This window comes from Lampris incognitus, chromosome 2 (genome assembly GCF_029633865.1).
Source record: "Lampris incognitus isolate fLamInc1 chromosome 2, fLamInc1.hap2, whole genome shotgun sequence".
Lineage (NCBI taxonomy): Eukaryota > Metazoa > Chordata > Actinopteri > Lampriformes > Lampridae > Lampris > Lampris incognitus.
In genome coordinates, this window is record NC_079212.1 from 141,351,501 (window position 1) to 141,457,121 (window position 105,621).

General features: G+C 48.1%; 4 protein-coding genes across 4 annotated transcripts in view; all 4 read left to right on the plus strand.

Moving 5' to 3' along the window:
• Positions 1-8,908, plus strand: part of LOC130107667 (1,25-dihydroxyvitamin D(3) 24-hydroxylase, mitochondrial) — a 9,526-nt gene extending 618 nt beyond the window's left edge. Inside the window, exons 2-12 of the mRNA XM_056274378.1 lie at positions 131-321; positions 471-564; positions 685-778; positions 939-1,030; positions 1,892-2,003; positions 3,072-3,217; positions 4,276-4,442; positions 5,977-6,055; positions 6,271-6,468; positions 7,057-7,168; positions 8,363-8,908. Of these exons, the coding sequence (XP_056130353.1) occupies positions 131-321; positions 471-564; positions 685-778; positions 939-1,030; positions 1,892-2,003; positions 3,072-3,217; positions 4,276-4,442; positions 5,977-6,055; positions 6,271-6,468; positions 7,057-7,167 (1,284 nt within the window). The 3' untranslated portion in view covers position 7,168; positions 8,363-8,908. The remainder of the gene's footprint in view (positions 1-130; positions 322-470; positions 565-684; positions 779-938; positions 1,031-1,891; positions 2,004-3,071; positions 3,218-4,275; positions 4,443-5,976; positions 6,056-6,270; positions 6,469-7,056; positions 7,169-8,362) is intronic.
• A 10,059-nt stretch (positions 8,909-18,967) lies between these two features.
• LOC130107310 (nuclear factor of activated T-cells, cytoplasmic 2-like) lies at positions 18,968-43,780 on the plus strand. Its single transcript, XM_056273840.1, has 10 exons — positions 18,968-19,391; positions 21,182-22,166; positions 22,839-23,010; positions 25,269-25,468; positions 27,013-27,185; positions 29,369-29,509; positions 30,537-30,592; positions 38,593-38,725; positions 40,196-40,939; positions 43,232-43,780. Exons 1-10 carry the CDS (start codon positions 19,274-19,276, stop codon positions 43,282-43,284), a joined length of 2,775 nt encoding a protein of 924 aa, XP_056129815.1. The 5' UTR covers positions 18,968-19,273; the 3' UTR covers positions 43,285-43,780.
• Positions 43,781-44,913: 1,133 nt separating this feature from the next.
• Positions 44,914-49,026, plus strand: manbal (mannosidase beta like). The gene is made up of 3 exons (XM_056274810.1): positions 44,914-45,038; positions 45,333-45,506; positions 48,595-49,026. Exons 2-3 carry the CDS (start codon positions 45,357-45,359, stop codon positions 48,703-48,705), a joined length of 261 nt encoding a protein of 86 aa, XP_056130785.1. The 5' UTR covers positions 44,914-45,038; positions 45,333-45,356; the 3' UTR covers positions 48,706-49,026.
• Positions 49,027-62,898: 13,872 nt separating this feature from the next.
• On the plus strand, positions 62,899-90,526 carry LOC130108462 (proto-oncogene tyrosine-protein kinase Src-like). Its single transcript, XM_056275395.1, has 11 exons — positions 62,899-63,172; positions 66,717-66,816; positions 71,973-72,071; positions 72,752-72,855; positions 78,236-78,385; positions 79,650-79,805; positions 84,281-84,460; positions 84,779-84,855; positions 87,209-87,362; positions 88,213-88,344; positions 90,103-90,526. The coding sequence occupies exons 1-11, from the start codon at positions 62,899-62,901 to the stop codon at positions 90,309-90,311; spliced, it is 1,635 nt and encodes a 544-aa protein (XP_056131370.1). The 3' UTR covers positions 90,312-90,526.
• The last annotated feature ends 15,095 nt before the right edge of the window (positions 90,527-105,621 follow it).

Below are 105,621 nucleotides of genomic sequence, written 5' to 3' on the forward strand. Positions count from 1 at the left end.
CACGCAGATTGGTGAGACCGGGTTGATCCACGGGCACGGTTGCGCACATAACCAAACGTGTTTCTGTCCCCCCCCCCCAAAAAAAACGACGAAGGTGGTTATGTTGTGTGTGTTGTGTGTGTCCTCCCAGGTTGATTACCACAAGAAATTCGGCAAGATCTTCCGCATGAAGCTCGGTTCTTTTGAGTCGGTCCACATCGGCTCCCCTTGCCTGCTGGAGGCGCTTTACAGGAAGGAGGGGAACTACCCGCAGAGGCTGGAGATCAAACCCTGGAAAGCATACCGCGACCTGCGGGACGAGGCGTACGGTCTCCTCATCCTGTACGCTCCTTTTTTACGCACGCATTGCTACCGTTCATATTATCGTTGCATTGTGGGGGTGGGGGGTGTGGGGGGTGCGAGGTTTTACTCTGAACGTCCGCTGATGGGGAAGCGCCAACATCCTCACCGACCGCACCGTGTCTTCACAGGGAGGGCAAAGACTGGCAGAGGGTGAGGAGCGCCTTCCAGCAGAAGCTGATGAAGCCCACGGAGGTGGTGAAACTCGACGGCAAAATAAACGAGGTAACGTCCGATTGTCTGTGTACGGGGATAACGCACGAGGCTCTTAATTGTTTTAACGATTAGAGTAATTATTTTGTTAACAGGCTGATGGGTATTGTTTTTTTTTCCCAAAAAAAACAGGTGCTGACAGATTTCGTCTCCAGAGTTGGAAAGATAAACCTGGACGGCAGAATTGAGGACCTGTACTTCGAGCTGAATAAATGGTCGTTCGAGAGTAAGCTAATTAAGCTCTTTTGTTATTCCTGTCGTCTTGGCTCGAGACAACGAAAAACAGCTTATTTTTTCCTCTCTCTCAGAAATCGGCCTTTAAATGTCTTTATGCTGACTTGTTTGTTGTTGTTGTTGTTGTTGTTGTTGTTGTGTTTGTGTTTTAGCCATCTGCTTGGTGCTGTATGACAAGCGGTTCGGGCTGCTGCAGGACAACGTCAACGAGGAGGCGATGAGCTTCATCACGGCTGTCAAGACGGTGAGTAGAGGGCCCCGCGCGACGGCGAGCCGCGCGCGCCGACGAGCCGCGAGCCGCGAGCCGTCCCTAGGTAGACCTGCCTCTGTATAGTGCTGCGTATGGATCGGCCTCCCGATAAGGGGGGTGGCGGCACCATCAGTCGCCTCCCCCCAGGGTGAAAGACGGCTCGGCCGGCTGACTTTCTCCGGAGGCCCCGTATGGAGACGGCGCGTCAGCACGCGGCTCCGCGGGTTCAGCGGGTTCAGCGGCGCGTCTCTTACCTCGGAACAGATGAGCTCCGCTGGGACCAACCGATAAAACCCCCCCGGTCCCCCCGCCGGGCCGATAAACGGTAGAAAGCCGCAACCAGAGCAAGCACGGCAGCGGGGAAACGGTGGATTATACATACTATGTGTTTAGCGTGATTGGGATAATTAGATTTAATGCCTGACTCCTCTCTCTCTCTCTCCCTCTCTCTCCCGCTCTGCCCCCCCTCTCTCCCCCCCGTCGCTTTCTCGCCTGCATGCTACTTGTCCCTCTTTCTTTGGCTCCACTTTGGTTCCCCCCTTCCAACAACCATCCCTGTACCTCTCTTTCTTTTTCTCCCCTTAACCCCCTCTCTGCCCCCCCTCCCTCGCTTTCTCTCTACTTCCCGCCTGCATGCTAATTGTCCCCCTTTCTTCTCCCCCCCCCTTTTTGTCCCCCCTCCGACAACCATCCGTGTACCTCTCTTTCTTTTCTTCCCTTACCCCCCTCTCTGTGCCCCCTCTCTCGCTTTCTCTCTATTTCTCGCCTGCATGCTACTTGTCCCTCTGTCCCCCCCCCCTCCAACAACCATCCATGTACCTCTCTTACCCCTCCCCTTACCCTTCCTCCCTATAGATGATGAGCACATTTGGGATGATGATGGTCACACCGGTGGAGCTTCATAAGAGACTGAACACCAAGACGTGGCAAGACCACACCGCAGCCTGGGACCGTATCTTCAGCACAGGTATAAAACACACACACACACACACACACACACACACACACACACACACACACACACACACACACACACAAGTAAGGCCCTCTTGTAAGCCTTAATAACTACCTGTAAAATAACACACAGACATACACACGCGCGCGCGCACACACACGCACTCACGCATAACTTAATTTTCACTGTCGCGAGGGTCGGTGGGGGGGTGTGGGGGTACTACACTATTGTGTGTGTGACCCACAAACTTTTTTGAGCTAATTTCTAGTCAGGTGAATGCGCGCGCGTGCGCGCGCGTGAGAGCGCGAGAGCGAGAGATAGAATGAGAGAGGGGGGGGAGAGAGAGGGGGGGGAAGAGAGCGAGCAGGGCACATGTTGACCTGGGTGCGTTGGCATTGGTCTCTCTGGGTAAATGAGATCCAGAGCTGTAGTATAAACTGTGTGACCTGGGGGGGGGGGGGGAGTTTCCAAATATTTGTCGTGGCAGGAGGAGGGACTGAATCATCAAGAGGAGGGCATGACTGATGAGCGAGTACTCGGAGTTTGTTGGGCTGTTTACATGGCTTTAATAACCCCCTATACCCTCCAACCCTCTCTCACTCGCCCCCCCCTCGCTCTCTCTCTCTCGCTCTCTCTCTCTCTCTCTCTCTCCCTCTCTCTCTCTCACTCGTCCCCCCCCCCACATACACAAACACACTCACACAGAAGGGCACACATAAACATACACACTTTTACCCCATCTAAACACAGGGTGTACATGTTGTTCTAGTGGACAGATTCACGAGATAAGACAAATCCCAAAATACAGAAAGAGGAACTGGTCATTCCACCTTAAAACAAACTGGGTTGAGAGCTTTGACAGGACCAACACGGTGTGTGAGTGTGTGTGTGTGTGTGTGAGAAAATCTACTTATATTTGATTTTATATTGAAAAAAAAAGGGGTTTTTCGCGTGAGAAACGCAAACTTTGCGTGAGAACCCTCCCATGAATTCGTCGGATCTTCCCTCAGTAAGTGTACTTACATGAAATGCATCAACAATATACAACCATGTATCCTACATCCCTGTCTCCACCCACAGCCAAAGTTTACATCGACAAAAAGTTGAAGAGAAACGCCACCGGAGCTCCGGACGACCTGATCGGGGACATCTACCGCCAGAGTCGCCTGTCGCAGAAGGAGCTGTACGCCGCCATCACAGAACTCCAGATAGGAGGGGTGGAGACGGTACGTGTTGATTTTTAATCCCCTGCAAATCTAATTTGCAATACCAATTTAATCTCTAATCCAGTTCTTCACTCCGTGACGCGTCATTACACACAGCGGCGTCGTAGTGGCGGGGGGGGGCTACCAGGGCCCCAAGGGGAGGGGGGGGACGCGAACCCGGGTCTCCTGCACCACGGGCGACTACGTTAACCAGTCGACCAAAGGGTCCGACACCTTATAACAAAGTCCAAAACCGAGGACCTTGAACTGCCGCAAACCCCGCCCCTCCGCGCACGCGCTCCCGATGGCCTCGCCGTCGCACTTCTGACCCCGATGTAGCCAATTCAAGGGGGGGCAGCCGGGAACCGCCGCAGCTGGGACGCGAACCCGAGCGACTGCGCTAAGCAGTCCACTCCAGGGTCCGACCCGTTAGCCAAGGGCTAGCGAGTCTGGGTACCCGTGGCCGTTACAGTATGATTTTAGAAAGATGCCAGATACCACATATTATCATTGTCATTACCACTGTTGTTGTTGCTGTTGTTATCATTAAGGATGACGTAACAAAAGAATTGTTGCATTCCTCTGGAGGTGAAGAAAGCATCATTCCCATAATCACCAGAATAAACCAAGTGAATCTCTCAAACACGGCCTAACGATACATAGAAGTAAATCAAGTACCGAGAAAAGACGTTCGAGCGAAATACTTCTTTTTACTGTTCCACGGAACCTTCAAGCGCGTCACCTTTCGCCTAGATCCCTTCCAAGAAAGGATAAAAAACAAAACTCTTTTAACTCGCGGAAGGAGAAAAAAAAAAAAAAACAGGTGCCGCGGCGCTCGCGCCTCAGCGGTACAGAATGAGTGCGGACGTAACGGAGGAGCCTTTGAGGAACCTCCGGAACATTCCTGAGCTCCTTTTAGGACCTCACGGTGGAATGCACTTCTAGTAGCTGCCTCGTTAAACGTTGCCTCCCTCCTTTCCCCCTCCCTCTGCCCCCTGTTCTCTCTCTCTGCCCCCTCTCTCTCTCTCTCTCTCTCTGCCCTCTCCTCCACCTCTCGCGCTGTGTTTACATTTCTCCAGACTGCGAACAGCATGCTGTGGGCTATTTTCAACCTGTCGCGTAACCCTGGCGCCCAGAGGAGGCTGCTGGAGGAGATTAGGAGGGAGGTCCCTGACGACCGGGCCCCGTGCGGGGAGCACATCAGGAGTATGCCCTACCTCAAGGCCTGCCTCAAGGAGTCTATGAGGTACGCTTGGTCTACCTTGGGAGGAAAAACAGCCCTGGGAATCTCTCTCGGCAGGTGGCTGCAGTTACACGGGGGGTGTTATTAAGAGGCAGTAAAAACAGCGCTGTCATGCGTAGGTCAGTACAGTATCTCACGCACGTAAGAGTGCCAAACAGACCTCCAGTGAAGCTGAAGCCCCGCCCAGTGGCAGATGTGAGAGGAAAAAGTCGTAAAACCTTTGCAATTTCCCCCCCTTCGCCTTCGCACAAGGTTCAGCTTTGGGGAAGCCTTACCTGTATGACAGAGTTTCTTCTATCGCCACGAATAGCTAATAGTGAGGCAAATCCTCACGCTCTCTTCTGTAAACGTGTTGATACGCAGTGGTTAGCTAAAGCTAGCTTAATCAATACTGAATCAATTAGAAATATCGTGGTACCCATCACTCAGTTGGACTTCTGGCCATAGGAAAACAGGGATGCATATTGGCGAGGATCTCGCGACACGATACGTATCACGATGCAGGGGTTACGGTTCAATATATCGCGAGTTGCAGTTTCATAGGCCTGTGTTCTTTGTGCTTATGCTACTTCCTGTCTCAATTCAAGTTGGTGCATTGGAGTGGAAGAGTCCAATGGCTGAGGCTAGATTACAACACCGGTACCTAGCGGTCGTAGGGTTACACACAACACAAAATGTTTGAACCTTTACATGTAAACAATTAAAGATCGATATAGCGGTTTTGAGAATCGATACAGTATTACAATAATATCGCGATACTCAAGTGTATGGATATTTTCTTACACCCCTATAGGAAAATAAGATAATGATGATAATAAAATCAGACCGGAGCTCTTCTATAAAGAAGATCAAAAATGTTGAAGGCAGGGTGCGACTTATGGAGGGGGGGTCTGGGGGGCTAAGCACCCTTGAAAGACCTTTTTGCTCCCCTAAACGAACATAAATTTATCACAAGCAGAGGCTATGCGTCATATATTTGTCATTTGACTTAGCATTTGACTTAGCATACCCCCCCCTAGAAGACCTGATGTAATTCACATACTAGTTAAAAGTTCCCATGCAGCTTTGCATGAGAAATGACCCAGGATGGACGCAGGAAAAAAAGTCGAAGGCCACAAATTACGTAAATGTGTGTGTGTGCGCATGTTATTAAGTTCCCCAAAGTACCACAGTGATTATGAAACAAAACTCCCACACATGACTGACCCGAACAACAAGCTTCATGAGATATACCGGCATGACCAGCAGTGGCCCCAGCTTAAAACCCGAGCGGTCTAGTCACGTTCGAATCATTTCTCATTGGGCCCATTTACCCCCCTCACCTTTTCCCATGCAGTCACAAGCGGCTCTTACATGTTCCATAAGGCTTACGTCGTGACTCACCCAGGGGAATGTTTATAACCTCTGACAGGAGATTACATCTCGCCTCGAGCCAACTTTTTCATAACCTAACAGTATGAGTAGCTGATCCTAATTGGCTTGGACATGTGTGTCTTTACACGCCGTATTTTCAAGTGCTTTCTCCAAATTCTTGCAGGCTATCGCCGTCTGTTCCGTTCACAAGTCGGACCCTGGACAAAGACACTGTGTTGGGAGATTATGCCATTCCCAAAGGGGTAAGTGGCTTAGCCTCACTTTCTCCGTAGGGCTGACATGAGCAGATTACCTTCACACATCACTTTATATTTGAGTGATCTCTGATTGAGGCGTGTTTGGAAAACCCGTGTTCTGTATGAGGATGTGGAAAAGAGCAACTACATCCATAGCTGTCCATGGTATCGTGTGGATGAACATTAATTTGATTAGTTCTTTTGTTCCTCCCTGTGAACAGACAGTGCTAATGATCAACAGCCATGCTCTGGGCTCCAACGAAGAGTACTTTGACGATGGGAAGCAGTTCAAGCCGGAGCGCTGGCTACGGGAGAACAGCACCATCAACCCCTTTGCCTATGTTCCCTTCGGCATCGGAAAGAGGATGTGCATTGGCCGGAGGCTGGCGGAGCTGCAGCTGCAGTTGGCGTTGTGCTGGGTAGGCCTGGACCTGACTGTTTAATGGCTGTTTAATGATGTGCTTCATAGTTTAGATGGCTTAACGCAAATTCCGACATGTCGTTGGGTGATAGGTTGCCCATGTAACCTAAAAGTTCAGGGTTACTTGGTCGGGCGTCCCTACAGACACAATTGACCATGTGGGAAGCCGGATGTGGGTATGTGCTCTAGTCACTGCACTAGCGCCTCCTTGGTCGTTTTGGGGCGCCTGTTCGGGGGTGGAACTGGGGGGGAATAGCGCGATCTTCCCACCCGCTACGTCCCCCTGGTGAAACCCCTCACTGTCAGGTGAAAAGAAGCGGCTGGCGACTCCACATGTATCGGAGGAGGCATGTGGTAGTCTGCAGCCCTCCCCGGATCGGCAGAGGGGGTGGAGCAGTGACCGGGAAGGCCCAGAATAGAGGGTTAATTGGCCAGATCCAATTGGGGAGAAAAAGGGGGAAATTTTTCAAACAAACAAATAAATAAATTCACAAACTAAAGGCTGTGAATTTGCCAAATGTTTACTTTTGGCGAGCTCCCCCAAGTTGTTTATCTAAACTACAGTTTTTGTCTTTTTGTCTTACAGTTGGTAAGAGATTATGAGATTGTAGCGACGGATAATGAACCGCTTGACGTCATCCATTCCGGACTTTTGGTCCCCAACAGGGAACTACCGGTAGCTTTCATCAGGAGATGAGGTAATGTGAGAGAGCGAGAGAGAGAGAGAGAGAGAGAGAGAGAGAGAGAGAGAGAGAGAGAGAGAGAGAGATTCTGACAAACTGCATGTATTGAGGCTAAATCAGTGTCCTGCCCTTTTCTCGAGAGACATTTGATCCTTTAATTTACTACTCTCGTAGTAGGCTCCAGAATCACACCGACTAGATCTGCACGACCCTTTTATAACAACAAGTCCTCCAACCCATGCGACCACATAGGTCGTTTGTCCTCTAATACGACCCACAGGAGCCTTTCCTAAATTAGCGCCCCTAGCGGCGGCAGGAGATATGCCACAGATAGCTTTCGCCTCTGTGCATTGTGGGTTTTTAAAACAATGTGAGAACAACAGAATATGTAGTCAGTGCGATTTTGTGTTGTTTCGCCGTCTAGTATCGCAAGTAAGATTGCTATTGATAGCATGTTTACCTATGAATAACGTTATAAGAGCTAACTTAACGTTAGCCACAAGTTAGAAAGTCAGCTAGCGTGGACGTTATAGCCGCTATGTGACATTAAACTTTGCTTTTATTAATATTCGTTCTCACTGTAGCTTATGGAAGGAGATGCTTATTGTTACAGGGAAAGTAACGTGTTATAATTACGTAGGACCGCGAGGAAGTGGCTTAAAACGTAAATATGACCCAGTTTACACTTGGTTTTAAATTTATTTTTTTTTGCGATCGGATCACAAGTGGACAGCGCTAAATACAAGTGTAAATGACCACCAAAACGTTTTGTGAACCGGTCACTCAAACCACTTGCCGGGGTGGTCTGGGACACATTTGACCACATATCTTCTATAGTGTTAACGCTAATGCGTCCTTTCGGAGTAACGAAACCTGATCACAAGTGGTCAGCAGGACGCATGTGGAGACGCATGACAGACACAGGTGTAAACGGCGATGTGTCTCGCTTGTGATCCGATCGCCCAAAACGCATTTTAAAACCAAGTGTAAACACGGTCAGGTCGTAATAAACTGCTTGCACAAACGACCTATGGGGGTCGTTTTTTGGTGGAGGAGTCTCTGTTTTTATGGTGTGATGTGAAGATGTGAATTCTTCTGAAACACTTGTGACTCAGTACTAGCTCTTACATGACAAGATATAGACGCTGTACTATGTATAATGTAGTATTCACACTCATGAATACTTCTTGTGCTCTCTCTCCCGACCAGGTTCCATATTCAGCTCTGTTGGACCGAACAACAGGAAGACGATACCTCCGATGCCATATGGCCACCGCTGTCCAGTGACTCCCATACTGCTGCTCTGTAAATAGAAAAGAAGAAGAAGATAGAATGTGCATGTAATCGAGCCAGAAATACCTCAAAAACTACCAACAAATTTTTATTTAAACTACTGCATATGAAAGTTAGTTGTTGACCAAAATGTCAGACGAATTGATTATATTGTACCAAGGCAGCTTCCCTCGCATCTTAACGGAACGGTTTCACCTCAGATACTTTAGTTAAGTACTATACTATGCTATATTTTGTTCCCTTGTTCCGTACGTTATATATATATATATATATATATATATATATATATATATATATATATATATATGTCACAGTTTATATATATATAGGTCACAGTTTAAGTTTATTTTTCATTGTGTATATAATGTGCAATGACGAATATTGTAATAATGTTTATTTTTTTTGCCTAGAGAGAATGTTTTATTCACATAAAAAATAATTAAAAGAAAGTCTTACAACTTGACAGTGTCGTGCTACATTTAGACGCGGGTGCATCACTCGCTGAGGTGGTCTCTGGGCAATTTAGAGTATTTCAGAGCTTCGTGGACACGTGTGATTCCCTTGGGCATATTCTCATTTAGCATTATTTATTCATGTATTGTCTTTACGCATGCTCAGTAATCCAGGCAACACGGCTTGGTGGGGCGTCCCCACAGACACAATTAGCCGTGTCTGCGGGTGGGAAGCCGGATGTGGCTGCACTAGCGCCCACTCTGGTCGTTTTGGGGCGCCTGTTCGCGGGGCAGAACTGGGGGGAATAACCTGATCCTCCCACGCGCTACGTCCCCCTGGCGAAACTCCTCACTGTCAGGTGAAAAGAAGCGGCTGGCGACTCCACGTGTATCGGAGGAGGCATGTGGTAGTCTGCAGCCCTCCCCGGATCGGCAGAGGGGATGGGGCAGCGACCGGGGGGGGGGCGGGATGGAAAGTGGGGTATTTGGCCGCATACAATAGGGGAGAAGAAAAGGCGGGGGATAGGCATGACCATTAAATGCAGTTTCAATGGCCATGTGTACTATTCACAGAGGATTTGGGAATAGCTGCACTCACAGCATTGTAAAATGGTGGCAGATGTACTCTTAGGTCCATCATTTATTAACTTGTCATTTCCAAGAATATTACTGAACTCAATCAAACATGGTCAGCCTGTGCATTATTATATCTCGATGCCAAGTGCTGTGAGAGATAAAGTGACCTGATTTCCAGTAACGCTAGTTTGCTCTGAGTCGTATGACATGTGCGCAGTATCTATATGGAAAGACGATGGTAAGGACTCTACTCTTTCACGGGCTCTCAACCGTTGTAGTTCAGCTGGGAGTACCTCTGTCACCCGCCTTAAGATGGCGCACCAGAAATGTAAAAAATAAAATTGAACTTTGGTCACCTTGGTAATTGTTGATTTGGTTACATTAGTAGCCACCTGTTGCTGCCAATGAGCGATATTAACAATCAGATTGAGCCTGTTAACGGTGCCAGAGAGCTCTGTGTGTACTACATCATGTCATGAAGCACGCAGAAATACTTTTTACCAGAAACACGATGATCTGAATGACCAGTAGAGCGATTTAGGGTGCAGAAGAGGGTAGCTGTGTAGAAAGGCCCCAGTTAGCCTTTCTGCATATATAAAGCAAGAGTGTATGTTTGTATGTTCGCTTAAAACTACAGAATTACTCATTGTAGAACAAAAAGAACGGTATGTTTCGAATCAGCACTTTCCAAGGACTGCACAGTTCGAAAAACATTGTAGCGAATTCAGGGGCCGGCCCGGCCGGCCCGTCACAGTCGGGACGCGAACTCGGATCTCCCGCAGCGCGGGCGACAACGTTAACCAGTCGAGTAAAGGGTCCGACTCGTTGGCCTATAGCTAAGCGAGTCTATTTATCCATGCACGTTACACTACCCCCCTCTATCTGGAAGCGCGTCCCCGTGCTTCAGCATATCAACTCCCCATACCCTCACGCCTCTGGGCGCACGCGCTTCCGATGGCCTCACCGTCTCACCATCCCACTTCTGACACCAATGTAGCGAATGGGGGGGGGGGGGCAGCCCGGCCGGACCGTCACAGCCGAGCCCGTGGCTACCGCACCACGGGCGACAATGTTAACCAGTTTTTTATTTTCACGGACCCCTTGCAATTACACCACGGACCACTAGGGGTCCGCGGACCCCCGGTTGAGAAACACTGGACTGAAGGATCCGACCCGTTAGCGAAGGGCTAACGTGTCTACTTATTCATGTACGTTACACTACCCCCCCCCCCCCCGGGATAGGGCGTCCCGGCCGGACCGTCACAGCCGAGGATCCCACTTCTGACACCAATATGGCGTTAGGGGGGCAGCCCAGGGACCGTCGCCACAGGCGGGACGCGAACCCATATCTTCTGCATCTCGAGCGACAACGTTAACCAGTCGACTAAAGGGTCCAACCCGTTAGCCAACGGCTATCGAACGTATTCATCCGTGTGATCGTTACAATATTTCAAAAACCAAGTAAAAAAAATGGATTTATTTGCGAAAGAGGCCTTCCAACGATGCTTTGTGGAGACTTCCGGCAAATCCTTCCAGTGGTCAAGGGAGGCACTGCACCTAACGCTGTCAACGCTAGCCTGAAGGCACGCAACGTGGTTTACCCTGAGGCGCTGGAGCACTGAGCGATTACTACACACATTGACAAAGAAGCTTGATGAATGGATTGAAAATTAAGACATTTGATAGTTTTCGTTAATAAAGTTGGTTTATTTGACATTCGTTCATCGCATGAATCACATTGTAACCGGTTATTTTCTTGCCCGGTGCGGGATTCGATACGGGTGTATTGCACCACAAGGCGACGTCACTAACCGCTCGGCTAAAGGGTCAGACCCGTTACCTAGGGACTAACGTGTCTTATTAGCAGTTTACAATATCATAAACGGTCCTCTATTTCATCATCGATTATATCGTAAAGATCAGATCGTGTTGGTTGTTTTGGGGAGAACATTTTCCTCTGCTAGTGTAGCCGTATGAGCCCACGTCTCCACGTGTCAGGGATGGTAATGTTTTAAAATGAGACACGAAGGGTTAAAAAAAAAAAACTTGATCCATCGTGAGATCAAGATGCTTTGCAAAAAGTTTTGCTCTGCCATGTTGTGAACAGTGTAAATACAACAGGCTGGAACTGAATGGTCAAAATAAGATACGACACGTGCGTTTTCGGTGAACTTTGCAAACTGTTAAAGTGTTGCCACAAGTACTTCCTTGTCATGACAAACATTTCCGTTTGCATAATCCTTTGCAATTATCTTGCACCCATAACCGCTAATCAGGGCGGCTAAGCGTGCTGAGCGCCATGCAGGGGCGGATCTACAGGGTGGCAACAGGGGTGGCAGCTGCCACCTCTGGGACACAGTCTTGCCACCCCATTTGTAAATCAGATAATATGTTTTTAAAGTATATTTTATGTACATGCATGGTGAAGGTCAATGAGACCCGCACCCAACTCATCTCAAACAGAAGTCGCCGATTTAGAATCCCCCCTCCCCCTCACAGGCGCGGATCTACGGGGTGGCAAAGGGGTGGCAGCTGCCACCTCTGGGACACAGTCTTGCCACCCCTTTGCCACCCCAGGAAAAAAATCTCTAGATCCACTACTGGCGCCACGCTAATACCACAATCTCAGAACCATTCCCCAGTGTTATATTTTACTTGGGCTGCGTATTGACGGTGACGTTGTCCGCCGCTCAGAAAGTGAGTTAAGGAGCTTGGCTCTAATCTGGAGCAGCCACTCCACATTATGGACCTGTGTGCTGAATTGACGTAGCCTGTGCACTTACGAAACACCCCCGGATGACGAAATAAAGCAGCGCCTCGCGGCATTCCGCAGACAGGACAGGGAATAAATCACAGCGTTCAAATCTGTCATTCCTGTGTGCCTGCGCAAAACTGATTACCCTGTTTTCCAGAAAGCAGACAGGGTTTATCCAGTTCAGTCCCCGGCGGGGTCCGCCTCAGCCGTGCACGGGTCGTTTCAACTGGAGGAGGGGGGGAACTGGAGAAAAACGGATGTTTTTGCAGTTCACATCTGCAAGCATCTCCAAACTAGAAAGACTGTTCTGCAACCCTGTCTTCGCGAGACAGATGCTTGCTTGTATTCATTTTTTTTATCCTTATGTTTGTTTCCACCAGTCAGCCTAGAAACCGACAGATCAGCAGCTACACGAATAAAAGTTACAAAAACAAACAATTTAATAGTAAATTCAGCTCAAGAAAATACCGACGTAGGTCTGCCTAGGGTATCCTTTGGGGCGTACGCATAGCAGGTGGTAGGCCTAGCTGGGCCTCGGGTCCAACCAATCAGAAAGCTTCATTTCCCCCCCCCCCACACGTGGGGTCCGAAGTTGGTTCATCCTTTGAATGCCTGTCAATCAGGAATCAGGAATCAGGAGCATTTATTTGTCATTTCATGTCATGCACTTGCACACATGAAATGAAATATCATTTCCCCCAGCCCACAGCAGTGCAACACAAAGACAGAAAGACATATCCAAACTACAATAACACATATCCAAACTACACAAAAAAAACTACAAAAACTGCAAAACTACAAAAACATACTATATCCAACATATCCACACAAAAAAAAAATCACTGTCCAAGAGAGCGAACGCCGGCCAGGATGACTGTCAGAACCGCCGGTCTACATGGGCTAGCAGTTAGCTTAGCCTGCCCCGCTTCCGGGTCCTGTCAGACCGCCCTCGGTGCTTCCTCTTCAGGCGCAGCTCCAGGCAGGGCCGTGGTCGCTGGGCCCACCAGACGCGGCAGACCAGGCTCCCCCAGCCCATCTAACGCCAGCTCTCCCAGCCAGACACCCTCCACCCCCCCCACCCCCCACTCCACACCCAAAACACAGGTTTGAATACTGCTTCAGTTGTATTTGACAATGTGACCGATGAAAATAAAACAATTCTTGTTTCTGGCTCCTAGGTTACCACGAGGGTCGATTTTTCTCTGCGTAGCGGTGCATTTTGCAGAGTCCTGCAGCCCATGATGCTCCTCTTTCACACCGAGTACACCACATACATCCAAGAGGAGCGGAAAGCCTATGCTACTGCTCGCTAAGTGCTTTTGATTTGGCTCAAGTTACGGGGGGGGGGGGGGGAAGCAGTTTGCTTAATGTTGTCACAAAAAGACGTGGAGTGAAGTAGGATGAAGAGGATTCAGTTCGGCCATCGTTCTCGGCCCAGGAATACCAGGCCGAGGATGACGTCGATGCAATGTGGTGCTGTTTTGTCTGGTTGGCTTTTTACTTTTGCTTAGGGTGATATACAAGTTAAGATATGTTGGTGGTAAAATGCATCTTTCACTGCACACTGCAAAAAATATGTAATATTCAAACATTTGGCATTAAACTGTTGCTAACTGTATTGTACTGGCATGCAAAAGAGCAGTAACACAAATAAACCAGTGTACAACATCAAGGTTAGACTTAACTTTGCAAGAGTTTATTTCACATTAAAGCTCATTTTAATCATTTTTGATGCGCTACATTTTGCAGGGTCACATGTGCTAACACTCTACGGCGTACTGAAGGCCCTGCTGCCCACATTTAGAAGATATTTGAGATTCCTGGCTCCACGAGAGGTCACAGATAGATGAGAGGTGAGTCCACATGGGGGAGACAGACCGTTAACCTAGCCTTAGCACCCCACACGGGAGCCTGTCTATGTTCCCTCAGCCCTATTTCATTAATACTTACCTGAACTTAACCCAGCCTGCCTTACGCGGACTTAACCCCAGCCTCTACCTAACCCTAACCTTAACCCAGCACTTACCTTAATTTAACCTTAGCCCAACACTTACTTTAACTTAACCTTAACCTTAACCTCAACCTCTACCTCACCCTAACCTTAACCCAGCACTTACCTTAATTTAACCTTAACCCAACACTTACTTTAACTTAACCTTAACCTTAACCTCAACCTCTACCTAACCCTAACCTTAACCCAGCACTTACCTTAATTTAACCTTAGCCCAACACTTACTTTAACTTAACCTTAACTTTAACCCAACCCTAACCTTGACCTCAACCTCTACCTAACCCTAACCTTAACCCAGCACTTACCTTAATTTAACCTTAACTCAACACTTACCTTAACCTAACCTTAACCCAGCGCTCACCTTAACTTTACATTAACCCAACACTTGCCTTAACCTAACCTTAACCCAACACTTACCTTAATTTAACCTTAATCCAACGCTCACCTTAACTTAACCTTAACCCAACACTTACCTTAACCCAGTGCTCACCTTAACTTAACATTAACCCAAAATTTACCTTAACCTAACCTTAACCCAACACTTACCTTAATTTAACCTTAACCCAACACTTACCTTAATTTAACCTTAATCCAACACTTACCTTAAACAATACCGCACCATCAAAACCCGGACTAACAGGCTGAGGAACAGCTTCTTGCTCAGAGCTGTAGCCTCCATCGTATTGTAGTTGTGGTGTCAGCCTGGCCTAGAATACGTTAAGTCTAGTTGAATGGTGACATGCCTCAAACGAACAAACACACACAGACTTGTGTCAGGCCTGGCGAGCCCACCCGTCCTCCAAACCCGCTGATATCAGTTCACTAGGAGTGTCTTTCATTTTTTCCCCCTTAACTAAAATGCATTGCTGACATTCAGATTTTGCTGTTATTCTACTGTGCATTTTTGGCCTTATGGGAGTAATTCAATTTGAGCAAAGTCTTTGCATTTTGAAGGAGTATTTTCCAAGGAGGAGCTCGGACATCCGGAGGGAGCTCGGAGTAGAGCCGCTGCTCCTTCGCATCGAAAAGAGCCAGCTGAGATGGTTCGGGCATCTGATTAGGAGGCCTCCTGGGCGCCTTCCTTTGGAGGTTTACCGGGCACGGCCAACTGGGAGAAGACCCCGGGGTAGACCCAGAACTCGCTGGGGGGACTACATGTCCAGTCTGGCCTGGGAACGCCTTGGGATCCCCCAGGAGGAGCTGGAGGGCGTTGCTGGGGAGAGGGACGTCTGGAGTGTCCTACTTAGCTTGCTGCCACCGCGACCCGACCCCGGAGAAGGAGCTGATGATGAGAGGAGAGGAGAGGAGAGGAGAGGAGAGGAGAGGAGAGGAGAGGAGAGGAGAGGAGAGGAGAGGAGAGGAGAGGAGAGGAGAGGAGAGGAGAGGAGATGAGATGAGATGAGATTTTCCAAGGAGTTTTTGAGTCTATTTCTGCATTCTGAAGAGCCATATTTCTGCATTTTGAAGGGTTACTTTTGGTTTGGACTTGGGCTCTATGCACAAGTGGAAATGACCTGAAATGAGCTTAACTTTGAACTCCAATATTTTTTTTAACCAATGCCAATATAGTAAACATGCACTTTAATCCTTTGTTTGTGATTGTTAGTGCCCGACCGTTTGTGTGAGTAACGTTTTTATAATTAAGCTGATTTATTTAAAATCGTCATACAGCATTAGCACCAGACCTATATTACACGAAAAAAAATACGTGACCGGGCAAACGGAAGGGCACGGTGACGTCATACGACGGACTGAAGGACAGTAGCAACGGCTGCAAAGCGCATGGGGCCCCCCACCAAGCGAGACGCGTCCAAATGTGAAATAGCACACTCCTGCCATCTAGCGGCCAAAACGGACAGGCTTCGCTGTCCCATCCGGTCATGGGTTCTGTTGAACGTTGTTGCAATTTCCCTTGACATCTTCATCCACGTTTACATTTTAGTCGTCCGGCAGATGCTTTTATCCACAGTGACGTATTAGTGCGTCAGAAATCAGCAGATAAGTTCGAGAGCCAGTTGGCATCAAAGAACATACCACGATGATCACTACCTTGGATGTGATAGTACCAGCAGTACACGTGCTAAATAGTAGCTAATCATATGATAGTGGTACTATATAAGGTAGTACTAATCATATAACAGCACTATGACGTAACAGTGCTAGCAGATTTGTTACATAGTATTGAAAGAATGAATGGATGAATGGATGGATGAATGAATGAATGAATGAATGAATGAATGAATGAATGAATGGATGGATGGATGGATGGATGGATGGATGGATGGATGGATGGATGGATGAATGAATGAATGAATGAATGAATTATTTGGAACATTATGAGCAGGGTATAACATGCAGATAAGCCGTTGCCAATAATCTGAAGCGATCAGCAAATCCACACCTCAGACTCAGTGGACAGATCTCCGTATGCGTCAGATTATTTGTTACATGTTGGAAAAGGAGTAGGAGGAAGTGTACACTTCTTTTTACCACCCCTTCTCACCTACTCTTAAGTTAATTCAGCTACTACAACTTACGGACTCAATTCCCACCATACTGCAGAGTTCACATGCAGTGCAGGCTGTGCTGCACAATGCAAACTCCACTACTGTGAACAATAGGAGGAGGGGGGGACAAAGAAAAACACATCCTAATGTCATGTAGCAAGAATAAACAGATCTCAATGCTATACGTACAACCCACGAATCCACTCGGTGTCATAGATAGAAAAATTTACGAGTGTTCATTTAACTCTGAGAGTGTACAAATGGATCCTCTCGGATCCATTTGTACACTCTCAGAGTTAAATGAACACTCGGGGGTTTTACTGTGCATGCTCAACTGTTGTACAGTTTCACCCCATGGACTGAAACGCCCATGCTCTTCAAAGTTGCACCAACATAGCAAGTCTTGAAGTTTGATTTCCCTCCCAAATTATATTCCCCTTCTCTATCTGAGAATATTTACTCAGTAGTGGATTGTTCCTAGCTGTGAACATTATTTGTGCTGTGTTAAATTCTACTAAATCCCTGAACTTCAAGGCACTTGACTTCAAAACTGGCTTGTTGGTGTGTCCACAATATCCTGCATTATTAACTACCCTTACGGCTCTTTTTTTGGTAGTGTACATAATGGCGGTAGGTTGGTTTTGTAGGTGTGTATGACCCCATACCTCCTCACAGCAGATCAGATATGGTAGAATAAACGAGCGATACAGAGTGTGCAGTGATTTATGATCCAGAATGTGACTTGCTCTTCTCACGACTGCAATGCTCCTTGCCGGCTTTGCTCGCACACATGTTATGTGAGGTTTCCGGCAGATTTTGTGGCCTAGTATCACACCTAGGGATTTATTTTCGTATACTCGTTCTAGTTGGACATTGTCAATCACTACTTTTACTTTGGTGTTTATTTTATCATTCCCAAACGACATAAAGATTGTTTTAATCAGATTTAAGGATAATTTGTTTATGTCAAACCGCCGTTTTACATTTTACATTTCTCCTCTGGTCGCCTCCAAAAGCTGCTGTGAATTCTCACCTGAACAAAACATATTCGTGTCGTCAACAAATAAAACAAATTTCAATATTTTTGATGTCCTGCACATATCATTTAAGCACACAATGAACCGTTTTGGGCCTAAAACTGACCCTTGGGGTACACCACAAGTAATATCGATGCATGACGATTTATGTTTGCCTATCTGCAACGATTGTTCAAGATGGTTTGAGGAACATGACAAAGAGCTCAAGGTGTTGCCTTGGCCTCCACATTCCCCAGAGCTCAAACCGGTCGAGCGTCTGTGGGATGTGCTGGAATAACAAGTCCGGTCCATGGAGGACCCCGCCTTGCAACTTACAGGACTTAAAGGATCTGCTGCGAACTTCTTCGTGCCAGATACAAGAGAGGACACCTTCAGAGGTCAGAGCTGTATATATATATATATATATATATATGTGTGTGTGTGTGTGTGTGTGTGTATATATATATATATATATATATATATATATATATACATATACACATATACACACACACATACTTATATACATACATATATACATACACACGTGTGTGTGTGTGTGTTTCATTTCTCTGGAGCGCAGGCGTCATTATGTCAGTCAATGGAGGTGTTAGCCACATTTTGTATCCCCTGCAGAATGTGTATCCGTCGTATTCCGGTAAAGCGCACCTCGGCTATCAGACTTTCTATTGCGTAAAGAAATGAAAAGTAACAACAAGTCAGTTGTTTAGTTGATTTATTTACTTTTTTTTTTTGATCATGTAAAACGCTTTAACCAACAAAATAGCGTCCAGACCCAGGGAGTTGGTCCCCGGGCGCCGCCCTGTGGCTGTCCACCGCATCTGGGGCGATGGGGGGAGGGGGGGGGGGGGGATAGTGATACTACAGAAAGCAGACGAGTTCCTTGCGGTTCGTCTGCGTCATCTTAAATTAACGTGGAGTCCATTTCTGTAAACGTGTGAGAGTGAATAAATCCCTTTATTGCCCCGCATGGCGGCAAAGTGAGCCGTAACCATCATCCGGGTTTAGGGTGTCATGCAGATTATCGTTACCATAACGGGCCTATCTGACTTTCGTTTTATTCACTGCACTAAAAGGAGAACGTCCACTCCCAAACAACCCCCCCCCCACCTTTTTTTTTTAATGAAGATTATCGCATAAAGGGGGGGTACACATTCCACAGGGGATACCAGATTTGGCAGGACAAGCGCCAGCCGGGGCTGCGGATACATTTCTGCGCCGTGCACCTTCTGTGCTCGTCTCGTCTGCAGACAGGAAGCTTTTTTTTTTCTTTTTTCTTTTTTTTATCGCCACTTTTCTATACAGCGCAGGATGGGATGGTTTGCTTTAGTCGACGCCTTGTTTCTCCCTCACACAACGCGCTTCTGCAGAAGTTCCAGCGACTAGCGGGGCGACTCCTCGAAGCGAACCAGTTTCTCCACTTCTGGACCACCTGAAAGGAGAGGAGGGGGGGGGAGGAAAGCATCTCTGCACCACAAGAGGAGGGAAAATGACCTCGGAAACTCTGGAGCCCTCCAAAGAGCTTGGTCCAGACATAAGCCAGGAGGAGTTGGATTTCTCAGACCTGTTTTTGTACACCCCACCTGACGATGACTTCCCCAACAAAGGTACGTATGCAACCCCCACCCCACCCCCCCCCCCACCCCCATGGACGTTAGAACACTTTTAACGTGTTAAAGGGGGGGGGTTGTGTTTTTAAGAGGGCTGCTGGTTGTTGGGACTGCATGGCAGACACGGTTCGGTTTCAGCAGGAGGGACAGGGGAAGGTTTTGCATTTACCGTCTCTATTAATACAACGTGGGGGGACACCAGACCACAGCCTGCTTTAGGCAGGAGACCGGCAATCCACCTTCCACAACACTAGCTGTGGTTCACCCCCCCCCCTCCACTAAAAGAAAACAGGACCAAGAAAAAAAAGATAGCATTGCAATATATATATATATATATATATATATATATATATATATATACATATATATATATATATATATATATATATATATAGAGAGAGAGAGAGAGAGAGAGAGAGAGAGAGAGAGAGAGAGAGAGAGAGAGACAGAGACAGAGACAGAGAGACAGAGAGATACACACACACACACACATATATATATATATATATATAGAGAGAGAGAGAGAGAGAGAGAGAGAGAGAGAGAGAGAGAGAGAGATACACATATATGTATATATATATATTTAAAGAGAGAGAGAGATACACATATATGTATATATATATATATATATAGAGAGAGAGAGAGAGAGAGAGAGAGAGAGAGAGAGAGAGAGAGAGAGAGAGAGCGATACACATATATATATATATTTAAAGAGAGAGAGAGAGATACACATATATGTATATATGTATATATATATTTAAAGAGAGAGAGAGATACACATATATGTATATATGTATATATATATTTAAAGAGAGAGAGAGAGAGAGAGAGAGAGAGATACACATATATGTATATATGTATATATGTATATATATATATTTAAAGAGAGAGAGAGAGAGAGATACACATATATGTATATATGTATATATATATTTAAAGAGAGAGCGAGAGAGAGAGAGAGAGAGATACACATATATGTATATATATATTTAAAGAGATATATGTATATATTTATATGTATTTATTAATATTATTTATATTCATATATAGTCATAGATAATATGTATTTATGTATATTTATATTTATATATATTTGTCTCTTTTTGTTTTTTTTGGGGGGGGGGTGGATATACATTGCAATATCAGAGGGTAGAAAGGGGCTGCCTTGCCAGATATGTGCAGCGTTTAACTTTCGCCGCAGCATTTGCGAGACTTCCCGCGCCGCAGTTTGCCTCCTCACATCACGTCCTCTGCAATGTGACTGCTGCACGTGTGTGCGCGCACCGCCGGGGCCTCGGGCGAAGCGGAAATTATTATTATTATCGCAACAACCACAGGCAAATTTACACCATTATGATATAAATCACCATATCCGCTTACAAATGAAGAGAATACCAGGTTTAAGAGGGTTCGTCACATTTGAATCGCTTGGCAATGTGAAGTGTGATAGCAAAACCCCCCTACGAGGGTCAACCCTCGGATATTTTTGACTTCATTTTGTGAGAAATCTCAGGCGGTAATTTCATCATCATCAATTCAGACAAAAGAATCAAATGTCCAGTGAAAGGCAACGTCTGCATTTCGTCCCGAGACGAAGCCGCTGACAGACGATAACGGATGATACCGAATTAACCCCCAGCCCTGTACTGCCGTGTCGAGTCTGAAATGTATAAATACGTCCACTTTTATGTAATTAAAACTACAGACACAGTAACTTGCTGAAGGAGAGGGTTCTGCTGTTTGGTTGTGTGTTTGGTGCTAATCGATGTCTGTGGTTCTCTCCCCAGATGGGCTTCTCCTTCATAAGCACGACCAGCCTCCCTCACTGGTGGTGCATCACCTCAGCGCCGAGCTCGGCCCTGAGGCCTCCAACAAACCACCCGGCACCTACAGCCCTGCTACAGATCATTTGTCTGCTATGGCGGCCGGGTTTGACCTGATGAGCTCCACCTCCAGACCGGGGACCATCCCCACCCCAAGCCCCAGGATAGAGATCACGCCGTCGGGTGACTCGCTCAGCTCACACCCACTGGTATCGAGCCCCGGCTCCGCGGCGCTGAGGTTCTACAGGGATCAGCCGTGCGTCAGCCCGGCCAGCAGTAACTCCTCTACTGGCTGGCCGTCGGAGGGTTACTCCCCCCTGGCTTCGCCTTGCGTCTCCCCCAACGGAGGTGGGAGCAGCCTGGTGTCCGCCGCCGTGGACCTCTGCCCGAGCCTTCAGGGAATCCACACCTCCTCCTCTCCAGGGGCGTCGCCCCGCAACAGCATCACCGACGAGACCTTCCTTTTGCCGCAGCACCAGCGGGCCTCCTCGCCGCTGCCACACCCGCGCTCCCGTTCCACCTCCCCGCAGGGGAAACGCACCTATGACCAGACCAGCAACCCCAGCGTGGGGGGTACCTCTGTCAAACAGCGCTCGCGAAGCCCCAGCCCCATCCCCTCGACCCACAACCAGCAGGGGTCCTGCTACCCCCACCACTACCAGGCCGTGGCTGAGCCCCTCCCGCAGGCCCCCAGCCTGGAGGAGATGCTGAGCAGCCTCAGTTCCAGTCTTCCCAGGCCAATACCCTCCAATGTGGTGAGGGTCGACGAAGAGAGCTGTTTGTACGGGCCGCCCATCCACAGACAGGACTGTGTGCGAGGAGACGCACAGGGCTGGAGGTTCGAGGAGGACGGAGGAGTCCGGGCGGGGTCTGAGATTAAGTCCGAAACCTTCTATATCCTCTCGTCGGTGCTGCCGCCTCCTCACCCGGGTCCCCAAGCTGTGTTTAGGTTGGTTGTTCCTGTTATTGATGTAGAACCCCCGCGACAGGGCAAACCGGGGTTTTGTTTCTGAAAGTAGATCTCCACCGGTTGGGCACGGGCGGCGTTTGAAAATGACTGATGAATCACTCAAAAGACACTCGGTCTACCCCCCAAAAGTATGGATCATGCTAGTTAAAGGGACTCGGTTATCGTTTAAAGCCCCTGACAGACTGCACGAGTCTCGTAAAGACGAGGCGCTGCACATTTAACATGGAAACGTGCAGATTTCTGGTCTTTTCCATCCCGCTGGTGCACACGTGCAGCATTTCTTAGTCGTTGACCAGCTCCCGCTGCACGAGCATGGTGAGACGGAGTTTGAGTTGCAAAAAATCAGACATTTTCTTTGGCCGGTGATTTATATCCTAAAACCTCTGCACGCTACGAGATAAGATGTGCCAGCTGTCCACGGTGAGCTGCCCTACTTTGTGCAGACTTGGTGCAGACTCTCGGCGATCTTGAAAATCAGTCTCGACGGCCAAATCCCCGTCGTCGCCGAGCCCTGCGTGGTGTAGTGTGTTCTCGACTTGAGTAAAGGCACCTCTAATTACTTTTCCTCTCTCAAATCAATTTGCTTTCTCTCTCTCTCCCCTTATCTTCTGTCTCCGTTTGACTCCCGATCACGTCCCCTGCGCTGCGCAGCAATCTCCCCGTGGCCCCGTTTCCCTCTCTGGAGTGGCCCTTACCCTGCCAGTCCGGACAGTACGAGCTAGTGATCCAACAACAACCCAGATCTCACCACCGAGCCCATTACGAGACCGAGGGCAGCCGGGGAGCGGTCAAGACACCCAACGGAGGACATCCAGAGGTTCAGGTACTGTTGTGTGTGTGTGTGCAAACTTATGTTTGCATATTGGGGCTCTCTCTCTCTCTCTCTCTCTCTCTCTCTCTCTCTCTCTCTCTCTCTCTCTCTCTATATATATATATATATATATATATATATATCCATCCATCCATCCATTATCCAAGCTACCTATCCCAACCAATTGGGATCACTGGATGCTGGAGCCTATCCCAGCAGTCACTGGGCAGCAGGCGGGGAGACACCCTGTACAGGCCGCCAGTCCATCACCGCCCCCCACCACCACCCACACACACACACATTCACATCTAGGGACAATTTAGTATGGCCAATTCGCCTGACCTACATGTCTTTGGACTGTGGGAGGAAACCGGAGCACCCGGAGGAAACCCACACAGACACGGGGAGAACATGCAAACTCCACACAGAGGACGACCTGGGAAGACCCCCAAGGTTGGACTAGCCCGGGGTTCGAACCCAGGACCTTCTTGCTCTGAGGCGACTGCGCTAACCACTGCACCACCGTGCCGCAGTGGCTAATGATATATATATATATATATATAATGTAAGAATGTACTAGCTACATCCTCAGTGACTGGGTTTTATACACACACACACACACACACACACACACACACACACACACACACACACACACACACCATACGTGTGTGTTCACTTGTGTCCGGGAGACAGATCACGATACCAACAGAGAGAAAAAAGAGAAAACGATGATGAGATGGTGAGATCACTTTCTCTCTCTCTCTCTCTGGTGCTGGGTTCCAGCATGACAGAGAGACAGGTGGAGTGACAGACAGACAGTCAGACAGACAGAGATCGGCTGATATGAAACAGAGGGTGTGGGAGTTGCTCGGTGAGTGTGGGACGGTATTTCCTGGATGTTGCATCACAATGTGTTTTTGTAAAGGCCACTTTGATGCAAATGATCCCTTCCAACTACTTTCGCTGCCATGATGTGCAAACGTAACCAAACTGGCGTTACTGTGCACAAAGCCAAAACCCTCCACTCATGTTTTGCATCAGTCCGCTTGCCAAATAAATTCGGACGATCACGAGTCCGTCAAAATCAACACAAAACGAAATCTTTACCTGCCTTGCACTGTGAAATATGGCCTACACCGGTCACCTGATATGTCTGCTTTAACAAGCAGCGTATTTGGGTCACTATACTTAGGATGTTGTTCCTGATACAGTTGCTGTTTGTGCTGCTAATACATAAATAGACAATGCAAAGCAGGGTGCTTACCCCCTTCTGCAATAGCCTATGACGTCATTCCTAAAGGGGAACTGTAACTAGGATAGAAAGGGGTGTGGATGTAGAGTACGGTGATGGTGGTGACCATGCATAAAGGATATAAAGGGGTGTGGATGTAGAGGACGGTGATGGTGGTGACCATGTATAAAGGATATAAAAGGGTGGGGTGTAGGGGACGGTGATGGTGGTGACCTTGTATAAAGGATATAAAGGGGTGGGGTGTAGGGGACGGTGATGGTGGTGACCATGTATAAAGGATATAAAGGGGTGTAGGTGTAGAGGATGGTGATGGTGGTGTCCATGTATAAAGGATATAAGGGGTGTGGATGTAGAGGATGGTGATGGTGGTGTCCATATACATAGAGGATATAAAGGGGAGTAGATGTAGAGGACAATGATGGTGGTGTAGATGTAAAGGACGGCGATGGTGGTGTCCATATATAGAGGATATAAAGGGGAGTAGATGTAGAGGACAATGATGGTGGTGTAGATGTAAAGGACGGCGATGGTGGTGTCCATATATAGAGGATATAAAGAGGATTAGTTGTAGAGGACAGTGATGGTGGTATAACTGTAGAGGACAGTGACGGAGGTGTCCACGCGTAAAGGACATAAAGGGGTGTAGATGTAGAGGACAGTGATGGTTGTGTGGGTTAGACTGAAGGTGGCAGCGTTGTAGATGAACGTCTCATCTCACCTTCTCAAAAATCTACCCAGAGTTTGGTTGGCTAACGCTGGCGTGTCGCCTTTCTACTCGCCTCATATTTTAGTGGTATATATCACGCTGGAGGTTTTGGCATCTTTGATACCCCCCATATGACATAAACAATTTTTTGTTGTTGAATTTATCCTGAGGGTGATCAGTTCTACTATCCAATATGTTCCCAGCCAAAAAGAAATACAAAAACAGAAGGTTTACTACCTCTTTAAGACACCGTAGCAATCAAGTGAAGTCCAACAGAATGAACTCAAGTGCTTTTCTCTCTTTCGCCAGCTTCTTGGATATGACGCGGGCCATCTCGGTCTGCAGGTCTTCATTGGGACGGCCGACGAGAGGGTCCTGAGACCCCACGCCTTCTATCAGGTCCACCGCGTCACCGGTAAGACCGTCACCACACCCAGCATGGAGAGGATGGTCAACGGGACTAAAGTCCTGGAGATCCCTCTGGAGCCAAAGAACCATATGAGAGCCATGTAAGTTGAGAGACTGCATAGGAGAAAAAAAATACAAAACCCAAATGAAGGTAAAGTAATGTGCTGATAGTTTCTATATCCAGCTGTTTAATAGGCGAACTACTTATACAGCGGATTGGTGTAGCTAGGATGTTGTCTTAAACTGGAACATGGTTTTGGGTCGAAGTCACTTGGCACAGAGTCACAGTGCTCCACTCAGGTGTATGGTTCTTGTCTGGGTGCTGGAGCCGTAGTTATTGCTTCACATTATGAAACTGGTGTGCTGTCGACCATACCAAAGCTTCCCCTAGCGAGTTATGGGGTTCGGTGCTAAAGTTGACCTCTGACCTAAGATTGTGAGGGAGTTAAAAAAAATAGCTATGACCAGTAGAGATGGTCATGCGTCACATTTCAAAATGAACCATTCACAAAAGTAAACGAGAAGGTGATTGGTAGTCATGGTTAACATCGTTGTGGAGAGGTGAAATGTGTTTTGTTTTTTGCTGAGAGGAGGAAATCGCATTACCATTGACGTTATTGACGTTTCCTCACTTCCGGTGTGGGAAGATGGCGGCACAAATTCACGTTTGCGGCGTCGTCGTCCACGTCTAAGTTTGTCCTCGTTTGATGGCCGGGAGACCATGGTCTTCCGCGTCCTGTGGGCCCAGAGACCACGGCCCTGCCTGAAGCTCTGCCCAGAGAGGTAACACCGAGGGCGGTCTGACAGGACGCGGAAGCACGGCAGGCTAAGCTAACTGCTAGCCCACGCAGACCGGCAGTTCCGGTAACACCGAGGGCGGCCTGGCGGCGGCCTCGCCTGACCTTGACGGTGTTTTTCGTGTCGTCGTGTGGAGGGCGGGGAGGTGTGTCGAAGGTGTCTGGCCTGGAGAGCTGGCGTTGGATCGGCTGAGGAAGCCCGGTCTGCCGCGTCCTGAAGGCCCAGGGACCGCGGCCCTGCCTGAAGCTCTGCCCAGAGAGGTAACACCGAGGGCGGTCTGACAGGACGCGGAAGCACGGCAGGCTAAGCTAACTGCTAGCCCAGGCAGACCGGTAGTTCCGACAGTCATCCTGGGCTGGCGTTCGTTTTCCTGAACAGTGATTTTTATTTTTTTTTAAAGTTTAGATATATGTGTTGGTTTGGGTATATGTGTCCCTGTAGTTTTTGGATGTGTGTTTTTGTCTTTGTGTTGCACTGCCGTGGGCTGGGGAAACGATATTTCGTTTCGTTTCATGTGCGTGTAAACTACTAATAAGACACGTTAGCCCCTAGCTAACGGGTCTGATCCTTCAGCCGAGCGGTCAGTGATGTCGCCCTGTGGCGCAGTACACCTCGTATCGAATCCCGCACCGGGCAAGAAAATAACCGGTTACGTGCGCAAGCGCACGAAATGACAACGTGCTTCTGAGTCTGATTGAATTGCTCTTAGAATTAACTTGACATTTCATCTGAGCAGTAGCCAAACTCTGAGGGAGACGAGACACAATCTGGGTAGGTTTGGGTGCGGGTGCTGGGGTACGTTTACTATCCATGGGCGTTTTCCATCACCGCTCTCGCCCCGTCCCAGGATCGACTGTGCGGGGATCTTAAAGCTCAGGAACGCCGACATCGAGCTGAGGAACGGCGAGACGGACATCGGGAGGAAGAACACGCGTGTGCGCCTGGTGTTTCGTGTCCACATTCCCCAGCCGGGAGGACAGCTCCTGTCTCTGCAGGTCGCCTCCAATCCCATCGAATGCTGTAAGTGTCGTCTTCATCCTGATGAACTCTTGAGACATTGGAGCTCCGAATAGTCAGGATATCCCTAATAACTGCTGGACTGTCCCCCTCCCCCCTTTTTACCCAAAGTTTCAGCTGTACCCCCTATATATTTACTTCCACAATACGAATATTTCTGTATGAGCTATTTCTAACAGTGTTCTCTGGCTGATCAGAGGGCAGTTTTGTTTTCCTTATTTTTCTTGTGGGTGATCTGCTGTTCCCCAGATAGCATCCGGAAGTGGGCCACTTCAGGCAGTGATGCGGCACTGATGGCCTTCTTCTGGCCCTGCCTGCCTGAAGTGGCCCACACGTATACTGGCAAATATGACCCAAATATGCCAAATCAAATGTGGGCCTTTTTTGGCAAAGATGCAGTGCTCTGGGCAACATGTAATCTGGATGTGACCCTGAAGTGGCCCGTGTGGTAAATGGTGAATCTACTACTACTTTCGGCTGCTCCCGTTAGGGGTCGCCACAGCGGCTCATCCGTTTCCATCTCTTCCTGTCTTCTGCGTCTTCCTCTGTCCCACCAGCCACCTGCATGTCTTCCCTCACCACATCCATAAACCTCCTCTTTGGCCTTCCTCTTCTCCTCTTCCCTGGCAGCTCCATATTCAGCACCCTTCTCCCAATATACTCAGCATCTCTCCTCCACACATGTCCAAGCCATCTCAATCTTGCCTCTCTTGCTTTGTCCGTGTGGTAAATGGTGAATATGGCCCAAATATCACAAAACAAATATGGGCCACCTGTGGCAAATAATGTGGCACATGAGGCATTGCTATGGCTTGGTTCTGGCCCAGATCTGGCAAACAGGAGCAGACCGCCCAAGTGCCATCATTCCATGCGGTATGTGGGCCGGATGAAAGTGTCGGTGTGGGACGGGTCCGGGCCACAGCAATTTTGCTATCTGGGCCAGTCCTTCCAGACCAGTTCAACGCCTCACTTTTCAGTCAGGAAATCTCTGTCTCTGGTCCCTAACCACTGTTACCAAAAATTTAGTTTTAGTTTTAGTTCCACGAAACAGCATCTAGAGAACCGCAAACTTTCACGATGTGATGCATTTCCGAATGTAACAGAATAGTCAGGTGGGATTTAGTGAGGAGAGGGAGTTCGGTTTGACTGACAGCCAATCATGACCGGTCAGTTTTTGAAGAACGTGGACATCGATACGCTATTGACTGGTTTAAATGCGGCAGTAGAAAATCACTCGTCCTCTCTCAGTCTCGTGCCCATCCATTCATTAATGGGACATTTTTGTTAGCATACCGCCGCATGTGCGGGATGACATAAGTAAAATATTATTTCTGTTTGTCAGGAACAGAAAAACATCAATCTTATGAACGCAAAAATAAAACAAAATATTTTCTTGTTAACTTATAAAACTGTTAAATAGATGAAAATTGAAAATGTGAAATGAAAATTGACTTTGTTAAAATGTTTTAGTTCATTCCCCGGTTACATAATGCACATATTTAACAACTTGTCCAAAAAAATAATCACAATTTCTACTTTTTTACTTATTGTACATTAAAATCTAATCACCTTAACTTCCTCTAAAACAGCAACGTCTTTGTGAGTGCGTCACTGAGTCCGAGCAACATTTTGAATGCAATGGACAGATTTTCTCCAGTTTCCATTAGGAGGCTAGGGGGTATTTGTGCATCGCCACAATTTTGTCAAGCAGGACGCCTGAAACGCCTCGCCATCTGCTGTAGCACAAAAACCATAAAATTACAAGTACAAATCTGACTTTATTCATTGAAACGATTGTGTTTGAAATGAATGTGTCCAAAAAGCAGCGACAGTATCATGGCTGCTCGCCTCGGTACAGCGGCGACCTCATCCAAGGTCTCGCTGTTAAAAGTGTCCTTGAGCAAGGCGCCAAAACCCGACTGCTCAGCTGCAGTGAGGGTCGTGCACCACCGCCTCTGTGAGGAGTGCTTCTGCAGGGCTTAGCATGAGTTAGCATGTGTAGATGTGGGGATTACAGTGGTTTTACGTCTTCTTCTTTGAGTTATGCCCCCCACAACCACACGTCCACACACACACACACACACGCGCACACACACACTTGTTTTCCGGTTGATTTTTGTTTTACACTGATTTTTTTTTTCTTCTAAAGAAAAGACAAACATACTGTGCATGTTGTTTTCCTCCAGCTCAGCGCTCAGCCCAGGAGCTTCCCGCGGTGGAAAGACAAGACGTGGACCGCTACTCAGTGCTCGGTGGGACCCAAATGGTCCTGACCGGACAAAATTTCACCTCCGACTCCAAAGTGATCTTCTCAGAGAAGACCCAAGGTGACAATCAACCTGTGTTTTCTACATCAGAAATATTCCTCTGTCATTATGGCTCCACCACTGGCCAGATGTTCAAGGAGGTGTCACAGTGTGAATGGCTGTATTATACATGTTGTGTTTGGTGTCATGTCAGTGTGCTTGGCGATATGCATGTGTTGGCGTGTTTAATCATCGGGTTTCCGGCCCAACCTGTCAAATTACGTGCGTGAATATCTTGATTCTGAATCAGCCATGTTGAAAGATTAGTATTGATGTGAAATGATTTGAAATGTGTTCATATCCCGGCAACTGCCAGTCATTTCTGTGGCTTCTGGTAACCCTGCTGCTCGTAGTAATTGTGGGTTCGTGTTATTTTCACGTTGCCGGGGCGACGGCAAATCTCAACATCAGCTTGCAGTGAAGTGCGACATCTCTTTAGGCTCCACCCAGAGCCACGGTAACCGATGTCAAAATATATATATGTATATGTATGACAAAATACGGGGAGATTTTTCAGGTGAAAATGAAGCATTTTGGAGAATGATGACTTCTCAAATTACAGCTTCATGGAAATGTTGCACCTCGTGTAGCTGCCCACGCACAGAAGTAAGATGACATGAGCTGGCTCACAAGAGGGCTGGGAATAGACGTCTCGGTGTAAAACGTCTCTCTCGCTTGTTGTGTGGTTGTGTGCAACAGGATGTGGTTACGCGGAGTGATAAAGACGCTGCTAAAGCAGGGGGTTTATTTTTTTCTTTTTCTTTTACAAAACGCGTGGGTAGTAAACAGCAGGTGAAACCGAGTTAGGAATGGAACTCTACACCGGGCATGGCAGAGAAATCTGTTTTCCACTGTGCCAATAAGTGTTGTGTTTTTTTTTTGTTTTTTTTTTTTAAACAAGCAAATCAAAGCCAAGGTTTACACGAGGTTTTTACCCTATAAATGCCTTCATGAAGTGTTTTTTGCCTGCTATGCAGTATTTAAAAATAATTTGAGAAGTATGACTCAAGACGCCTGAACACTGGTACTGTGCTTGTTCTGCTTTTAGACGGCCAGCAAATCTGGGAGGTGGAGGCCACTATAGATCGAGACAAAACCCAGCCTGTGAGTGACACACACACACACACACACACACACACACGCTCACACATATCTGTATGTTTTTGTCTATTTTCAGCACTTTGTTTGTTTCATTTGGCACCATGAACCAAACTTAAATGTTAAACCACCGGTACTTAACGCAGCAGTCTAAATGTCAGTCAAAGTAATTCCCCCTTTCACAAATGAGTCCAACGGCCTATGTACAAGGGTGCTTTACACGCCTTAAGTGAGTTAAATTAGTCACAGGTGAGTGTTTTCCACCAGCCTGTAGGCTCCTCTTCCTGCCAACACGCCACGCCTGCCCCCATGCAACATGCAGTACATAAAGGACATAAAACCCGGGCCTTATCTCCCCCACCCCCCTTTTTTCCCTCCAATTGTGCCCATCCAATTACCCCGCTCTTCCGATCGTCGCTGCGCCACCCTCTCTGCCGATCCGGGGAGGGTTGTAGATTACCACATGTCTCCTCCAATACACGTGGAGTCGCCAGTCGCTTCTTTTCACCTGACAGTGAGGAGTTTCACCAGGGGGCCGTAGCGCGTGGGAGGATCACGCTATTTCCCCCAGTCCCCACCCCCCTGAACAGGTGCCCCCAGAGGAGTCGCCAGTGCAGTGACCATGACACATACCTATATCCGGCTCTCCACCCACCTTATTTTCATAGTGTTTACCATCATGTATATTGGTTATGGTATTATTTTACTCACCAGATTAATTGTGGAGATTTTGGACACGGGACCATCGATGGACTGGGCTTCACAACAGTGTCTTATTGGAAAAATGTACATGAACTTCAGAGATGTTTCAACAAGTCTAATCCAACCCAATTATCTAAAACGTGTCTTTAGAAGTGAAAGATAAAGTCCATCCTGAAATACGATCAATGGTAGAGGACATTGCTGATCTATTTCCTGGTTCAACCAGGAAGTTGCAGGAAGTTGCAGCCTATACTTCCCATAGGTCCATAAACTAGCCGGCCAGCACAATAGAGAGATCATAGATAATGTATAGTCATGTATACAGTCTGACGGAGACACTAGGGGGGTTTGTTGTTTAATGATAATAATAATACATTTTATTTGTGGGCACCTTTCAAAGCACTCAAGGACACCTTGCAGAACACAGTAAAAATCAAGCCGCACTGTATCAGACAGCATAAAATCAAAACAAAGCAGGGTACACAATAAAAAGTTAATATAACAGATAAGTATAAAATCATCATCTGCACAAAACTCAACCAGGCGTGGATCAGACTGAATATGCCAGTTTGAAAAGATGCATTTTGAGACGGGATGTGAAGGAGAGAGTTCCATAGGCGGGGGGGGGCAGAATGACTGAAGGCTCTAGACCCCATGGTAGTCAAGCGGGCCGATGGTGTAGTAAGTCGGAGAGCAGAAGAGGACCTGAGCGTGCAGGAGGTCATGTGGATATGAAGGCGTTCGGAAGGATATGAAGGAGCAAGGTTATTAAGGGCCTTAAAGGTGAGAAACAGGATCTTGAAGCCAGTACAGCATTTAACAGGGAGCCAGTGGAGTTGCTGAAGAACATGAGTGATATGATCTATGGATGGATTTCTGGTAATGATACGGGCAGCTGAATTCTGGACTAACTGAAATTTATGAAGACACTTGAGGGGAAGACCAAAGAGGATAGAATTACAGTAGTCAGTACGGGATGTAACCAGGATGTGAATGAGTATGGCAGCGCTGTTAGGTGTAAGTGAATATTGCATAGGTGGAAGTATGCAGACCAAGTAACATTGTTGATGTGAGCTTCAAAAGATAATGTTCTGTCCAAGATGACACCCACTCTTAACCTGGGGCGATGGAGGAACTATAGAATTGTCAATAGTCAGAGAAAAACTATCAGGTTTAGCCAAAGTAGATTTAGTGCCTACTAGGAGGACCTCAGTTTTATCCCTATTACTTTTGAGGAAGTGGTATGAAAACCAGGATTTAATTTCTAGTAAGCGGTCAGAAAGGGAAGTGGGTGGAAGAGTGGAAGTAGGCTTGGTGGATAGATAGAGCTGGGTGTCATCCACTTAGCAGTGAAATTGAATGTCAGATTTCCTGAAAATGTGGTCAAGAGGTAATAGGTAAACAATAAATAGGATGGGTCCCAATACAGAGCCCTAGAGAACACCGGTAGTAAGAGGAAAGGACTGTGATCTCAAATGTTTAAGTTGGACAGACAGTGCGGCCAGAGAGATATGATCTAAACCAGTCAAGAGGGTTGCCAGTTATTCCAATGTAAGCTAATCTCTCTAGGAGGATGTTATGTGAGATGGTATCAAAGGCTGCACTCAGCTTAAGAAGGACAAGTATGGTTAAGAGCCCAGAGTCCGCTGCCATCAACAGATCATTAGTGATTTTCACCCAGGCTGTCTCTGTACTGTGCATGGAGTGAAAACCAGACTGGAATTGTTCAAACAGATTGTTGTGAGTCAAGTGAGCATGTACCTGAGACGCGACTGTTCTTTCGAGTGTTTTAGAAAAAAATTGTAAATTTGAGTTTGGGCGAAAATTATTCAAATTGTTGGGGTCTGCACCAGGTTTCTTGAGTACTGGAGTTATTGCAGCTGTGTTGAGAGATGAGGGAACAAGACCAGAAGTAAGGGAGGAATGTATGAGTTATTAAAGAGGATAGAGGAGGTAGACAGGCTTTTACTAAATGAGTAGGAAGGGGGTCTAACTGACAGGTATATGATTTGGATTTGCAAATAAGACACATTTAAGACTCCTGTTCACTCATCCTATAAGACACCGTTGTAAAGCTGAGTCCAGCGGTGGTCCATGTCCAACATCTACAAAACGAAGCTGGTGGGTAAAATTGCATCAAAAACAATATCCAGTGGCAAAAACTAAGAAAATAAGACGTGGGTCACAAAAGGAAACAGAATCATCATTTAACATGAATCCAAACAAAATGCTCAATACAATATCCCTGTATAGAGTAGCACAGTAGTTTAGTCATTAGCCTTGTTGCCCTTCAACGTGGAGGTTTAGTGTTCACTTGTGTCTCCTACTAAAGACATGCATGATGCACGTGTGTTTGCATGTGAAATGGACATAAGTTGCTCAGAGTTTTAAATTGTGTTTGTGCACGCGTGCCCATGCATGTGCGTGTGTGTGTGGGGGTGGGGGGTGGGGGGGGGGCTGTAATGGTTTGGAAACCTATCACCAAGAGTGCATCCCTGCCCACTGTCTGCAGGGAAAGGGGACCCCTGGCAACCCTCAACAGGATAAAGTGTGTATAGAGCGAAGATGAATATTTTAAGAATGTCAAACTTTTTTGGTACTCATTAAAAGACCACAAAAAAAAACATCGCTGTCACACTAATGTACTCCAGTATAAATTCTCTTATCACCAAAACATAAATATCTATGACTGTGATGATGTCAGCGAGTCATGTCTATGTGTATGTAACTATATATCTAGTCAGCATGTACTATGATAGGGTGTGTTTCTGACTGTGATTCTGACCTGACAGACTAAAAGTAGTTCAAAGAAGGTTGAATCAGTTCATCTGGATACAACTTTTATTGACAGATACGTTTCATCGCTCATCTAATGCCCCTTTCCCACTACATGGCACCGGTTCAACTTGACTTGACTCGACTCGCAGAGTGTGGTTTTCCATTACCATAACAGTACCCCCTCAGTGTAGCCAGTCTGCATTGATTTTGGTACCCGCTCCAGAAAAGTGGTACCAGAAAAGTAGTAACAGTTATCAAAATGCTGGTACTTTCCAGTAATGGAAAACGAAAAAGTCGAGTCGAGTTGAGCTTGTACAATCTAGTGCAAAAGGGGTATAAGTGACCTATTCAGTCTAAACTGACTGCAGGTATCCCCACCCTTAATAATAATAATAATAATAATAATAAATTTTATTTGTATAGCACCTTTCATACATAAAATGCAGCTCAAAGTGCTTTAAATTAAAAACAGGGGAAACAATAAAACTCAACAATACAGATAAAATAAGTTGAAAATAATAAAATGCAGACCTAAGCAAAAAAACAAAAACAAACATAAAACAAGGCAAGAAATAAAACCACGGTACAAGATAAAAAAATAAGAATAAAAAGAAATATAAAGTGGAATTCATTAAAAGCAAGAGCATAAAGATGGGTCTTGAGCTGATTCCTAAAACCCTCTATGGACGTTGCTTCTCTTATTTGTTGGGGGAGTCTATTCCAAGCCATCGGTGCGTAAAAACAAAATGCCTTATAAACAATACAGTGCCTAACAACCGATACCAACGATCAGTTTCATATGCAAATATGGGTGTGACCACTAACTAGAGTTACAATGGCCACAGAGGATTTGGGAATCGTTGCAATCACAGCATTATAAGATGGTATCAGATGTACTCCAAGGCCCTCGGCCTCAGTTCAGGGATGGTCGTTCCCTCTTCACATAGACGGCCTCTTTGACTCCCCGTTCCAACCAGCGTTCCTCCCTATCAAGGATGTGCACATCCTCATCCTTGAAATAGTGGCCACTGGCATGTAGATGGTGTAGACTGCGGAGTCCTGGCCTGACGCATTAGCTCTCCTGTGTTGTGGCATCCTCTTGGCCAGCGTCTGTTTAGTTTCCCCGATGTACAAGTCACAGCAATCCTCCTGGCACTTAATAGCATGCACTATATTGCTCTGCTTGTGCCGGGGGACCCGATCCTTAGAGTGGACCAACTTCTGGCGCAGCGTGTTTTGGGGTTTGAAAGCAACTGAGATGCGGTGTTTGGGAAATACCCATCTGAACTGTTCCGACACTCCCACCACATACGGAATCACCACTGGTTTATGCTTAGACAGTTGTTGTCCTTCTCTTCTCTTCGATCGGCTGGTGCACTGTTTGGGCGTCCTCCTGGCTTTGACAAACGCCCAGTTAGGATAACCACACTTAACCAGGGCCTGTTTAATGTGGGATTTCTCCCCTTCCTTGGCCGCTGTGTCGGTGGGGACGTTGTCAACTCGGTGGTACAGACTGCTAGTTTGTGCTCCAGTGGATGGTGAGAGTCAGACCTTAAGTACTGATCGGTATGGGTTGGTTTGCAGTAAATGTCAACAATCAAATGCCCCGCATCACCAATTGCAATTTCACAGTCTAAGAAGGCTAACCTGTCATTTTTCACATCCTCCCTGGTGAACTTGATGTGGTTGTCCACAGAGTTAATGTGGTCGGTGAAATGTGCTACGTCCTGAGATTTAATGGTAACCCAGGTGTCGTCCACAAATCTGAACCAATGGCTAGGTGGTGTCCCTGGATAGGACATCAGAGCCCTCTTTTACACTTCCTCCCTATACAAGTTGGCCCCTATAGGCAAGACTGAGGAACTCATAGCACACCCATGTTTCTGCCTATAGTACTGCCCTCTGTATGTGAAGTACGTGGACTGAAGACACAGTTTCAGGAACAGACCGGCAGCACAGTGGCCCAGTGGTTAGCACTGTCACCTCACAGCAAGCAGGTCCTGGGTTCAAACCCCGGGGTTGTCCAACCTTGGGGGTCATCCTCTGTGTGGAGTTTGCATGTTCTCCCTGTGTCTGCGGTGGGTTTTCTCCGGGTGTTCTGGTTTCCCCCACCATCAAAAAGACATGCATGTTAGGGTTAATACTCCTGTCTGTGCCCCTGACCGAGGCATGGCAAGACTAACTGGAGTTGGTCCGCGGGTGCTGCGTGGCGGCTGCCCACTGCTCCTAGCTACACAGCTAAGATGGGTTAAATGCGGTGAAAGAATTTCTCCAAGGGGCTTAATAAAGTAGTAAAAAAAAAAAAAAAAAAAAAAAGGCACGCTTGGTCAGTGTTAAGGGTGGTCCTATTGTATGGATGGGGTCGTTTTGTAATTTCATACGGACTACCTCCACTGCTTCAACAACAGGAACGCAATTGAAGGGAGACGTGACATCATAAGAGACCATTGTTTCATCCCCCTCCATAATGATGTCCCTCACCTTATCCACAAAATCCATAGTGTTCTGAATGTGATGTTCATTACTGCCCACCATCGGGTTAAGAATATATGCAAGAAATTTAGAGACGCTATAGGTCACTGAGTTAATCATGCTAACAATAGGCCGTAATGGCGCATCCTGTTTATGTATCTTAGGTAACCCATACAGACTAGGTGTAGCGTCCCCTGTGGTATAAAATTCTGTCAATAGCATTGTCTTGTTCTAACGGCTTCAGACAATCTATCACCTTTTTCTTGTAACCACTGCCAGGATCTCATTTCAGGGGCTCATAAGTATTTGTGTCGCTAATTAACGTCATAACTCTCTCATGATAGTCTGTCTGGTTTGATACAAAAGTGCATTGCCTTTGTCTGCTGGAAGGATGATGACGTTATTGTCCTTACTGAGAGTCGTGAGAGCTCTCCTCTTGTCTCTGCTGATGTTAGATGGTGGCGCCTTTGTGTTGCTGAGGCAATTGTTGAGTACACCTGTTGCCATCTTACTATGCTGTAATTGCAAGCATTCCAAAATCCTCTGTGAGTAGTACACATGACCATTGTAACTCTAGTTAATGGTCATGGTAATTTGCATATGAAACTGGTCATTGGTTTGGGTCATTATGCAACTGTATTGTTTATAAGGGTGGGGATATCTGCAGTCAGTTTAGACTGAAGAGGTGACTTGGTTGAGTGATGAATGTTTCTCTCAATAAACGTTGTGTTCAGATGAACTGATTCAACTTTCCATGATTTTCTTACCTGGATTATTGTGCATGCATCAAGACAATAAGCCCCCTCCTATTTATTATGTATTATTTACCTATTACCTCTTGGCCACATTTTCAGGAAATTTGGCATTCAATTTCACTGCTATGCAGATGACACCCAGCTCTATCTGTCCACCAAGTGTACCTCCACTCTTCCGCCCACTTCCCTTTCTGACCGCTTACTAGAAATTAAATCCTGGTTTTCATACCACTTCCTCAAACGTAATAGGGATAAAACTGAGGTCCTCCTAGTAGGCACTAACTCTACTTTGGCTAAACCTGATAGTTTTTCTCTGACTATTGACAATTCTATTGTTCCTCCATCACCTCAGGTTAAGAGTCTGGGTGTCATCCTGGACAGCACATTATCTTTTGAAGCTCACATCAACAATGTTACAGTCTGCATACTTCCACCTACACAGTATTAATCATCTTCACCCGTCACTTAGACCTAACAACACCGCCATACTCACTCACATCCTGGTTACATCCCGTATTGACTACTGTAATTCTGTCCTCTTTGGTCTTCCCCTCAAGTATCTTCATAAACTTCAGTTGGTCCAGAATCCAGCTGCCCGTATCATTACCAGAACCCCTTCCATAGATCATATCACTCCTGTTCTCCCATAGATCACATCACTCCTGTTCTTCCATAGATCACATCACTCCTGTTCTTTAGCAGCTCCATTGGCTCCCTGTTAAATACCGTATTGACTTCAAGATCCTGCTTCTCACCTTTAAGGCCCTTAATAACCTAGCTCCTTCATATCTTTCTGAACTCCTTCACATCCACACGCCCTCCCGCACTCTCAGATCCTCTTTTGCTCTCCAACTCACTACACCATCGGCCCGCTTGACTACCATGGGGTCTAGAGCCTTCAGTCATTCTACCCCCCCCCCCCCCCCGCCTATGAAACTCTCTCCCATGAGACATTTGCAATATTGACACTTTCAACCTTCACATCCCGTCTCAAAATGCATCTTTTCAAACTGGCGTGTTCAGTCTGATCCACGCCTGGTTGAGTTTTGTGCAGATGATGATTTTATACTTATCTGTTGTGTTAACTTTCTATTGTCTTCCCTGCTTTGTTTTGATTTTATGCTGTCCGATACAGCGCTGCTTGTTTTGTTTTTTTTACTGTGTTCTGTAAGGTGTCCTTGAGTGCTCTGAAAGACACCCACAAATAAAATGTATTATTATTATTAAAAGATGTTGTTTGAAACGTCCCCATTGTCCTGCTGTGTACGGCTGTCTCACTGTGTGATCCGTTGTGTGCAGAGCATGCTGTTTGTTGAGGTCCCGCCCTATCGAGACCCGACCATCTACCACCCTGCCAAAGTCAACTTCTATGTGATCAACGGCAAGAAGAAACGCAGTCAGCCTCAACACTTCACCTACACCCCCCTTATAGGTATACAGTCACGCTCTATCATGCTCTCTCTCTCTCTCTCTCTCTCTCTCTCTCTCTCTCTCTCTCTCTCTCTCTCCCCACCCACCCCTCCCATCTATATTCCTTCTCTAGGTCTCGCTCACTCTCTCTCTCTGTCTTTCCCCCTACCCCTCCCATCTATATTCCTTCTCTCTCTCTCTCTCCTCTGTCTCCCCACCCACCCCTCCCATCTATATTCCTTCTCTAGTTCTCTCTCTCTCTGTCTCTCTCGCTCTCCCTTCACCGCTCCCATCTTTTTCCTTCTCTCTCTCTCTCCCCCCACCCCCCATCTATATTCCTTCTCTAGTTCTCTCTCGCTCTCTCTCTGTTTCTCTCTCTCTTTCTCTCCCTCTCTCTCCCCCCACCCCTCCCATCTATAGTCCCTCTGTAGCTCTCTCGCTCTCTCTCATTCACACACACATATGTCTTAAAATGAGAAGTGGTTGTTTTTCGATCTATCAAAGCGATTTGGGTGCAAATTTGGTGTCTTGCACGGTATCCGGTGTCAGAACAATCGTAAAAATGGACTGACGGTTTGTTGAATTTACATAATCAATTCAGAAAATTAAAATCATATGCGTCCTTGTAAACAGTCATTCTGCCCTATGCAGCACTATGTTTGTGTAATTCAATGACAGGATGCATAATGCAGTGATTTTTTTTTAAAATGCTGACATACTGTAGGCAATAATAGCATGAACGAACTCATTATTTTGCTCATTTTTAACTTGTGCAAATACATACAAGATGTACTAACGGATATAAAAGCATTTATAACGTTCTGAAATGAAATTTGATGTTAAAATCTATTCTATGGAACTTCCACCTAGCTTACAGCGGTGATGAGAGAGGGCAAAGGAGTCGTTATAACAGGCAGCTCTGGGTCTTAAATGCATCCTATTACATTAATTAAACGCGTTAAATCCCAACGCCCCAGTGCAGTGTGCTGTAGGAGATGCCGTCCTTCGGATGAGACGTTAAACCAAGGTCCTGACTCATTGTGATCAGTGTGGTTACTGTGGTCCCATGGCACTTATCACAAAGAGTAGGGGGGTTCCCTGGTATCGCGGCAAAATTCCCAACCTGGCTCTCTCCATCCGGCCACCTCATCTCGCCCCATGTAATTGGCTCGACAGTTTCTCCCTCGCCACCTCAAGCTGATGTGTGGCAAGCGTTCTGGTGCGAAATGGCTGCCGTGCACATTGGTGGTGGTTGAAGTGAGTTTCCCCCTTCAATGTGAAGCACTTTGGGTGTCTAGAAAAGTGCTATATAAATGTAATGATTATTATTATTATCAATAATTATCTAAGAAAGTACAAATTTGATATTTACTATCCCAACATCTGCGGCGTGTTAGGCATTTTCGCTCTGTTTTTCTTTGTGCACACTTCCACACTGTTCATTTTGGTAATGACCCACCTGTTGTGGATTATCTCCGCTTTCCAACTGCAGCCGTTAAAGCAGAGCCACTCGATGACCATTTCAACCTGTATGACGGCCTGGAGTCTCAGCCTCATGGCCCGTCACCCAAGTCATTCTACCACCAACCGGACCGGCGCAGCAACCCAAGAGACCTGACTGTTTCTCAACATCCCCACCATCTGACCGCTGCCGAGGCTGGAGCCTACGGGTCGTCCCCCCACTCCCTGGAGGACCACATGGCCTACTACCCCTCCAGAGCCATCGCTCTGCAGAGCAGCCCGGTGTTTTACCACGATGTGAACCAGCTTTATGGCGGGTCGGGGATGACCCATCTCAGCAGCTCTCCAACTCAGAGGCACAACGCCGGGCCACAGCACTGCCACTACCCCCCGTCCCTGCTCGCCCACGTCCCCTTCACCCCCACCTCCACCTCCACCTCCAGCCGCTGCGAGGGCGCCTCAGTCCCGCCGGCTGAACTCCAACGAGCGAGCGACGGCTACCAGGCGATGGCCACCTTTGTCCAGGGCGATGATTTGTTCGAGGCCTGTTTGGCACCGCGACACGGGGTTTACGTGCAGACAGCAGTGCCCCTGGGAAAGACGGCGCCTTTGAGATACATCCAAGGTCAAGCCATGGAAAATCCAGGAACGAGGGCAGACCCGGATGGTCAGCCTGCATCCCAGAAGGGCCAAGTTACAGGTCATCTAGGAGATCTGCTTCCTGAAAAGGTCACTATCAAACAAGAGAACCTCAACCACGCCTATCTGGAAGATGGTAGGTGTATACAATACACACCAGGGCTGAACAGTATTGAAGAAAAAAAATCAATATTCTGATATTTTTGTTGTTTTTGTTTCGATATGCACCACAGTATGAAAGAATGAAGAGTTACCCCATTTCACCAGATATATGCAGCAGTTACCTTTCAAAGCCCCATTTGCAAAGATTTGATCATTCTAGACATGAATAGGATCATTTTAGAGGGGAAATAAGGCAGTTGTCCAAGAAGTCACGAAAACAAGCTAAATTATTTGTTGGATGCGCTAGAATATTCTTCTTCAAGACTAGTCATCAAAACGGCGACCTTGCTAGATTTTATTTACTATAAAGCAAGAAGAGTTTTATGCTAAAATGAATGATGGGCCTAATTTCGTTTACATTGCATCCTTTGTAATGGGACTACACATGCATAATGCAGCCAGCTCTGAAATGATATATATCCTTCAGCTCGTGTGTGTGTATGTATGTGTGTGTGTGTGTGTGTGTGTATATATATATATATATATATTGGCGGCACGGTGGCGCAGTGGTTGGCATGGTCGCCTCACAGCAAGAAGGTCCTGGGTTCGAGCCCCGGGGTAGTCCCCCCTTGGGGGTCGTCCCAGGTCGTCCTCTGTGTGGAGTTTGCACGTTCTCCCCGTGTCTGCGTGGGTTTCCTCCGGGGGCTCCGGTTTCCTCCCGCAGTCCAAAGACATGTAGGTCAGGTGAATCGGCCGTACTAAATTGTCCCTAAGTGTGTGTGTTTGTGTGTTTGCGTCAGTGTGTTTGTGTCAGCCCTGTGATGGCCTGGCGGCCTTTCCAGGGTGTGTCCCCGCCTGCTGCCCAGTGACTGCTGGGATAGGCTCCAGCATCCCCCACGACCCTGAGAGCAGGATAAGTGGTTTGGATAATGGATATATATATATATATATATATAATTCGGCTCATATAGCTGATCTAGATTTATTTATGTCGTTTTAAGTCAATAAGTAACAAGTGTTTTGTTTACAATTTATAGCTAGGACATTCCTGTTGCCTTTAATGGGACATTTTGACATTTTTAGTACCACATTGGCAACACGTTTGTGGCATCTGCTTATTTGTGTTCTGTAAACGTACCTTTCAGTCACTCTGCCAGTCCTCGGTCTGTGTCACTTCCTCCTTTGGCTACTGGTCCCATGAGTTTACCCTGCTTTTCTTATGTAGGTCAGTAGTTTAAACCGTCTCTGACAAAGCTAACAGAATATTGAACGGCCGAGTCGTGACCCGGCGCTAAACTTAGCGAGGTCACAGAGAACACACTATTGATTGTTGATTCAAATGGGGGAGAAAAAAAAAGACTGGTGTGCTCTTACTTAGCAACTCCTATAAATGTAACTCTAAAATTGGCATATGATCGACTGCGGAGGGCTGTAGGAGTGTGTGGCTAATGTGGGTCCTCACACCCCATCCTGTAAATATGCAAACCATACTACGAGAGCACGTCTGCAAACCCAGGGCAGTCTTGTTGATCAGGCCAGACCCCTCGAAACGTCGTCCTACCAGCTGTCTGCCATATAAAAAGGGAAAGAGTGTGCGACACATCGGACGAGAAAGCCCACTGTCACCTTGAGTGTTCTCACAGGTCGTAGCTTTGTATAGGATATTGAGAAGCAACGAGCAAGACCATACATAGACTGAGATGAAGAGCGCTGCACTCCGGCCCAGCTTGCTGTTGTAGAAAGTAGAAGTTGGTAGTTCATTGCAGATGTGGGGCAGAAACAGGAAGTATATAACCAAATACATGCAAAGAGTTGCCTGTGGAAAGGTCTGCGCTGAGGTCCCTGCTAGAGGATTGTGTATCTCTGAATGGTTTTAGTAAGTTTATGCAATTAGCTTGTTCAGCATCAGCAGTAAATACAATATTGTGTTATGTATATAAATACATTATAGCTTTATTGACTTCTTTTTTTTTTAGAATTGGTTTGTTATTATTTGATTTGGTCTGTATTTCTCTCAGATCAAATCTCCCCCTACAAAATTGATCATTGATCTGGATAGAATTTATCTTTAGAAACAAAGAGGAAAAAATTAGGGGAGGGGGGGGTGCATAAACATGACTCAACCCCATGGTAATCTGAGGTATTTTCCAAAGAGAAGAGTGACACCTTGTGGGGAGTTGGTGGTACTGCAGCACCAAAATCCACAATGCGTTATAAAGCTCGAATTATAAACTGCTTTCCAGCAATGTCTGCGTTGCATGTCGTGGGTGTGTAGGGAGTCAAATGAACCAGCACATTTCTCACCCGTCTCATTGATGTTTTCCAGTGAATGACATCATAAGAAGAGATATGAAAGCCCACGGCGGAGAGCGATCTTGAAGACCTGGAGGGTCCCCGTGGTTTAGTAGGACTGGGAGGTTTGACTGGAAACCTGTCCACTGAGGGGGATCTCTGAATCTGAAGGGTTATAACTCGTGAATACAGATCCTCTTGCTCGAGGTGGACTTCAAACTCGCCCCGGAAGGATTTATCCGAGGGCCATAAGTTAAAATAGTGGCAGACATTCGAAGAAGAGAAGAAAATCATCAGCAACAGCAAAACAGTAGATTTCTGTTTATTTTAGATGGTCCCACATATCAGAGATACATTATTTTAAATACTTAAAAGAGATAAATATACTTTAATTACATATATAATTACATATGAGCGATAAATTATATCACTGCCTATCACAATGAAGACAATGCAGCAGGTGTAGTGCTTTTTTCTACTCTACAGCCAAGCTTGTGTTTGTTTTATCTGTACATAGGCTTAGTGTGACTGTTAAAAAACCATGTGAGAAAAGTATTTTATGTCAATAAATATTTTCTTCATATGTTTCCACATTTTGCGATGAGTGTTAAAATGAGGGTGGAAAGTTTACTGGATGGTCCAGTCGGAAAGGCACGAACCGAGGAAGCCTCTTGGATGAGAGGCGAGACGTCTTCACGGATATATACCAAGTCCAGTTGCACTCGATTCAGCTCCTTTGGAGAACCACGACGACCTGGATGAATGAGAACATTCACAGACATGTTTCCACAGCACACGCTTGGACACACTGATCACTTTTTTACTTTATATAGTTTTAGCAGGTTAGTATGATTTAATAGCACAATAGTATAGTATATATAGTATAAGTAAAATATACTAGCATTGTGACTTGATATTAATGTTAGTAGATTGGTGGTATAGCAATTAGTATTTGAACAGCATATGAGATATATGTTTGTGAATTAATAACTTTTTTGCACATGTCTATCTGATTCAAACTGGCTACCACATATGAAATTCCTTTTAGAAAGAGAGGTGATTCTATTTTTCTATTCTGTTCTGTTCTATTTGATTCATTTTACTGGCGTGACAAAAACAATACATTTGTAGTGCCAAAGCATTGTCACTGAAAGTATAAAAGAGGCAAACGGCGGTAAAAAGATATTCTGGTTAAAGTATCAGTGTTAGCAGTAATGTCAAAATAAAGTAGCACTATATTACATTACTCATCACATTAGGGCAGGGGTCCCCAATTACCCCACTCAACCTCCAGCAGCATGTTGTTCGTTAGTTTGTTTCGGTGTCGATACGTTGCAGGTATTATAATTTAAACAGAGGTTTTTCGTCTATTTTTCGATATATTACTAGTCTTACTTTTAGTAAGAAATTATTTATTTATTTATTTTTGGTAGGGAAATTAAAAAAAAATTCTTCCTTCTGGCATTTCTCCAAAAATCGCGGACCCATAAATCAACCCGTCACGGGCCGGACGTGGCCCGCGGGCCGCCTATTGGGAACCCCTGCATTAGGGGAACGCATCCGCCCCCCCCCCCCCCCCCCCATGGCACCGCCCAATCTTTTTTCTTTTCTTCTTCTTTCTTTCTGTTTTTATTCCGTTCTATTTCACGCGCCAATAGGGGGCGACGTGTTCCAAGGCAACCGCGCGGGCCCCGGAAGCGACAAAGCGATAACGTCATTTCCGCTAGATCGTTTCGTTCCGAGGAAGACTCCGGGCCGGGCGTTGTTTTCAGATGTGTGACGGTTGAACTGAAATTTTGAATTCGCGTAACCAGGACGAAGGTGACGTCGTCCCGGCGGCGGTAAGCTTTGTTTTCTCTACGTACTTGCAGTGGTCGGAAGTAAAGGGAAGTGGCGGCGATGTGGGGTCATTATCACGTAGGAAATTGAACGTTTCGCTGTTCCAAGGCTGGAGCAAATGCGTGGTAGCTAATGTACTCCGGAAGGAGGAGGAGGAGGAGAAGAAGAGGAGGAGGAATGTGTCGCTAGAGGCATCCCCCCCCCTCTCTCTCCAAAACACCGGCGAGATAAGCACATGTCTAACATCGCTGAAACGTGTGTGCAGACCCACGTTACCGTGGTTTATTGTGTTCCAGAGCCGGACTCCGCACCCCGTCGCCATGTCTGCAGAACTGGACCTGTCTCCTCCGGAGGTCCCCGAGCCGACCTTCCTGGAGAGCCTGCTGCGCTACGGCCTCTTCCTGGGGGCCATCTTCCAGCTCGTCTGCATCCTGGCTGTCATCATACCCTCCTCCAAGGGACACGAACAGGTGCATCATCATAATCATATAATCGGTTTCTTGTCATCTCGTTCGTGTGCTTCCATACACAGAAGAGACGGAATGTCGTTTCTCCCAGCCCACGGCAGTGCAACACAACAGAGAGAAAACACATATCCAAAAGAAAACGACACCACCAAAAACATACAAAAGCGCAGAGAATAGCAAAAAAATAAAATAAGTCATCAACACAGTCCACCCAGTAAAACAGCAACACGGTCCTCCCGGTAAAACAGCAACACGGTCCTCCCAGTAAAACAGCAACACAGTCCTCCCAGTGAAACAGCAACGCAGTCCACTCAGAGCTGCGTTTGCGTTTACATTTGCTCATTCGGCAGATGTTTTCATCTGTAGCGACTTACAAGAGGGTCAGCAGCTAGACACATCCGAGGGCCACCAACTGGCATCATAGAGGGGTATGTAGTAATCGCATTGCAATTATAGTAGTACTGTAAGAAACAGTAGTACCAGTAAATTTGTTACATAGTAGTCATATCATAGTAGTACTATGCGAAGTTGTACTAGTAGTACATTTGCTACATAGTGGTCATATCATAGCCAAAACTGCGCGTCATTTCGAGTGCATTTAGTGTGGGCGAGCTTTAGATCGTCGAGAGACTGTCAACAGGCGAATCAGAGTAGAAATTAGATTTACTTTGCCACATATCAGTATAGGGGCAGCACGGTGGTGCAGTGGTTAGCACGGTTGCCTCACAGCAAGAAGGTTCTGGGTTCGAGCCTGGGGTAGTCGTTATCCCAGGTCGTCCTCTGTGTGGAGTTTGCATGTTCTCCCCGTGTCTGCGTGGGTTTCCTCCGGGTGCTCCGGTTTCCTCCCACAGTCCAAAGACATGTAGGTCAGGTGAATCAGCTGTACTAAATTGTCCCTAGGTGTGAATGTGTGTGTGTGTTTATATGTGTGTGTGTGTGTGTGTGTGTGTGTGTGTGTATGTATGTGTATGTATGTCGGCCCTGTGATGGCCTGGCGGCCTGTCCAGGGTGTCTCCCCACCAGCCACCCAATGACTGCTGGGATAGGCTCCGGAATCCCCGCAACTCTGATAAGCGATTTGGATAATGGATGGATGGATGCATGGACATGTCATTATAACAGGCATCATCATAAGAACATTGGATATGAGGTGCAGGTCAGAGGAGGCCATGTTGAGTGGCCACATCGACATGATGTTGACGAAAATAAAGGCACAATAGCGACAGCCAATGCCAGTTGTAGTATTTGTAAAAGTAGTCTTGGCTAATCCTCTCAACTTAGTTAACACACTTCAGGTGGGCCTAAGAGAGGATTTGTCTGCTTGACTACTGCTCTTTATATGTTTTTATTTCACAAGTATACTTCCCTCAGTACAATTCATCAAAATATTACTGTAACGGGCGTCCGGGTGGCGTGGCGGTCTATTCCGTTGCCTACCAACACGGGGATCGCCGGTTCGAATCCCCTTGTTGCCTCCAGCTTGGTCGGGCGTCCCTACAGACACAATTGGCCATGTCCGCGGGTAGGAAGCCAGGTGTGGGTATGTGTCCTGTTCACTGCACTAGCGCCTCCTCTGGTCAGTCGGGGCGCCTGTTCAGGGAGGAGAGGGTGAACTGGGGGGAATAGCGTGATCCTCCCACGTGCTACGTCCCCCTGGCGAAACTCCTCACTGTCAGGTGAAAAGAAGCAGCTAGCGACTCCATTTGGATGGGAGGAGGCATGTGGTAGTCTGCAGCCCTCCCCGGATCGGCAGAGGGGGTGGGGCAGCGACTGGGACGGCTCGGAAGAGTGGGGTAACTGGCCAAGTACAACTAGGGAGAAAAATGGGGGGGGGGGATATTACTGTAACTAGTGTGGTTATGTGGTAAGTTCAACACTGTGGATGTTTGTGTTGTGTCTTGTGCTTATTTTTCCACATTGGGATGCAGTGCAACATGCTGCATTCTGGCAAGGACCTGCAGCAGATGTTTTCCGAAATCCAAGCGGGTTATAGACCATCAGTTGACCAGTCAGAAGTTTCCCCTGTTTGTCATAAACACAAACTGATGTTAATAAGTGGCCACTAGATTTAAACCGTCTCGGACGGATCTGTATCATACTGACACAGCGGGACGAATGGGTGGATTTCTATATCCCACGTCATCGTGTCAGGTCTGTGGGTAAAGACAAGGTATTCTACTATAAAGCATGTCCTTGTCATAAAAATATAACTTCATCTCCAGTACATCGTTCAGCTTTGCTAAAGTAAAGAGAATCCAGTCTAAAATAAGAGTACTTCATCCTCTGCAGGCTGACTACTAACGCATAAATGCTGATAATTATCTCGTGTATCTGTTGCAAATACGAACTCCTGAAATGCCCATTTTGGTGCAAAATGGAAAACTCGCACAATCTGACAACACCCACTTTAACTAGGAAAGATCATTCACAGACAACAACAGCTGAGTCTTGTGCCCGGGTCCCGTATTTTCAAGTGTAGTACTCAGATTTAGCTGACAGCTCTCCCTCCACGTGTCCTTCTTGCATCCCTTCGCATGTTTCACCGTAGAGCTCCTCCTCAGGTAGGAAGTTTAGGAACACATGTACCATCACAAATAAAGCCGACGCTGGGTGTAGCTCCGAGATTGCGTATACCTCTCTCTGAATGGTTGGTTTTCATTTAAAAAAAAAAAAAGGAAATCATTTTTTCTTCCATAAGTGTGTCTAGAAGTCTGTAAATGGACCCCTTTTTAAAAAGGTTATGAATAAAGAGAAAGTGCTTACATGATAGTGATATTTGGGTGGGTGAGTGGGCAACATTGAAATATAGATAACTTATTTATTTGTGAGTTACTATGGCAAGGTTTAAAGCCCTAATCCAGAGCTTTGGCAGGGATATTAAGGGAGATTTTTCTTTAGGTGGGGCCTTACTTTTAGAAAATAAATAAACTTTGACTAAGTCGAATCCGGGCCAGGCTTTGGTCCCGAGTCTGCTGACAACATGAACACAAAGCAGGGTGTAGAGGTAGTTGTCAAACGACTGTATTAAGAGCTCACATAATCCGTTTGTGTTTGTACAAGGAATTCAGTGCGTTTTGTTTTCGCTGTACAGGAGGAGACGGAGTCCACCGACGTGAAGGCCGCCGAGCAGATGAAGAAAGCTAAAGGAGCCACCCCTCAGATTCGCCAGAAACTGAAGAAAGAGAGCAAGAAGAAGCGATAGGCCTGCACGGAGTTCATGCTCATCACACGTGTCCGCTGTTGTCATTCCGTTGCCATCGCTGCGGTTATGGAAAGCAGTAACGCTGCAGTCCTGATATCGACTGGAGATGATGTAGATCATTTCAAGATGCACCAGAAGGACCCTGAGGGTTGCAGTCCCTCTCACACTCAAGGAGACACAAGTACGAACTCCCTGTCACCAGTCTTGGCTGCTTTTGTGCATGTACAGTTTCCCCGGACCAGTTTACTCCTGCGGGTGGGTGTGTCAGTATTCACTGTTTCCTCAGTATGAAACTGCAAAATAAATATGTGGGCGTCTCCATGTGTCGACTTTACTTGTAATTCAATTGTGAGGTAAACGTAAGTTAAAGATTAACCTTTATCCAGCGCCGACAGCCAAATGCTCCGTGGCCGCTTTCTAATGAAGGCAAATGTGAAACGGCGAACTCCAAGTCTGTGCGCATGTGACGTGCACATGTCTTTTGGGCTTTTATGGGTTGTCGAACATCTGCGCCCCCCATATATATCAATGAACTGGGGGGGGGTTATTGAAAATATAAACAAAACAGTCATTCCAGTCCAGTAAATGAAAGTACAGTGCATCCGGAAAGTATTCACACCCCTTTACTTGCCCCACATTCTGTTATGTTACAGCCTTGTTCCAAAATGGATTAAATTCCTTTTTTTTCTCATCAATCTACACACAATACCCCATAATGACAAAGCTAAAAAGGTTTTGTAGACATTTTTGCAAATTTATTAAAAATAAAAAACTGAAATATTGCATGTACGTAAGTATTCACACCCTTTACTCAGTACTTGGTTGAGGCACCCTTGGCAGCGATTACAGCCTCAAGTCTTCTTGGGTATGAAGCTACAAGCTTGGCACACCTATATTTGGGGTATTTCTCCCATTCTTCTCTGCAGATCCTCTCCAGCTCTGTAAGGTTAGATGGGGAGCGTCGCTGCACAGCTATTTTCAGGTCTTTCCAGAGATGTTCAATGGGGTTCAAGTCTGGGCTCTGGCTGGGCCACTCAAGGACATTCACATACTTGTCCCGAAGCCACTCCTTCGTTGTCTTGGCTGTGTGCTTAGGGTCGTTGTCGTGTTGAAAGGTAAACCTTCGCCCCAGTCTGAGGTCCTGAGCGCTCTGGAGCAGGTTTACATCAAGGATCTCTCTGTACTTTGCTCCATTCATCTTTCCCTCGATCCTGACCAGTCTCCCAGTTCCTGCCGCTGAAAAACATCCCCACAGCATGATGCTGCCACCACCATGCTTCACTGTAGGGATGGTATTAGCAAGGTGATGAGAGGTGCCTGGTTTCCTCCAGACGTGACGTTTGGCATTCAGGCCAAAGAGTTCAATCTTGGTTTCATCAGACCAGAGAATCTTGTTTCTCATGGTCTGAGAGTCCTTTAGGTGCTTTCTGGCAAACTCCAAGCGGGCTGTCATGTGCCTTTTACTGAGCAGAGGCTTCCGTCTGGCCACTCTACCATAAAGGCCTGATTGGTGGAGTGCTGCAGAGATGGTTGTCCTTCTGGAAGGTTCTCCCATCTTCACAGAGGAACGCTGGAGCTCTGTCAGAGTGACCATCGGGTTCTTGGTCACCTCCCTGACCAAGGCCCTTCTCCCCCGATTGCTCTGTTTGGCTGGGCGGCCAGCTCTAGGAAGAGTCCTGGTGGATCCAAACTTCTTCCATTTACGAATGATGGAGACCACTGTGCTCTTCGGGACCTTCAAAGCTGTAGACATTTTTTTTGTGCCCTTCCCCAGATCTGTGCCTCGATACAATTCTGTCTCGGAGGTCCACAGACAATTCCTTTGACTTCACGGCTTGGTTTCTGCTCTGACATGCACTGTCAACAGTGGGACCTTATATAGACAGGTGTGTGCCTTTCCAAATCATGTCCGATCAATTGAATTTACTAGAGGTGGACTCCAGTCAAGATGTAGCAACATCTCAAGGATGATCGGTGGAAACAGGATGAACCTGAACACCTTTCGCAAAGTCCCGCCCCCCTTAGTTACTGTTGCTATGCCCGTCAAGCATTTCAGAACTATCCAGGAAGTAGCCGGAAAACACCAAAACATGAAGGAAGAAATCAGCGCATTGTGTGGGTAAAAGTAACAGTAATAATACGTTAGCTGTATTAGCTATCAACAATAGCTAGTAGCAAGCTTAGCTTGGAGCAGACAGGTATTGTTGTTGATTTTGGATGGATTAAGCTGGCCATGGGGTCTGCTATACTGCCAAATCTATTGCCCACATTGCGCTTCTTGCGTTCTGGGTTTCGGGAAGGGAAAGAAAATGACTCCCCCTCCAAACTTTTCAGATATCTGGTATCCGATCTGCAGATCCCATAGGCACACCGTGTCAGCATTTTGCCGTGTGTTTGAAAGCTTGACGGACCGTTGCTAAGGTAGGATTGGACAAGCACCGTTCTGGGGCGGTACTTTGCGAGAGGTCAATTTTGAGCGTCATAGCAAAGGGTGTGAATACTTACGTACATGCGATATTTCAGTTTTTTATTTTTAATAAATTTGCAAAAATTTCTACAAAACCCCTTTCACTTCGTCATTATGGGGTATCGTGTGTAGATTGATGAGAACAAAAAGGGGATTTAATCCAGTTTGGAATGAGGCTGTAACATAACAAAATGTGGGGAAAGTGAAGGGGTGTGCATAATTTCCGGATGCACTGCATATACATAAAACAAACATAACAATTCCCAGAAAGAGGACGGCCATAAAAAGTATATAACTAAATAACATAAATAAGGAGGAAATAAAGTAAGTTGCTGACAGACTTCTACAATTAAACATTTCTAAATGCATTTTGTTCACTGACACCTTTCTTGTTTGTCACGAAACTGAGAGACTCAAGAGTAATATTCAGGATCTATCAGAACAGTTTGAATAAAGGTGTTGATTGACGTATTCTGGCTTTGTGGATATGAAGGGTTACCGTGGTACACGTTAGCTTTATACGGGGCGGGGGAGGGGGAGGGGGGGTCTCCTACAGCGTACGTAAGCTTGACTCTTTGACGGCGCGACGTGATTCTCGACGCTGCGTAAAGAGCGTATAGCGCGCGCAGCCTCCCTATCGCAGCCGGGGCCTTTCTCGTGTCGTCAGTGATGCATAATGCCCGTGTCTCCCCCCCCCGCGAGGCGTCGCGCTTTAGCTCCGCCGCTCGCGCGCGCCGCTGATTTTCGCAGCGAACCCTCGGGCGTCGCGGCGTGCCGGTCTCGCGTCTCGGAGCCAGTACGCCGCGCGGCGAAGCAGGTCGGTGGTCGGCGTCAAGTACCTGGTCCGCCGCAACCCGGGGGGTGAGGTGGGGGTGAGGTGGTGGGGGGGGCGGCCAGGGAGGTGGCGGTTGACTGGTTGGCTGGTTTTGGTTCTCCGTCCTGACCCCTCTCTCTCTCTCTCTCTCTCTCTCTCTCTCTCTCTCTCTCTCTCTCGCTCTCTTTCTATCTCTCTCTCTCTCTCGCGCTCTCTCTCGCCCCCCCCCCCTCGCTCTCGCTCGCTCTCTGCGCCTCCTGAAATTCGCTACATGGGATTTGCGCGGCTGGCCCCGAGGTGCGGCGCGCGGCGGCGGCAGCTGGCTCATCTGGCTCGTGTTGTCTCGTGTCTAATGAGGACGGCGGTGAGAATTTAACTCGGATCCTTCTCGACGCGTCCTGCGCTTCTGGAGACACATCTCAAGACGCGGAAAACGGTGAGTGGATCAGGACACACACGCACACGCACACACACACACATCCAGAAAGCCGTGAAGAAGAATAAACCTGTACTCCTTTGTGTACGAGCAGTGTGTGTGTGTGTGTGTCTCATAAAGGGACGTGTAGCTGGCCGGTCTGCGTGAGTCTGCGTGTGTCTGGTTTACACTGATTTGTGTTTCATTGTCTCAGGCCAGTCAGCGCTAGCGCCGCTCCGGCTCTCAAACCCAGAGTCCCCGTCTGTTGTCGATTTACACATAACGTGCTGACTTGTCCTTTTTGATGGGGGTGGGGGTGGGTGGTGTGGGGGGGTGGTTGAAGGGTTTAACTAACCCGGAGAAAGGCTTGGAGGAAGACACGAGCCGAACGGGCCGCCGATGAAGGAAATCCCATTATCCATCGAAATTCAAAATGGAGCTGTTCCAGCACCTGTTTTGATCCGTCAGGCCGCCTATGCGCCTCACAGGCGCTCCTAACGTGGGCTGCCTGTCGCCTATACCGCAAAACACCGTCTCCTTTTAGTCCTCTTCACCACCACCCCCTCCCCACTCACCCCCCCCTCCTCCTCCTCTCCCCCATTCACAAATCCTCGCTTGTTTACATCCGTGGCGCGGATCAAATTGGCCGGCGTGGACCCCCGTTCGGTGTTTATTTGATGGTTAATTCGCTCCGGTGGGGGGGGGGGACGTTATCATCCTGACAGCTGCTGCCCACATAGGCTGTAGCCTATACCGCCCCACCCCTCCCCTCCCTCCCTTCCTTCTTCCCCTCCCTCCCCTCTTTCTTTTTCCTTCCTTCCTTCCTTCTTTCTTTCTTTCAACGCGGGCAGCTTTTCCCGGGAACAACTGCGCGTGTTAATCCCGTGGAAATAGAAATTTAATTTTGGTGGATAATCCCATTTAAACTCGGTCGTGGGCTCTTTTTTTGGTGTGTGTGGATGAGTTTCAGTGAATTTCCGTAGGGGGAAATTGGGGGGTGGGTGGGGGGCTTCAGATCCGGCGTATTGAGAAGAGACAATAAATAAATAATGAAGGGAGGTGTAAAGTGGATGGTCATCTGAGGGATTCGAACCCGCGTGTTTTCATCGCCCTGTAAAAACCCCTCAGCGTGACGCTACAATGTATGTTTCTGACGTGCGTGCGCGTGCGCGCTCGCGCGTTTTTCCAAGACAGTGTCCCGCGTGGGAAAGGTGGTTTGGGAGGCTGGCCTGCCCTCGGATAACTCCATACCTCCATCGTGTCGTCTTCTCTTGAGGAGGGCGGACGGGTTCTCGCCCATTTTCCCTCACAAGCTTGTTGCGGAGAGGTCGCCCCCCCCCCACCACCACCGATGTGTCACCCCATTTCAGAATTCATTCATTCATTCATTCATTCATTCATTCAACGGCACCAAAACAAAGGGAGGCAGGGGAGGCAGTCTGCAGGGTGGCGTCGGTTCACCAGTCGGTGACTCCATTCACTTGCTGCCCTTTTAAAGCCTAACTTATGTTTCATAATCATTTTATGAGGAATCGGGGGGGGGGGGTTTTCTTCTTTATGACCGGTAATGAAACTCCTTTAATGAAGGTTCTGCCCTCGCCACCCCCGTCCACATGGACGGTGAGCCTCTCACATAGTCCACCCCCGTCGCTGCTGGGCCAGTTGCACGGGGGAGCCGGCATTCACAGACGGACGGAAAGGGGGTTAGTGAGTTTTATCGGTTCTCCTCTTTCTTCTCCCTCCCTCGCATCCCCTCCTCCGCACGCAAGTGTGTTGGCCGTGTCTTGAGAGGAGATTAGACGGGACGGACAGACGCGAGCCGTGACTTTCTGGGGTAGTGAAGGGTCACGGAGGAAGATTAGTCCGGGAGGGACGAGAGCCGGGGAGGATGTGGTGCCGGTGATTCACAGCAGCAAACTGGGGCAGGGAGGGAGGCAGGGAGGGAGGCAGGGAGGGAGGCAGGGAGGGAGGCAGGGAGGGAGGCAGGGAGGGAGGCAGGGAGGGAGGCAGGGAGGGAGGCAGGGAGGGAGGCAGGGAGGGAGGCAGGCAGGGCGGGCGGCCGCATGCATGCGGCTGCAGGGCTGCCGCTCCTCTTGGCCTTCTTTAAGAGCGGCCCGTTCTGTATAGCAGGCCTATACGTCGTGGTCCCGGCTATATTTAGCCCGTTTGTGCTTGGACCCTCCCGACATGGATCTATATGGTCTTACCCATGCCTGATCACCACCCATGATCATTCCTCCATCTTCAGATGCAGCGTGTGCCCCCCCTCCCCCTCCCCCAAGGGCAGGAAACAAGAGCTCCGTGTAGTTTTTGCGTGTCCTGCCTGGCCTGGGCCTTGGCATAAACGCGGCCTCGTTGTGTTTTGTCTCGGTGGTGTTTGTCATGGCCAAATGTGCTACGGCATGGCATGGGGTATGGGAGCACACTGCCCAGGGGTTTCTGTTTCCGCTAGCCGGTAGCAGCAGCAGCAGCAGCAGCGTTGGGACTGTTAGAAATGAGCAGGCTGGGTTACGGGGAGGAAGGCCAGTTTACCTCTTGGCACCTCTTCAGATTCAGAGTTGGTGATGGGGGTGGGGGGTGGGGGGGAGTCATTTTGCTCCCTTTCTTTTCCTCCAGCACTGCCTGCAGCTTCAAATCGGGCTAGCTAGCCCCGACGTCGCCGCCTGCAAAGTACTGATTAGGCTAGGCTGACTTGGCGTCAGAAGGTCGCGTAGCGTAGCAGGAATAAGAGTCTGTATGTTCAGATTATGTGCAACAACTCCACGTCGGCAGCGGCGGTGGGAAACCCGAGGGCCTGTTGAAAAGCTGCCGTCTGCACGTGAGATGACAAACCAGCGCCTTTCCCTCTACGCTTCCGCCCCTATTCTCTATTCAGCGCTCGCGTAGCAGCACCTCGGTAGGTTTCACGTTCAAGTCGTCCATCCTTCCCTTCGTGCCGGACACGCAGCCCCGGCTTGTCGTCCACGGTTCGGTGCCGTTAACGGAGGATCGATCCAGAATCCTCGTTCAGTGCGAATGAGATTGCTCGGCGGCTCGGCCGAAGCTAACGTAAGTGGATTTCAAAGCTTCACGTTTGTTGGTTGGTAAATTCCCTGTTAGGGCCGTGGCGGAGAGACTCCCGCCGCAGGGAGGCTGTGACGTCAGAAGTAACGCGGTAGGAAACGACTTCGACATCTGAGTCGTTTATGGTCTTGAGCATTTCAGATGGGAGGGGGGGGGGGAAGACTCAACCGTTTGAATTGGCTATGATAGACTGCTGTGGCATCATGTTGGCTTTGGTTGAACTGTGGAGCATCCCCCTCCCCCCCCCCAACACCGAATGAGGATTGTGGATTTGTCCTCCGTTAATTGCATTGACCTGTACGTAGATGACAAGCTGGATCTGTGGGTCCAGTGTGCAGAGAAGGATGGAGGACTGTGTGCTGCACGAGTGGCGTGGGTATAAAACAGAAACGGACTTGAAAAAAGATTCGGGAGCATTCCTGTAAAATGTGTTTGCAGTAGCAACCCCGTCCCGTTTCAGGGGCCGACAAGTCATACAGGTGTGGGTGTCGAGACTTGCCTGCTTTTGTTAACTTGCATTCCATTCAGGTGCGTGTTGTGTCTCTCTCTCTCTCTCTCTCTCTCTCTCTCTCTCCCCACACAACATTTGGCTCATTGGACAAGCGGATTCAATTGACTATGCCAACGCTGTAGTGCCCAATTGTGTGCCATTAAGAGCCGTGTGTGTGCTGGCGCTCTTTGTAACCAAACAGTACACCAATTGATTTCACTAATTAGCACACTTTCAGAGTGGCTGCATTTGTGTGTGTGTGTGAGAGAGAGAGAGAGAGAGAGAGAGAGAGAGAGAGAGAGAGGGGGAAGCTAATTAGTTACATCAGCTGCTGTAGTATTCAGTCTGTATGAAAACCTGCATAGCAGTGACAGCTGGCACCGCTGATCAAAGATGCGTGTCCCTCACATCACACACACACACACACAGGTTTATGTATTTACATATACATACACAATTTCTGCGTGTACAGTACAAAGTCAGGGACACAGAACAGTGATGTAGGTTACTGTGCAGACTGCAGCACTTTGCAGCCCTGACCCAAAGGATGTGTGGTTTACTGCTAGTGCTTTCATTCCACACAATAAAGGCCTCAAAGGGTCCGGCTGGCGTAGCGGCCTACCAACACGGGGATCGCCGGTTCGAATCCCCGTGTCACCTCCGGCTTGGTCTGGCGTCCCTTCAGACACAACTAGCCGTGTCTGCGGGTGGGAAGCCGGACGTGGGTATGTGTCCTGGTCGCGGCACTAGCGCCTCCTCTGATCGGCTGGGGCGCCCCACGCGTTACGTCCCCCCGGTGAAACCCCTCACCGTCAGGTGAAAAGAAGCGGCTGGTGACTCCACATGTACGGGAGGAGGCGTGTGGTAGTCTGCAGCCCTCCCCGGATCGGCAGAGGGGGGTGGAGCAGCGACCGGGGACGGCTCGGAAGAGCGGGGTAATCGGGCCGGGTACAACTGGGGAGAAAAGGGGCCTCGAAGACTCCCTAGGTGTACAAATAACGGTATCGCCCTCAAATATGGCAGCTGCCAGTTTTTGCCGACGCAGAACAAACGCACACACCTACAGACAAAGAATGACACGGGTTAGCTGTAATGCAAAACTACCGCTGTTCAGAAGTAACGGCGTTGAATGAAGCCTCCGTTCTTCTTGGCTCGCGCGTTGTTGTCTTCTCGCTTCATGGCCGAGCAGCACCGGCCCTGCCTCCACCCAGACTCTGTCAGTATCATCACTCTTTTGTGCCCGTCGCTTATCCCGGCCAAGCCCGACTCTAAACGCAGTGCTGCGCCAGCGCGGTGGCGGTGCTGACGATTCGGTGACGATTAGGTACCAAGGAAGCGGGGACCCCTACTGGTCTGAGACCGTTTAGACCAGCGTGACTGCAGGAATTGAAATAGTGGGGCTTTGTGGTCTAACCCCCCCCCCACCACCACCACCCCCCGTGGTACCCTGATGCCAAGTTTTGTTGCAGTCGTTGGCATACGGAGGAGGAGCGGTGCATTCTGGTTCTCCCACATTCCTCCGCAGCCTCTGGTGAATGGAAAAGCTCGTGGGAATCGCTCCCTCCTCTTTTCCTTTGCGCCGCGAGATACTGTTTCTTTACAGTTTCATCCACCGTTCTTTATCGTTCTCTCTGACTGCGGTTGTTCCACTTTTTTCTTCCCTTCCTTCCCATGTCCTCGTTCCCTGTTTAATCATAAAACGAGAAGAAGTCACGCGATCGCAGTTTTGGGCATCGGGGCACTTCGACACCGTATTTGGAGAAGGTGGGAGATTGAGCGATGGGCGCCGCAGCCCTCCGGTTTCTTGTTTACTTGCATCAACGTGAAGGCTTCGAAGGGTTTTCTGGTGTGTGTGCCCCCCCCCCCCCAGAGAGAAGAAACACAACCACCAGGAACTCATTATGCTTTAATGGTGTTTCAGGACCGGCTAGCCATGTTGGTCAAACATCACTGCCTACTGTTGTTTTGTTTACCCCGTGTACATGATATGTAGACTCTGTGAGAGCTGAATGCTAATAGTCACTCACTTTCCATCAGTAGTATCATCAGCAGCGGTGCGGTGGGTAAGGGAGACCGTCCTTCGACCAGATGAGACCAGATCCAGGCCATTATGCTGAAATTTGCTCTGCTGAAGGGCCGCTGAGCAAGGCATTGCATTTTCCATAGCCTCTTCTGTATTTGAACCTGCTCTGTCACCTCCCGGAGGAAGGAAGAGGGAGAGAAAATCATATCAGAATGTGAATTTTCAAAGGTGTTGTCATTATTAGTTGTTCCTGTCAGTTGAGGTTAGCTGCTTTTCGCAAGCTAAACTTCCATCCGTCCATTAGCCAAACCGCTTAGCCTGCTCTCAGGGTCGCGGGGATACTGGAGCCTATCCCAGCAGTCATTGGGCGGCAAGCGGGGAGACACCCCGGACAGGCCGCCAGAGATCAAGGGCCAACACACACACACACACACACACACACACATTCACACCTAGGGACAATTTAGTACGGCCGATTCACCTGACCTACATGTGTTTGGACTGTTGGAGGAAACCGGAGCACCTGGGGGAAACCCACACAGACACGGGGAGAACATGCAAACTCCCCACAGAGGATGACATGGGATGACCCACCAAGGTTGGAGTACCCCAGGGCTTGAACCCAGGACCTTCTTGCTGTGAGGCGACCACGCTAACCACTGCGCCACCGCGCCGCCCCAAGCTAAACTTGCAAGCTAAACTTGTAATGAGCTAAATGTGCTTGTTTTCTGCTTGGCTCTCTCGAGTCGCCAGTACCGCCAGCATTTACTTTCATATATTCAACCTTCACGTCGCTGGCTTCTATTAAAGTCAGTCAGGTCTGGGCAGAATTTTGAGTTTGATCTGACACACTTGCCCTTTTGCTGTTTCCTGTTTTTGTTCTTTTTTTTTTTAAACTTTTCAATAGACGTTTGTCACTGTGCTTCAAATGGTGAGTAGTAGCCCAGCTCGGAGACGAGCAGTGGGTCCAGGGGTGGCAGGAGACGAGGCTAAAGGCCCCAGACAGAGTCACTAAGGGGCAAAAAGCCTGAGAAAAGCTGCTGCTGTGGGTAAGTGGTTCCAAAGTCCTGTGCATTTCTATGTAGACTTAAACCCACCTTTCTTCAACCCTTTGTGCTTACAGTATAGAAGAGGGCCACTATCGCCTCTGGAGAGTCCATTTTATTTTATCATTCATGCATTTTGGCAATGGTATGCAATTTGTTTTGTCTTTATTGGTATATGAGCCATCCATCAGATCACCTAAGTGTGTAGGGATGCGTACAATACTCACGTGGTCACACGTGTCTCTGACCACCTTCTGAATGTGTTTCCGGTGATCGAATTCTCAGTCCGTCTTGGACGCGTTTGTGTGTGGACCTGTATTTTTAGCTTTTCGGTTGTATTTATTTCGGGTGTGGCAATGAGCAATGCTCGCTCATTACAATGCTTGCTCATTGCTTGCTCATTGCTTGCTCATTGCCACACCCAAATTAAACAGACCCATCATGAATATGATTGGCCGCAGCTGTGTTTGCCCTGCTATGCCTACACCACTTGGTCCCAAAATAAGTCCATTGTTAGTTTTTCGCCTTTAGTTGGTAGTAGAATCACAAAAGTGGATTGCCCTTCTGGGATGAAGTCTGAATCTGAAAAGTGGTACAGGGTTTAGTGGCTCTTTAAATGTTAGTAGCCTACTTTGCAGACAGCGGAGTAACCGTCCACCATGCAGACTATGTTTTGCTTCTGCGTCACTGAAATGGTGCTATTCACTCCTCAGTTGCATAAATCTCGCCACACGATATCCGCTCCAGTGTATCCGCACCGTACTGTGGCAGGAATATTAGTCAGAGTTTCTCATGGAGCCGTCAAAGCCAATTCCTCGTGTTGATCCTGTTAAATGACAGACGGCATGTGGAATTACCATTCGATGGGTTTTACATTCAGAACATGATGGACGGTTAATGCAACCCCTTGATGTGATGCTTGAACTGGCCTATGAGTCACAGACTGCCGTCATGTTTTCTCCACTTGTCCAACCAAATGGACCATTGTCCTCAGGAAACCCGGGGGAATCTGTTCCCCTATGTGAGCAGGCCTTGGCTCGAGGGCACTACCAGGCAGACCAGGCATCCATTACTAGATGCACTGGCCGGCCAGCCTAATCGAGCGATTCATCCTGCTCACCATTGACCCATCTTTTCCAACAGGCCTGCGGGGCCCTGTCTCTCAGTGTGACTCACTGTTGCACCATGGGAGATGTTAACGCCTCCCCGCTAGGGCAGATCGCAGCCTGACAAGGGGTTAAATCAAAGCCGACATGATCACACACGAGGAGCGTTGCAACTGACTGATTCACGCCGACAGTTGGATTTCAGTTCCCCCGCACATGCCCCTATCCACCCACAGACATCTCCACCACCGCGGGACGCTTTTCACTATTCTGTGAGAATTTCTGTACCTGGGTAAATTGTGTTACGGTCGCATGTTACACTCAGAACACCCACTAAGCTGCAGCCGTCCGGGCACTGCAAACAACAACCACCTACATGTTCTTTTTTCAGCTCTTCCCCAGTTCTTTCACCACCGCCTGTTAGTCAGACTCACCGATGCCTGTCTGTCAGACAAGTACAGCTTTTCCAACACACACAAACCTGTGCGCACACACACACACACACACACACTCCCATATTGGAAAAAGGATGTGAGAAACCAAGACATGACGGGGTTTTTGTCTGTGTCAGACCTTCTGTTCTCATGGACGTTGGACAGCTGCATGTACACACACGCACACACACACACACACACACACACACACACACACACACACACACACACTGTGAGGAGACGACTACCTATAAAGCAACAAGGCCGGCCCATGTGTGTGTGTGACTGCTTCTGCGTTTCAGCTGTCTTGAAATAGCAGTCTCACAATGAGTCAATGCCAAAAAAATGGGAGTTTTGGACTTCGCATGGTCAGTGTTTGTGTTACTGCTAACTGCCCGTGTGCACCGGTTGTCTCGGGTATGTTTCTCTTTCAACGTCTTACTGACGTGTGTGCACCAGAATTGTAGCGTTTGCAAGACGGTGATGGTCGTAATTCGGTGAAAAAGTGCGACATGGAAACGTGCAGAATAACTGGCCAAAGGGGTTTTTGTCCTTATCGAGAAGACTCTGTTTCATTACAGCCTCCCTGCTCCTTCGCTACAAGTCGTGTTTTCCTAGTTGATCCTTATTGATTCAGAACAGATTGAACTCAAAAGATCGGATGGCCTTGAATCCAGTAGCCGTGTGTGTGTGTGTGTGTGCTGTTTCAAGGTGTCCTGCTCTCCGTTCATTTGCATTCTAAACAGCTCTGGCCGAACCTGGAAGACCTCCAAGGGTACTCCGTGGATGGGGAGGGGAGAGCCGAAACAAAAGCGAGGCTCACAGCGGCAACGCTGAAGCGAGCCAAGAGAACTGAAACGATCAGCTCGAGTTGCTGTTCCACCCGTGTAGTTGTGTTGTAACTTGATTGTATCGGAGGCGGTGTTTCGGATCGATGGCCGTCAAGTTGTCGCATTTACAGACTCGACCCCCCCCGAGTTCGTTTACCGTCTTTCAGCGGTGTGTCGTATCGGGGTGAAAACTTGGGATGTTGTCATATGGTGACGCAGAGTTTTGCCACCTCAGTGATGATGGGAATCTGTTGAATAACATTTCTCAGCAAATGTGGTCAGAAATATTTGAGGGAGTAATAATTGAAATGAGTAAGGGTGAGGAGCTCGGGACATCCGGAGGGAGCTCGGAGTAGAGCCGCTGCTCCTTCGCGTCGAAAGGAGCCAGTTGAGGTGGTTGGGGCATCTGATTAGGATGCCTCGTGGGCGCCTTCCTTTGGAGGTTCACCAGGCACGTCCAACTGGGAGGAGACCCCGGGGTAGACCCAGAACTCGCTGGAGGGACTACATGTCCAGTCTGGCCTGGGAACACCTTGGGATCCCCCAGGAGGAGCTGGAGGGCGTTGCTGGGGGGAGGGACGTCTGGAGTGTCCTACTTAGCTTGCTGCCACGGTGACCCGACCCCGGAGAAGCGGCTGATGATGAGATGAGATGATTGAAAAGTAACTTTGGTTTGCTTTACTTTACATTCCCCAACAGCTCGATGGGATGAACTTCAGTTGGATTCTTAAAGTCGGATTAGAATTGGTAAACAGGCTCATCTTTCATGTCTGAAAACCTTGAACACGGCACAATAAAACATTCAGCAAGAGTTTTATTATACTTATAAATGAAAAATATTGTGGGTTTTCTCCTGCTTTCATCCATAACCGTCCTCGTCTGTCTTAAGAACTGTGAGGGAGCGGTCGGGTCCACATTTAACATACATGAGCTGACCTGTGAGTGACCAGCACAAGCAAGGGTTGGTGGTAAGAGTGGGCGGGGTTTCACGTATCGCTGGTTTGATCTGATTGGCTGTATGTAAATGAGTGTTTGATGACATCACAGGCACAGAAAAAAGATCTGCTTGGAGAAGCTGAATGGCGGGGAGATCTGTTTAAAAGAGAAAACTAGAAAAACCTGGATTCTACCTAATTTTTTTCCCCCAGCAGAAAGAAACGGTACAAAATGCATGACGATTAAAGTAATAAATGATTTCAGAAAATATCAGTGTTTCATCTTTGGTCCTCCTTGATTTTTTTTTCATATGTATGTGTCAATAAATTGGAAAATCAATATGTAAAATTCCCTGTGATTATTGTTTTAAGATTTTCCATACATCCCAGCACTACAGTGAGTCTCAAATTCTGATGTCACTGAGTAGTACTGCCGTACAATTAGAAATAATCGTGACAAGCGGTTGTCCCTTATGTCCCGCCAAACAGACGAGGGCGAGTCGAGCTCCGTTGCTAAGCGTTTTGCGTCCTTGCTCACCGTCTGGCCCATCTCTTTCCGCAGGTCTGCTCATGGGGGCCGGCAAGAGCAAACCCAAAGAGCCGGGCCAGCGCTCCATGAGCCTGGATGGGACCATTGGCACCGGCTCAGACAGCGGCCACTTCCACCACCTGGGCCCCGCCCAGCAGACCCAAACCCCCAACAGGAGCCCAGCGGTGGGTACCGGCAGGCGGGGGCATCAGGGGCAGCACCAACAAGCTCCAACCAACACACCGGAGCTGGCTCTCTTTGGCGGGATAGACCACACAGGCACGGTGACCTCACCTCAGAGAGGACCTCTGTCAGGTAGGTAGTATGAGCACTGGAAGGCAGAATAAAGGCTGGGAATAATAGTTTATTGATATCGGTACTGATACTGGTATGCGGGTGCTTGAGTCTTTTTTCTTTCTCCTACAATGCGAGCCTTATTTTTGCAGATTTTCCCATCCCCGTATATCGGCTATAATATAATCTTACTGAGAGGCTTCATTTTGTACAATTTGGCTACGGGACCATTGCTGGACTCAGCCTTACAACAGTCTGTTATGGGGCAACTGATCAACAAGTCCACTTTAACCCAGTTATCTAAGCCACATTTTTGTTAACCCTTCACAATATTTTTTTTTTTGGCATGGTTTAAAATGGATGGACAGTGCTGGTAATTGCCAAACATCAACAACACCATCATATCCAGTGTTTTTATTGTTGGTTACAACCACATATCGACACAATATGCCTAACAGCAGGTTACTGAGTAATGTGCTGGAACATGCGCGGTGACTTAGTTTGGAAGCATTGCAGATTGTAGTTGACGCTTGCTTTTAGCAGTTTTTCTGTCGAAAGATGGGCACAGGCGTTGTCCATTAGTCTACTGGTAGTTCACCCAAGTTGTACTTTTACGTTGTGGACTGCACAGATAAGGAACACATTTTGTACAGACAGTCGTCGTCCATAATTCAATAGCTTAACGTGTGTTTATGTGACCTCATGGCACCGATAAGAAGCACCGTTGGTACAGACTAAGTCGCCCCGGCTGGTACTTCCAGTACTGCAAAACTTTTGCTACTCAGTTACTATCCTTAGGATAGTTTCACGGTGCATAATCTGGCGATATAGCTACTAGCCAAAACACGGTAGCAGGTTTTTGTGCATGCAACGGTTGATAAGAATATGAAACGATATAGTCATAAGGGGATTTTTTTTTTGGTTCTTTATTGGAGTGCCACCTCATCTTTTCGGGGGAGAAGATTCATATAACTGATTATGGGCAGAATTGCAGAAGTGCTGTTGGGGGGGGGGGGTTTGTCAGGAGAAATGACTTGGGCAGATAAGGGACTTTGCTGTGACGTGGAAAATGTTTAATTAAGAGACGAATTTTTCGACTATTTAGAATTGGTCACGGAGTGAGAGCGATAAAACAAATTGGCTTCATTTTCTCCTTTTTGCATGGAAATAGAAGAAAGCACCGCCAGACAAGTTCTCATTTGGGACACAAAAGCCGTCTTGTACGCGTCATGTATTTGGGTTCTAGATGATCAGAGACAAAATAATCTGGCGTCTCGCAGTGCCCTTGGTCACGAGGCGTGGTAAAGCACGCACCCTTCCGGAGAGGGCTTTAGAAACGATGTCGGTCTGTGGGAACAACGCTTCGCAGGGTTGTGTGGTGCAGAATCGGGTTTTCAGGATCTGACGGGAAACAAGGTTGACATGGTGGTTTAGCGCTTGACAATGTTGCCTAAGACGCTGTTTCCCAAAGGGCGGGCCAGGACCCACAGGTGGGTCTCGGGGGAGATTTCAAAAGCGTCCCCAAATTATTTTCTAGAAGTCTTGTATGTAGTCGTGTGTAGCCGGCTCAGGTCCGTCGGAAAAACAGACATTGTGGTGACCCACGTCTATACATCGAGAGACATTCACCTAAGAGGCCGGTGTACCTTTAAGGGAAGAGGCGAGGGGTCAGATAATGCACTTCCGCTGCCGGTTCACAGTCAGTTCAGTGTCGTTGTGATGTATGACATGCTAAGTTGGAGCTAGTAAACTACCTCGACTACGTCTACTCTCACGTCTCCTGTCTCGTCGTTTTCTAACTCCACAACATGATGAATAAAAGATGAAGGGCGGCAGTGTTTAAATTATAAAAGCATGATGAATTCGGCCCCATTAGGTCCCCTGAACAGTTTTTTCTGGATTTCCCCCCCCCCCTTTTCTCCCCCCAATTGTACCTGGCCACTCATCCCACTCTTCCGAGCTGTCCCAGTTGCTGCTCCACCCCCTCTGCTGATCTGCTGACAGGCCTCCTCCCATACATGTGGAGTTGCCAGCTGGTTCTTTTCACCTGACAGTGAGGCGTTTCACCAGGGGGACGTAGCACGTGGGAGGATCACGCTATCCCCCCCAGTCCCCCCAACCGACTAGAGGAGGCGCTAGTGCAGAGACCAGGACACATACCCACATCCGGCTTCCCACCCGCAGACACGGCCAATTGTGTCTGTAGGGTCGCCCGGCCAACCGGCGACCCCCGTGTTGGTAGGCAATGGAATAGACCGCTACGCTACCTGGACCCCTTAACATTTTTAAACCCACTTGTCTAAGAGGAGCCTATCCCAGCAGTCATTGGGCGGCAGGCGGGGAGACACCCTGGACAGGCCGCCAGGCCATCACACAAGGCCGACACACACATTCACACCTAGGGACACCTAGGGACAACTTGGTACAGCAGATTCACCTGACCTGCATGTCTTTGGACTGTGGGAGGAAACCGGAGCACCCGGAGGAAATGGGATAGGCTCCAGCATTCCCGTGACCCCGAGAGCAGGATGAGCGGCTTGGATAATGGATGGATGGATTGTCCAAGAGGGTCCAGGGCTCACATCCCGGCCCTTCTATAAGGACTCTGTATGTTTTATCTGTGTTCAAATGGGCTTCCTCCTGAAGTCCCGACATGTGACGTGAATGAGATGCTACACTGCCCATACAGGTGTCACTGTTTAGTGATGGGTTTTGTATACGGTCCGCTTGATGGACTGGCGACCTGTCCACAGTGTCCAGCTCCCATGGGATCAACTCAGGCTCCCTTTTGACCCCGACCTGGATGAAGCATTATAGCCTGAACAAATGATCTAAAACAACAAGGTTCCTGTCAGTAAACTGCGGTTGTTTGTGTGTGAGAGGAGAATCGACGCTGACTGAATCACTCTCGTCCAATCTGAAGGACCACTTGAAAGCACATCCGCCCCGCCCCCCCCCTTGCTCATATTATCATGACACACAAGTTTTATTCAAGCCATTAAGCTGTAATGTGTCTAGACGGGCCAGATGGTTGGGGTAATGTGGTGCTTTCCAGAGATACCGGTGTGCATCAGACAGGACGGTACCACCGGCGTTCTTCCATGCATCTAATCAGTCTGGACAGTTCCCAGGTTTAGATAGACTCATTAACAGGGTACTGACACAGCTGCACACACACACACACAGATAATGGAGAGCCATAGATACGATGGCTTTGTTACCTCAGTGATGTTTTGGTACGGGTCTACATGTCGATATTCCCCGTCAGGGCTTTTGGCACACGCGCTGTTCGACACGCAGACAAAACGGTGGCTAACTGGTTTCTAACTGGATCTGTGACTGCAGTATGGGGTAATCTCACCATGCAAAGAAAAATGAGTGCTTAATTATGAAGGACTTCCCCTTTTTAAGTGCAACGATGTAAAGAATGTTACAGGGATAGTGGTGTAAGGGGAAGTACCGTTGGCCTTAAATACATTGTTCCCCTAAGCGTGTGCATTGTGTGTGTGTGTGTGTGTGTGTGTGTGTGTGTGTGCGTGTGCGTGCTTGTTTCCACTTCCTACAGGAGGTGTCACTACGTTCGTGGCGCTGTATGACTATGAGTCACGGACGGCGTCTGATTTGACCTTCAAGAAAGGCGACAAGCTGCAGATTGTCAACAACACGTAAGAGCTAGCTAGCACCTGTCCGTCTGTCTGTGTCTCCAGGGCCGCGGCTCGAGAAAGCCCGCGGAACCACGCACGCCTTCGCCCCCATATGTTCCACGTGGAGGGTTTGGGTTCAGAGCAGTCGCCTCGCTCCCCCAAGTAAAATCTGAATGCAGGATCTTGTGCAGCTGATACGCATACAAGCATATCAGCACTGACTCACACTCGTTTTGATGCACACAAACACAGAGAGAGACAGACAGGAGAGAGACAGACAGACAGACAGGAGAGAGACAGGGAGGGAGAGGGAGCGAGAGACAGGAGAGAGAAAGACAGACAGACAGAGAGAGAGGGAGCGAGGGACAGGAGAGAGACAGACAGACAGGAGAGAGACAGAGAGGGAGAGGGAGCGAGAGACAGGGGAGCGAGAGAGAGAGAGAGAGAGAGAGTGCGAGAGAGGGAGCAAGAGACAGGACAGTCAGAGAGAGAGCGCGAGACAGACGGAGAGAGAGGGAGTGAGAGACAGACAGAGAGAGAGGGAGTGAGAGACAGGAGAGAGAGAGGGAGTGAGAGACAGGAGAGAGAGAGTGCGAGACAGACGGAGAGAGAGGGAGTGAGAGACAGGACAGTCAGAGAGAGAGCGCGAGACAGACGGAGAGAGAGGGAGTGAGAGACAGACAGAGAGAGAGGGAGTGAGAGACAGGAGAGAGAGAGGGAGTGAGAGACAGGAGAGAGAGAGTGCGAGACAGACAGAGAGAGAGGGAGCAAGAGACAGGACAGTCAGAGAGAGAGCGCGAGACAGACGGAGAGAGAGGGAGTGAGAGACAGACAGAGAGAGAGGGAGTGAGAGACAGGAGAGAGAGAGGGAGTGAGAGACAGGAGAGAGAGAGTGCGAGACAGACGGAGAGAGAGGGAGTGAGAGACAGGACAGAGACAGAGAGAGACAGGAGAGAGAGAGAGGGAGTGAGAGAGACAGACGGAGGGAGGGAGTGAGAGAGAGACAGACAGAGAGAGAGGGAGCGAGAGACAGGAGAGAGAGACAGACACTGAGGGAGCGAGAGACAAGACGGAGACAGAGAGGGAGCGAGAGACAGGAGAGAGAGAGGGAGTGAGAGACAGAGGGAGGAAGGGAGTGAGAGAGAGACAGACAGAGAGAGAGGGAGCGAGAGACAGGAGAGCGAGAGAGAGAGAGAGAGTGCGAGAGAGGGAGCAAGAGACAGGACAGTCAGAGAGAGAGTGCGAGACAGACGGAGAGAGAGGGAGTGAGAGACAGACAGAGAGAGAGGGAGTGAGAGACAGGAGAGAGAGAGAGTGCGAGACAGACGGAGAGAGAGGGAGTGAGAGACAGAGACAGAGAGAGAGGGAGCGAGAGACGAGAGAGAGAGAGGGAGTGAGAGAGACAGACGGAGGGAGGGAGTGAGAGAGAGACAGACAGAGAGAGAGGGAGTGAGAGACGAGAGAGAGAGAGAGAGAGTGCGAGAGAGGGAGCAAGAGACAGGAGAGTCAGAGAGAGAGTGCGAGAGAGGGAGCAAGAGACAGGAGAGTCAGAGAGAGAGTGCGAGAGAGGGAGCAAGAGACAGGAGAGTCAGAGAGAGAGCGCGAGACAGACGGAGAGAGAGGGAGTGAGAGACAGGAGAGAGAGAGAGAGACAGAGCCATAGAGACTGGTCGACACAGGCAGACCTGGCTGCCTAGAGAAGACAGGCTGTGTCAGCTCTGTCCACAGAGACGGGTGGAGACAGAGCAACACTTCGTGCTACAATGTAGCACACATGAAGAGTTAAGACAGACAGACAGACAGACAGACAGACAGACAGACAGACAGACAGACAGACAGACAGACAGACAGACAGACGGAGATGGTAACCATGGTACTTTTCCAGATAACAATGTCTGCTCCCCCCCCATCCACCCATGAGAAAAGAACAGGAGTCAGTCGACGTTTCGTGTCATTCAGGGTGTCATCACCTCTTCCTCTCCTTTCAGTTTAGTCTTTTCTTTTTTTGAAAGCTCTGTTGCACTTCGTCATCAGGGAAGTGGAATTTCCACGCCATCTACCTAATCCCCCTTCAGGCAGAGAAGTCTTTGTTCGATTCAGTTTGCATCTGAGCCCCCTCCCAACCCCCCCCCCCACCCTCCCCCTTTATGCGAGACGTGTCGTGACACAGACCCGAGGATGTTAAAGATCTGGATGCAAAGCACAACGCCACATTACTTCAGGGGCAGGAGGAGGGAACGCTTTGAATGTTTAAATCCCCCAATTCATCCATCTTAGCACAGCGCTCATACAGGTTTCCCTCCGCCAGAACGACGGTAGTGGGGCGTCTGGGTGGTGTAGCGGTCTATTCCGTTGCCTACCAGCACAGGGATCGCAGGTTCGAATCCCCGTGTTACCTCCGACTTGGTCGGGCGTCCCTACCGTGTCTGCAGGTGGGAAGCCAGATGTGGGTATGTATCCTGGTCGCTGCACTAGCGCCTCCTCTGGTCGGTCAGGGCGCCTGTTTGGGGGGGGCTGGGGGGGGATAGCGTGATCCTCCCACGTGCTACGTCCCCCCGGCGAAACTCCTCACTGTCAGGTGAAAAGAAGCGGCTGGTGACTCCACATGTATGGGAGGAGGCACGTGGTGGTATGCAGCCCTCCTCGGATCGGCAGAGGGGGTGGAGCAGCGACCGGGACGACTCAGAAGAGTGGGGTAATTGGCCAAGTACAATTTGGGGAGAAAAAAGGGGGGGAAATTCCCCCCCCCAAAAAAAAGATCCACCAATTCGGCCATCTGAGCACAGTTGTCGTACAGGTTTCCCTCCGTCAGAAGGACGGTAGTGTCCTCTGGTGTGTAACCTGCGACTGCATCGCAGACCTGAGCTGAACGCCGCCGAATCCCTGTCCAGAGAACCGAACATCTGCCAGACGAAACCAGCCACGGGGACTTTTCACTTCGTTCAACAGGAGTGAAGGAGTGAGGAGGACAAATGCGCCTGGCGCACTTTCCTCCTCCGAGCCGAGAAACTCTGCATCGTATCCACCATTTGGGCTTTTGGTTGCAAGTGTTGTTCAGAACCAAAGACTCGCTTCACATTATTATAAATTATTGCTTTTTACTAGCTAGTTAGAGTGAGTCATTAACACTTTTTGTTGCACAATTTCTGCTGCCTCCCCGGAGTTGGCAGATAAATACATCAGTTTTATTCTCCGCCACCCTTCAGTCCTGCATGCTTTTTCTCTGAACGTGTGTTCAGGCTGTGCAAACGGGACATATTCGACTTTCTTACCCTCCTCCTGCTCACTTTGAAATAGACAGAATGTGAATGCTGTCAAATCTGACTTAATATTTCAAGTAACGGCTTGTTTTTATTTGCGGTTAGCGCGGTCGCCTCACAGCAAGAAGGTCCTGGGTTCGAGCCCCGGGGTCGTCCTCTGTGTGGAGTTTGCATGTTCTCCCCGTGTCTGTGTGGGTTTCCTCCGGGTGCTCCGGTTTCCTCCCACGGTCCAAAGACATGTAGGGCAGGTGACTCGGCCGTACTAAACTGCCCCTAGGTATGAATGTGTGGGCCCTGTGATGGACTGGCGGCCTGTCCAGGGTGTCTCCCCGCCTGCCGCCCAATGACTGCTGGGATAGGCTCCAGAGAGCAGGATAAGCGGTTTGGATAATGGATGGATGGATATAACTGATCTCGATAGTGATTGACACCAATAGCAATCAGTGACTTGAATGGCTCATATAAGTGCAGTCCATCCATCCATATCGGGGTTCCTCTATATCCACCGTTATTGGGTGGATGCAAACAAGACGGAAATGTAACACTCGAGCGCCGGACGTGGAAATGTATATATAAATAAGAGAACAGCGGCGGCGTTGGTGTGGGGACGTGAGGAATGTCAGTCATGATATTGTGTTTATCGGCGGCTCCCTTAGCATTTTCTGTTCCTCTCTCCTGTCTGAGCCTCGCTGCCTCGCCTCGCTTTGTCTCCCTGCTGTGTTTTGATGTGTCTGCTGTCTCTGTTCTCTCTCTCCCTCCCCCTCTCTCTCTCGTTTTCTCTCATGCTTCACGGTTTCCCCTAGGAGAAAGTACAGCTTCAGGTCAGTAATACTTAATGCGTTAAAAAATCTCAGGAAAGCTTTTTGTTCACAGTCCCGTAACCGATTCTTAAATTTGCTTAACGGTGCCCGTAGCGCAACTTGCTTAACGGAGATCGGCTCCCCCCCTCCCAAGGCGGAGTTATTGGTTTTTGCACTTGCTACGGAGCGCCGGGAAAACACCCGAGAGTTAAACGGGAAATTGTAAAATACAGGGCTGTGGATTGGAAGATTGCCTGTGTCTTTCTTTTCTCTCTATTCTGTCTCTTCGTTTCCGTCACTGCGAGTCTCCTCTTTGCTTCGCTCTGTGCACGTGTAGGTTAGATTGTCGAATGTGTATGTCTGACAAGCTAAAGCATTTGAGTTGAATTCATCCTCTCCTCTTTTTTACAATGGACACTGTTGCTCCTTGCGGCGAAATCGCCAGTAAGCTGTAAATAAGCCACATTAGATGAGCCTCCGGACATGGTGACCGACCTCGTCTTCGGCGCAGTCACAACAGTGTCTAGAATGTTCTGCGTCTTTGAAACACCTCTTCACACAAGCGGGGAGAGATAACTAGACCTCTGAGTGAACCTAGAGATGATGCGGTTGCCCAGTAACCGCTGTCACTTTCATCATGAAGGTTAACATCTCTCTCTCTCTCTCTCTCTCTCTCTCTCTCTCTCTCTCTCTCTCTCTCTCTCTCTCTCTCTCTCTCTCTCTCTCTCTCTCTCTCTCTCTCTCTCCACATTCCTCTCTGTCTCATTCTTCCCCCCTTCTCTTTCTCAATCTCTTTCTGTCTCTCTCACCCTTGTCTCGTTCCTTTCGGTCGCTCTCTTTCACAATTTTTCTGTTGCTCATTTCACACTCCTCTCACTCTTTTTCTCCCTCTATCCCCTCTATCTTTCTCAACCGCCCTCTCTCTGCCTCTCTCTCTCTCTCTCTCTCTCTCTCCATCCCCCTCTCTTACTTCTTTTTCTCACTCTCTCCCTTTGCCTCTGTTTCCCTCTCCCCCCCCCCGGCTCACTCCTCTTTCTTGCCCTTCTCTCTCTCGCTCTCTCTCTCTCTCTCCCTCTCTCTCTCTCTCTCTCTCATATATATATATATATATATATAGGGAAGGGGACTGGTGGCTGGCTCGCTCTCTGACGACAGGAGAGAGTGGTTACATACCAAGCAACTACGTGGCGCCATCCGACTCCATCCAAGCAGAAGAGTACATAACCCTTTCCTTCCCTCCATTCTACCTATCACTTACAAGTCTCGGTTGTTTATGTTCTTTTTTCTTGCCCCAAAAAAATCTCCGGCAGTTTTCCACACAACACAACCCTTGTAGTTTTATTCTCTAAAGCAGGGATAGGCAACATGGTCCAGAAAGGTCCGGTGTGGGTGCAGGTCTTTGTTCCAACCAAGCAGTTACACACCTGAGTCTATTAGTCAACCGATAGTCTTTGCTTAGGACCTCGATTTGTAGACTCAGGTGTGTAACTCCTTGGTTGGAACAAAGACCTGCACCCACACCGGACCTTTCTGGACCATGTTGCCTATCCCTGCTCTAAAGCAAGAGGATAATAATCCTCTTTCTTCCTCTTACTCTAGCCAATCATCTAATCGAGGATCACATATCATCGAAGCTAATAGCTAATAATTATTAGCGTCGATGATATGTGATCAGTATGATGTATAGTTAACTTATGGCAGGGTAGGTTCTGCCAGCAGTACAATGTTTTATTATCAATACAAAAAGTGTATAGGCCCACTTTTTTTCCTCCAGATACGCCGTTTTGACACATGTATTGTACCTGTCCAAAAGTAGCTCTACTTGCATAGCCGGTTCCACCCGCCGTTTGCTGGTGGCTTCCCGGTGATCTGATTCTCTGTGGCCCACTTTCTCAGGTGGTATTTTGGGAAGATAACTCGCCGTGACTCGGAGAGAGTCCTACTGAGTCTACAGAACAGACGAGGAACTTTCCTGGTGAGGGAGAGCGAGACCACGAAAGGTGAGAAGAAAATGATGCCGGAGTCGACAACAAGGCCCCTTAGCTAGCACTCCGATCTGTGTGGTCCTAAATTAGAGCTGGGCGGTCTTGACAAAATCAAACATAACTGCTTTTTTTTTTTTACTAAATACCTCAATATAGATAATGTGAAATCATTTCTGGGATGACTAGTGGTACTTTCATAACATACTTCCATGCAAGAAAATGTTGAGAAATGACCATTAGTAGTGTGGACATGAAGACCATGCAGGTGGAGACACTCATTGTTCCATGTCATTCAGCTAAAACAGACGAATAACTTCAGAAAACTGTATCACTTTACTGCTGTGCACCCTTTAAGACCAGGGGATGACAACGTTTAAGTTAAATCACTATATTATGAACCAAAATCCCACAACACATCTAGTCTCTCATCACAGTATCTTGCCCTACATTATCCATAACACTGTCAGTTCCAAAATGAAGAGATTTCTTTTACTGGGATTAAAAAAAAATACAGACAGACTGTTGGACACTTTCTTCACCTCTAGTTGATATTATGCGTCTATTTATGGGAATGAGCTTGGTGACATGTAGATATTCCTTCTTTTCTTTTTCATGAATGTTTTTTTCTCTGATAGATGGGTGCAACCACAGCAATACAAATGCATCGCAATATATTGTCTGACTTCTTGTTGTATTACCATATTGAAAACACCAGCCTGGCAAAAAAAAAGAAAGAAAGAAAGAAAACAGAACCTAGCCGAGCTGTGTAAAGAATTCGTAATGAGACAGAATCAGACACAACACAAATCTTCAGGACCAAGACAAAAACAAGCGAAAATTTAAAAAAAAAAAAAGCCCCTACGCACCTAGCATTGCATCGGAGTAGGCCAGAATACAAAACACATTGTCCAGTTTCTCAGTGGTGTCCGGTATTTATTAGATCCCTGTCTGGGTAAGACACGGCCCCCGTACTTCCTTAAAGCTGAACTGTGAAGTTTTCCCATGTAAAGCATACCAGGTTTGTTCACAACCCAGTTTGCTCAGCGGGGCTACTAGTGGCCAAAAAACTCTGCAGGTCATCTTTAAATAACTCTTCACTCTTCGTCACTTTATATGTGATCCATTCATAAGTTGCCGCTTTACACATCAGTCCAACCCATTTGTTAAAAGTAGAATTGTAGGGCGTCTGGATAGAGTGGCGGTCTATTCCGTTGCCTACAACACGGGGATCGGCGGTTCGAATCCCCGTGTTACCTCCGGCTTGGTCGGGCGTCCCCACAGACACAATTGGCCGTGTCTGCGGGTGGGAAGCTGGATGTGGATATGTGGCCTGGTCGCTGCACTAGCGCCTCCTCTGGTCGGTCGGGGAGCCTGTTTGGGGGGAAGGGGGAACTGGGGGGAATAGCGTGATCCTCCCACGCGCTACGTCCCCCTGGCGAAACTCCTCTCTGTCAGGTGAAAAGAAGCGGCTGGTGACTCCACATGTATCGGAGGAGGCATGTGGTAGTCTGCAGCCCTACCCGGATCGGCAGAGGGGGTGGAGCAGCGACCGGGACGGCTCGGAAGAGTGGGGTAATTGGTCGGATACAATTGGGGAGAAAAAATGGAGGGGAACTCCAAAAAAAAAGTAGAATTGGGGAATGTCCAGTGTTGTTAAGTTATCCTACATCTAGTTGTGGCCAAATGGCATCATACTCTCTAGCACTGTGCCATTTTGATATCATTTGCAACAACCCCAACAAACAGAATGGAGAGTTTCCTTATTTTCCTAATATGAATCTTAAAAGAATAAAACACAAAATGATGTTGGCAGAAAAAGGCACTATTTTTATTCCTGATTCGATAAATCTGCCTTTAATCTGCCTGAATAAACATACTGCGACCTCCCGCTGGGTCACAACCCCTTGGCTGAGAACCATAGCATCACATTCCCATCATGCCCCGGCCGTCTTCATTGTAAAACAGCAGGTGAATCTATTAAAGTCAGAAGTGCTGGCAGTCACACATATGGCTGCAGCACATGCACCGCATTGTAGGTCAGATTATTGTGAATACAGCTGAAGAACACTAGTTTGTATAGAAAGACGTGGCCAAATATCACTTTTGTATTGTTCTCCATCGACCTCTGTGTAATCTTAACACTGCAAAAAGAAAGTTTATCAGAGTATTTTATCTTGTAAGTCTCATAATGTTTACTTCAAGATGTTGCTGGTAACAGTTTCTTACTATACTGAAAGATATCATTGCTTATTTTTAAAAAAAAACCGTATTTGCTTCATGATAACGCGACTTGTTTCAAGACATTTACTCGAGAAAAAAAAGACGATCTCAAAAATCAAATTTGTTTTCCTCTTGTAGTGAAATTCCTCATAAGTCATGAAGTGCAAGGGCACTTCTTTGACATAAGCAATATTATCTGCCCGGTGAGGAACATTCACCAGCAGCATCTTGTAATGAGCATTATGGGGCTTAAAACGAGATAAAACACCTTGGCAAGCTTGTCATCTTGTACAGCGAAGGAAACGCCGACTTTCAAGTCTTTCGGTGTCTTGTTGTCGCCCAAAGCGAGCTTGTATTCATGTGACTCAGTCGGGGTCCTACTTCAGAAGAAGGTAGCTAGCTCTTTAGGGACCGGATTTGAAAGAAACAGAACACTCTAATTAAGATTTGTATTTGCCAACGTGCAAAAAAAAAAACCTGAAGCTTTGTTCTCTGCACTTTGGGCATGGGTATTGTCTCCCTTTTCACTAGGTTTGCGTCGGTTTCTATCGCCTCTGTGTTGGAGATAGGGGTCCACAGGGGGCTGGTTCCGGGTGGTGAAGGGGAAACGCGATCGAGCAGGAGTGGATTGTAGAGGGGGCGGTGAACGGTTAGGGGTGAATCACTCTGCCATAACTAGGTCAACCTAGGAGGGTGCTGGAGTTCCCCCCCCCCCCGGCTTTAAATCAATCTCCTTCCAACTCGTGCACACACGCAAACATGCACGTACACACACAGCGGGGGTGGAAGGGTAGCATAGAGGGGGAGCGAGAGGGAGGGAAAGAAGGAGTGTTTGAAAGGGGGAGGGATCAGAGCGGGAGAAGCTGGGGGCATGGGGTGTGTTGGCCTCTGGGTAACGCTCTGTTAGTTAAATGTAGGACTTTAAGGTGTTGGCAGGTAGACTGCAGTTCTTACACGGTATGACGTTGTGGTTCGATATGTAGGCCGAACGCCACCGTTCTTGTTTTTTCCAGGACTCGCGGCCCAAAGTCGGGAAAGCACACAACGTGTTATGGCCTGCTTCACGCCTGTAAACGAGGTTTAAAACATCCACTATCCAAGGTGTTCTTTAGACGCTCTTGTGCCTGTCTCTCAGAAGATGTGACTGGGACGGCGATGTGGTGCTAAATGAGTGGAGTACATGTTTGTTGTCTGTCCACCGTGTTGGTTTTCCTTTTACATTCTCTTCTCCGGGGGTAGAGATTGCAGTTGCTCTCTTTAAAAGACCTGAGATGGATGCTTGAAAACAACGCTTTCGATTTGTTCCAGCCAGTTTGGAGTATCAGGTGGGCGGCTCTCACCGCCTAGGGGAGGCCACAAGGAATGCCTCCGAACTTCGATGCAAACACTTTTGAGTGTTTTTATTTTATTGGGTTTTTTTTGTTTCTTGGTATTAATGGGTGGCACAGTGGTTAGTGCAGTCGCCTCACAGCAAGAAGGTTCGAACCCCGGGGTTGTCCAACCTTGGGGGTCGTCCTCTGTGTGGAGTTTGCATGTCCTCCCCGTGTCTGTGTGGGTTTCCTCCGGGGGCTCCGGTTTCCTCCCACAGTCCAAAGACATGTAGGTCAGGTGAATCAGCCGTACTAAATTGCCCCTAGGTATGAATGTGTCGGCCCTGTGATGGACTGGCGGCCTGTCCAGGGTGTCTCCCTGCCTGCCGCCCAATGACTGCTGGGATTGGCTCCAGCATCCCTGTGACCCTGAGAGCCGGATAAGCAGTTTCGATAATGGATGGATGGTATTTTTTATACCTTTATTAGATAGTGATAAAGGAGGCAGACAGGAATTTGGGAGCGGCGGGGGGAGGGGAGGGGGTATGACCTGCAACAGAGGTCGTCAGCTGGATTTGAACCAGTGACAGTTGCAGCTGTGTGACCATGTGGTATGCGCTCTAACCATTCGGTTATGGAGGCACCCCAAACACCGAGTGTTAATTTGGTACCATGACTGGAGACTGACGGCTTAACCTGATGCTGCTTACATTGAACACCACTCATCCGGTGCTACGGGGGGATTAGAATAAACAATCAGTTTTTATGCAAATGATAAAAATGATTTGCAAATAAGATTTCACCAGGTCCACTTAGTGGCTTGAAAGAGCCCCCCCCCCCCCCCCTACAGGAGTAGTATTGTTCATCATAATATAATTAAAGACCCATTTTAACCATGGAGAATTTTAATGATCTTTTTTTTAATATTTTAAATTATATTATATATATATTACATATTATTATATATTATAAGATATTGTAAATTAAATCATAAAGTTTTTATTTTTAGTTTTTAGACCCCAAATGTCCCTAAAACCACCCAGATAGCTTGGTTTTTTTTTTCCCACTGGTTTTTATTTAATGAGTCACTATGCTGTTCTGTTGTACAACATGTGACTTGTATCAGTATAATGTTAATGCGTCATTATGCGTCATTACTATTTTAATTTGCTGTTTGGGCGTCTGGTTAGTGTAGCGGTCTATTCTGTTGCCTACCATCACGGAGATCCCCGGTTTGAATCCCCGTGTTACCTCTGACTTGTTCAGGCGTCCCTACAGACCCAATTGGCCGTGTCTGCGGGTGGGAAGCTGGATGTGGGTATGTGTCCTAGCGTCTCCTCTGGTCGGTCAGGGCGCCTGTTCAGGGGGAGAGGGGGAACTGGGGAGAATAGCGTGATCCTCCCACGTGCTACGTCCCCCTGGTGAAACTCCTCACTGTCAGGTGAAAATAAGCGGCTGGTGACTCCACCTGTATCGGAGGGGGCATGTGGTAGTCTGCAGAGGGGGTGGAGTAGCGACCGGGATAGTTCGGAAGAGTGGGGTAATTGGCAAAAAAGTACAATTGGGGAGAAAAGGGAGGAAATTTAAAAAAAAAAAAAAAATTTTTTTAGGCTGTTTGCTGGACCCAAAAGACAGCCTTGGAATCTCACTCATGTAGTTGAAACTCTACAATAAAGACAGCCGTCATCACAAAATTGATTTCAGAGGCTGCAAAGGGTCTCACGGCCATAAAAAGGGGTCCAACATGGACCGACCCACACTGTTTGCTGTGGAGCCCCCGCTGTGTACTGAATACACAGGACGATGGCTCCCCGGTCTCGCTGTCCTAATCGGTCTATTCATTTCTCTATCTTCCGTGTTCACAGGGGCGTATTGCCTGTCGGTGTTGGACTACGACAACACCAGAGGCCTGAACGTGAAGCATTATAAGATCAGGAAGCTGGACAGTGGAGGTTTCTACATCACTTCCCGTACGCAGTTCACCAGCCTACAGCAGCTAGTCTTCCACTACCGCAGTGAGTACCCACCAACGGGGTGCAGCAATACAGAAATGTCCATGTTTGCACCGCTATTGAGATAAATCAATAGTTCAGTTAAACCTTATTTTACATTCTTTATGTGATTTTATAATGACCTACACAAGAACAATAAAACATGAAAAAAATACAATACTTGTAATTATATAGCTATATCTTTGGATGGATGGATAGCTGGATGGATGGATACAGATTGATCGATTGATTGATTGATAGAGATGGATTGATTGGTAGATATTGGACAGATAAGGACTAACAGATATTGATTTGACTCTTAAATAGGTTGATGGGTAGATGAACAGGTAGATACAGATATAGGTGGATACAGCGATAGATACAGATAGATATGGATAGATAAAGTTACAGATAGATGCAGACAGAGACAGAATATGTAGATATATATATATATACTCATGAGCCAAAACATTAATGGTAAAAGGTAAACGGACTGCATTTATTTAGCACTCTTCTAGTCTACCGACCACTCTAAGGTGCTTTACAATGTATGACTTACATTCACCCATTCACAAACACATTCATACACTGATGGCAGAGGCTGCCATGCAAGGCGCCAACCTGCTCATCGGGAGCAGTTAGGGGCTCAGTGTCTTGCTCGAGGATACTTCGACATGCTTTCTGGAGGAGCCCTACTAGACAACCCACTCTACCTCCTGAGCCATGCCTCCCCTGCCTAATATGCTCCCTAATATGATGACCACGCGCCTAATATGCTGTTGGTCCTTTGTGTGCCGCCAAAACACCCCGACGCGCCGAGGCATGGACTATACAAGACCCCTGAAGATGTGCTGTGGTATCTGGCACCAAAAAATTAGCAGCAGATCCTTCAAGTCCTGTAAGTTGTGAGGTGAAGCCCCCGTGGATCAGACTTGTCAGTCCAGCACATTTCACAAATGCTCAATTGAATTGAGATCTGGAGAATTTGGAGGCCAGGGCAACCACGCCCCACTACCACAGTGGCCTTGTTTGCAGATGATGTTATTCTGTTCACCTGTGAGTGTTCATAATGTTTTGGCTCACAAGTGTATATAGATAGATAAAATGAGTGTGTGGAGGTTTGACTATGAAAATTGTATGTTTAGGATAAAGACTTAAGTTCATGTCTGTGTCATTGTATATGGGTAGTGCTGGGGCGGTACACAAACCACACTCAGGGTAGAATGCAGGTTGTTCAATAATGTTATTCTCATACATAAATTTTTATACCCCCCCTCCCCTCCTCCAGAGCACTCAGATGGACTGTGTCACGCCCTGACTGACGTGTGTCCCGTGGCGAAGCCCCAGACTCAGGGTCTGGCCCGAGACGCCTGGGAGATCCCTCGGGAGTCCCTACGCCTGGACCTCAAACTGGGACAGGGCTGTTTCGGAGAGGTCTGGATGGGTAAGGACCGTTCTGTGCCCCTTGATGTCGCTTTTCTTTAATTTGTTTAATCCCGTAAGGAGATCCCGTAAGGAGCAGGGAGATTTGAAGGGCTGTCAGTGTTTTGGTAGGTCACGCTTCATGAATTTTATGGTATGATACCCATCTAATACAAGGTCTGGGCTGGAAAGATCTATTTCAAATGCCCCAAAAATTTCCAGATCTGTTTTATTCAAAAAGTAAGGCCATGATGACATTGGATACCTTTTAACGCAAGGCAAACTGTACTGCTTTCTTTTCCCCATCAAGCCTGATCACGCTTTTGGCAGCGAGAGGCATCTTGACGTTTCTTTGCTTGTTTTCTCATCCTAAATTATTTGATTTACATTTATTTTCATTCTTTTATTCTCTGTTTAGATTCTAAAGCAATTTTAAATTTACTTTTTATTGTATTTTTCCTGCTTGTGATTTGTTTTGATATGCTGCTTTATGAAGTAAAGTACTTTGAGCTGCATTTTATGTATGAAAGGCGCTATGTTAAGATTATTATTGTTATTATTATTGTTATTGTTATTATTAGGCAGCCACAGAATTTGCTGTCAGTGACTTGTGTGCCGGTGTTAATGATAAGAACTTAGACAACTCTTCCCATACAACTTATCCTTACTGATCTGTTTATTTATCTAAAATATGGAGAGGCAATGAGCACTAGCTTCAAACTCTATCTCCTCCATCTTTGTTGTAAACGATTCATTTGAGAAGACCCGCCCCTACACTTCTGACTGAACGGTGATGGAGGACGTTTTCTGCTCGAAGTTTAACTTTTCCATTTCAGGCATTCAGGGCGTTTCTCCAAAAATGTGAGGTACCCAGGGTGGCCAAACGGAGAACAAATACACTTTGAATCCATTGACAACATTTAGGAAAAAGGTGCCTCTCACTGCCCCAAAGGCATCCAATGCCATCACACCCTAAATTTACACAGGGAAAGAGGTCTTCCTGGCATGTTGTTCATGTGAAACAACCAAGATGTAACGTTGATATTGCAAAATTTGAATATCTTGGTCAAAGATGGCATAAGAAAGATTATGCCTCCTATACAGCATGCAGATGGCAAATAAAGAGTCTTGTAGAGGTCTACGGATGTGGGAGGCATTATCTAACAAGTATATAGATAGAAAATCTGCTGAGAAGTTCCTCCTGTTGAAAATCAAGATCAAAATAAACTTAATGTTCCCCAAGGTGAAATTTGGCTTAGACATGCATGGCTGGTACACAGTGAAGAAATCAGACAAAAACAACACAAAACTATACAGTATAAAGTGTGCTTACCATTGTAAGTGCCACACAGTCGGTTGTCTTCTATCTTCCACGGTTTAGAGTTTGACTGACTGCGTACAAAGGATTTTTATAATGGTTTCATTAAAGTCTATCTGAAGGGAACAGGTCAAGCTGTGACTAGAGTAAATGGTAAGGTTCTGAAATTATTTTCCTAGCCTGTTTTAATGACTGTCTGTAAGAAAATAGTCTGTATAGATGGCTTTTTTTCACCAGCCAGGTTAGATGGGACCTCAGGATGACCTTTGAAATTACCAAACTAGTTGGAATTCCGATGGCGGATGATGCTGTCAATGGTAGCAGGGCAGATGAGTAACATTGCTCTTTGCACCATCCCAAATAGCCTGAAGTCTGTGCAGCAAGTACATTTGTTGCTGGTGCTTTCTCAATCAGGTCTTCGTGTACCAACAGTACTCTTGGTTTTCTATTCTGCCATGTAGTTGGTTAGGTTCACAGGTTGTACCAGGTCTAAAAACTCCTTGATTCAATGTCTGGAATACCTGACTAATATTCTTAATGTTAAGAGTAGTAATAAAAACTGAGTTTGGCTGTGTTCAGCTTTATGTTAAGTTATTGAACCACGGTGTGGCAAGGCTTGTGCCACAGAAGGGTTCTAAGATGGAGGATGGACACGGGTTGGCGTAACACAGGGTTTTTATTTACAAGCTTTAGTCAACAGTCTATCCATCCACACGCTGCACAGGTCAGTGCTCAGTGGCACCGGAGCCTCTTTTGTCTGGCTCATTCTCCGTTCCTCATCTGTCCTTTCTTATGTTACCCTGTGTTTGTGTCTGTCAGTGTCAGTCCAAGACCCAGCTTCACTGCAGTATATAAAGCACAGGTTGTTAGAACGACACACCTGAGGGTTCACTCATCAACCTCGCTATCGCATCTGCTCCCCCACGACCCACGCCCCCGCCCTCTCTTCACTTACAGCCAAGGCTAAACCACACCACACTACCACATACCCCCACTACTCGACGCAGGCTGAGGCAACATCTGGCTGACAGCTAACCCCGCGAGCAAGAGAGGAAATCGGCCACGACTATCTGTGCCCCCGGCCTATGGACCACCTTGGACTTAAATGGCTGTAACACCAGTTACCAACAGGTGATCAGTACATTGGCATCCTTCATGCGGTGGGGCCAATGGAGCGGGGCATGGTCTAAACAGAGGGTGAATGAGCCCCTCAGAAGGTAGAAGTGGAGGGCGCCAACCATCCATCTGATGGCCCGGCACTCCTTCTCTATGACGATAAACTTTGCCTCTCTCTCTCTCTGCCAGAGAGAGACTAATCTACAGCACCGGATAATTGATTCCCTCCACCTCCTGGGACAAAACGGCTCCCAGCCCTCTGTCCGACGTGTCAGTCTGCAAGATGTAAGGGAGAGAGAAGCTAGGAGTGTGAAGCAGTGGCTCCCCACAGAGGCCTTGTTTAACCCTCTCAAACACCACCTGACACTGCTCCATCCACTGGACCAGATCTGAGGCAGCCTTTAGGGTGAGGCCGGTCAGGGGACTAGTCAGCTCCGCAAAGGCAGGGATGAACCACCTGTAGTAGCCTGCCAGTCCCAGGAATGACCTCACCTGCTTTTTCATCTTAAGCTGGCTGCAATCACAGCGGTTTTATCTATCTGGGACTGAACCAGCCCACTGCCTAAGTGGTACCCCAGATATAGTACCTCCTGCTGCCTGACCGCACACTAATTCGGGTTGGCCGTGAGCCCCACCTGCTTCAAGGAGTCGAGCATCGCTGCCACCTGTCGCATTTGATGGTCCCAGCTGCTCCTGGGGATGATCACATCATCCGAGCAGGCAGCAGCATACACAGCGTGTGTCTGCAGCACCAGTCCATGAGGCACTGAAATATGGCTGGAGCTCCGACCAGCCTGAATGGAAGTGTCATGAACTGGTACAAACCATCCAGCACAGAGAAAGCTGTTTTTTCCTTAGAATATGAACAAAGGGGAATCTGCCGGTTGCCTTTGGTTAAATCAAGTGTCGTAAAAAAGTGAGCTGAGCCAGTCCAGGAGTTCGTTGACTCACAGCAATGGATAGGCATCAAACTACACAGAATTGTATAGACCCATTGGACTTAAGCACAAAGACGATGGGGTTACACCAAACACTGATAGACTCCTCTATTACTGCCATTTCTAGCATGGCCTTGACTTCTGCCTGAACAGTTTTCTTTTTGTGTTAAGGCAGCCGATATGGATGCGAGTGCACAGTCACACCTGGAAATGTTGCTATGCAGCGCTAAATGAGGTTTACGTTGTCCTGACATGGGGGAAAACACATCAGCAAAATACTGTTGCAACACGGCAACCTTGACTGTCTGGTGGGGCGAGAGATGGTTCTCGTACCTCCAGCCCCAACTCATCTGTATCTGATACCACCATGGCAAAAGAAACCGGGACCACCTCTCTCCATGTTTTTAGGTGGTTGAGGTGGTAAATCTGTGTTGCACCTCCCGTCATTACACACGACCTCATAGTCGACATCCCCCACTCGTCGTGTGACCACAAAGGGTTGTTGCCACCTGACGAGTAATTTGGAACTGGATGTTGGAAGTAATGTCAGGACTTTCTCTCCTGGTGCAGATTGATGCAGTCCTGCTCCTCTGTTATACAGGCGCTGTTGACGTTCCTGGGCCTGGAGCAAATTCTTCCATGACAAATGCCGAAGTGTATGGCGTTTTGCTCTCAGGTCCAGAACATACTGTTCTTAGTTTTTACTGGCACTTGGACCACTCTCCCAGCTTTCTTTAATCAGATCCAACACTCCTCTCAGCATTCTGCCAAACAGTAACTCAAAGGGGGGAAAACCCCGTGACCTTGGGCACCTCCCACACAAATAACAGAGGATCCAACCATTTATCCCAATTGCGGCGATCCTCATGCACAGAGTGCGAATTATACAATGACAATTTGGGAGGTCAACTTTTTCTCTTGGGCGTAAAGGGAACCAAGTACAGCGCAGGTGTGTGCTTCAGTGAACTGAAGTCTTACAATTCTTACATGTCTTTATGCATGCTCAATAATCCAGGTAAAAAATTCAAAAAAAGTTGAATCGGCTCATCTATCTATCATATCTATTTGATGATAGAACTAACTGGAGAAATTAACTAACGTGCATTCCTGTATGTATTCCTGCAGGTACGTGGAACGGTACAACGCAGGTGGCCATTAAGACCCTAAAGCCCGGCACTATGTCTCCTGAGGCCTTCCTCCAGGAAGCCCAGGTTATGAAGAAACTGAGGCACGAGAAGCTGGTCCAGCTATACGCCGTAGTGTCGGAAGAACCCATCTACATTGTTACAGAGTATATGAGCCACGGTAACACCCTTATATATACAAACACACACACAGGATACAACACACAGGCAGTATTCATAACGTGTGCTTCCTAATATTCAGACACACTTCTTGGACTACTTCACTAAGCGCTGCTGATATTACAACTGCAAAAAGCTTGTGACGGAAGTGTCCCTTTTCTAAATTAAAGCACCTGCGGTATCAACCATAACGCAGAGGACTACGTGGTTGAAAATCTTAGAAGAGAATGAAATTTATCTTTTGTATGCTGGTTTTCCACGCCGCGTTAGCAGCAGTTGTATTTCTGAAGTTTTCTTTTTCCCTTTTTCTTGCCGATAGGTAGCTTACTGGACTTCCTTAAAGGAGAGACGGGGAAGATGCTCCGTCTGCCTCAGCTAGTAGACATGGCCTCTCAGGTAAAGTTACTCAAATTGTTCTTGGGTTTGGTGTGTTTGAGACTGAATGTAATATAAAGCACCGCCTGCATCTACCAACAAGGCGTCTTCAGAGTCCGAGGCCACTTGGATTAAGTGCATTTCATAAACTGAATAGATACTGATGAAGGCTTAAATGTCGCGTCGCTGCACTTTATTATTCATTTTCAAGTTTATCTTCATATTTATCAGAATTATTTTCACTTTGGGGTGGCGCAGTGGTTAGCACGGTTGCCTTACAGCAAGAAGGTCCTGGGGTTCCAGCCCCGGGGTAGTCCAACCTTGGGGGGGGGGGGGTCGTCGTCGTCGTCATCCCAGCTTGTCCTCTGTGTGGAGTTTGCATGTTCTCCCCATGTCTGCGTGGGTTTCCTCCAGGTGCTCTGGTCACAGTCCAAAGACATGCAGGTCAGGTGAATCGGACAAACTAAATTGCCCCTAGGTATGAATGTGTATGTGTGTATGTCGGCCTTGTGTGATGGCCTGGCGGCCTGTCCTGGGGGTCTCCCCGCCTGCTGCCCAATGACTGCTGGGATAGGCTACAGCATCCCCGCGACCCTGAAAGCAGGATAAGCGGTTCGGCTAATGGATGGATGGATTTTCACTTAGTAACCTTGTTAATCATTTTATGAACAGATTTACTTTGCCTTTTGTACCTTTCCTCCCTTCTTTCCCCTTTTTTGTTGCTCACCTCAATTCCTGCCCCCCTCATTAAACTCCCCCGCCTCATGCTTAATGTCATCGCTTTCGTTAACACTTTTTTTTGTGCTGTTTGCAGGCTTGGCATACAACACAGGGAATTTGCATGCCAATGTGGCCTAGACAGAGATAATCTGCAAGTGGAGCTCAGGTTCTCCACCTGCAAAGGCAATTTTTATTGATTATCAAGAACCGCTAACAATAACTCTGTCCTTCGGATGATCTGTGGGATGACAAGAGCACGGGGTTTTTGTTATACATTGACAGCCGCCTCACAGCAAGAAGGTCCTGGGTTCGAACCCGGGGTTGTCCAACCTTGGGGGTCGTCCTGGGTTGTCCTCTGTGTGGAGTCTGTGAATCGGTCATACTAAATTGTCTCTAGGTGTGAGTGTGTGTGTGTTGGCCCTGTGATGGACTGGCGGCCTGTCCAGGGTGTCCCCCCGCCTGCCACCCAATGACTGCTGGCATAGGCTCCAGCATCCCGCGACCCGAATTCGGATTAGGGGCTTGGATAATGGATGGATTTACAGTCGCCACCGGTCCCCCTCTTTCACATGTTCGATAAACAACCAGTCGGCAAGAAACAAACAAAACAAAAAACATTCCACTTCCATTACATTAACACTTTACACCGCCTTCTCTCTCCTGACTCACAGCCATGTCTTCCTGGTTCTTATTCCTCTGACTTAACCCAAAATAATATTGCTATCTTGTTTGTTTTTAGGAAGACGGTTTCTTCCTTCTTCTTTTTCCTCTTTACTGAATACTCACCACTCACACGGCATCCTTCACATATGATGGTAAACATGATCATGAGGGATCTAGTAGGACACGCAACATTTTTCAGATGTATCATCAAGTAGTGCTCGGACATCAGTGGGGTAATTGGCCAGATACAATCGGGGAGAAAAAGGGGTAAAATTCAACACAAAAAAAAAAAACTTGCATAAAGCAAATTACTAAAGTATTTTCTTTCTTTTTTAATGACGTATAGCATTACGTTTACAGCACAAATGTTTTTTATTCAAAGCGATGTAAGATAGTCTACGGGTTACTTGTTACTGGCAATGTCGGAGTACTTTAAATTTAAGCTTACTTTAAAGGTTCTCTCTGGTCCTGTCTTTTCCCATCTCTTTACTATGCATATCATATATCCTTATTACATAGCTTATTCACTCGTTTTTATTCAACCGGATAAATGCTGTGGGCGTGATAGATGTGGGGCGTGCGGCACAGTGGTTAGCACGGTCACCTCACAGCAAAAAAGGTCCTGGGTTCGAGCCCCGGGGTAGTCCAACCTTGGGGGTCGTCCCGGGTCGTCCTCTGTGTGGAGTTTGCATGTTCTCCCTGTGTCTGCGTGGGTTTCCTCCGGGTGCTCCGGTTTCCTCCCACAGTCCAAAGACATGTAGGTCAGGTGGATCAGCCGTACTAAATTGTCCCTAGGTGTGTGTGTGTGTGGGCCATGTGATGGCCTGGCGGCCTGTCCAGGGTGTCTCCCCGCCTGCCGCCCAATGACTGCTGGGATAGGCTCCAGCATCCCCCGCGACCCTGAGGGCAGGATAAGCGGTTTGGATAACGGATGGATGGATAAATGCTTTGAAATGTAAAAAATATTCCCTCCTCTCTCCATCCCCTCCAGATTGCGGCGGGCATGGCGTACGTGGAGCGGATGAATTACGTGCACCGGGACCTGCGGGCCGCCAATATCCTGGTGGGAGACAACCTGGTGTGTAAGGTGGCCGACTTCGGCCTGGCCAGACTCATCGAGGACAACGAGTACACGGCCAGACAGGGTAAGGCGCACATTCACCTGCCCAGCCATCATCTCCGGGGTTGAGGCGCAGGCGTCCAAGATAACATTTATAAGTGGGGAAACGGTGTTCGTGAACCGGCTTTACACACCGCACAAAGGATGATGCCGTGCAAAGGTTGGAGAAAAATGATTTAAAAAAAAGTAAAAGGATGACACTCAAATTCATGAAGCGTTCATTTTTGGGCGGCAAGGTGGCCCAGTGGTTAGCGCTGTCGCCTCGCAACAAGAAGGTCCTGGGTTCGAAACCTGGGGTTGTCCAACCTCGGGGTGGGGGGGGTCATCCCAGGTCGTCCTCTGTGTGGAGTGTGCATGTTCTCGCCGTGTTTGCGGTGGGTTTTCTCCGGGTGCTCCAGTTTCCGTCGTCACACGTTTATTTCAAGATATTTCTCGTAAAACATTCTTTCCCCACTGGCAGATAATATTGCTTGCTTCGAGAAAGTGCTCTTCTTTCAAGACATTTACTCTGAAAAGACTCTCATATTAAGTTTCCTGTCAGACTTCTTTTGCTGATTAGTGAAAACTCCTTGTAACAAGTTGTGTAATCACTTTCTTAAAACAAGCAATAACATCTGCCAGCAGGGGAAGAACATTTACCTAGCAATATCTTTAAATAAGCATTATGTGACTTAAAACAAGATAAATTACCTCGGTACAGTTATATTTTTTGCAGTGAAAAGAAGGTAAAACTGCTAACAGCAGCACTGATAAGTGTGGGAATTATAACTGACATGTGCATGGATGGTACATCAGAACGATTTGTTATTATTATTTGGTGAAATACTGCATGTAAGATGGAGCTGACTCTATTTTAAATTGTCTCGGTGCTTCAGGAGCCAAATTCCCCATCAAGTGGACGGCGCCAGAGGCCGCGTTATATGGACGTTTCACCATCAAATCGGACGTGTGGTCATTTGGCGTGCTGCTCACAGAGCTGGCCACTAAAGGCAGAGTCCCTTATCCAGGTAAATCCACCCCGTGTCCATCTACCAGCTAAATAATGCATCCCTTGACAAATCCATTAAAATGTCTTCCATAACGAACCGTTTTTGGTTTGGCGCCGTGCCGTCATTTGTCTGGACAACGTGCTTATTTCGAAAAATATTTATTCTGTTGAATGAATCTGTTGATATAGAATATCTACCTTTACATGTTGGCCACAGTAAAATACATTATTTCTGTCAAAAAACAGCAAAAATCCCCTGGGCAATAGTTTAATATTATTGTCTGTCATCTTTCAGTGGTATTTTATCATGAAGATATTTGGATATTATCATGTCATGATACACAATTTTGTTGTCTAAATTAAAAATAATGAGAGTCTGCTTTGTTTCTAACTTTCTCACAAAATGAGGCCTGAAATATTTGTGGTCGTATTGTTTGACTAATTGAAAACTGGTTTTGTTTTTTACCAAACGGTTCAATGAGATGAACCTCGGGTGGACCCTTAAACATGGCATTTTTGCACATGTATGCAAATATTGTGATATATATGTATATATATATATATTGGGTAAAATTCAGTTCTGATTTTCATATTTTTTATATTAACCAGCACGGCAAACACAAGCAGTTATTTTTCTATTTTTTTTGCAAAAAAATGGCTTATTCAAAAAAAGAAATTCATAGCCCATTGCAATTGCGAATAGCCTAGTTAGTATAATTTATCACACTATGTTCCCATATTATCCGGTTTCCTCAAGCTGTGTTTTTGCATTTGGAGGGATCGTTGGCCTATAAATTTAAATGCATTTTATTTAGGTGCATTTTATAAAATATGGATTGCGAGTTAAGTGCGCTCTTTGCGACCGCTGTAATTTAAATGCATTGGAAACATGCCGGCGCAGTAAGAAGGAGCTTTTCCTCCATTTAGGTGCAACTGGGAACTTCCTGGAGAGAGGAAAGAGGGAGTATAAATGGGGAAACGACTATAAATTACTATTGGTTGGCGCTTCGCTGCATCATTGGAGCAAAAAAAAAGTTGAGGTCGGCTTTCGTTTGTACAGCGCGCCATGTCGGACATACGTTCGTAGCTTCATGTTTCCAACTTTCATTAAAAATAACTTGTGGGGGCATCCGGGTGGTGTAGCGGCCTATTCCGTTGCCTACCAACACGGGGAACGCTGGTTCAAGTCCCTATGTTGCCTCCAGCTTGGTCGGGTGTCCCTACAGACACAATTGGCCGTGTCTGCGGGTGGGAAGCCAGGTATGTGTCCTGGTCGCTGCACTAGTGCCACCTCTGGTTGGTCAGGGCGCCTGTTCAGGGGGAGGGGCAACTGGGGGGAATAGCGTGATCCTCCCATGCGCTACGTCCCCCTGGTGAAACTCCTCACTGTCAGGTGAAAAGAAGCAGCTGGCAACTCAACATGTATCAGAGGAGGCACGTGGTAGTCTGCAGCCCTCCCGGGATCGGCAGAGGAGGTGGAGCAGTGACTGGTACAGCTCGGAAGAGTGGGTTAATTGGCCGGATACAGTTGGGGAGAAAAAGGGGGGAAATTCAAAAAAAGAAAAGAAAAAAAGACTTGTTGCTCTGTTGCTGTTAATCTTAATGTCACATTAATTAGACTTGTAGTTTTTTCCCCAGTTAAGAAAGCCTGGTCCTTCTTTAGCAGAGGACGGGGGATAAGTTGGCTGAAGACTTTGCTCCTTTATGAGGTAACTACATATTTGTATGCTCTCTCTCTCTCTCTCTCCCCCGTTTTTTCCCCTGTTATATTTGCCAGGCATGGTGAACCGTGAGGTACTGGACCAGGTGGAGCGCGGCTACCGGATGCCGTGCCCGGCAGAGTGCCCGAGCTCCATGCACGAGCTCATGCTCTCCTGCTGGAGGAAGGACGCTGAGGAGAGACCCACCTTCGAGTACCTGCAGGGCTTCCTGGAGGACTACTTCACCTCCACTGAACCCCAGTACCAGCCCGGGGAGAACCTATAGAGACCCCTTCACCCGACCCTGAGCCTGGCAGGCGAGAGGCCTCCAGACCACAGAAAGAATCTGCACTACCAACCTGGAAGGAGCGTCCGCGGGAGGACCCTGGACGAGAGGCAACGACGTCCCATCTGGAAGGACACCTTAATAAGATCTCCTGTGAAAGTCCGACTTAAGTTCTTCAGTGCCATTAAAGAAAAAAAAAAAACATGGAAGACCTCCTTCCGCTGTAAAAGCTCTTCTGTCGCAAAAGCACAGTGAGGGGATGAATAACATTTCACAAAGGGAAAAAGGTTTACGTTTCAGCCAGGAAGGTTCTGCAGGACGGACTACGGCTCTGGAAAAGATCCAACGGAGGGACCGTTTAATTTAGGTCAGGGTTGGACTCACGTGGAGGCGAAGTCAATTAAGATCTGCCGGTGGAGCGATGGGAGAAAAGAAGAGAAAAAGTTGAAGCTCCTGTGGAAAAAAAGGAAGGTCACAGGGGAGGCTGATTCAGTTTCGGTGTTTGACTGAACCTCCCTTCCTCTTCTCTTCTGTGGTGTCTCTCTCTTCCTTGCCGTTTTCATACCGAACCTTTCCCCCCTTTTACTCCCGAGCCACAGAAGAGCACTGCCACTGTGGCACAGGTGCCAAAGGAAAGTCTCTCTTCTCTTCTCTCTCTGGTCTGTTTTTCTATTTTTGGTCTGCCTCTTTTTTGTTCTTTCTTGGTCTGTATTTCTACTGTCTTTTTGCTGTTTTTCTCTTGTTCTGCTGTTCTCTCTCTCTCTCCCTCTCTCTCTCGCGCGCTGTCTCCTCCCAGTTTTCTCAAGTGCTGCTTCTTCGAAGTGTCTCCAAAACTCAACTGTGGAACTCGATTACTCGTCTTTTTTTCCCCCGGGTTTACTCAAGACGGTGTGTGTGTGGTTTGAGGCTTCTGTTCCACGACAGACTGATAAGATTCCTGAATATTTTTTATTCTCGTCTTTCTGCGACTATCATTTTAAATAGTGCCAGGGTACTACTGAAACTATGACACTGAGAAGGAGGTAAGACTAAAAGAGTCTGAATTCTCATTTTCAGCTTCAACTCACGAGGCCTGATCTGTCGTCTTCTTCAGCCCTCGCTGGGTTTGTAGCCGTCTCTCCTCGTCGGTTGGATGGCCATCTGAGAATGCTGAATCCACACTCTTTGAGAAGAAAGAACAAAGCAATGTGGGTGCAGGTCGTTTTTGGAAACATCACGTTGTGCTATTATTTTAATTTTAATTTTAGCTGGAAAGTTGCGTTGGAAATAATCAGCACACTGGCGGGCTGTGTTTAGGGCTGGGATACAGACGTTGAACTGCAGCCATCAGTTATCATCGTTTTCTTTAATCGCGTAATGGGGATAACTACCGTCACACCATTTTGCAACCCATTCAAACTAACGACACCCTGAAATGCCTGTTGACTTGTGTTCCCGTATAATGCCCGACCCATTTCCAGATGAGGGAACCGCTGAGTGTGAAAGCCTGCTGGTGTTTTCTGTGCCAATAAAAGTCACATTTCCTCATTGCTGGTCATGTATATAATGGGGGGGGGGTTTGATCATTTTTTTGGGGGAGGGGGGGATTTCTTCCTTTTTTTTGGCAACACTTTATTTTAGGGGGTCGGAAACTACCTAGTAGTTTCCTAGTCATAAGGTGGTAATTGTCACGTAATTTCTGAGAAATAAGGTTGAAATTTCCTAGTAATATTGGTTTTTACAGGTAATTTTACAGCTAAGCCTAACCCAAATCACAAGGTCATTACAACCTTATTTCTAGGAAATTACGTGACGATTACCACCTTATTACTAGGAAACTACTAGATAATTCCCCACCACCTAAAATAAAGTGTAACCTTATTTTTTTCTTCTTCTTGAGTTCTCCATCAACAGGCATGCTGTACAAATGTACAGTGTAATGCTGCAACGCCCCGGGTCAACGCTTCCTCTTTTCTTTTTTTTTAATCTGTAAACATCATTATAGGTCTTTGTCGACCTGCGGTACTGTACATTATTACCATACGTATGTTCACTTCAACGCCCCCTTCTCCACTACATGGTACCGGCTCGGCTCGGCTCGCTTTCTGCGTCGTTTTGCGTTACCGTAACAGTACTCCCCTCAAGTGTCGTCATAGCGACGCCGGGTGAAACTGCTGTGACGTCATCTCCAACGCGAGCGCTGTAAGGACAAGCGGCGCCCGGGTAGCGTAGCGGTCTGTTCCGTTGCCTAGCAACACGGGAGACACAGTTGGCCACCCGTGTGGGTGGGAAGCCGGATGTGAAGAGCACGGTAATTGGCCAAGTACAATTGGGGAGAAACTGGGGAGGGGTGGCGGACAAACCAGCACAATGGCGGACACTGAGGGGATATTGTACTTAATCTTGGGTATGTGGCTGTTTGCCACAGCAAAAATGGCGCAGTGACGCGTTCCTCCGCATTGAGTTTGGTTCCCCACTCCAGTTTTTATTTTTTTTGGAACCTCGACAAAGGTGGTACCACATAAGTGGTGACCGTTGCCAAAATGCCGGTATTTTCCTGTAACGGAAAAAAGGGCGAGCCGAACCGGTACCGTGTTGTGGAAAAGGGACATAAATCATGGTCGACTAGGGAAGAGCAGGGTCCTGTCACATTTTTTTTCTCTTCCTAGTCTTTCTCAAAAATCTGTAGTCCTTGCTTGTCATACTGTACATACTTTTGCTGTTTACAACTGGTTTTGTATCACGTAAGCCCGCTTTTTCAAACGGCTAATGTTTATGTTGTGTTTGAACTCACTCCGGGCGACGAGGCCGCAGCGGTGACAAGATGGCGGACGCGACCGTTCGACGAGAAGCGCCAAACGGCGATAAGACAACGGTAGAGGCTTGGTTCCCGTCGATGCGCAGAACGGAAATGGAGTGGAGAACGGTCAACTGAGCATGCGCGACATGCCTCTGCCACGCCTCCACACGCCCCGCGTGGCATCCGGGCGCTGGGATTCTAAGAAGACCCGCCCCTACTCCGCGTCTGATTGGCTAACTTTAACCCTAACCCCGCCCTAATCCTAACCTTAACCTACCCAAACAACGGAGGCGACGAGTACTTGCGCATGCTCAGTTGACCGTTCTCTGCATCGATGGGAACTAGCCTCTACCATAAGTGCTTAGTTGACTTTTAGCCGACTAATAATCCTGAATTGGGGAATCTCAAAAAGTGGCAAACGATACTCTTAATTTAAATAACGTTGTGATTCTTATGACGTTGTAACCGGTTATTTTCTTGCCCGGTGCGGGATTCGATACAACGTGTACTGCACCACGAGGCGACATCGCTAACCGCTCGGCTAAAGGGTCAGACCCGTTGACGGGTCTTGGTAGTAGTTTACGCTACGATGAAAAAGAAGAAAAAAACATGGGTCGACAAATTGGGTTGTGAAAAACGATTAAGGGAAACAAAACGGCGTGAGCTGTAAATAGTAATCTGAAACAAATGACTGTGACTATCATGTAATTTGTTTTTGTATAGTTTTCCTTCCCTTTTCCCCCCTCTCGAATCGCACCTCGATCCGGAGGTTTGTACAACCGATGCAACGCCTGCTCTCCCCCACATGCTAATGCTAAGGCTAACACGCTACTGTACAATGGGGCTTTTGTTTACATGCCGCGTAAACACGAAAATCGACTTCTTTGTGGGGAAAACTCCTCACCTCTGTATGCGCCCATCCACCCTAAGCGATGTTCAAACTGGGCCAGACGTATGGATCTCAGTGGGGGGAAACATACACTTTGTGGCATTTTTAGTATTATCGCAAACCTTAAAAACGCGTTCCTGTCGGTTGCGAGGACGCGGCCCGGCTGTCCTCTTCAGAATGGAGACGCGGCCCGGCTGCCCTCTCAGAACGGAGACGCGGCCCGGCTGCCCTCTCAGAACGGAGACGCGGCCCGGCTGTCCTCAGAACGGAGACGCGGTCCGGCTGCCCTCTCAGAACGCGGCCCGGCTGCCCTCTCAGAACGGAGACGCGGCCCGGCTGCGCTCTCAGAACAGAGACGGGGCCCGGCTGCTCTCTCAGAACGGAGACGCGGCCCGGCTGCCCTCTCAGAACTGAGACGCGGCCCGGCTGTCCTCTCAGAACGGAGACGCGGCCCGGCTGCCCTCTCAGAACGCGGCCCGGCTGTCCTCTCAGAACGGAGACGCGGCCCGGCTGCCCTCTCAGAACGGAGACGCGGCCCGGCTGTTGAGGAAACGGAGGGCCACGCGATAAAGTCGCGTAAAGCCCAGGGTTCGACTGAATCCTCTGTGCCATATTGCAGCGTCCCCATCATGTTCCCCCTATTTTTAATAAATCTATGCAGTATGGCATTCCTGCAATCTCTTTGCCATTTTTTTTGTTGTTCCAAGTCAAAGTGAGACAGTTATCCTAACGTTGGGTATGAGTATTTTGTAAGGACTTCTTTTGTCTTTTCTTTCAATGTTACAGGATTGAAATGGTTACCGTGCCACTTTATGTTGATCTTTAAATGTGCAATAAATTATATTTCAAGTGTGTTTTGATAAGCGTGTGTCCTGTAGACTTATCAATGTCTGCATGCGCTGGGTGGACGTTAACTCGAGTCACCTTGTGACGTAATGGATATCGATTCAATACAGCGTTCGCCTGTTTAGAGGCGCGGCCTGAGGGTTGTCAGGCTGAATACTGATGACGTAAACAAAGGACGTGTGTGCGCGTGTGTGGGGGGGGGCAAACGGGAAATGTCCTACAGCATCTTTTAAAATGCCTGTGAGCAAAGCATCTGTTCTAATCAGTAGGCCGTTGTTTCTCACAGCCATCTTGGCAATGAGGTTATAAGTTCAGATATTTTGTTATATGTTTCTAATCATGTAATAGCCATTTACCAGACATTGGCATTCATAGCAGAGGGCCATTCTGGTCAGTACAAAGCATCAAAAATTCCACGAAAAGGCATGCATTTGCAACCCTGATGAGTCAATTCAATTCAATAGTGCTTTCTTGGCACAAAGCAGGTGACAGTATAGGCTAATAGAGTATTACACACAAAAAAAAAACAAACAAACAAAAAAGGGAATGGGTAGAACTGGTAGAAAGATAGAATAGTATTTGAACAGGAATTGATAAGTGTTTTGGTCACTCACTGACCCTTAGGCCATGGCATTCTGACACATATTGTGCCGCAAGGTGTGACCTTTGACCCGCTCCTAAAATAAGTGGCCACTGCTCTTTCTCACCCAGGAGCGGAACATTTGGAATCCGGTTTTCAAATTTCTCTTATGTTTTTGGAATTTCCTCACAATTTAGCAGGAAGTGCACCTCTGTCTCCACCTCACCTGCCGTACAGTGACCACATATTTGCTCCTTTGGTAGCCAGGATTGTTTTGTGTGTCTGCCCTTTTCGCTAGCTAGACTGTGTGGTCAGTGAGCCTGCGCTTGGTAAGGATGTGTCTCTGCTTACTGTCTCTGACAGCGGACAGATGGTCGGCCGACCTGTATTCTCTTCTTAGGGCCCGATAACGTTCTAACGTGTGCTGCGATCTGGCTTCTATGTTCCAAATATGAGTTTTTGCATTGTTTGATGATTTTGGTTTACTCTAATCCAGTGTTTCTCAACCCAGTCCTCAAGGACCCCCCTATCCTGCAGATTTTCTTTGCAACCTTGAATAGGTACCTGTTTGTAGTTATACAACCAATCAGCAATGAATGTCTGAGTTTGCACACCTTGCATAATTAAGTGCTATGAGACGACTGGTCGAGTGAGTACAAGCAGGGCTACCTATGCAGGGTTACAATGAAAATCTGCAGGATAGGGGGGGGGTCCTTGAGGACTGGGTTGAGAAACACTGCTCTTATCTGTGGCTGGTGAGGCAGCGCTAGTCTGAAACTCGTTCCGTGCACTTCGGGTCTTCCCGCCACACGGGGGCAGTATTTAACAGCCGTTATCGAGGCCCGCTCAGCTGCAGCCGCAGCCTTGCAGCAGCCGGTGTGCCTCGTGCTGTGTGCTGTTGCAGGGAATATTACTTTTCAGACGAGTAATCCATAGAAAGCTTGACGGATGGTGGCCGGTGACAGGTTGTCATAGAGCCTATCACTCAGGGGGATACAGTTTGAGTTATGTTATGTGATGTTTAAAATTCAAGGCGTATGGAAAGGGCTTATTGGCACATCGCTCGGGTCTTTTCTTTCCCCTTTCTCTTTATTTGCTCGATTTTATGCCTCCCCCCCCCCCTCCGGCCGCTAACTGATAACAGATGAACTGTCCCGATTGGTTTCAATCGGCGGCCACGTTGGGCCAATCAGAAGCTGAAGCTCACCCCACTAATGAATAGCTTCTCGTTCCCGCGGTTTTCTGCTCCGCTGTAATTAGGATCAAGCTACACATCAGCGGATGTCCCGCAATGCTTCAATTCTAATAAGGCAACGATAACGCGTCTCTGCTCCGCCGAGGCCTCGTTTTATACTCACGTAAAATCCTGGCGAAAGTAACCTGATTCCTTCTGTTTCTGCGCGCGTCTTGGAACGTGCGCGTCTTGGAGCGTGCGCGTCTTGGAGCGTGCGCGTCTTGGAGCGTGCGCGTCTTGGAGCGTGCTCATCTATGTTTTATGTTTGGGTGCGTGCGTTTCTGTGCATAAGGGCGCACGCAAGGGTGACGGCCTGCGTGTGTTGATACTCACGTCTGTCTGCGTTTGTGTTTGCACGAGTTTTTCTTTGCATGCGCAGTCAAGCGTGTGTGTGTCCTTTAATGTGTTTGCTTGTGTATGCTGGTGCCTTTTGCATGATCTTTTATGAATGTGTGCGTGCGTGCGTGCGTGTGTGCGTGTGTGCGTGCGTGTGTGCGTCTGGCTGTTGTTTTTCCCATCTGCTGAGTTCAGCGCGAGTCATTTATCTCAGTTATCCAGACAGTGTCAGAGCTCCATCTGTGGAAACAGTAAACACACTGAGTCATTCCACCAACACTCTCTTAGCGACTGCCATCGATACCAGACCAGGGAGCGCGCGCGCGCGCGCGCACACTCACACACACACACACAGATACACACACACACACACACACGGTGATGTATGGAGAAACATACAGAGACAGACACATACACACCTCCAAAAAACACATATGCATACACTGTTGCAATACAAACACACACGCACACACACGCACACACACACACACACATGGTGATGTATGGAGAAACATACAGAGACAGACACATACACACCTCCAAAAAACACAAATATGCATACACTGTTGCATATACAAACACACACACACACACACACACACACACACACAAGAATGTGTCATTTCACACATAGTAATACACACAAGGATGTTTGCATATACACACACACACACGCACACACACACACATACACTCAGCTAAAGAAACAACACAAAAATGCATACACTGCAGCACACACAAGGATGTATGAGTCCAAACCACGTGACCACACACAAGCATATGTGTCTACACAAAGACACAAACACTTCAAATCACCTACGAGAAACAATAACATGCCCACACTGCTGCACACACACACACACACACACACACACACACACACACACACACACACACACACACACACACACACACACACGCACACACACACACGCACACACACACACACACACACAGGGTTAAAGTTACAGTTTGCTTTCCTCTCATTACCGTGATAGGGGCACGGCTGCTGCAGGGGGGCGTTTGTTTTATCGGCCTAAATGCCTCTGACCTCCGTGCCATGTTGAGTTTGCTCGCCCCACCAGGGCCGCTCCCCGGGTTGGGGGGGCCGCTCCCCGGGTGGGGGGCCCGCAGCATGGGGACAGGTGAATATACTGCAGCGCATCATAAAGAGGAAGCCACCCAGTCCACACAGGCAGAGGATAAGTCATCTCTGCAGGAGATATATGGCAGACGTGCGTGTATGACTCAGCCCCCCCCCGCCACGGACCCTCAGCCCCCCGCCACGGACCCTCAGCCCCCCCGCCACGGACCCTCAGCCCCCCCGCCACGGACCCTCGCATTATGTGCAGGTGGAGGCCTGCCGTCCTGTCTCCGCCCTGATCCATCTGCGTAAGACACGAGGCAGAGAGCCGGGCGAGGGATGCTGGGAGATGGCGACAGAGACAAAGTGGGAAGTGAAAGAGAGGAATTCTTTCTTGTGGGGAGGGGGGGTTGAGAGATGAGAGATGGAGGGGAGCGAGTTAAAAGATTAATAAAAATAAAGCCCCCCCCACACACACACACATCTGGACTGTCACGGATCTGAGGAACCAGTGGGGTATTCCCCCCCCCTTTTTTGATGAATTTCAAGTCAAAGTTCATATTTTGGTCCCTTTGTTTTCAATCCCCATCTTTTCCATATACTTGTCCTCCCTCTGACTTCCGGTCGTCCCCCCCCCATCCTCGCCGTCGGAGACGTAATAGGAAACAACACGTTGGTTGGACCGTGACCTGCGCTCCACGTGGTCCTCTGAGCTGCCCGGTTGGTTGCCTTGTTACTTTGCCGTATTTCTGCTGACATACTCTGCAGATAGCAGGAATCTATAGCCAGCACTGACCCATTTCTGTAGACCTCCACAGCCTGATACGCGTCTACTTCTTCGTTCGGCTTGCTCCCCGCTTCTCAGGGGTCGTTTACAGTTTCCGTCAGTACCCTGTGAGGGCACAGCACCAATGGCAGCCATTGTTCACGCGGGCCTTGACCGATCCCGTATGGAGCCTCGACCGATTCCGTATGGTCTTGTCAGTCCGCATAGCTGCTGACGTGACAAAATCCCTTCCTGACACAACCACTAACCCTATGGACGGGGGCACAGGTAAGGCGCTGGACGCCATCCCAGTATTCATGGACTCGCGCCCAACCGTGATATAAATGTCCTACTCAAATGATTCTGGATCCAACCCTGTTTCAGTCCAATGTAAATGGGGTAACATATGTGCATTAACTACGTCCAACATTAAGAAGGACTCCTTTTGCTTTTGAGAGTTGCCCCTTTATGCATTTCCAGACCTGTCGAGGTGGACTGCGAAGCCGCATTAAGAACTCGCTAGCAACTGTTAGCTTAGTGTAAACTACTAATAAGACCCGTTAGGACCCTTCAGCCGAGCGGTTAGTGATGTCGCCTTGTGGTGCAGTACACCTCGTGTCGAATCCCGCACCGGGCAAGAAAATAATTGGTTACATTGGTGGCAGCGGTGGGATCCGGAAGTGTGCAGGTCCTCAGAAGTCTCTCCGGAGCGCGGGAATAACAAAGCGCGAGGGCGCGCTTCCGGGAGAGGGTGACGACTGTAAACTACTAATAAGACACGTTAGTCCCTAGCTAACGGGTCTGAACCTTTAGCCGAGCGGTTAGTGACGTCGCCTTGTGGTGCAGGACACCTCGTATCGAATCCCGCACCGGGCAAGAAAATAACCGGTTACATTAGCATAAGCTGTATTTGCCCTTGATGTCGACTGGCACTTATAGCCCGGCGACGCAGCATCCGCACCGTGGTTGCTAGCCAAATAATTCTTAAAAATTCCCTAACCCGATAAAATATGTAGTAACCTGCTCATACGTGATTTCTACTTATATTTCATTTTAAAAGAAGAATGACTAGCAAACAGGACCCCAAAGCCTTGTTCATTTTCACCACAGGTGAAAAATGGAGGGATCCTTGTGTATTTTTAGAGTCCCAAAATGACAACTCTTTAGAGGTCTGTAAGACGCAGTGGCACCCCCAAGGGGTGGCCAGGGGTGAACACGGCCACCCTGATACTATCCCAGGCCCCCCCGCTGCCCCCCCCAGCCACGAGTCGCATATACAGAATATGCTTCTGATTATGCATAATATGCTTCTATCTGATATTTTACATTAGGTGCTGTTCATTTAAATCAATAATGTATATTTTTCTTAACTCTCATATTGACAGTTTTCAACTAGGCTATACAGTATACTACAACAGCATCATAGAATTCCCGAAATTCAGTCATGGCTTTTGGTTTTGGTGTGCCACCCCAAGATTTTCAGTGGCCCCATTTGGCCCCCCCTACGAACAATTTTTGGGGGCGCGACTGGTAAGACGACGACCATATGAGGAAGTCTAACTTCAGTTTGGCACTTATTATTGTATATTATTGTGTAGAAAGTTCCTGTCATGGAGGTTTAGGCCTATATTAGCCTAAAAAGCTTCTCTACTGGGTTTCGTTTGCTCTGGTGTTCCCTCCATCACATACCTACTCCTTGTTAATACTCTATATCTCCTTTTCCATCTGCATCTCGTTCAACAAAGTCTCCTTTTCGATAACCCCCCAATCCAGTTACAGGTCCAGTCACAGGAATCCATCCCACCCCTTAACTCCTTGAATAGACCATCAAACTCCACCTTCGTAAGGGACAACCCTGCCTCGACTGACTCCGCGGGTGCGCGGGTACTGCCGTGCACGTTCACGTCCTGTACGCTCGACTGCTGAACCAAACAAAACAGCACTCTGAATAGAAATAAGACCCTCTTTTGATTTAGGAGCGCTGCGCAGGTGTGCGGAGCTTCAAACTTTAATCACTCCGTCTTTGTTGTGCAGCTACGTGCCGTGTTGACAGAGCTGTTTTGGATCCCCGTCACGGTTTCCAACCCCCATGACTGTCTCATGAGCGGCCTTGCCAGCTTGCCCCAAGGGGGTGTGGAGCTCTCTCTACGGCATACTGTTGCACCCCGTAGGTGTTACTGATATCAAACAATCGCCCTGGCAGGGGTTGTTACACCAAAGGCTTCGGGCCCCGACTTGCCAGCAACTGTTTTGATACACACGGAGGCCTAGTGTGCGTTATCTCCAAAGGACCCGAAAATGTGCCTCCGGCATCAGCTGAGAGCCAATCCTTCACTCGCTTTTCGAATGATCTCACGCTGATTAGCTGGATCCCTCTTTCATTTCTCAGGTTTTGAGCAGCGTGGCTGACGATACATGGGTCATAATTGTTGTTTGGTACATTTCTGATTTCAGCTTTGCTATGCTGCACACCACACTTGGAGTTCACAACACTGGCGAGGAGCGAACCTTCTGCTCCTCTCAAGTTACAATTCTGCTCAACACATCATCTCCCCCCCCCCCACACACATCTTTTCCTTATTCGCTCTTTCTTTCTCTCTTTCCTTCCCTTTCTTCCCTTGTAGTTCTCTGCCAGGTTATCTATCTTCCCCCTCTTTGTCATCTCTCCTCCCTTCTGCTGACATTAAGTTACTTTCCTTTCTCCCTCTCTTCACATCGGTTATCAGCGTCCTCCCCCCCCCCCTTTCTCACTCCTCTCACCACCCCTCATATTTTCCCTCTTTTCCTCTTTCCTCTTTATCTCCCCCCCCCCCCACCACCACCTCCCTTTCACTCGTTTGCTCGCTCTCCCTCGACTTGTTGATTTTCACAACTTGGTGCCGCGTTTACGTTCTGGGCCTCGGCGAGACCTCCGCTTTCCAGCCCGCTCCCTCCAGTGTTATCCATCATCCTCTATTGGTCCATTCATCACGTTAGCCAGGACGCTATTGGTTCATTCATCACTTAGCCAACAGGGCCCTGTGGTTGCAGACAGCCGCTAGCGCTCAGGCCCAGGAATGCAGAGGTTCAGCTCGGCGTTCGGTATCTAATACACTCCTGCAGTTGAAACTGTGCAGCGGGTTTCCTGGGGCATGCGCCCCCCCCCTCCCCCCCCGGGGGGGGGAAGGCTTTCAATGATGTACTACATTATAAAATATGGAAAGCAATACCTAGGAATAACGGTTTGTTGTGAAACCGCTTGCTACGTTGGAGGCCGTTTTCACCCGGAGAAATTCCTGAGTGACGCCTTCTTCCGCAGACCTGGTTTTCACAGGGGTACAGAGGTGATCCAGACTCCCGGCCGGGGGACGGATCAGGTAGGAGGGATTGCGTCTTGGATGTGTGTCCAGCGGTCGACGGCGTCCGGTGGTCGTTAACGCCGAGTCGCTATTCGGTATGGAATCGGTGTGCTGGTCACACAGCAGCTGCTAATTCAACCAAGGACCTCGCTAGGAGAGGTCAGATACAAGGCTGGCTGAGACACACACACACACACGCACACGCACACACACACACACACACACAGACACACACAGTCATGACCCAGAAAGAGAGAGAAGCCAGTGAATGAATGAACTGCTGAATTCCTCTGGTCCCCCATAAATATTTGCATGTGCTGAGACCGAACACACACACAATTACACAAACACACACACACACACACACACACACACACGGTGGCACAGATACCAGAGCTGTAGGGCCCCTTTGAGAGTGAAATGCAACCCTGACACACACACACACACACACACAAAACCAAAGACATGAACGGGCTTAATAGACAAACTGAAGCCCGTTGTAACACAGCTGAACATGAAATTCGCGCCCCGCCACACACAAAGAGGGGGGAAGCTGGAGGATTCCGGCCTCGTCAGGTGTTATCGATTAAAGGGCGAATATTTCCGACGGCTCCATCAAGGCCTCCGCCGCTCTCGGGGGGGGGGGTGGGGGAGGGGGAGGGGGGGGAGGGGGGGGGAGACTCGTCTTTCCCGTCTGACAGAAGCGAGGGGAGCTCGTCGAGCTTCCCTTTGCTCGGGCTCCGCCCCGGGTAGAAGGCGTTCGTGGAAAAGACGGAGGACGTAAAGTCGTGCTCCGACGACACAAACCAAGGCCACGTGCGCCTGGGCCCGGACGTTGGCGGCGCACAGAGAAACCCCCTCGCCTCAGAACCGGGGAGTTCAGCGAGGTCTTTCGGCTCACGTTTCCTTATTCTGCAGGGCCTCTCGGCCGTCCACGTCCCCTCTGAGATAGCGGCCCTTTAGAAAACCTCAACTGGTACATGGCCTCCAGCCCACCTGAGGCCAAAAAATGCAACCCCACCCCACCCCCCCCCCTCCCACTGTTTTAACGGAAAAGCGTGAATATTTAGCGCAAGGCGGAGTATCGGGGCAGAAACTGAGAGGTCGACGATGGATGTCGGTGCGGGACGCTGGACAGAACACAAGAGCCTGTCTGTTCTGGGCCGTGAAAAGTCACTTCACGGTGAGTGAATGTGATGGCATGTCTGGTCCTATAGAGACGGCCATACATCACGCTCCGACCCCGCCGCCGCCGCCGCCGCCGCCGCCGCCGCCGGTGCCGAGCAAGAACAGGGGGCGGAGGACAAGCTGGGGAGGCTGGTGCCAACGCTAACAAGGGCCTCCCCATATGCCACCTTACCCCCACGCGATGCCGCACCTGTTACCGTGAATGTGTGTGTGTCTGTGTGTGTGTGTGTGTGTCTGTGTGTGCGTGTGTGTGTGTGTGTGTGTATGTGTGTTCTAGTTCAGCCGCATTTGTGAGATTCCGGCTGCGTTCTTTTTCCGGCATCCGCTTCCCAGGAGCCATTTTGAAACCGCTAACTCAGTGTTTCTCAACCCGGCCCTCAAGGACCCCCCCCCTCCCCTATCCTGCAGATTTCCATTGTAACCCTGCATGGGTACCCCCGCTTGTACTTACTCGACCAATCACCTCGCAGCACTTCATTATGCGAGGTGTGCAACGTCTGACAAAACTCATTGCTGATTGGTTGAATAACTACAAACAGGTACCGGTTCAGGGTTGCAAAGACAATCTGCAGGATAGGATAGGGGGTCCTTGGGGACTGGGTTGGGAAACTCTGCACTAACTAGTCGGTCCGCCATGACGCTGGAAGGCGGAGTGTTTAATCCGGGGTGACGTGAAGACCCGTCGGTTCCTGGCCGACGCTTGGGATTTCTGGTGGGAACGTCGCCGCAGGCACACGTTCGCCCCGGCGGTCGACCGACTGAATCCTCTTTGCGTCGCCTTGTTCGGTGAAAGACGGTAACTAAGAGAGGACGTAAAGGTGAACAACATGGCAGGTTGGCCTTGGTCCTCCGTGGCGTAAGCATAGCAGGGTAGCACAGCTGCTGCTAATAACTTGGCAATGGCTCTGGTTGGTTTTAGGAGCACCAAGGACAGTATGGATGACAGCTGCTGGTGCTGGCTCTGTCTGTGCCGATGGAGAAGGCCACATCCTCCATCGGACTTCGGGAGGGAGCAAGTGGAGAGTGAGTCACCTCACCTCAACCCGCCTCTTCCGCTTGTAAGCTGGGAACCCCAGCGTCAACAGGGACAGGTGATGACCAGCTTCCCGATACCGGGTGTCCAGGATCACCACCTCCTCTAGATGTAGAGAAGTAGGTAATCCAAATAAAGACAGAGGCCTCGGGACAACAGCAGCTAGCGATATGGAGGTTGGCTGCTAGCCAAGTTCAACAAACCTTCTTTTTTTTTTGGTGTCGTCTCACCCCGGACAAACTCTGAAACAATGGCTTTCAGGAGAACACACGACCTGCTGCCAGAAGTATTACTACGCGAGCGTTGCTTGAGTAATACTTCCTTTTCCACTATACGGTCTCTCACACATGCATACATTCTTCTCTTACATACATATATTATTAATATTAAATTTACACATTAACTGCACGTGCATGAGAGCAAAATGTATGAATGTGCACAGACAGTGAACATGTATGCATGTGTGAGTTAAAACACATAAATATGAGAAACATCAAGCCGGTCTCTTCATTCGGTCAATTACGCCACAAAACTCGCCTTCGGGGCCCTGTGATGGCCTGGCGGCCTGTCCAGGGTGTCTCCCCGCCTGCCGTCCAATGACTGCTGGGATAGGCTGCAGCATCCCTGAGAGCAGGAGAAGCGGTTCAGATAATGGATGGAATAAATATATATGTATGTGAAAGGAGAAGTTATGTATATGAGAGGGCCAGAATATATTATGGCTTGCAAGGCCCCTCGTATGTTACAACGTCTTGGTGCTCTCGATCACGACGGCGGCACAAACAATACCACTTGGAAATGCTAGGGGTGTCGGGGGGGTGAGGGTTGAAAAGTTGTCTACTGCAGCTTTAATGAACTGATTCTAACGAGTCTTGACCATCACTAAGCAAAGAAAACTGACACCAGATCTCATTGATGGGCGTGGTGCATGATTGACAGGAAGAGGCAGCTCTCTAATCTAAATACTTTTTGAATGAAGAGGGTGGCGAATGGAACCACCCGTCCATCCATTATCTGAACCGCCTATCCTGCTCTCAGGGATGCTGGAGCCTATCCCAGCAGTCATTGGGCGGCAGGTGGAGAGACACCCTGGACAGGCCGCCAGGCCATCACAGGGCCCCCCCACCCATTTATTCATTCATTCCTAGGGACCTTTTTTTTTTAGTATGGCCAATTCACCTGACTTACATGTCTTTGGGAGGAAACCCACGCAGACACGGGGAGCACATGCACACTC

Coding starts and splice junctions, on each gene's coding strand:
- LOC130107310 (XM_056273840.1), top strand. CDS start 19,274: ATGACCTCGGAAACTCTGGAGCCCTCCAAAGAGCTTGGTCCAGACATA. Junction 19,392..21,181: donor CGATGACTTCCCCAACAAAG/GTACGTATGCAA, acceptor TTCTCTCCCCAG/ATGGGCTTCTCCTTCATAAG. Junction 27,186..29,368: donor CTCCAATCCCATCGAATGCT/GTAAGTGTCGTC, acceptor GTTTTCCTCCAG/CTCAGCGCTCAGCCCAGGAG.
- manbal (XM_056274810.1), top strand. CDS start 45,357: ATGTCTGCAGAACTGGACCTGTCTCCTCCGGAGGTCCCCGAGCCGACC. Junction 45,507..48,594: donor CCTCCAAGGGACACGAACAG/GTGCATCATCAT, acceptor TTCGCTGTACAG/GAGGAGACGGAGTCCACCGA.
- LOC130108462 (XM_056275395.1), top strand. CDS start 62,899: ATGGGGGCCGGCAAGAGCAAACCCAAAGAGCCGGGCCAGCGCTCCATG. Junction 72,072..72,751: donor GACTCCATCCAAGCAGAAGA/GTACATAACCCT, acceptor CCACTTTCTCAG/GTGGTATTTTGGGAAGATAA. Junction 84,461..84,778: donor TACAGAGTATATGAGCCACG/GTAACACCCTTA, acceptor TCTTGCCGATAG/GTAGCTTACTGGACTTCCTT.